The 143638-nt window shown below is 46.3% G+C and overlaps 2 protein-coding genes across 2 annotated transcripts; both read right to left on the minus strand.

The window, feature by feature from the left end:
- Positions 1-29180: 29180 nt before the first annotated feature.
- LOC144894175 (uncharacterized) lies at positions 29181-31894 on the minus strand. Its single transcript, XM_078786258.1, has 2 exons — positions 31615-31894; positions 29181-30227 (listed from the first exon to the last, which is right to left on the minus strand). The coding sequence occupies exons 1-2, from the start codon at positions 31636-31638 to the stop codon at positions 29181-29183; spliced, it is 1071 nt and encodes a 356-aa protein (XP_078642384.1). The 5' UTR covers positions 31639-31894.
- A 17378-nt stretch (positions 31895-49272) lies between these two features.
- LOC137436562 (aldo-keto reductase family 1 member B1) lies at positions 49273-119170 on the minus strand. The gene is made up of 10 exons (XM_078786526.1): positions 118976-119170; positions 90904-91071; positions 88567-88683; positions 85364-85441; positions 82091-82207; positions 61239-61345; positions 60042-60129; positions 57794-57877; positions 57012-57103; positions 49273-49544 (listed from the first exon to the last, which is right to left on the minus strand). The coding sequence occupies exons 1-10, from the start codon at positions 119030-119032 to the stop codon at positions 49505-49507; spliced, it is 948 nt and encodes a 315-aa protein (XP_078642652.1). The 5' UTR covers positions 119033-119170; the 3' UTR covers positions 49273-49504.
- Positions 119171-143638: the final 24468 nt, after the last annotated feature.

A 143638-nucleotide genomic window follows, 5' to 3' on the forward strand; every position in this document is an offset into this window, starting at 1 on the left:
GCGACCAAGGCGGGGCCGCATAGCGCGGCCTGTTTGTCCTGCACTGAGGCGGGTATCACGCTCAGCTGAGTGCCGGTGTCACACAAAAGACGCCGCCCGGACTCTGTGTCCATGATAAACAGAAGGCTGCCTGAAAGGCCGACGCTCATTTATGGCAGCGAGCGCCGGCCTGGTCGTTTCCCGACCTGCCGAAAGTGCACGGTGGGCGGCACGTTCTGGCCTTCTGCCCGAACCTGGCGTGGTAATAGCACATGGTCCGCTCTGGTGGAGGCTCCGGCGGTCGCGTCGGGTTCGGTCGACGGGGCGTCGTGGCGGCCGCTGCCGTCAGTGGCGCGGACTTGGCCGGTGGAGGCGCCGGTCGTGGCGCGGGCATTGCCTCGGTCGGCCCAGGGTCCCAGGCGGCTGCTCCGACATGTCGCCTGGCCGAGAAAAATTTATCGGCCTCCTTGGCCAGGGCGCGAGGGTCCGTGATGGGCGAATTAGCCAAAGCTAACCGTACCTGCCCGGGTAGCCGCTGGAGGAACAGCTCGCGGAAGAGGAAGTCCGGGCTGTGGTCACCGAGAAGAGCAAGCATGTGGTCCATGCTTTCAGATGGACGGGCCTCGCTCAGCTCCGGGAGGTGTAGTAGTTGTCGTGCGCGTTCGGTCTCCGTGAGTCCAAACGCACTGAGGAGTAGGCCTTTGAGCGTGCCGTATTTGTCGGCGTTCGGCGGGTGCTGGAGGAAGCTCAGGACCCGGGCAGCAGAGGAGGCGGTGAGCGCAGAGACCACATGGTGGTAAGCGCATCGTGTCCTTCGTAATCTTTCGCAGGGCGAATTGAGAATCCGCTTGGGCAAACCAAACGGCCGCGTGCGACTCCCAGAAGCCCGGGAGCTTCAAAGCTGCAGCTGACTCCATCGCCGTGTTCTTAGAAAGGGGTCACCAATTGTGGGAGCTGTGCTCGCACGATAAAGCCAGACAAAATGGACGACACAGGAACGAAGTTTCACCGAGCTATTTATTTAGCTCAAAACCAAAGAACTCAAAAGCACACTGAATCCGCCCCTCGAACGGGCGGCAATTTATATCGCAAACTGAACACACAAAAGCCACGCCTCTCAGGCGGGGCGTGGTATGCAAAATAGGTAAGTTACGCCTCCCGACGGGGCGTGGTATGCAAGGCAAGTGTTCGCCCGAGAAGGGCAAGTCTGGACACGCCCGGGCGAGTCCGGATACGTGACCGCTCGCCGGTTGCGTCATCGGCCGGTGCACGGTAATTGTGTCATGCTTCCTGGAACCGCTACAAAAACACAAAATCACAAGAATTGCTGCAACATTATCATCATTGTTGGACGGGATACAAGGTTGCATCCTGTGGTTCCCAGGTTCTTCAGTTACCAAGTTTCTTGAAGAGCGCTCGCCAAGTGGCTTAAGCACTCAATTCTAAACCATCGATAAGGAACAGCTGGCCTGGCAAGCGTCAACTCGGTGCTTGGTAAACAAGCATTCTGAGTATTGCGCTGCAATACATGTCCCCGACAAAAGTTCAAAGTGCCATAACTTTGTCAAAAATGATCGAATAAGCAAATTTATGCACGGTTGATGCTGGTTTCCAAACTTGATCTGAGGTATGCTGAGACACGTGTGTCACGCCTCGCCTCGTTGATAAGCCCGCAAGGTCGCTCCGTGGAGCGTCCTGCACGTATTGCACTGTGTGAATTATATAAATTATTACCAACTCACGGTCTGAGGTACTAGCGATTCAAGAGATATCCATTTAAAAAAAAAATATTTTCGTTTAATTAACGATATCTGCCAAACCACGTGCCCTATCGCAAATTCCAAAAGGACATTTTAGTAGACTGACATGCTGAACAGATTTGTGAAGTTTCCCCTCGATTGGATCAAAAATGAGGGAGGGGCTCGGTTTTAAAGGTTCATGCTTAAAAACGTCATAACTCTGAAACCATCAGTAATTTATTATATTTTTCGGTTCACGATCGTCGATCAATGATCGATGTGTATATATATGTTGCTCGGCTTGGCTCCGCCCCTCCGGAAAGTGTGCGCTGTGTCGCGCTGTTGACGTTCGCGAGAGGAGGCTGAGGACGCGCAGTGCGGCTTGAGGAGAACTCTAGAATAAACAAGAGATATCCATTTTTAAAAATATTTTCGTTTAATTAACGATATCTGCCAAACCACGCGCCCTATCGCAAATTCCAAAGGGACATTTTAGTGCTGAACAGATCTCTGAAGTTTCCCCTCGATTAGATCAAAAATGAGGGAGGAGCTCGGTTTTAAAGGTTCATGCTTAAAAACATCATAACTCTGAAACCATGTGATGCAGGACGTCATGCTCGCTGACTTTTTTGTTCGTCATGGGTATGCGATTCTGCCTGCAAAGTTTGGCCTAGATCTGTTCAGCCGTTGCAGAGAGAAAGTGGTTTTTGTGTTTTCACGAAAAAGAATATGGCGACCGAACCACGTGACCTGTGACGTCATAATTACCATTAAAATATTCTACAGACCGAGTCCATCATATGGTGAAAATTGTTACGGATTCGGCCCTAATTATTGTTGGTGTTATTCTTATTGTTGGTTCTCAGTAAGGGTTATTGTGGTTAAAAGGTTTAAAAGCACTCCTGGTAAAATGTGGCCGGAAATCGGATGGTGACCCAGAAGGCAAAAGGGAGTGAGGAAGAAGAGCGCGTAAGGCAGAGAAAAAACGAGGCGTTTGAGAACAGCTCCGCACCCAGCTTGGTCGAGCGTCCATGGAGAGGGAACTTTGAGTCCTGGAAAGGAATCTCGTGCGATCGTTGATACCGCTGGTGTCGTGGAAAAGCCTGTGAAGCCAGGTACAGGTGGGAGATTCCGGAGAATCTTCGCCTAGCGGCTGTGACCCGAGCAAGAAGATACCGCCATTTTGGGGACCTCGCGCGTCGTTCGCGGACCCTTGATTAGTCGCGTTCGCTGGTCCAGCCCTCCGGTGGTTTGCCGAGGATGTGGGTGCGTGATAGCGGCCTTTGAAGAATACGGTGCGGTTCGCGACCGGTGCACGTTTGGATAGCGTCTTTGGGGATTCCTCTTTCCACCGCCAATTGGGGTTGGCTGGGACCATGTGACGGTGCCCGCCTTACCTACATCTCCGTTCCCGCCTCATCGCCATCGCCTCTACGCTGGGAGCACCGTTGTGTGTTAGAGACATTTGAGAAGGGCTCTGCTCCAGTCCTTGGGGGTGCCGTGAGTCTGAGTTGGGGTACCATCTTAAGATTGGATTGCTGGGGTGATTGCCCCCATTGTTGCAGGGTGCTTTTTGGTGTGCTTTCAATAAAATATTTGTTCATAACCCTTGGTGTGGGTTCAGTATTGATGTGATTGTTTCATTTTATGGTTTCATTGAGAGTTTCATTGTTGATTAATTTCAACAAAGGATAACATGTTTTGCTGCCGGGGACCCTCTCGGGGTTCGGAGGTTTACCAAGACCAGGGGATAGGGGAGGACCCCGTAACAGAAATTGGGGGCGCGTCCAATTGACTCGTGGGCTCGAAATTGGGTCTGCGTCTGGGATCTAAAATTTCCTAAATTTAGTCTGGGAAAGAATTCCCTAACATTCCCAGAATTCCCAAATTTGGAACTTTTTCCAACATTCCCAAATTTTTCAACAAAAAAAATTTGTTTTTTAATTTCTTGTGTGAAGGTTAACAGGTGTTAACAGTGGGCACCATGGAGTTTGACGCAGATAAGTTTACAGTGACCCCTAGTGAAGCACAGTTCAGAGCGTTAGTAAAATCGGACCTCTTGAAATTGGCCAAACATTTTAGCTTGGAGGTCCGAACTAATAGGAAGAAGGCAGAGTTGCAGACAGTGGTGATACAATCTATGGTGGGATTAGAAACATGGGAAGAGGTAGCCTGGGATTGGTTACCAGAAGAGCAAGAAAATGTGGAGCTCCGGAAACTGGAGATGCAATTACAGAGCCAGGAAAGAGAAAAAGCAGAGGAAAGGAAAGCAGAAAAGGAAAGAGCAGAACAGGAACGAGAACTCCAGGAAAGGTTAGAAGACCAAAAAGCAGAGGAAAGGAGAGTGGAACGAGAACTCCAGGCAAGATTAAAAGCAGAGGAACGAGAACTCCAGGAACGATTAAAAGCAGAGGAAAGGAAAGCAGAAGAGAGAAGAGAAGAGAAACAAGCAGAGGAAAGGAGAGTGGAACAAGAACTCCAGGTAAGGTTAGAAGAGAAGAAAGCAGAGGAAAGGAGAGTTGAAAGAGAACTCCAGGAAAGGTTAGAGAAAAAAAAAACAGAGGAGAGAAAAGCCGAAAGGGAGTTAAGAGATCGTGAAATGGCCCTTCAGCAGGAAATTAAACTCAAGGAGCTGGATGTAATGAAAGAACGGGGAGAGGTACCATCCATGCCGACTGGTTCGACACCTAGTCAGAACACCTGGGATGTTGGCAGACATGTGAGGCTGGTTCCACCCTTCAATGAAAAGGAGGTAGCCAAGTTTTTTTCCACACTTTGAGAAAGTGGCTCGACTGTTAAACTGGCCTGCGGAGTACTGGTCTATACTAGTGCAAAGTGTTCTGGTGGGTTAAGCTCAAGAGATTTATTCGGCTTTACCGATTGACCAATGTGCAGATTACGAGGTTTTTTTTTTGGTTTTTTTTATTTATTTTTTTTGTATACAAGATCGAGGCTCGTGAAAGAGCGAACATTAATCACACAGAAAGACAAACAGACACATAAAACAAATAACATCGGGAGCGGTAGACATGATGGGGAGAGAGGGGGAAGGACACAAACACAACATTTGAGAGCAGGGACCGAGAGACATGGAGACATCGAGAGATCTGTGGGAGGGAGAGGGCTTTGGGGGGGAGGCATGTGAAGGGGGGGAGGCATGTGAAGGGTGTGAAGGGGGGGGGGGGGGTGGGAGATGTATAAACATATGGACACTGCCAGGATTTCCAGGAAAGAAGTTGGAATTTCAAACAAGGTGGATCTGGGGTGAATTAGTGGGGGTAGAAAAGATCAAGGTTATGGATGGGGGAAGATAAGAGATGGTGGTGAACAGCTGTTTTAAAGACCTGGAGGGAGGAGAGGGATTGAAGGGAGTGTGGGAGTTTGTTCCACAGGCGGGAGAAAAGAGGAATGAAAGAGTGAAGGTGAGCAGAGAGCCGAGATTTCGGCAGTTTAACCATCAGAGGGTTGCTGGCAGATCTTGTGCGACCTGTAGGAATATTTGGGGGACAGAGCACAGAGAGAGCTGGGGGAGCAAGGCCGGAGAGGAGTCGGTAGAAGACAGAAAGGCCACCTACCTGCCTGCGGTGAGTGAGTGAAAGGCCCTCAGAGATAGCTTCATGGCGGGAGATTCCAATGAATTTGAAAGCTTTGGATTCAACAGCGTGAAGCCGAGCCAGGTGTGAGGCAGGAGCACCAGCCCATAGGGGAGAACAGTATTCCATTGAGCTGCGGATGAAAGCCTTGTATGTGGTGAGGAGCTCAGGTGTGCCGAGGAAGGACTTCGCACGACGGAGGATGCCCAGTCGGCGACTGGCTTTGGAGGCCAGCTTGGAAATGTGGTTTTCCCAAGAAAGATCATGGCAGATAGTGAGACCCAAAAGCTTGAGTGACAGAACTTCTTGGAGAGGATTGTTGAGAAAGTAGATGGGAGGGTTGTCCAGTCGATCTTTTCGGAGAGACATAGTAAGAGTGTGAGATTTGTCAGGATTGAAAGACATGTTCCACTTGTTTGACCAGTCTGTGATTTTGTCCAGGTCTTCAGAGAGTGAGGAGGCTGCAGACTGCCGATCTGAGGGAAGAGGAATGGAGCGGCAGAGAGTGGAGTCATCAGCAAAGAGATAGAGAGGATTTTCCAGAGAGTCGGAGAGATCATTGATAAAGACCAGAAAAAGCACAGGGCCCAGCACACTTCCTTGGGGAACTCCAGCCTGAACAGGAAGGGGAGATGAGAGAAATCCATTCAGGGCCACACGTTGACTACGACCAGAGAGGAAGTCCGCAAGCCATGCATGGAGATTTCCATGGATACCATAGGAGGAGAGTTTGGTGAGCAGAGCTGGGTGCCAGACCGTATCAAAGGCCCGTGATATGTCAAGGGAGACAGCTCTGATTTCCTGTTTGGCATTGAGGACCTCCATCCATTGTTGAGACAGCAGAAGCAGCATGTCCAGAGTAGAGTGACCTGGTCTGAAACCAAATTGATGATCAGAGATCAAGCCATTGGAGAAGAGGAAAGATTTCATATCCGAAGCAATGATGGATTCCATGACTTTGCTGATAATTGGGAGCAGGCTGATTGGTCTGTAGTTGCAAGGATCTGTTTTTGCACCTTTTTTGTGTAAAGCGGTAATGTTAGCTGATTTCCAGGATGCTGGCAGATGACCTTGAGCAAAAGATAGGGTGAAAAGAACAGAGAGAGGGTGAGATAGAGCGGCAGAGCAGGATTTTAGGACCCGTGGGCTGATGCCGTCTGGTCCAGTTGCAGAATCAGAGTCGAGGTTTGACAAAAACTCCTCCACCTTGTCAGGAGAGAAGGACACAGAGTCCAGGAGCAGTTGGGTTCGACTGGGAAAGGTGGGAACAGAGAGAGATGGGTTTGGGACTAAGGATTTCGAGGCGAACACAGAGTTGAGGCATTCGGCTTTGTCACGTGCGATGTCAACTGTGTGGCCATTTGAGGTAAGGGAGGGGATGGAGGGGGAACAAACACCAGAAACGGATTTGACCAGACGCCACCAGGATTTGGAGGAAGGAGACAGGTTTGAGAGTTCATTCTTGAGTGAGGAGAGATCAGTGCTTCCTGGCACTCCTGAGGGTAGACACACACTTGTTCCGAGCTTGGTGGAAGGAACCGAGATTTCCTTCAGTTGGATTAGCCTTCCAAGAGGCAAAGGCAAGTTGTTTCAGGGCAACTGCCTCACCACAAGATTGCACAAGATGTATTGAAGAAACACATTCTCAGAGCCTATGAATTGGCCCTGGAAGCTTACCGGCAAAAATTCCGGAATGCCAGGAGGAGGGAGAGTGAGACCCATGTGGAGTTTGCCAGATTGAAAGAAATCATGTTTGATAGGTGGCGTGATTCAAAAGGAGTGGGGAAAGACTTCGAACTATTGCGACAATTGATCCTGGTGGAGGAATTCCAACAGTGTGTCCACGAGGACATTAAAGTACATCTGGAGGAAAGGAAAGTACCAAAGTTGTATGAGGCAGCAACCATGGCAGATGACTATGCCTTAACACACAGGATGGGGTTCCACAAACTGAACTTCTCGCCCAGACCTAGCCAGGGGAGCTATGGTACATCAGGGGCGGAGAATGAAAATCCATGGGGGCAGCCTCGAGATGAAAATGAGGACCACTCTGACACCACGACTTCTAGAAATCAGAAGACTGCGGTTCCAAGACAGACCTATCGTCCGGGGGGCTCGAGGCAGACCGCCGCCCCCATGCCTTGGCAGACCACGAGGTTCTCCTCCGGGCCTACTTGCACATTTTGCCATAAACCTGGACACTTGATGTCCAACTGTTATGCTCTGGGAAAGGAAAATCAGGAGCGGAGTTCGACTAGTATGACTCCAAATGCAATGGCCATTGTGAGAAATCGCCCTCAAAAGGGTTACCAACCATTTATTTCAGAGGGGTTTTTGTCACTGGATGGAGCCTCGACTAACCGGAGACCTGTTAGGATATTGAGGGACACAGGAGCACATCAATCTTTAATGCTTGAAGGCATCTTGCCATTGTCCGAGGTGACGGCAACTGGGGATAGTGTTCGTTTACAGGGGATTGGTGGCTGTGTTAGTGCTCCACTTCATGTCATCCATTTGGAGTCCGATTTGGTGTCAGGACCGGTCACCGTCGGTTTACAAGCCACTCTTCCTGTAGAAGGAGTATCTTTTGTTATCGGGAATGATTTGGCCGGTGGCCAAGTTTCTGGTAACCGGATGTTTGCTGAAAAGCCTAGTAGGAAGCGCCCTGAATAGAAGAGGAAATACCCTGAGACTAAGTGTCGGCACACGCACGTCAGGGATGGAGGCAATATTGGCAAGCTCTTTGAATGGGGACTGAACTTCAAAACAAAGGAAGAGGTTCTGGAGTCTGCCTTCGGCAAATATGGACCGCTTTTGGAAGTGATGCTGATAAGAGACAGGGAAACACAAAAGTCAAGAGGATTTGGCTTTGTCACGTTTGAAAACTCAAAGGACGCCAGAGTTGCAGAAAAGGATCTGAATAGCAAGGAGTTGGATGGTCGGACCATCACAGCAGGGAAGGCATTTCCTCGGGGTCGAGGGGGCTACAGAGGAGGACCACGGAGTAGTGGTGGTGGTGGCCGCAATCGATATTATTATGGAGGCTTCCAGAGTTATGGCAGCTCCCGAAGGAAGGATTATCAGAGCAGTGGCCGAGAAGGAGACCACCATTCATGTGACTACAGTGACAAGTGGTTCAACCGTGATTGTTAGGAAAGTTAGAAAGAGTGGAAGCACTGAATGCTGCGGAGCAGCCAAGCCAAGATTCCGACACGGATTAACCGTGAACGCCACGTTCCTAAAGGCGTCCATGTAGTGAACTTTCCTACACGGACTAACCGTGAACTCCACGTTCCTAAAGGTGTCCATGTAGTGAAAATGTCCAGGCCTCACCACCCAACCACCCTGGAACCTGGCCCTCAGCTCGGCCTCCCAGAGAAAGTGCTATCGAGTTGCTTGACTTTGGATTTTTGATCAACCCCATAACCTTCATTCAAAAGAAACTAAAAGTAAAAATCAGAGGTCGATGAGATGGAGTTTGGCTTTGCAGGGGTAACTTGGAAATTGAACATGTAAAGGGCAGGGACAATGTCGTTGCTGATGCTTTGGCCAGAGTGAATTAACTTTGGAAATCTCTGTAAGTTGTTCGAAGTTGTTGCTTTATTTTTGGGGAAGCATTGATTGCTTGTGTTGGTTTCAAGAATTTGCCTACAAAGAAAGTTTTCGCTGTGTTCAAACTTTCTTTCTTGAGGGGGGGAAGTGTTACGGATTCGGCCCTAATTATTGTTGGTATTATTCTTATTGTTGGTATTATTCTTATTGTTGGTTCTCAGTAATGGTAATTGTGGTTAAAAGGTTAAAAGTGCTCCTGGTAAAATGTGGCCAGAAATCGGATGGTGACCCGGAAGGCAAAAGGGAGCGAGGAAGAAGAAGCGCGTAAGGCGGAGAAAAAACGAGGCGTTTGGGAACAGCTCCGCACCCAGCTTGGTCGAGCGTCCATGGAGAGGGAACTTTGAGTCCTGGAAAGGAATCTCGTGCGATCGTTGATACCGCTGGTGTCGTGGAAAAGCCTGTGAAGCCAGGTACAAGTGGGAGATTCCGGAGAATCTTCGCCTAGCGGCTGCGACCCGAGGAAGATACCGACATTTCGGGGACCTCATGCGTCGTTCGCGGACCCTTGATTAGTCGCGTCCGCTGGTCCAGCCCTCTGGTGGTTTGCCGAGGATGTGGGTGCGTGACAGCGGCCTTTGAAGAATACGGTGCGGTTCGCGACCGCACGGTGTATGTGCACGTTTGGATAGCGTCTTTGGGGATTCCTCTTTCCACCGCCAATTGGGGTTGGCTGGGACCACGTGATGGTGCCCGCCTTACCTACATCTCCGTTCCCGCCTCATCGCCATCGCCTCTATGCCGGGAGCACCGTTGTGTGCTAGAGACATTGAGAAGGGCTCTACTCCAGTCCCTGGGGGTGCCGTGAGTCTGAGCTGGGGTACCATCTTAAGATTGGATTGCAGGGGTGATTGCCCCCATTGTTGTAGGGCGCTTTTTGGTGTGCTTTCAATATAATATTTGTTCATAACCCTTGGTGTGGTTTAAGTATTGATGTGATTGTTTCATTTGATGGTTTCATTGAGAGTTTCAGTGTTGATTAATTTCAACAAAGGATAACATATTTTGCTGCCGGGGACCCTCTCGGGGTTCGGAGGTTTACCGAGACCAGGGGATAGGGGAGGACCCCATAACAAAATTTTATCTCAATCGGTCCAATTATTGCAGAGAAATTGTTTTTTAAAGGAAATTAAAACTTAAAATGGCACTGAGTTAAGGATCATCAGAATTATCAGAATTACCAAAGTTCAAAGTGCCATAACTTTGTTAAAAATGATCGAAACGTCCTGAAGTTCGAACCTGACCTGTACCTTATCATGAGGAAACCATGTGCCAAGTTTGAAATCATTAGCTTTAAGCGTTTAGAAAAAAAGTTCGGAAAATTGTTCTTTGCGTGACGGACTGACGGACTGACAGACTGACGGACTGAGAGACGGAGGGACGGCGTGCAAACCTATAGTCCCCTCTGGTGTACACCGGTACGGAACTAATAAGCGAAGTACCAACTTCTAATCTGGTGTGTGGGTGTATCTAGGCATAAGGAAGAACGCTATTGAAAATTGGGTCGCCACGTCAAAATCCAAGATGGCCGCCGCCATGTATGTCTGAACCTTGTGAGCAGAATATCTTGAAAAACAAGCATTCTGAGTATTGCGCTGCAATACATGTCCTCTGCCGGCAGTCTCAGTCTGTCGTCCGGAAAACTGTTGGGGAAATTACCAAAGTTCAAAGTGCCATAACTTTGTCAAACATGATCGAAACGTCGTGAAGTTCGAACTTGATCTGTAACTTATCATGAGGAAACCATGTACCAAGTTTGAAATCATTAGCATTAAGCGTTTAGAAAAAAAGTCCGGAAAACTGTTCTTTACGTGACGGACTGACGGACTGACAGACAGAGGGACGGAGTGCAAACCTATAGTCCCCTCCGGTGTACACCGGTAGGGGACTAACAAGCATTCTGAGTATTGCGCTGCAATACATGTCCCCTACCAAAGTTCAAAGTGCCATAACTTTGTCAAAAATGATCGAATATGCAAATGTATGCACGGTTGATGCTGGTTTTCAAACTTGATCTGCGTTATGCTGAGACACATGTGTACATAATTTTGTTGAAATCAGCCAATGTTTGGTGGAGTTACCGCACGCAAACCAAAGTGTGACAGACGAACAGACGGATCTAATTAAATATGCAAATTTATGCACGGTTGATGCTGGTTTTCAAACTTGATCTGAGTTATGCTGAGACACATGTGTGTACAAAATTTTGTTGAAATCAGCCAATGTTTGGTGGTTATCGCACGAAACCAAAGTGTGACAGAGGAACCTCATTAAATATGCAAATTTATGCATGGTTGAATGTGGGCGCGGATGATGTGAGACCGGGTTATCCTGACCGGGTTATCCTGACCAGGTTATCCGCGGACCGTGGAAGCTAGGTTACTTCTGACGCGTACTGTGTATACTGCTAAGAGGGCAGAGTATCAGATACATATTTAAAGAAGTATTCACGCAGATTATACGCACAGAAGCATATGGTAAAGTGACACTCCAACCTCCCTAGATGTATTGTTGATTTATTGGTATACTATGTGAATTCAATGTATTCTTGCCTGATATGAAGAATTGTGCCAATGGAAACAAAATTCAATGAAAACGTTTTTGACTTGATGCTTATTCTAGGAAAGCATTTTAAAGAACAGTCCACGATTACAGCATATTGTACACAAGGAATATTAACAGCTTTGACTTACCGCACTCCAAATTATAGTCCGGAAAACTGTTGGGGAAATCACCAAGGGTTATTTACCTACAGGTTCTGAATCGTTCCCAATCATTAAATTACCTCAGGACTAGCTCACCTGTGATTCGCACTCAGGACTTCGATTTATACACCTCGCAGACAGGTCAGCAGAAGCACGAGAAAATACGTTGTTTTTCAAGATCAATGATCGATGTGTATATATATGTTGCTCGGCTTGGCTCCGCCCCTCCTGAAAGAGCACGCTATGTCGCGCTTTTGACGTTCGCGAGACGAGACTGAGGGCGCGCGTTGCGGCTTGAGGAGAACTCCAGAATAAACAAAGTGCCAAAACTTTGTCAAAAATGATCGAATATGCAAATTTATGCACGGCTGATGCTGGTTTTCAAACTTGATCTGAGGTATGCTGAGACACATGTGTGTCACGCCTCGCCTCGTTGATAAGCCCGCAAGGTCGCTCCGTGGAGCAGCCTGCACGTATTGCACTGTGTGAATTATATAAATTATTACCAACTCATGGTCTGAGGTACTGGCGATTCAAGAGATATCCATTTTTTAAATATTTTCGTTGAATTAACGATATCTGCCAAACCACGTGCCCTATCGCAAATTCCAAAAGGACATTTGAGGAGAATGATATGCTGAACAGATCTGTGAAGTTTCCCCTCCATTGGATCAAAAATGAGGGAGGAGCTCGGTTTTAAAGGTTCATGCTTAAAAACGTCATAACTCTGAAACCATCAGTAATTTATTATATTTTCCGGTTCACGATCAATGATCGATGTGTATATATATGTTGCTCGGCTTGGCTCCGCCCCTCCCGAAAGCACGCGCTGCGTCGCGCTGTTGACGTTCGTGAGACGAGGCTGAGGACCCGCAGTGCGGCTTGAGGAGAACTCGAGAATAAACAAGAGATATCCATTTTTTAAAATATTTTCGTTTAATTAACGATATCTGCCAAACCACGCGCCCTATCGCAAATTCCAAAGGGACATTTTAGTGCTGAACAGATCTGTGAAGGTTCCCCTCGATTGGATCAAAAATGAGGGAGGAGCTCGGTTTTAAAGGTTCATGCTTAAAAACGTCATAACTCTGAAACCATGTGATGCAGGACGTCATGCTCGCTGACTTTTTTGTTCGTCATGGGTATGCGATTCTGCCTGCAAAGTTTGGCCTCGATCTGTTCAGCCTCTGCAGAGAGAAAGGGGTTTTCGTGTTTTCACGAAAAACAATATGGCGACCGAACCACGTGACCTGTGACGTCATAATTACCATTAAAATATTCTACAGACCGATTCCCCCCTACGGTGAAAATTTTATCTCAATCGGTCCTATTATTGCAGAGAAATTGGTTTTTAAAGGAAATTAAAACTTAAAATGGCACTGAGTTAAGGATCATCAGAATTACCAAAGTTCAAAGTGCCATAACTTTGAACCATAACACAGGTTGCTTCTGTCAAACCAGACGTGATCTGCTTAACAGAAACTTTCCTCCTTCATGATGTCTCTGATTCCTTAGTATCTCTCCCGGGTTACTCCCTCCTCCGGTATGACAGACCTGAGCCTCGTCCTGGAGGTGGTTTTGCTATCTTTATCAAAAACTCTCTTCCTCACTCGCCCTGCACTGCACTCTCTCCACCTCACCCCCAGGAATACCTCTGGCTACGGCTTCCCCTTCGCTCCCACCTCTTGTTCATATGTGTGTTGTACCGTCCACCAAACAGTGATGACTCCATCTACATCTCGCTGTCTGATAATATGGACCAACTTCTATCTACTCATCCCAACTCTCTCTTCCTCATATGTGGTGATTTCAACTGTCATCATGCCAGTTGGCTGGGTGTGGGTACCTCTCTCACCAGCCATGGCTCCTCAGCAAAGGACTTCTGCGACTCACTGGGACCGACACAATCTGTCAATTTCCCGACCCGGATCTCAGTCAACGGAGCATCTTCTCTTCTGGACTTGGTTATGACTAACTTCCGTGAAAATGTCTGCTGCTCTTCTTCTGCTCCAATCGGATCATCTGATCATGTCCTTGTTAAAGTGGACATCTCTCTGACCATTCTCAGGGAGCCTGCTCAGCGTCGACGAGTCTGGCATTTCACTCAGGCCAACTGGCACGGTCTTCAAGCAGCCATCAATCATCTGGACTGGTCTCCCATCTCTACCACCTCTGACATCAACTCATCCTGGGAATTCTTCCAAAGTAAATTGCTCTCTCTCATGCACAGATTTATCCCATCTCGTCTTCAGTTGTCATACCCTTCCTCCCGTCCATGGTACATGGATTCTTGTGGTGAGGCTGTTGCCCAGAAACAACTTGCCTTCGTCTCCTGGAAAGCAAATCCAACGGAAGGAAATCTCATTTCTTTTCACAAAGCCCGAAACAAGTATGTGTCCACCCTCAGGAGAGCCAGGAAACAATATCTCTCCGTTCTCAAGACCGAACTCTCTTATCTGTCTCCCTCTTCCAAATCCTGGTGGCGTCTGGTCAAATCCGTTTCTGGTGTTTGTTCCCCCTCCATCCCCTCCCTTACCTCAAACGGCTACACAGCTGACTCCGCACATGAAAAAGCTGAATGCCTCAACTCTGTGTTTGCCTCTACATCTTGTGTCCCAAACCCATTCCTCTCTGTACCCACCATACCCAGTCGTACCCAGCTGCTCCTGGACTCCGTGTCCTTTCCTCCTGACAAGGTGGAAAAGTTTCTGTCAACCCTCGACTCTGATTCTGCAACTGGACCCGACGGCATCAGCCCACGGGTCCTAAAATCCTGCTCTGCCGCTCTATCTCACCCTCTCTCTGTTCTCTTCACCCTCTCTTTTGCTCACGGTCAACTGCCATCTGCTTGGAAATCAGCCAACATCACTGCTTTGCACAAAAAAGGTGCAAAAACAGATCCTAGCAACTACAGACCAATCAGCCTTCTCCCAATTATCAGCAAAGTCATGGAATCCATCATTGCTTCGGATATGAAATCTTTCCTCTTCTCCAATGGCTTGATCTCTGATCATCAATTTGGTTTCAGACCAGGTCACTCTACTCTGGACATGCTGCTTCTGCTGTCTCAACAATGGATGGAGGTCCTCAATGCCAAACAGGAAATTAGAGCTGTCTCCCTCGACATAACACGTGCCTTCGATACGGTCTGGAACCCCGCTCTGCTCACCAAACTCTCCTCCTTTGGTATCCATGGAAATCTCCACGCATGGCTGGCGGACTTCCTCTCTAGTCGTTGTCAACGTGTGGCCCTGAATGGGTTTCTCTCATCTCCTCTTCCTGTTCAGGCTGGAGTTCCCCAAGGCAGTGTTCTGGGCCCTGTGCTTTTTCTGGTCTTCATCAATGATCTCTCTGACTCTCTTGAAAATCCTCTCTATCTCTTTGCTGATGACTCCACTCTCTGCCACTCCATTCCTCTTCCCTCAGATCAGCAGTCTGCAGCCTCCTCACTCTCTGAAGACTTGGACCAAATCACAGACTGGTCACACAAGTGGAACATGTCTTTCAATCCTGACAAATTTCACACTCTTACTATGTCTCTCCGAAAAGATCGACTGGACAACCCTCCCATCTACTTTCTCAACAATCCTCTCCAAGAAGTTCTGTCGCTCAAGCTTTTGGGTCTCACTATCTGCCATGATCTTTCTTGGGAAAACCCCATTTCCAAGCTGGCCTCCAAAGCCAGTCGCCGACTGGGCATCCTCCGTCGTGTGAAATCCTTCCTCGGCACACCTGAGCTCCTCACCACATACAAGGCTTTCATCCGCAGCTCAATGGAATACTGTTCTGCCCTATGGGCCGGTGCTCCTGCCTCACACCTAGCTCGGCTTCACGCTGTTGAAACCAAAGCTTTCAGAATTATTGGAATCTCCCGCGATGAAGCTATCTCTGAGGGCCTTTCACTCACTCACCGCAGGCAGGTAGGTGGTCTTTCTGTCTTCTACCGACTCCTCTCCGGCCTTGCACCCCCAGTTCTCTCTGTGCTCTGTCCCCCAAATATTCCTTCAGGTCGCACAAGATCTGCCAGCAACCCTCTGATGGTTAAACTGTCGAAATCTCGGCTCTCTGCTCACCTTCACTCTTTCATTCCTCTTTTCTCCCGCCTCTGGAACAAACTCCCTCACTCCCTTCAATCCCACTCCTCCCTCCAGGTCTTTAAAACAGCTGTTCACCACCATCTCTTATCTTCCCCCATCCAAAACCTTGATCTTTTCTACCCCTGCTAATTCACACCAGATGCACCTTGTTTGAAATTCCAACTTCTTTCCTGGAAGTCCTGGCAGTGTCCATATGTTTTATACCTCTCCCACTCCCCCCTTCCCATGCCCCCCCCCCCCCCCCCAAAGCCCTCGCCCTCTCTCAGATCTCTCGATGTCTCCATGTCTCTCAAATGTTGTGTTTGTGTCCTTCGCCCTCTCTCCCCATCTTGTCTACCGCTCCCGATGTTATATGTTTTATGTGTCGGTTTGTCTTTGTGTGATTAATGTTCGCTCTTTCACGAGCCTCGATCTTGTATACGAAAAAAAAAAAAAAAAAAAAAAAACAACTTCAAAATGATCGAAACGTCGTGAAGTTCGAACTTGACCTGTAACTTATCATGAAGAAACCATGTGCCAAGTGTGAAATCATTAGGATTAAGCGTTTAGAAATAAAGTCCGGAAAACTGTTCTTTGCGTGACGGACTGACGGACGGAGGGACGGAGTGCAAACCTATAGTCCCCTCCGGTGTACACCGGTCGGGACTAATAATCTCCTGCGAGGTAACATACTCACACAGACTTCATCGTGATGGAAGCGAGCTCGCGTGTATTGCTTTTGCCGCGATCACGTCTTCAGGACTTCAAGTAGGCCAACGACACCAAAAAACACCAACAACCAGAGAGTTCATAAAACACGACACCCCGCGCAGTGTCACTTCAATATTATTGTAATAATTATAATAATAAAAATTTACGATCGCTTTAAAAAATCCGGAAGTTTAGTGATATTGAAATAGCCCAGAAGCATTCCTGAATAACACCCTTATGGTTATACACCACCCCATTCAACCGATATATACATATTTTTTTATCTTCTTCTATCTTCTATCTCTCTTCTATCTTCTATATAGTTAGGTCCAAAACTTCAATTCCGTGACCATTTTCTGGCTAGTAAGGTTTGACGATTGATTTGACTTCTATTGACATTTTATAACAAAAATAGCCTCTATGTCCCTCCCAAAAATCCCGGCATTTTTCGCCAGAGGCCCGAATCCAAGATGACCGCCGGCACTATCTTGAAAAATTAAGTTTTGAACCAGAACACCTAGAATCACGTACAAAGACACTTTTTTGGGTAATTTGACCACGAGGATTCCGAATCTGACATTAGTTTGACGTTATGACATTATTTTGACCCAGAAATCCAAGATGGCCACCATCCAGTAGAGCGAAAATGCAACTTTTGTACTTAAACATGTTAAAGAAACTACTGAAGGAGCTGCGCTCCAACGCGAGTCGAAAGAAGTGACGCGACCAAAGACGGAATTCGTCCGAGTTGCTTTATTGAAACAAAACAGCTCAGGTATTCTGACAAAAGCCCGTTTATCGGGCAGCAATATATATACACATTTATGTCGGGAAGTTTGCCCGGCAAAAGCTATACCGGGCATTCCCGGGTGTCAAGGGCGAGCCTTGGAAAGGCGAGTCTGGACCTGCCCGGGCGTGTTTGGCTGCGGCCTGGCAAGTCGAGGCTGGGCGTGCCCGGGCGCTCTGGACGAGCACTGGAAAGGCGAGAGCGGGCATGCCCGGACGCTCTGGGCGAGCCCTGGAAAGGCGATAGCGGGCATGCCCGGACACTCTGGGCGAGCCCTGGAAAGGCGATAGCGGGCATGCCCGGACGCTCTGGGCGAGCCCTGGAAAGGCGATAGCGGGCATGCCCGGACGCTCTGGGCGAGCCCTGGAAAGGCGAGAGCGGGCATGCCCGGGAAAGACGAGACCAGGCGTGCCCGGGAACATTGAGTCCGGGCATGCCCGGGAGAGGCGCGTCTGGCCGTGTTCTGGCCGGTGCAAGGCGATTGTGTGCATCCAGCGGTAACCGCGACACACGCCCCTCCAGAATCGACCTGCACCGGCAGGGTCAATTTAAGGGGGGTCCGGATGACCCGGCCGAAGCGACCCCTGGAGGGTCGTGGGGAGGGGTCCGACGTGGTGGTGGGTGGTCGAGCGGGGGGAACTGTGGACGGGGGGTGGCCTCGCCGCGGAGGAAGGGCCAACCGTGGTGGTCGGTCGACGTCCATGTGCGCCGGTTTGAGGCGGTCCACAGAGATCGGGTCCGACCGGCCGCCAACGTCGACGACAAAGGACTTGTCGCCCCATCGCAGGACCCGGAAGGGCCCGTAGTACGGCGGCCGGAGTGGCCCCCGGTGCGCTTCATGACGCACAAAGACGTACTCCGCTGTGCGAAGCGCCGGGGGGACGTAGGACTGGGGGCCACCGTGGCGGGACGTTGGCACGGGGGCAAATCGGCGGGCGGCCTCCTGGAGGTCCGAGCGCTGGTGTGCGGCGGACCAGGGACTGGTAGCGTCGGGCACGAACTCGCCCGGGACGCGGAGCGGCTGGCCATAGACGAGCTCGGCGGCGGACGCCCGGAGGTCCTCCTTGGGGGCCGTGCGGAGGCCCAAAAGGACCCACGGCAGCCGGTCGGTCCAACCGTCATCCTGAAGGCCGGCCATGAGTGCGGCCTTCATGGAGCGGTGAAACCGCTCGCACAACCCGTTGGCTTGGGGGTGGTAGGCCGTGGTGCGGTGCAGCGTGACCCCCAACGAGCGGGCGACCGCGGCCCAAAGTTCGGACGTGAACTGTGGGCCGCGGTCGGACGAGATGTCCGCCGGTGCGCTGAAGGGCGCGACCCAGGTGGCGATGAACGCCTGCGCCACGTCGGCGGTGGTGGTGGAGGTGAGGGGCACGGCCTCCGGCCGCCTGGTGGTCCTGTCCACCATGGTGAGCAGGTGGGTGAACCCCCGCGATGGGGGCAGGGGACCAACCAGGTCCACGTGGACGTGGTCGAAACGCCGTGCAGGCACGGTGAAAGGTGCCAGCGGGGCCTGGGTGTGGCGGTGGACCTTGGCCCGCTGGCAGGCCGTGCAGGCGTTGGCCCAGTCGCGGACGTTCCATCGAAGGCCGTGCCAGATGAAACACGCCGACACCAGCTTCTGAGAAGCTTTCCGGCCCGGGTGAGAAAGGCCGTGGATGGAGGCGAAGATGCGGCGCTGCCAGGAAACGGGCACGATGGGGCGAGGCTGGCCCTGGGAGACGTCGCAGAGCAGGACGGTGCCCGCGAAGGGGATGTCGGCCAGGCGGAGGCCCGTGTCCGCCGCCCGGAGGGCCTGCACCGAGGTGTCGGTGGTCTGGTCGGCCGCCATGAGCGCGAAGTCCACGCCGAGGTGGACCGCATTCGCGCTGGCCCGAGAAAGACAGTCGGCCACAGCGTTGTCTTTGCCGGCGACGTGCCAGATGTCCGTGGTGAATTCTGACATGGCGGAGAGGTGGCGCTGCTGGCGGGCCGACCACGGCTCCATGACTTTGGCCATTGCGTAGACCAACGGCTTGTGGTCGACGAAAGCCGTGAAAGGGCGGCCCTCCAGGAGGTGTCGGAAATGGCGAACGGCCAGGAATAGACCGAGCAGCTCGCGGTCGAACGTGCTGTATTTTAACTCGTTCGGCCGGAGCTGCCGGCTGAAAAAAGCGAGTGGCTGCCAAACCCCGTCCACCCATTGTTCGTGGATGGCGCCCACCGCGTAGTTGGAGGCGTCCGTAGTGAGGGCGATGGGCGCTTTGAGCACCGGGTGAGCCAGCAGCGTTGCGTCGGCGAGGGCCCGTTTTGCGCTCGCGAAGGCCGCGTCAATGGCCGTGGACCAAACGATGTCATGCTTGGCCGGCTTGCCCCGTAGGGCCTCGTAAAGGGGCCGCATGAGCTGAGCAGCGCGGGGCACGAATCGGTGATAAAAATTCACCATGCCGAGGAACTCTTGTAGGGCCTTGATGGAACGGGGACGCGGGAACGTGGTGATGGCTTCGACCTTGGTCGGCAGCGGCACGGCCCCGGTCTTGGTGATGCGGTGGCCCAAAAGGTCCACGGTCGTCGTGCCGAAGTGGCATTTGGCCGGGTTGACAATTAAGCCGTGCTCGCTGAGGCGACCGAATGGTGTTCGGAGGTGGAGGAGGTGCTCGGCACGGGACGTGCTGGCGACGAGGATGTCGTCCAGATAGACGAAAAGAAATGGCAGGTCGCGCAGCACGCCGTCCATCAAGCGCTGGAACGCCTGGGCCGCGTTCTTGAGGCCAAACGGCATCCTCAAAAATTCGAACAGGCCGAACGGCGTGATGACGGCCATCTTCGGGACGTCGGCCGCCCGGACAGGTACCTGGTGCTATCCCCGTATCAGGTCAATTTTGGAAAATATGACCCGTCCCGCCAAACGGGCGGAGAAGTCCTGGATGTGTGGGATCGGGTACCTGTCGGGGGTGGTAGCATCGTTGAGGCGGCGGTAGTCGCCACACGGGCGCCATCCGCCCCCCGGCTTTGGCACGATGTGCAGTGGTGAGGCCCACGCGCTATTGGAGCGCCGCACGATGCCGAGGTGCTCCAACGCGTCGAACTCGGCCTTTGCCACGGCGAGCTTTGCCGGGTCGAGGCGGCGGGCCCTGGCGCAGACCGGCGGGCCCGTAGTGGGTATATGGTGCTCGATCCCATGCCGCACTGCGACGGCCGAAAACGTCGGCCGTGTGAGGGCCGGGAATTCCGCGAGCAGGCGAGCGAACTCGTTCGCCGTCGGGAGGGCGCACGCCAGTTCGGTCGGCGCGGAGCTGCTCATCGTGCACGCCAGGGAGCTGAAGGTCTCGGCGTTGACAAGGCGACGACGTTTGACGTCGACCAGCAGCCCGTGCGCGCAGAGGAAGTCGGCGCCCAGCAAAGCCATGGGGACGCAGGCGGTCACAAAGGTCCACTGAAAGCGCTGCCTGCCGAAGCAGAGGGTGACGTTGCGCGGGCCAAAAGTGCATATGGCCGAGCCATTAGCAGCGACCAAAGAGGGGCCGCAAACGGCGTCCCGCCTGTCCTGCTCGGAGGCGGGTATGACGCTCAGTTGGGCGCCGGTGTCACAAAGGAAAGGCCGCCCGGACGCTTTGTCCCGAATAAAAAGCAAGTTGCCCGAGTGGCCGGCGCTCATGGCTGGGAATGAACGCCGGCCCGGCCGTTTCCCGACTTGCCGAAAGTGCACGGGGGTCGGCACGTCCGAGCCTTGTGTCCGAACCTGGCGTGGTAATAACACCACGCCTGGTCAGGTGGAGGCCCCAGCCGTCGTGTCGGAAGCGGTCGGTGCGGCGTGGCAGCCGCCAGTTTCACCGGCAGTTCGGCCTCCAACCGCGCAGGGTGCTCGGGCGTCGTGGGCGTCGCCTCGGATGGCGGCAGGCTCCAGGTAGCCGTGCTGATGTGTTGGCCCGCCGAGGAGATCTTATCGGCTTCCCTGGCGAGGGCGCGGCGATCGGTGATCGACGTGCCAGCCAGGGCGAGGCGTACCGGGTGAGGCAGCTGGCAAAGGAACAACTCGCGGAACAGAAAATCCGGAAGAGTGCTCACCGAGCAACGAGAGCATATAGTCCATGCGCTCGGACGGGCGCGTGTTGCCGAGCTCGGGCAGGTCGAGCAGGCGCCGTGCGCGTGCCGCCGGTGAGAGGGCAAAAGCGTCGAGGAGTAGCGTCTTCAGCGCGTCATACTTGTCGGCAGCCGGCGGGTGCTCGAGGAGGCTCAGGGCACGGGCCGCGGTGGCGGAACCGAGCGCTGCCACGACGTAGTGGAAGCGGGTGTCGTCCGCGGTGATGCCTCGCAGGGCGAACTGGGAGTCCGCCTGGGCGAACCAAACAGCCGCGTGAGCCTCCCAGAAGGTAGGCAGTTTAAGAGTCACTGCCGTGTCCATGTCGGTAGGTCACCAGTGAAGGAGCTGCGCTCCAACGCGAGTCGAAAGAAGTGACGCGACCAAAGACGGAATTCGTCCGAGTTGCTTTATTGAAACAAAACAGCTCAGGTATTCTGACAAAAGCCCGTTTATCGGGCAGCAATATATATACACATTTATGTCGGGAAGTTTGCCCGGCAAAAGCTATACCGGGCATGCCCGGGTGTCAAGGGCGAGCCTTGGAAAGGCGAGTCTGGACCTGCCCGGGCGTGTTTGGCTGCGGCCTGGCAAGTCGAGGCTGGGTGTGCCCGGGCGCTCTGGACGAGCACTGGAAAGGCGAGAGCGGGCATGCCCGGACGCTCTGGGCGAGCCCTGGAAAGGCGATAGCGGGCATGCCCGGACGCTCTGGGCGAGCCCTGGAAAGGCGATAGCGGGCATGCCCGGACGCTCTGGGCGAGCCCTGGAAAGGTGAGAGCGGGCATGCCCGGGAAAGACGAGACCGGGCGTGCCCGGGAGGTTCGGGCGTGCCCGGGAACAGTGAGTCCGGGCATGCCCGGGAGAGGCGCGTCTGGCCGTGTTCTGGCCGGTGCAAGGCGATTGTGTGCATCCAGCGGTAACCGCTACACTACCTCCATAAGGATATCTTGCAGTAAAGTAATTGATGATTGCATGACAAGTAAACTCATTACACTTCAAAATAAGCTATTTTTAATAGCTGTGACTTGAACAGTTTTCAAATGAAGTAATTAATCAATATGATCTTTAATTATATGATTAGTCCGAATCAGAGCATTCTGCTTCACTAGAATCTGAATCATCAGATTCCGATGAATCTCCCCGCCTTTGTACATCATCATCTCGCTCCTCATTCCCCTCCTGGCTCTCATCTTCCTCACTCTCTTCAGCTGGCCCTGGTGCAGGTAGATGTGTCGGGAGAGCAGGTTGCGTGTGGCGGACAGGGCGACAGCGACCACCCACCAGCTCCCAGCCATGTCCGAGTGGCGAGGGGCGGTGTTTCTTGGAGGGATGATGCACAAGATATGCCAAGTAGTTTGCTCGGAGGCAGTGTTGGCATAGGCTGTCTGCATCTGGAGGGAGACGGATAAATGATTTGTTTTTCAGTGTCTTCCACTTTGCTGCACAGGCCTCAGCCATGGTGCTACTCTTTTCGTCGCCATAGATGACATGTCGTGTGAACTGGAAGAGCTCCTCTAGCACCTCCTCCTCAAGGTCAAGGCTATCTCCACACAGTGAGAGCTGCCGTCGAGCCACAGGGCTCTTCGCCACCCGGTCATACACCAACTTCTTACCCTTGCCATAGAAGCCTGAGTTGGCATCACAGCCTGTCATACAGTGCAGCTGCACAATACAGTCTGCCATCTCGTCATTAACCAGGCCATGACATAAGATAGTCTCCTTCTTCCTCTTGATACAGAGCTTTCCGGGCAGCTGCTGCGAGATGACTGCTGCCGCGACATAGGCATCGGTATCAGCGGTATCAATGACAACAGGGCCACTGTAGCCTGATTCACGCAGAACTGCATAAGCAGAAAAGAGGACAGTATCAGCCTCAGACTGGTCAAAGCTGTAGTTCTCCATTGGTTGCTGGGTTGACAAATTGGTGCAGTGGGAGCCAACAGAGTAGACAATCTCTGCATCAACACTCTCTGCAAGGTCTGTCAGGTAGGTGCATATCAGCTTTTGCATCCGCCCCTTGTTGCTGACGCTACATAGAAGTGTTTTGAATGCTTGGGCAGAAGGGAAGGGGTCATTCAATTTCATGTAGGTGTTGGGTATATGTGCCTTACCCTGTACCCGCAGGTCTCGCTCGTCATCTTTAGTAGAGTATGGTGTGTCATATGGGTCATTCACACAGAAGATACGTTCAGCATCACCATGGCGGGCAAGGATGATGGAAGACACCTTGTGGACATAGTCTGACCACTTGTATGGGGTGCCATGTTGCGTCTGTCGATCCTCTGCTGATGGAGTTGCCATCCTCCAAATCATGCCCATGTCGATGAGAGCGGTGTAGGGTTCCTGCAGATCTACAGATTGCAGAGAGAGTTTCTGGATGAGCTTACTCTTCTGTGTCTTCCTGTATGTTCCGTTGGAGTTGAATAAAGCCACACACTCCTCAACAACACGATGTTCCAGCAACTCAGTGAGGTCCACAAGATGACTGACCTCAACCAGGTTGATCACTGCCTTGAGAGCATTCTGCTCCATTTCAGCAGCTCTCGTTTTGAGTTCCTCCCTGGGCTTCTCCGTGTCTGGCATCTTGGCAAATGTCAAGCGTTTACTCAGAGGGACAGGTGCATGAAGGGAGGTATTCTTACTGAATACCCGCTCCTGCAAGAAGCTGGTCAACTTTTCCTCCCCTGCAGCATGGGCAGAATTGAAGTCCACAACGAGCTCATTAGAGGCAGGCATGGCTGACTGTAGGGTGCGGAGTGTGGGTGAGGATGGGTCGAATGGAAAGGAGTCAAACTCATGTATGCAGGCTACCAGGTCCTGCACGCACTGCTCATCTTCTCGCATTCGTTTTGGGCCACATTCAATGTGCTTCCTTGTTGTGGAAAACCATTCAGGTCCGCACAACTTTTAGTCCAACGGTTTGGTTTAATTGCATTTAGATCATCAGATCATTCCTGTAAGTAGAAATACACAATAAGCATACGATGCGACATCTCATAAAGCCATTCATATCAGTCAATGCAAGCAAGCTAGATATTCTATAAAGGCGTACCATTAACGAGGCTACCGATGTAACATGTCACAAGGGAGAAGTCTCGGAGCACTGACACAGCAACGGGTCTTATAGTCACGCCCCTAGTGGGGACAACAATGACAGCGAGCAGCGAGCATCCCCACCCGGGTTCAGTACGGATACGATTTCACTACATTCACCCCCCGTCAGAATTATACGGCCGCGTGGCTAAAAGCGAGTGAGCGTCAGCATGGGCGCGGAGTATTAGTCGGCCCAACCGTAGCGGGCCGGGCGGCGAATTTCTCTGCCAGCACGCGTTCGAAATTCCCCGGGTACGGCGTCTCGTAACCCTGTATCCCCGGTGTCAGAGGCGTCAACAGGGTCGGGTGATGAAGGGGGTAACGCCAAGTCGTCGGACCCGGGCAGTCTCGACGGGGGGAGGGTCGGTGGACTGTCGGCGATGGGAGCGTCGGGAGAGGTCATAGTCTCATAGACGGGTTCGACTGGTTCGTCCGATTCCCTACTAAGGTCGTCGACCCCGCAAGGGGCAAGATGACGAACGGAGACAGTAGTCTCACGACCATCAGACGTCATCACACGAGCATGCTCAGGATTAGCCTGGAGAATCTGCACTTTGTCCACAAGGGGGTCGTACTTGCTCGCGCGAACTGCCCGTTTAAGGTAGGCCGGCCCGGGCCCAGCGAGCCAACTGGGCAAAGACCGTATACACCCCGAGCTCCTGGGGTGGTGGAAAAGACGCTCGTGGGGAGTTTGGTTAGTTGCCGTACTCAGGAGTGCCCGGATTGAGTTCAACGCCGCAGGTAGCGACCAAGCCCATTTATCGAGGCCCCGGCCGTGGGTCCGGAGATGGAGCATGACGGCCCTCCAGATAATCCCGTTGAAGCGTTCGATCTGCCCATTAGCCTGGGGTCTATACGGCGTGGTGTAACTAGACGCAACGTTGTTTTGGAGCAGATAGCCGCGCACCTCCTGAGACAAGAAGACTGCACCCCGGTCGGTATGGACATAGGCCGGGTAACCGAACATTGAGAACAAGTTCTGTAAGCAACGCATCACCGTGGCAGCAGTCATGTCCGCGCACATATAAGCAAAGGGGAATCGTGAGTACTCATCAACGATAGTGAGCAGATAGCGAGAGCCGCTCGACACCGGCAAAGGGCCCTTGAAATCCATCGCCAAGCGTTCCCACGGGCGTGTAGCCTTCACCAGAGTCCCCATAGGGGGGTTATAGAAACGCGGTTTGATTTCCGCGCAGATAGCGCAGTCGCGACAGATACGGCAGATATCGTCAATCGAGTAAGGGAGATTCCCACTCCGCACGAAATGAGCGAAACGCGTTACGCCGGGATGGCCCGCAGTAGCATGCAGCACCCGTAGGCCCTCCAACGAGGTGATACCAGCACATGTAGTGGGGCGCGATAAGGCATCGGCGGCCTGGTTATCCTTCCCTGGGCGATATTTGATGGTGTAACAGAAGTCGGCGAGTTCGATACGCCAGCGAGTGATTTTCTCGTTCTTAATGCGCTGGGCGTGTAAGGTGTCGTACATGAACGCAACGCTTTGCTGGTCCGTGATGATTTGGAAGCTCCGCCCGAGTAGGTACGGGCGCCATCGCCGAATAGATTCGACGATCGCATACGCTTCCTTTTCAACGGACGAGTGCCGCCGCTCAGCGGAGGTAAGAGTCCGTGAAAAGAAAGCCACGGGACGTCCCCCTTGGGAGAGGGTCGCCGCGATGGCCTGATCCGAGGCGTCACTTTCGAGGACGAACGAGCCGCTCTCGTCAATGGTTGCTACGGCGGCTCGGGCGATGTCGGTCTTAAGTCCTTCAAAGGCCGTCAATGCGGCCGAACTCAGGGGAAAGGTGTCGCAGGCCACAAGGGGGCGAAGTTTCGCGGAGAAATTTTGCACCCATTTGGAGTAATGGGCGAACAGCCCAAGGGCGCGTTTCAGGGAAGCCCGATCGCAGGGAGGGGCCATGTCGAGCAAAGGTCGCAGACGTTCCTTATCCGGAGAGACAGAGCCATGGGTCACGGTGTACCCCAGAAGATCTATGGTGCGTAGGGAGTATCGGCACTTATCCTCGTTCATAGTTAAGTGATACCGTTGCGCGACCTCAAGGAAGCGCTTCAGATTAGCGTCATGGTGCCCTTGGTCATATCCACAAACCGTAAGGTTATCGAGGTAGACGAAAACATCGGTTAAGTGCTCCCGCGCAACGAGGTCATCCATGGCCCTCTGGAAACAAGCGACCCCGTTCGTCACCCCAAAGGGCAATCGTGTAAATTGGTACAACCGCTGCCCCGACTCGAAAGCGGTATAGATACGATCCGCCCTAGAGATAGGGATCTGGTGGTACGCACTACGGAGATCGAGAGTACTATAGACCGAATACTGGGACACCTGTTGCACTAGCGCGTCCATCCCCGGAAGGGGGTAGGCATCCAGCTGTGTAAAGCGGTTAATCGTTTGGGAATAGTCGATTACCATGCGTTTGCGATGGGCCTCGCTGCGCACCACTAAGACCTGGGCACGCCACGGCGACCTACTAGGTTCTATGATGCCGTCTTTCAAGAGCTGAGTCGTTTCGTCCGCAATGAATTGCATGTCCGCGCGAGAGTAGCGTCTCGATTTTACCGCGACAGGGGTACAGTCGGAGGTTAGATTGGGGAACAGCGAAAGCGGACGGACGTCCATTTGCGCTAGGGCGCACACCGTTAGCGCGTCGTCCGCCCCCACAACAAGAGTGTCAGGCCCACCGAACTCCATTACCAGACGTCCATGCAGCTTAAGAAAATCGTGTCCTAGCAGAATATCAGCACATAATGCGGGTAAAACCATAAGGTGTACATCAGGGAAAACCCGTCCCTTTAGCACTAGTTTCAATCGGCATTCCCCTTTTGTGCTAAGCCGGAGTCCCTGGGAAGCCATGAAGATCCGTCGTGTAGACCGCCCGATCCGCCATCCATGCCTGAGCACAAGTCGCTGGTCGATAAAACTATCCGTAGATCCGGTGTCCACCAAGGCCTGAACACAATGGCCCTCAACCATAAGGGGAATAAGGGCTTGAGCCAGGCCAGACGAGGCAGCTGGGAGCGGGACTGAGCCCCCCCGAATGGGTCGGACCAGCCTCGCGGGTGGATCCTACACCAGCAGCAGTTTTGCGATCGTGGCCGGAGTCTGCGTTGACCATGGGGAATCCATTATCGTCATCAGAGGGCTTTCCCCAGCATTCCGGTGTTTCGCGATTCAAAATCCGATGAGAAAAGGCCTCAGTAGTATTTGACATCGCCTTTTGACACTCCTGGCAGATAAAGGCTTCCGTTGAAGCCGACATCGCCTTTTTCGTGTGGTCGCTTTGACAAAAGGCTTCCGTAGTATTCGAAATCGCCTTTTTCGTTTGGTCGCTTTGACAAAAGGCTTCCGTAGTAGTATTCGAAATCGCCTTTTCCGTTTGGTCGCTTTGACAAAAGGCTTCCGTAGTATTCGAAAGCTGTTTCTTCCCTTGCGTGGCTCGAGGTTTGGCCAAGGACGCGGCCTTTGTCCCCGATGGAGAATGAGACGGTGGTGGCTTTCCGGTGGCGCCAGTCAAGGTTGTCTGAGCGCCCAGCGGGCCGCAGAGAGGGGCCCTCCCCTTCGAAGACGGGTAAGGCGCTGGGCTCGTGGGTTCTGCTACAAGCCCGTTCAAGGTTGCCGCGCCTGCGCGACCACGGCTGCGCGAGTCGAAGGGCCGCGAGCCGCGTGCCGATTTCTTGCACACTTTCGCGTAATGTCCCTTTAGCGAGCACAAATGGCAAATAGCGTCACGTGCCGGACACACGACTCGGGCATGACGAGGCCCTCCACAAAAAAAACATGCGGCCCCGCGCAAGGCCTTGGGTCTGCTGGTCGTAACGGCAGCTGTCAGGGTAGGGTCATCCTCCGGAGCATCCCGGAGTTCAGCAGGCGGATCCACGTCCTCGTCAGTGGTCCTCTCCGGCCGGGCGTGTAGTGAGGTGCCCGCCAAAAGGCGCGTGCGATCATAGGCGTTCGATTGCATCCGCGCTTCGGTATACACCGTCGCTTGCTCAACCGCCGTAGCGAAGGTCAGGTCGGTCTTCTCCAAGAGTTTGAGACGTAGTTCCTGAGAGGAGACCCCTGCTATGAAGGCATCTAAAAGTCGATCATCTTTAGCCTGCTCGGGAGTCCGTGGCTGGGCGCTGTCCAGCATGAGCTGCCGGAGCTCCTGGGCGTAATGATCCATAGGCTCGTTGGGTTGCTGCCGTCGCGTCTGCAGCAGATAACGCGCATACACAGGGCTTTTTTCTTTTATATAAAGCCGCTTGAGCTCCGCGACGGTAAGATCATACGTCGTGCATTGAGCGACCGCGTGGTAGACCCGGTAGTCGATTTTTGAGTGTAATATTGCCAGCTTCGCGGCAGGCGTCGGAGCGGTATCAGGCTCATTAAAGAGATGCTCCAGTTGCTTGAGCCAGTGCTTGAGTTGCAAGCCTCCGTCCGTGGCTTGTGGGTCGGCGCTGAAAATGGACACCGTCAACGTCTTGTTGCCAGCCATGTCAGCAGATCATAAATGCAATTAAGTGTTGTGGAAAACCATTCAGGTCCGCACAACTTTTAGTCCAACGGTTTGGTTTAATTGCATTTAGATCATCAGATCATTCCTGTAAGTAGAAATACACAATAAGCATACGATGCGACATCTCATAAAGCCATTCATATCAGTCAATGCAAGCAAGCTAGATATTCTATAAAGGCGTACCATTAACGAGGCTACCGATGTAACATGTCACAAGGGAGAAGTCTCGGAGCACTGACACAGCAACGGGTCTTATAGTCACGCCCCTAGTGGGGACAACAATGACAGCGAGCAGCGAGCATCCCCACCCGGGTTCAGTACGGATACGATTTCACTACATTCCTCATGGCTTTTTTTCGGTTGGCCAGGGCATTATGAGCCACCCGGATCTGGGCTACATTGTTCACATTTCTGGAGTGCACCAGCAGCTGCTTCTCATTCTTGAGGATGGAGAGCCAGCCAGACTTCATTTTGCTGCCCTTGTTCATGGTGCATTCGATCCACATGTCCCAGGCCATGTTGGAGTAGGGGTTGCCTGTGATGGACTGAGCGAAGTCAGTACGAAGGAAGGTGACCTGATCAGCAGGGAGATTTGTCAGCATTGCCCAGAAGTCAGATAGCCACCTCCCGTACCTATTGTTGTCGTACGCTACCATCCATGGCAGCATGGCGCGCAGAGAGCTGACGTACTCGTCCCAGTTACAGATATGGACTGCGTGGACATTCTGCATTAGTGCATCTGTCATGGACAGGAAGTCCCTCCAGTGGTCTGCCATGTCACTGGCCTCCACATGGATGAATAAGTTAGTGATAAGGCTGTCCAGGTCAGCATCCTCCTCCAGTGCTGCATGAGCAGCAGCACGGGGTTCTTGGGAAAGACTAGTATCTCTCAGAAACTCGAGGTTCTCCCTCGTCTCATCAGCCAGGCAGGGCACGAGCCTCTCCTGCACCAGCTGACTCATGAGCGCCTCATACATAAGCCTCAAGCAACGCAGCCAGGATGAGCCCATCAGGATGAGCCCCCTTTTGTAATGCTTGCCTTTCATCGCACGATCAACGGAGCCCTCGGCAATAACTCCTGCTGCCACGAGTACATCTCCTAACTCACTCCCGTTGTAGTGCTTGTATATAGCACTCATCATCACACACTGTGTATGGAAGGGACCTAGAAAGGGCACAATGTCATGGTATTTCTTTAGGTTCTCGGCCTTGAGCAGGGTAATGAGGACGTACACGGGATGATCTCCCACTAAGAAGGCGAAAGGCATGTGCTTGGTGGCAATGATGATAGAAAGCTTGTCCATGATGTCATTCACAACTGACTTGTTGGGCGGTTGATTGTAGGACATATGAAAATAAGCCTTGCTCTTCCCTTGCTCCGCATTTAAACCAGCATAAAACCCATTGTATGAAGGGCTCATACAGCTGCATCAGGGCGGTCACCATCCACGTCCACACGAGCAAGGGCATGAAAAATGCTCCGCTTGCACTGATGCTTTGTACTTGATGAGAACATAGTGGGCTTTGGTCGGATGGGAGGCTCCCCACGTTTTATCGTCCTATACGGCTTAACTACCTGCATCTCAGATGCCTTCTCAGTTAGTGCCTGTGACACAGTCTTTGCGTCTGTGATGCATGTTTGCTCATCCTGGATGTTAGCCTCATAATCCGGTACAAGACGTTCTAGACGCTGCAGAAACATCCAGTTACAGCGGTGTGCAGTACCCCCTCCTGTCAACGTGTCGTTGGTAAAGTCATCATTGTCAATGATACTAATGCTTGGTTCTCCCTCAGCGATCTCATCAGGACAGATCAAACATCGCTCGAGGTCATGCATGGTCCAGAGGTCACGTAGGAGAAGCACGTTCGGGTAGCTGATCCCCATGCCCAGCTTGTAGTAAGAGTCAATAAGCTCCTTGCTGTGAGTCATCCCATGAAGGGTGACGGTGGCATTGATGGCGGTAGTGGTGGGTCGCTTTGTAATGTACTGCGTGATGAGAGAGGTGAGAGAGAGTGTGCTGGGAGACAGATCTACCTCCTTCTTCCCCTGCAAAGCAGATAGCAGCTGCACCATGAGAGGCGAGAGCTCTTCCTCCTCTTCTAGCTCCTCGACTCTTGGCGGCCATGGGATGGGTTTGATTGACTTGACATCATCCTTGAGCCGCTTAGCCACATTGTGCACCAGTTGTTCACTGCCAACACCGATGGCGGAGAGTGCTGCTTCAACATATGAACCACCCCCAGACGTGTCATAGACTAGGTCGCTCTGGTTTCTCTGAGGGTGGGAGTGGAAGCCGATCTTGCCCTCAAACTCCCGGGTCAGGATATCTTTGATAAAGGATGACTTGATGCTGGATGTTGAGAAGCCATACCGAGATATGATAGAGCTGTAGTCTTTGAGGAGGCTCTGTAGTGACCTTAGCTCACGTTCCTCAAAGATAACTGTTCTGATGTGGTCAAAGAAGATAGTCTGAGCCTCACGGAGATTGACATTGTGCATGCGTGGGAGTTTGTCATCTTCACTCATTTTCTGGTAACGACGCACATATTTCAACCAGCATTTGTTGTGATATCTGATCTCAATCGCATATGGGTCATCAGCTGCATAATCGATCACACAGTTGATTCTATCTCGCATGCTCTGATCTTCGAGGACCACCGTGGGACTCTTGAACGTTGCCCATGCATTATCATACGAAATCAGGGACAGCTTTGATTCTGGGTGCTTTGCCGACTCCGGTTTACAGCACCAGACACATTTTGTTTTTTCATGTATCAGCCCTTCTACACTTGATCGCAGCCGCTTGGCAGGTGGAGAAGCAGCCGGGGGGAAAGCCTCAGACATGGACGAAGAGTGAAATTGGCATTCCTTGACTTCTCGTTTTTTCTGTCTTGTCTTGGCCTGCTCCAGTTTATTAGCATTCCATAAGGTCAGCCTACATGATTTATGGACACATTGTCTGCCGGGACCATTATCCCAATTGACTGTTGCATAAACGTCTCCGAACTTGTCAAGACCGCTCCATAACAGGGCTTTTTTCTTGAGATTTTCCCAACTCTCAACGGAGGTAACGACATCAGTGGCTTCATTGCAAAGCCCGCCACACTGGAGGACACACGGAACGGTGGACATTCTCTTGACAGCTATCTTCTGAATACTGCGCTTCTCAGTGCCGTCTCATTCGCTCGTATACTCCCTGGAAAGACAGAAATAAGTATATGATATTACACACACAGACAAATAAAAATCAAGAAAATAGAAATTCACTAATCAGGACCTCAATTCCGTGGCCAGTATAGATTTAGCCAAAATAATGTGTTAATTCATGATCATATGTTCTCCCATTTAAAAGTTGCATTTTCGCTCTACTGGATGGTGGCCATCTTGGATTTCTGGGTCAAAATAATGTCATAACGTCAAACTAATGTCAGATTCGGAATCCTCGTGGTCAAATTACCCAAAAAAGTGTCTTTGTACGTGATTCTAGGTGTTCTGGTTCAAAACTTAATTTTTCAAGATAGTGCCGGCGGTCATCTTGGATTCGGGCCTCTGGCGAAAAATGCCGGGATTTTTGGGAGGGACATAGAGGCTATTTTTGTTATAAAATGTCAATAGAAGTCAAATCAATCGTCAAACCTTACTAGCCAGAAAATGGTCACGGATTTGAAGTTTTGGACCTAACTATACTTGCCGGAATTTTTTTCCGGCAAGTAACAAACAAACGAACAGATCAACATACTTGCTGGAATCTTTTTCCGGCAAGTAACAAACAGATGAAAAATCACTCATCGAGTGACACTTGGCAAAACAGAACAAAGTAGCATGGCACTCAGTGGGGCATCCTTTTAACCTCAAAAATAATTCGTGGTTGAATTCAGTGACCTGATATAGAAACCGTCTTCAAAGTTTAAGTTAATCGGATGAAAATTGACAATTTTAGAAATTCAGCTTATGTTGACCCTTTGGCCTATGTTCACCTCAAAAATTGTTGGTGGTTGCTTTCAGTAAGGCGATATGAAAATCCTTTTTAAATTTCAAGCAAATCGGATGTAAATTGACGATTTTAGAAATTCGAAATTGTTGTTGACCTTTGACCTATGGTGATCCCAAAAATAGTTGGTGGTTGAATTTAGTTTGCTGATGTGTAAATCCCATTCAAATTTCAAGTCAATCGGATGAAAATTGAGGATTTTAGAAATTTGAAATGGTTGTTGACCTTTGGCCTATGTTGACCTTTTTGCCTATGCTGATCTCAAAAATAGTTGGTGGTTGCTTTCAGTAAGGTAATATGAAAATCCTTTTCAAATTTCAAGCCAATCGGATGAAAATTGACGATTTTAGAAATTTGAAATTGTTGTTGACCTTTTACCTATGCTGATCCCAAAAATAGTTGGTGGTTGAATTCAGTTCGCCGATATGTAAATCCTATTCAAATTTCAAGTCTATCAGATGAAAATTGAGGATTTTAGAAATTTGAAAAGGTTGTTGTTGACCTTTGGCCTATGTTGACCTTTTACGAATGGTGATCCCAAAAATAGTTGGTGGTTGAATTTAGTTTGCTGATATGTAAATCTCATTCAAATTTCAAGTGAAACGGATGAAAATTGAGGATTTTAGAAATTTGAAATTGTTGTTAACCTTTGGCCTATGTTGACCTTTTGGCCTGTGCTGATCTCAAAAAGTAGTTGTTGGTTGAATTCAATTCACCGACATGTATGTTCAATTCAAATTTTAAGTCAATCGGATGAAAATTTAGGATTTTAGAAATTTGAAAAAAAGTGGTTGACCTTTGGCCTATGTTGACCTTTTGGCCTATGTTGATCTCAAAAATAGTTGGTGGTTGAATTCAGTTCGCCGATATGTAAATCCTATTCAAATTTCAAGTCAATCAGATGAAAATTGAGGATTTTAGAAATTTGAAATGGTTGTTGACCTTTGGCCTATGTTGACCTTTTGGCCTATGTTGATCTCAAAAATAGTTGGTGGTTGAATTCAGTTTGTCTATATGTATATCCTATTCAAATTTCAAGTCAATCGGATGAAAATTGAGGATTTTAGGAATTTGAAAAAAGTGGTTGACCATTGGCCTATGTTGACCTTTTGACCTTTTGACCCCAAAAATATAAAGGATTTTGTCGGACCAGGAACACTACCATTTGGTAAAGTTTCGTGAAGATCGGTTTAAAATTGTGACCTGGAGGCAAGTAAGTGTAAGTGAGGACAGATAAATGAAAAATCACTCATAGAGTGACACTTGGCAAAACATAAAGTAGAATGGCACTCACTCAGTGGGGCATCCTCTTGACGTCTTAAATAAATTGGTAGTTGAATTCAGTTAGCTAACGTGAAAATCCAATTCAAATTTCAAGTGAATCGGATGAAAATTGAGGCATTTAGAAATTAGATAAAAGTGGTTGACCTTTTGCCTATTTTGACCTTTTGGCCTAGGCTGATCTCAAAAATAGTTGTTGGTTGAATTCATGTTGGTTGAATGTTGGTTGGTTGTTGGTTGGTTGGTTGAAAGATGAGGAAGTTGTTGTGGTCGGAGGAGACCTAAATGGACATGTGGGAAGGAGTATGGATGGTTTTGACGGAGTTCATGGGGGTTGCGGATATGGTGTGAGAAATGGAGAAGGTGAAAGGATTTTGGAGTTTGCTGATGGAGCTGATTTGTTGATTTGTAATACTCAGTTCCAGAAAGAGGATAATAAGCTTGTTACATACACGTCAGGTGGGTCGACGACAACCGTTGACTACCTGATGGTGCGTAGGCGAGATAGGGGGCACCTCCGAGACACAAAGGTGATCCCGGGGGAGGAGGCTGTTTCACAGCCCCACTTGGTTGTCTGCGACGTAAGGGTGAAAGGTGCGAGGAGAGCTCGGCGGGTGAAGTACCAACCGAGAATGAAGGTGTGGAGGTTGAAAGAGGTGACAGTAAGGGAGGCATTAAAAGAGAGGCTGAGTAGGGTCGAGGATGATGTGGTTGAGCTTGCAAGTGGTTGGATGTCAATGAAAGCTAGTCTGTTGGGAGCCGTTGGTGAGGTATGTGGATGGACAAAAGGACCACCGAGGCACTCGGAACCATGGTGGTGGGATGATGAAGTTGGAAAGAGGATTGACGAGAAGAGGAAGAAGTTCAAGGAGTGGCAGAAGGCGAAGGGTACGGGAGCAGAAACAGCAGAGCATGAAAGTTATAAGGCAGCCAGGAAGGCTGCAAAGAAAGAGGTAGCAAAGGCGCAGGAGGCATGTAGGAAAATGTTCGGAGAACGCTTGGATTCAGAAGAGGGTCAGAGAGCGGTATTCAGGATTGCAAAGCAGATAGCGAAAGAGAGGTGTGCTGTGATGGGGGTGAGCTGCTTGAAGGATGAAGTGGGACAAATCGTTGTCGACCCAGATGGAATTAAAGGAAGATGGAAAAGATATATGGAAATGCTGTTGAATACAGAGAATGAATGGGATGGCAACATAGAGAGTAACCCAGTTTTAGGACCGGCAGAGAAGATAACTGAGAAGGAAGTTGAGGAAGTGATAAAAGCAATGAAGGGTAGAAAAGCGGGAGGGCCGACGGGAGTTGTGGGAGATATGTTGAAGGCAGCAGGAAGTTGGGGTGTGAAGAGAATGACAGAGATCTGTAATCTGGTGGTGAAAGAAGGCCGCATTCCAGTCGATTGGGAACTGAGTACCCTCGTCCCTCTATACAAGGGGAAAGGTGACCCTCTGGAGTGTGGCTCGTACCGAGCGATAAAGTTATTGGAGCATGGAATGAAGGTATTGGAAAGGGTGTTGGAGAGGAGGATAAGGAAGAAAGTGAAGATCGACGAAATGCAGTTTGGATTTATGCCAGCAAGAGGAATGACAGACGCGCTTTTCATTGTGAGGCAGTTGCAGGAGAAGTACATGGAGAAGAGGAAGAAGTTGTTTCTTGGGTTTGTTGATCTGGAGAAAGCATTCGATCGGGTTCCACGCAAAGTATTGACATGGGCATTGAGGAAGTTAGGAGTGGAGGAATGGTTGATCAGAGTAGTGATGGCAATGTACAAAAGAGCGCGCACAGCTGTAAGGACGAAGGACGGGAACAGTGGTGAGTTTGAGGTGAAGGTGGGAGTGCATCAGGGGTCGGTACTAAGTCCACTACTATTTGTAGCTGTGATGGAGGTGCTGGCTCAGAACGTAAAGGAGGATTTACCGTGGGAGTTGTTGTATGCAGATGATCTGGTGTTGATTGCGGAAAGTATGGATGGACTGAAGGAAAACATGGACCCGTGGAAGGAATGTATGGAGACAAAAGGTCTGAAGGTGAATATCGGAAAGACGAAGGTGATGGCAAGTGGTACAGCATGTGGTGAGGTGGAAAGAACTGGGAAGTGGCCCTGTGCTGTGTGTAGGAAGGGTGTCGGAGTGAACTCCATTCAGTGTACAATGTGCGCTGAGTGGGTTCATCAAAAATGTAGTGGTCTGAGAGGGTCATTAACCAGTGTGGCAGCTACATTCAAATGTAAGGTGTGCACAGAGGGAGCTGCAGATGGAGGAAATGTTGAGTTGGATCTTGGAGACGGCGTGAAGCTGGAAGGTGTGAAAACATTTTGCTACCTCGGAGACATGCTGAATGGCGAAGGTGGATCAGACTCGGCAACGGTTGCTCGAGTGAGATGTGCATGGAAGAAGTTTCGGGAATTGAGTGGCATGCTGATGATGAGGGGAGTGTCGTTGAAGCTGAAGGGAAAGGTGTATGCTGCATGTGTGAGAAGTGTTATGATTTATGGGAGCGAGACATGGGTACTGAACGTAGAGCAGCAACGAAGGTTGGAAAGGGTGGAAATGCGAATGGTTCGACGGATGTGCGGAGTATCGTTGAGAGAGAGGAAGACAAATGATGAATTGCGAAAGATGATGGGAATAGAGCCTGTGATTGATGCTGTGAAGAGGAACAGGTTGAGATGGTTTGGTCATGTGTTGAGGAAGGATGAAAGTGACTGGTTGAGAAGAGTGATGGAAATGAATGTAGAAGGAAGTAGAAGACGGGGAAGACCGAGAAAGACTTGGCTAAAGATGGTGGAAGAAGAAATGCGGGCAAGGGGGTTAACAAGGAGAGATGCAGAAAATAGGGCAAAATGGAGAAGATTGTCATGGGGACCGCAAGACTAACCCCTGCTCTAGCAGGGAAAATGGCCTTTAAAATGCATGTTGTTGTTGGTGTTGGTTGAATTCAGTTCACTGATATGTAAATGCCATTCAAATTTCAAGTGAATCGAATGAAAATTGAGGATTTTAGAAATTTGAAATTGTTGTTGACCTTTGACCGATGGTGATCACAAAAATAGTTGGTTGAATTTAGTTTGCTGATATGTAAATCCCATTAAAATTTCAAGTGAATCAGATGAAAATTGAGGATTTAAAAAATTTGAAATTGTTGTTGACCTTTTGGCTTATTTTGATCTCATCAATAGTTGGTGGTTGAACTCAGTTCACCGATATGTAAATCCTATTCAAATTTCCAGTCAATTGAATGAAAATTGAGGATTTTAGAAATTTGATATTGTTGTTGACCTTTGACCTATGGTGATCCCAAAAATAGTTGGTGGTTGAATTTAGTTTGCTGATATGTAAATCCCATTCAAATTTCAAGTGAAACGGCTGAAAATTGAGGATTTTAGAAATTTGAAATTGTTGACCTTTGGCCTATGTTGACCTTTTGGCCTGTGCTGATCTCAAAAAATAGTTGTCGGTTGAATTCAATTCGCCGACATGTATGTCGTATTCAAATTTTAAGTCAATCGGATGAAAATTGAGGATTTTAGAAATTTGAAAAAAAGTGGTTGACCTTTGGCCTATGTTGACCTTTTGGCCTATGTTGATCCCAAAAATAGTTGGTGGTTGAATTCAGTGCGCCGATATGTAAATCCTATTAAAATTTCAAGTCAATCGGATAAAAATTGAGGATTTTAGAAATTTGAAATGGTTGTTGACCTTTGCCCTATTTTGACCTTTTGGCCTGTGCCAATCTCAAAAAATAGTTGGTAGTCGAATTCAATTCGCCGCCATGTATGTCCTATTCAAAAAAAAATCAGAAATTTTTTCGAAAATTTTAGAATTTTTTTTAGAATTTTTTTTAGAATTTTAGAATGGGCTTTTAGAAATTAAAAAAAAAGTGGTTGACCTTTGGCCTACGTTGACCTCTTGGCCGATGCTGATCTCAAAAATAGTTGGTGGTTGAATTCAGTTACCTGATATGAAAATCCTATTCAAATTTCAAGTCAATCGGATGAAAATCAAGGATTTTAGAAACTTGAAAAAAAAGTAGTTGACCTTTGGCCTATGTTGACCTTTTGGCCTATGTTGATCTCAAAAATAGTTGGTGGTTTAATTCAGTTCACCGATGTGTAAATCATTTTCAAATTTCAAGTCAAATCTAATGAAAATTGAGGATTATAGAAATTTGAAAAAGGTGGTTGACCTTTGGCCTACATTGACCTTTTGGCCTATGCTTATCTCAAAAATAGTTGGTGGTTGAATTCAGTAAGCCGACATGTAAATCCTATTCAAATTTCAAGTCAATCGGTTGAAAATTGAGGATTTTAGAAATTTGAAAAAAGTGGTTGACCTTTTGGCCTATGTTGATCTCAAAAATAGTTGGTGGTTGAATTTCAGTTCGCCGACATGTATATCCTATTCAAATTTCAAGTCAATTAGATGAAAATTGAGGATTTTAGAAATTTGAAATGGTTGTTGACCTTTGGCCTATGTTGACCTTTTGGCCTAAGCTGATCTCAAAAATAGTTGGTGGTTGAATTCAGTTTGCCGATATGTATATCCTATTCAAATTTCAAATCAATTGGATAAAAATTGAGGATTTTCGAAATTTGAAAAAAGTGGTTGACCTTTGGCCTATTGTTTTTTTTGGTATACTGAATCGAGGCTCGTGAAAGAGCTAACATTTACTTCACAAACAAATCAACCAGACAAACAAAATATATAAAAAGAGGGAGCGGAAGACAAGATGGGGAGAGAAGGGGAAGCACACAAACACAACATTTGAGAGCAGGGAGATGTGTGGGAGGGAGAGGGCTTGGGGGGAGGAGGCGTGGGAAGGGGGGGGGGGGATAAGTATAAAACACAAGGACACCAAGGACTTCCAGGACAGACGTTGGTATTTCAAAAAAGTGGATTTGGGGTGAATTAACAGGGGTAGAAAAGATCAAGATTTTGGATGGGTGAAGATAAGAGATGGTGGTGAACAGCTGTTTTAAAGACCTGGAGGGTGGAGTGGGATTGAAGAGAGTGAGGGAGTTTGTTCCAGAGGCGGGAGAAAAGAGGAATGAAGGAGTGAAGGTGAGCAGAGAGTCTTGATTTTGGGAGTTTAACCATAAGAGGGTTGCAGGCAGATCTTGTGCGGCCTGTAGGAATGTTTGCGGGACAGAGCCCAGAGAGAGCTGGGGGGGGGGGGGGGGGGGCAAGGCCAGAGAGGAGTCGGTAGAAGATGGAAAGACCACCAACCTGCCTGCGGCGAGTGAGTGAGAGGCCCTTGGAGTTAGCTTCATCGCGGGAGATTCCAATGATTCTGAATGCTTTGGTTTCAACAGCGTGAAGACGAGCTAGGTGTGAGGCAGGAGCACCAGCCCAGAGGGGAGAGCAGTGTTCCATTTAGTCAGGTTCACTATGTTTTTTCGTTCAAAATTTTGGTAGATTAGCAAAACTATACATTTCTGGAATACTCAGAGCATGAGGAATCCAAAAATTAATGTTTGCATTTGCATAGACACCTTTGCGAAAATGACCCTCAGGACAGTGATGAAGATCTGTAAAAGCATATTCCTGAACGGTGTAGACCTAGAAGATCCTGTGTATAGAACTTATAGTTCAATCTGATACTAACAAGGCTGCTTTCTTGCTTTATAAACCCATACCTATAACTTCAAAGGACTTGCAATATCATGTACTAGCAGAAGTACCCGGCATTGCCGGGCGGGGGAGGAGAGGGGGAGAGGGAAGCGGCGGGGAGTGGGGGGAGAGCGAGCCCCTTAGCGTCATAGCGGTCATAGCGTCATAGCGATTTTTTTTTTCATAGCGTCATAGCGTCATAGCGTTCATAGCGTCATAGCGTTCATAGCGTCATAGCGTTCATAACGTTCATAGCGTCATAGCGTTCATAGCGTCATAGCGATTTTTTTTTTCATAGCGTCATCGCGTCATAGCGTCATATCGTTCATAGCGTTCATAGCGTCATAGCATTTCATAGCGTCATAGCGTTCATAGCGTCATAGCGTTCATAGCGTCATAGCGTTCATAGCGTCATCACGTGATCGCTCTGAGCGAATCAGCGCCCACCTGCTCTGATTCCGTTGAATTCCGTGCGCTGAAATGCGCTGAGGTAAATATGAATAAAAAATATGGATCGTCAAATATTTTGAGTTCGGCCATGTTCGTCCCAGGCTCAATGGCCATGTCTATGCCAAATATCAAGCACGTAAGCCTCTCCGTTTAGGAGTCTATCGGTAACATTACACACACACACACACACACACTGTGTTTTATATACTAGGGCATGCCCGTACTATATCTATATCTAAAATTATATCCCCCCCCCCCTCTATTTACATGAAATGGTTTGGTCCAAAGCGAACGGCTTGCGAGTACGGTGACAATCCCCCCCCCTCTATTTACATGAAATGGTTTGGTCCATTCGCAAAGCCAAAGCGAACGGCAGTTACGAATCGCAGTTACGATGAATCGCAAAGTAGTTTTAATTAGTTTTAAAACATAGTTTAACGCCAACATAGTTTGCCAACGTGAAATAAATGAATACGCTCTCAAATGTGCCGTCCGAGGCAGAGTCTGTTCGGCACGTTCGGCACACGTGATAGCTCGCTGCTCTCTGATTGGTTGAATCGTTTTTTGGACATAGCTTGGTAACTACTTGTCCGATTAATATGAAACCTTGAAAAGGCACATCCTCGGGTCCCCAGCAATATACCTGGCAAGTTTCAAGTATATCGGACTGGTAGTTGTCGAGAAACAGCGGTCGCATACACACACACACACAGACAGAGATTAGTGGAATTATAGATAGATATAGATTATGTAATACAGTTATATCACAAATATAAAGACAATGGTTTTCAATTACCTTTGTTTGTTGCTTTTCTATAATCCTGAGCACTATTTTGAGGCCTTTATTGGATTCCTTGACCCAGAAAACATAGGATTAGCATATTTAATTAAGTTTCTAGGTTGACTAGAAGCCGAGATAGCGCAAAATATGTATTTTATGGCGGCCATTTTGAAAATCCAAAATGGCGGCCATGCAGGTGTCTGTGCAAACGCCAACATTGATTTTCGGATTCTCCATGCTCTGATGATTCCAAAAATGTACAGGTTTGCTAATCCCAAAATTTTGAACGAAATTATATTTGTTAACATAGTGAACCTGACTAATTGAGCTGCGGATGAAAGCCTTGTAAGTGGTGAGGAGCTCAGGTGTACCAAGGAAGGACTTCACACGACGGAGGATGCCCAGTCGGCGACTGGCTTTGGAGGCCAGCTTGGAAATGTGGTTTTCCCAGGAAAGATCATGGCAGATAGTGAGACCCAAAAGCTTGAGTGACAGAACTTCTTGGAGAGGATTATTCAGAAAGTGGATGGGAGGGTTGTCCAGTCGGTCTTTTCGGAGAGACATCGTAAGAGTGTGAGATGTCAGGTTGTCAGATTTGTCATGTTGACCTTTTGACCCCAAAAATAGAGGATTTTGTCGCACCACGAACTCTACCATTTGGTAAAGTTTCGTGAAGATCGGTTTAAAATTATGACCTGTAGGCAAGTATAAGTGAGTGGACAGACAAACAAACACACACACACAAACAGGAGCGATCAACATACTTGCAAAAATTTTTTTTCTTTTGCCAAGTAACACACACACACACACACACACACACACACACACACACACACACACACACACACACACACACACACACACACACACACACACACACACACACACACACACACACACACACACACACACACACACACACACACACACACACACACACACACACACACACACACCGGAGTGATCAACATACTTGCAAAAAAAAAAAAAATTGGCAAGTAACAAACAGACCCAAATACAATACCCTCTCCTCTAGCGAGGATAATAACGTTTCTTTTTGAAAATGTATTGACAAACCATTGTCCTTCCAGGTTTTTGGTTCCCCAATGAAATATTGACCTATGTTCTGCATAAAAATTTCTCCGTGTGGTAAAAACTTGGAAGCATAAATAAATCTAAGTTGTTTTAAACCTTTTCAAAATAAAGGGCATGCAATGGATTTAATGTTACAGAGCAACTTTCAGACAAAATTTCAAAATAAAAGGCATGACGACAAAATAAAGGGCCTTTGCCACTGCCAACCACTACCAAATTCCCTCAAGATCATAGCTAATGATCATCCCCAATAGGGGTATCTAAAAGGTATTTTTTGTACGTAAATTTCCTGGGAAAACCACATTTCAAATCTGGCCTCCAAAGCCAGTCGCCGACTGGGCATCCTCCGTCGTGCAAAGTCCTTCCTTGGCACACCTGAGCTCCTCACCACATACAAGGCTTTTATCCACAGCTCAATGGAGTACTGCTCTCCCCTCTGGGCTGGTGCTCCTGCCTCACACCTAGCTCGTCTTCACGCTGTTAAAACCAAAGCTTTCAGAATCATTGGAATCTCCCGCGATGAAGCTAACTCCAAGGCCTTTCACTCACTCACCGCAGGCAGGTTGGTGGTCTTTCCGTCTTCTACCGACTCCTCTCCGGCCTTGCTCCCCCAGCTCTCTCTGGGCTCTGTCCCCCAAATATTCCTACAGGTCGCACAAGATCTGCCTGCAACCCTCTTATGGTTAAACTGCCAAAATCAAGACTCTCTGCTCACCTTCACTCCTTGATTCCTCTTTTCTCCCACCTTTGGAACAAACTCCCTCACTCTTCAATCCCACTCCTTCCTCCAGGTCTTTAAAACAGCTGTTCACCACCATCTCTTATCTTCCCCCATCCAAACCCTTGATCTTTTCTACCCCTGTCAATTCACCCGAGATCCACTTTTTTGAAATACCAACTTCTGTCCTGGAAGTCCTTGGTGTCCTTGTGTTTTATACTTCTCCCATCCCCCCAAGCCCTCTCCCTCCCACACATCTCCCGATGTCCCTGCTCTCAAATGTTGTGTTTGTGTGCTTCCCCTTCTCTCCCCACCTTGTCTTCCGCTCCCTCTTTTTATCTATTTTGTTTGTCTGTTTGATTTGTTTGTGAAATAAATGTTAGCTATTTCACGAGCCTCGATTCTGTATACAAAAAAAAAAATACTTCACCAAGTTAAGAGGATTTGTGAATTATCATTTCGAAGAATTCGAAATTATTTCTCCTGGGTGACTTTAACGCACACACTCGTGGCCAACGTTCGCAAGATAAATGAAAAAGAACAGCAACTACTACAGCTTTGTGTACAGTATGAGCTCTGCATTATCAATTCATTCCTCTAGAGTAAATACTGGTGTTCGGTGTTATGGCGTCATCCAGGATGTGGTCATTGGCACCCTCTCATCAGTGCAGGTGCAACTACGGAAAATGACACAGGTACAAATATGATGGCCTTCCACGCATCAACATTCCACGCACAAGACATGATGACAAATGTCCACCATTTTCAGAGACACTCAGATAGTCTCTTCTAGCTGAGGGTTTACTAGATAACACAAATAAAGCATGGAAGTCTCCAAGGTCAGCCATCTAAGATGATGCAGCAACAACGTTTGGTAAAGGAAGAAACAGGAACAAAGATTGGTTTGACTTAACACAAATGGCATCTGCCACCGACATAAAGAATGCAGCTTACCTTCCGGTACCTTGATATTTCACTTCCGGGTTCGGTTGCGAGAGGACGCTGGCGTTGCATATTCGCCGCTTCTCCGACTGGATGGATGTACAGGGTCTGCTTCTACCTTTCTGACCTGACATCTCACACCTGTCCTGCCTTTTCACACCCGCACGTGCCGCGTGTTCTCCGGCTGGATAACGGAATCTGCTTTTGATGGTACGGAATACGGAATTCGAAAGGCCCGCTCCCGTTGATTGTGGCCGTGGCCTTGTTTGCCGGTGGCCTTGTGGCCTTGTTTGCCGCTGTGGTCTTGATTAGCGGCTGCAGTCGTTTGCCGCTGCGTTTGCCGCTGCGTTTGCCGCTTTGCCTCCTCGACCTTGGCCTCGTACTCGTCCCTTCGCTCCTGCCTGGCATGTCTCTGAAGTACTCCGCCGCAAGGCTTCTTCTGCTCAATACCCGCTCCACCCCATCATGCATCTCTGCCATCAAATCAAATGGACTCCTCCGACGACCCAGGTACATTCACCGTGGCTCCGGTCGCAAGTTTGTTTATTTGCAATCAGGTCACTCCATCCCCGTCCTCTGGTCGGCTCAGCGCACTCTCACTCTTCGTCCCAGCGCACCTGGTCACAGCAACCCACACGATCGCACCTCTTGCCTACGAACCCTGGCTAAATCACCTGAATTCATCCCTGCTGTTCAAAACAACATCAAGCTCACCCTGTTCAACACCCGGTCCCTCAACAATAAATGCCTCATCCTGAACGAATACATCCTGGATAACAAACTGGACTTTCTCTGTCTCACCGAAACCTGGCAACAACCTCTGGACTACTACACACTCAACCTCACCACACCCAATGGATATTCCTACGTCAATAAACCACGCTCGGAGGGCCGAGGTGGTGGAATTGCCGTTATCCACCGTCAAGACATCAAGACCAACCTCATCTCCATCTCATCTGCTCCATCATTTGAACACCTGGCTTTAAAACTCTCTGGTCACACGCAGTCAGTCATGGCTGTCGTCTACCGCCCTCCCAAACCACACCCATCATTCCTGTCTGACTTCTCCTACTTTCTGACCCAGCTATGTTCCCTCTCCCCCTCAATCCTCCTCCTTGGTGATTTCAATATCCACATGGACTCCACTGACTCCACAATAACCACTGACTTCACTGATTTACTCACCTGCTTTAACCTCACTCAACATGTCGACTTTCCTACCCATATCCGTGGTCACATTTTGGACCTTGTCTGCTCCACTGGATTAAATTTGCACCATCTCTATGGCTCCGACCTCACCCTCTCTGACCACTTAGCCATCACTCTGACCATCAACATCCCCGCCCCAACACCAAGGCATTATCGCACAATCAACTTCCGTAAGCTAAACGCTCTTTCACCTACCTCATTCTCATCCACCCTCTCTGAAAAAATGTCCACTTCTCCCTTCATTGACCTCCACACCCCTTCCGACCTCACTGACTACTACAACCACACTCTCTCCTCCTGCCTTGACCAGCTTGCGCCTGTAAAAACCAAAACAGTTTCTTTCACCCATTCTGCTCCCTGGTTTACCCCTGAACTCCACCTGATGAAAACTCGTGCTCGCCAACTTGAAAGACTCCGCAATAAAACGGGTCTCACAGTTCACTCCCAAGCCTACAAGGACCACATACAACACTACAAAGATGCCCTCTCCCGCGCCCGCTCTGCCTACTACTCTCAAATTATCCACTCTGGCTCCGGAAACCCAAAAGCACTCTTCTCGACAATAAACAAACTCCTCCGCCCCCTGAACACCACCACCCAGTCATTCACAGTAGACAACTGCATCTCCTTCCTCTCTTTCTTCCAACGCAAAATTGACAACATCTACAACAGCTTGACCACCGCCGCACCCGCTCCCCCTCCAACCACCTGCCCCCCCTTGTCCTGCCATCCCCTGTCTCGGTTCTCCCCAATCTCTCCTACTGACCTCTCTGAACTCCTCATAGGAATGAAAACTGCCACCTGCACTCTTGACCCCATCCCCTCCAGCTTTGTCAAAGCCTCCCTCCCTGCTCTCTCTCCACTTATCATTGCAACAATAAACTCCTCCCTGTCTACAGGCATCGTCCCACCTTCCCTCAAAATTGCTGCTGTTACCCCCATTCTAAAAAAACCTGGTCTAAACCCTGACACCCTAAACAACTTCAGACCCATCTCCAACCTACCCTTTCTGTCAAAAGTTTTGGAACGCGCTGTAGCCACTCAACTCAAACATCATCTCTCTGCCAATAACTTGTATGAAACATTCCAATCCGGATTCCGCTCCAACCACAGTACTGAAACTGCTCTCCTCAAAATCACCAACGACCTTCTCCTCTCCTCTGACGCTGGCAACCTCAACATTCTCGTCCTCCTCGACCTCAGCGCTGCCTTTGACACCATCGATCACACTATCCTCCTCACCCGACTTGAATCCACCTTTAACGTCACCGGCACTGCCCTCTCTTGGATTAAATCATACCTCTCTGACAGATGCCAGTTCATCTCCATCAATAACTGCAAATCCCCCACTGCTCCCCTCCCCCAAGGTGTCCCCCAAGGTTCAGTTCTTGGCCCCCTCCTCTTCATCCTTTACCTGTCCCCGCTCGGTCACTTAATCCGCCGTCATGGTCTCCAATTCCACTGCTTCGCCGATGACATCCAGCTTTTCATCTCCACCAAGTCCGTCTCCACCGACACCCACTCTATCCTGACAAACTGCATCACTGAAATAAAATCCTGGCTTCAAATCAACTTCCTCAAGCTTAACTGTGATAAATCTGAAATAATCATCATTGGCCCAAAAACGCTCACAAAATCCACCCATAACTTTGCCCTCAACATCGACGGTATCCCAGTATCCACCTCCCCTCACATCCGGAATCTTGGCGTCATCTTTGACCAAACCCTTTCCTTCGACAAATACACTAAACAGATCACAAAGTCAGCCTTCTTTCACCTGAAAAACATTGCCCGTCTCCGCTCATCCCTCTCCTCCACGGCTGCAGAAACCCTCATCCACGCCTTCATCACCTCCCGTCTGGACTACTGCAATAGCCTCCTCTATGGTTCACCCTCAAAAATCACCAATAAACTCCAATACATTCAGAACTCCGCTGCCCGTCTACTCACTCATTCCCGGACCCGTGACCACATCACCCCCGTCCTTTACAAGCTTCACTGGCTCCCCATCCCCCAGAGAATCCAGTACAAAATCCTCCTCTTGACATACAAAGCCCTCCATAACCTGGCCCCATCCTACCTGGCTGACCTCCTCTCCAGACACACTCCCACCCGCAACCTCCGCTCTGCTGGTACCAACCTCCTGACCCCCTCCATCCGGACCAAATTCAGATCCTGGGGGGACAGGGCCTTCTCCATCGCTGCTCCCACCCTCTGGAACTCACTACCTCACACCATCAGAGACTCCTCCTCACTCACCACATTCAAAACATCACTAAAGACCCACCTGTTCAACGCTGCATTCAACATTCAACCCACAGCATTTAACCCCTGACTATCTCTTCTCCTTCTCCCTCCTTTTGCTTTAAATATTTCCCTATTGATTCTTGTCTTGTCTTTTTGATTCTTGTCTTATATATATGCCGTATATCGCTGCTGTTTGTTTTCTTGATTCTTGTCTTTTTGCAATTGTTGTTTTCATGTATTGTTATGCATTATGTTTTCCACTCTGTCAAAGCGCCTTTGGGCTTCTGGAAAAGCGCTATACAAAATAAATGAATTATTATTATTATTATTATTACCTGGCACAGAACTTGAATCCTAACTCTAATACGCTGAGAGATTTGAAGCTAGCCATAGCAGTTGTGCAATAGACAGCAAGACAATGTGCAAAGCAGAATTTGATCAATGTCAAGAAACTCAAACTGCCAGTGACAATGGTAACCTTCACGCCATGTATATTGGTATCAAGAGACCACTTGGTCCTACCATTACCAAAATCGCTCCTCTCAAATCTAAAGGGGCAAGGTACCCACTGATAGGAACAAGCAAATGGTCCGCTAGGTACAGCACAATTCTGAGCTGTATTCGCCTCCCAGCGAGAATTCGATGGATACCTCCCAGCCCGTGCTTGATGCTCTTCTGCAGTTACCAGCCATGGATAGGCTTGATGTGGAACCCTCAATATTTGAGCTTGGCAAGGCCATTGACTCTTGCAGGTAGGAAAGTACCTGGAAAAAAATGGAATTTCAGCTGAACTTCTCAAGTATGAAAAACTCTACCTGCTAACATACCTCTATGACTTTCTCCTTTGCTGGAGTGATGGCTCCTTCCCACAGGATTATGTGTGATGCAAACATCGTCACACTATACAAAAACAAAGGCGATCAGGGAGATTGCAACAATTACAGAGGTCAGTCATATTGTACACCACTCCTTTCCTATTCCATCTCCTGGCTCTGCATGACGTCATCGCCGGGCACCGAAGGGGACCCGGAGATGACGTGCGCTGAAAGGGAGTACTCAATTTTCACTCCGGTTCTTTATTGTACACTGCTCCTTTCCTATTCCATCTCCTGGCTCCGCAGGACGTCATCGCTGGGCACCGAAGGGGACCCGGAGATGATGTGCGCTGAAAGGGAGTACTCAATTTTCACTCAGGTTCTTTGTTGTACACCGCTCCTTTCCTATTCCATCTCCTGGCTCTGCATGACGTCATTGCCGGGCACCGAAGGTGGCTCGGTGATGACTTGCGCTGAAAGGGGGGTACTCAGTTTTCACTTCGGTTGTTTGTTTTCTTGCTTGCTTGTTTGTTGTAAACCGCTCCTTTCCTATTCCATCTCCAGGCGCTGCATGATGTCATTGCCGGGCACCGAAGGGGGTTACAGATTCAAATGAAATGGTGGCGATTTAGAAATTATATAAGCCAATTGATTAATTATTTCATTATTTTATGATTATTATTTATTTATTTTCATTATTAGTCATTTATTTATTTTCTTTCTCATCTGGGCAATATCTCAGGCACCTTTTGAGCGAGGAAGCCGATATTTGGACACGACAGTGACCAAGTGATGTGGCTATAAAGGATATTTTTGATTTATTGATGAATCAATTAATCGATTAATTATTTATTGATTAATCAATTTCATTTTATTTTTCTATGAATGACTTATTCAATTAATTTTTAAAAAGTTACAGCTTTGAATGAAACTGGTGGTTGAGGTATGCTATTAGCCAATTAAGAAATTATTTTATGATTATTATTTACTGATTTTAATTATGCAATTAATCAATTAATTATTGTACACCTCTCCCTCCCAATACCGTCTCTATGTGATGCACGGCGGCATCGCCTGATGACAACCTTGCTGCTGTGTAACAGTGCACTCTTGTAGTCAGGTAGCCATCACTACAACATGATTGTGCGTCACAAACAGGGACATCAGGAGCAAAGTGGGCAACAAATGACTCACACTTGCCCCCGCAATATTGCACATAATAAAATTGGATTCCACACACACATGCACGATTAATGACAGCAAAATGCAATTCATTTATCGATTTAATCTCAAACAATATTTATATTATTATTCAAAGAAAAAGAAAAAAACTGTCAAATCATCAATTTCATTGACAAAAGGCATTGACTGCCTGGCCAAAATAAGTTTTTAGTTTACTCGCAAAACATTTTTTTGTCGATTTGAAAACAACAAGTTATATGGACCTAGGTATATGTGGATCAAAGGAAAACAGAAGACAGGCGTAGATGACTGAAACATTCTTAGTCATCGGACTTGGGAAAGTACTTGTGCTTCTGTAACCTAGAAAAAAACAAACAAAGTGGAGTGAGCAAAAGATTAATCAAAAATTCAAATAAAAATTAATTTTAAATTACTTCATAAGATTTGAAACAATTTTTATTCAGGTGTTTTGTGGATGAGCACACACATTTACCCTGAATGAAGAAATTGCGCAATAATTCATGAGTGCAGCTAATTATCCTACCCAGAGAAGAAGGCATTGCATTTGGGTCTGTTTGTTAATTAGCGAAAGTATTTCGCCAAGTATGTTGGTCTGTAGCATCTGCTACTTGAGAAAATCAAAGATATTTCAAGTATATTGATTGTTCGCGCGAGTCATGCTGTCTGTCTGTATGTCAATCGCCTACAGGTCACAATTTAAAACCAATCTTCATGAAACTTCACCAATAGGTAGAGTCGGTCATAAGTAAAAAGCACATTCATTTTGAGGTCAAAAGGTCAACATAGGCCGAAGGTCAACAACTCATTTTCTAAGATCCTCAATTTTCATCCGATTGACTTGAAATTTGACGAGGATTTGCATATTTGGTAATTTAATTAAACCAACAATTATTTTTAAGGTCAAATTTGATCAAGGGATTTTGCAAGTATTGTGCTCTGCACGACGTCTTTCTTGTTTGTTTGTTTGTCAAAAGATTTTTGTCCACAGTTTTGAAACAATCGTTCTGAATTTTCAGCTCAATTGGACTTTAGTCCAGTGAGCTTATGCGATCGAGGAGTGTGCATAGGTAAGTGAGTGAGTGAGTCATTGAGTGAGTGAGTCTGTAAACACTTCAGTCATTATCACTTGAACCAAACACACGATGTTTGTGAAACTTGGCCACAAGCTTCATATCTGATGCCCAACGAAGGTGTATTGACCACATCAAAATCTGCCCTCATCATGGGGTTATACGGGGTGGGGGGAGGAACAGGGAGGAGTTTGACCCCAAAAATAGGTATTTGCTCTCTTCTCCGAAACTACACACACTTTCAATGAAACTTGATAACAACCTTCATCACCCATGATGTACCAAAGTTTGTTCACGGCATTAAAGATATCAGGATCTGAGGGAGTTTGTGGGGGGTTTGAGTGACTGTTGCTCCTGATTCAAGTGAGCTCCAAGACCCGCGGTCATTTTTTTTTGCTTATGTAGGTGACAGACTAAGGACAGCAATGCACATTTTTTGTCAGGATCTAGATACTCGAATTTTTAAAGTGATTCTTCACCATTAAGAGATGTGGCCAAAAATGATATACAGTCACGTGAAAAAGTAAGTACACCCCATGTAAAGTTTTGACTTTTTCAACATATTTAAACATACAGCTATTTGATCTTCATTTCAACAATATTGATAGATAAAGGTGATATAATATTGTTGTAGTTTTGGGAATAAAGGTAACCCCCCCTCTTAGTTAGTTGCACTACAACATGTAGCCTCGCTTAGTTTAGTTATTTCCTATTAAATGTAAGCATAGTCCTTTCCTGTGTTAGTATGCGTGGAGCAGGCGAGTAAGTGTAGGCTTCGGTGCTCCTTGGGCTGGAATACCATGTGCTAGGGCCTGGAACTAGTCTGGGAGGCCCGAGGGAGGAGCTGCAGGGGAGTGGCCAGTAAGCGGCAAGCAGCCAATAGAAGCTCAAGGGGAGTGGCTAACAACGACGGCCAGGGGAGGAGTTTGGAACATTCGGGTGAGATTCTGGGGAGGGGCTATATAGAACCCAAAAGAGAGGAAGAGGAAGAGGGAAAGAGAGGAAGAGACAGAGAGAGAGGAAGAGGAAGAGGGAGAGAGAGGAAGACACAGAGAGAGAGGTGAGAGACTGCCTGAGACTGCCCCCGAACTAGCTCTCTGTGATCGAGGCTCTGTGTGCACGAACTCTCCCTGCCCTGCGCTCTGCTGCCTATTAATAGCGCTTGCGAGGACGGTCTCTCCCAGGGCCACAGACGTCAACGAGCTCCCTGCACACGTGCCGCGAACACCTTGAGGGACACGCCCGGTGAGCTGACCAGAGTGAACGGCGCCAAGGACGGGTTTGGAGCGCGTACTTTTCCTTCCATCTTTTCCCCGCGAGAGTGAGTGGGCCCTTGTCCGGGGAATAAGATAAGACTGATTAAGTATCTGCTCTGTGTCTCTTTACCCTGATCAATGTAAATTGTATAATAAACCTGTGTTCTTCCTTCCATTTGGCCGTCCACGTCATTTCGTACCATTGGCTTTGCATTGCATGAATAAAACCGCTCAATCGGGTTCAATAAGAATTAATGGCACGAGTCAAATGATACGCAAACCGCTCGGGCGTATCCGACTAGCGTGATCCATGCGAGGTCCAGTCCCCGTTCTCGTGGCGGCGTGTGTATTGAAGGTACTTAGGGAATCGACCAGATACCCTTCCGCATGCTCGCTACGGGAGTGGCGGCTCGGCCTCGTGGACTCGAAGCTCGAGGGGGAAAAGGGTTTAACCCCTCTCTGTACGTCGACGGGCTCGAGATCCGCAACAATATAACAAATATCATGAAACATTTACATTTTGTAGTCCATTGTATAATTTAAATGAACATAAATGCAAATTTCGCATGTGGAAAAAGTAAATACACCCTTGGCTCTAATAGGTGGTATTGCCCCCTTTGGCAGAAACAATCTCAAGTAGGTGTTTCTTATAACTGTCTACCAGTCTCTGACATCGATTGGGAGAAATTTTTGCCCACTCCTCCATGCAGAATTCTTTCAGCTGGCTGTGCGATGTTTGAGGGGTTTCTTGCATGCACAGCTCATTTCAAATCCCCCCACAACGTCTCGATGGGATTTAGATCCGGGCTTTGACTTGGCCATTCCAGAACCCTCCATTTCTTTCTTTTCAGCCATTCCTTGGTGGATTTACTGGTATGTTTAGGGTCATTGTCATGTTGCAAGGTCCACCTTCGGTTGAGCTTCAACTTTCTGACAGATGGCCTCACATTATCCTCAATCACCCTCTGGTACAATGAAGAATTCATAGTGGATTCTATGATGGTGAGCTGCCCAGGCCCTGATGCAGCAAAGCTGCCCCAAACCATAATATTTCCACCACCATGCTTTACAGTTGGTATCACGTTGTTGTGGTCAAATGCTGTCTTTGGTTTTTGCCAAACATGTTTTCTGGTACTGTGGCCAGATAGTTCTACCTTTGACTCATCTGTCCAGAGCACATTGGTCCAGAAATGCTGGTCTTTGCCTAGGTGTTCATTGGCAAACTTTAGTCTTGCCCTGATGTTCTTTCTGGACAGCAAAGGTTTCCTCCTGGCACACCTCCCATGTAGATCAAATTTGTGCAGCCTCTTTCTAATGGTAGACTCGTGCACTTTGACATCAACAGTGTCAAGAGCTACCTGTGGGTCCCATGATGACATTCTGGGGTTCGAAGAGACTTCTTTCAGCATCTTGTGGTCTGCTCTCAGGCTGAACTTGATGGGGGCGGCCTGACCTGAACAAGTTGGCAGTTGTTTGGAATCTTCTCCACTTGTAGATGATCTTCCGGACAGTCGAATGATTGATTTCAAATTGTTTGGAGATCTTTTTAAATCCCTTCCCAGACTCGTAGGCATCTATAACCGTCTTTCTGAAGGCCTCAGAGCCTCAGAGCCTCATGCCTTTGATCTAGGCATGGTGACGCCGCACACTTCAACAACAAAGAGCAAACCAAACTAAATGTCTGAGGTTTAAATAAGACAGGTTCCTCCAAGATCCTCTCTAACAATGTTCTAATCATATGCACCTGAGCTGGTGCATCTGATTCTAATTTTAGGTATTTGAAGTAGTGATAAATGTAGGGGTGTACTTACTTTTTCCACATGCGAAATTTGCATTTATGTTTATTTAAATTATACAATGGACTACAAAATGTAAATGTTTCATGATATTTGTTATATTATATCACCTTTATCTATCAATATTGTTGAAATGAAGATCAAATAGCTGAATGTTGAAATATGTTGAAAAAGTCAAAACTTTACATGGGGTGTACTTACTTTTTCACATGACTGTATAGCACAATATCTCAAACAGTTACGGACGGATTTGGCCAAAACCTGGTGGACAGGTTGTGGTGTGACAAGGACAAATTGATTCGATTTTGGTGAAGATCCATGTCAGGATACGAGAAAAAACAAAATTCTTTAAGTGATTCTTCAACATTGAGAGATGGGGCCAAAAACAATATAAAGCATGATATTTCAAAAAGTTGTGGGCGAGTTATGACAAAACGAGGTGGATGAGTTGGTTAGGTAACAAGAACAAGGCGATTAGATTTTGGTTCAGGTCCGAATCCAGATCCGACCCATCATTGGGATACAAAACAAACTGTTCAGCCTGCCGGAGGTATGCGCTCTACCGAGTGCCGTTCTCATGACTACAATAATTACAGAGAAGTGATACGTCACAATACAACTAAACTTCACATTTACAACGTTCTAGCTCGATGATATACTACTTTACCAGTTATTGCCGAGTATTTCTTCAACGTTGTCCCGATTTTTATGAACGCAAGGTATTTCATGACTGAAGTCACCCCAATTTCCACCTCGGGTTCATACATGTACGTATGGGACCATGCATGTGGTTGTGGGACCATACATGTCCGTACCTCGTGTACGTATGGGACCTTCTACATAATGATTGTGACTATCAGAGGATTCTCGATTGAGAAAATTACTCGTCAATTTCACTTTCTGACGAGTCTGAAGTGAGTTGTGCACCCATTTTCCGTTGCGTGTCGAGACAGCATTTCCTTTGATTGCATCATGTGGATGACGTCAAGACCATCGTGGTTTTCTGAAATTTTTAGGGGCAGTACCTGCTGGGTTTCCTTTTTTAACTGTAACACCTCAAATAATTATCATAATTAAAACCCACATTCAGTTCTTTGTTTATTTCTTTTAAATCTATATAATCAGATCAAAAAAAATTCTGTGTCTGTGGACCTTTAAGCATGTAAAGATCCCCTCACACAATCTTACTTATCTAGGGACAGACAGGTGCGCCTCACACATTCTGGGTAAGTAGAGAGAAAGAGAGTGAGAGAGACTGGGGTATTGGGTAGGCCCCTTGCTCACCCCATGCAAACAGGTGGGCCTGCGTCCAAAGTGGAGGGTAGGGAAGGGGAGGGGAGGAAGGGAATGAGGTGCATATGTTGGTGCAGTGTCGGGAATGTCATATGTACGTGTGTCTGGAACTGCTGCACCCGAAGACCACGTGCTGCTGTTTGCCCCCCAGCACCCCTCGGTCAGCCTTGATCAGCGCATTCGTTCAGGCAATAAAGCAGGCAGGTATGGAGGTTCGTTAGACAGCTCTTGGTTCAACAGGCAGCTGTGCAGCAGCACAGGTCGGCAAATAACTTCACATTATATGCTGGACCAGGCGAGGCTTTGTCGCGTCATTTCCCCATTGGTGCATGCACAGCCAAGCGGGTCGATTTCACCACATCCGCACATGTGAGCCACTCCCCAAGAGCGCAGCTTTAGCGTCTCTCGACTCTCGAGGAGTTCTTACTTGGTGCACTCTTAGCGCTAAGATTTACTTGGCCAAGCACCAACGTCGTTTTTATTGTGGTGTCGTGTCGGTGGGATTGTGGTGTTGGTGTGGTTTCCGTTGTGGGAAGGTGCAAGGGGGAAAGGATGGGAAAAATGATGTCAAGGGATTGAGGATGGGATGTATTGAAATGGGTTGAATGAAGAGGGGGTTTACTGGGTTTGAGATGTCTGGGAAGGATGGGCAATTGGGATGACGGTTGGATGGATGGATGGGGGAAATCTCAAGAAGAAGAAAGGGAATCACAAATGGGATGGAACATGCTAACCCTCAACACATTTTTCCCATCCCTGATATGAGGGGAAGGTACCTGACCAAGCACAGTTACTAATGAGATATCTAACTCAAGGTTCCTTATGTGTTGAGTGCGACACCCCAGGTCCTTTTCCATAACCGCAACAATATATGCATATATGTATCATACTGTTGCGGTTTTGCCACAAAGGCAAACCCCCTTTAGTTAATTGCACGACAACATGTAGCCTGCAGTAGTTAGTTATTTCTTATTGAATGTAAAGATTAGCCCTTTCCCATTGTGTAGTAATCAAGACCAATATGCGTTGAGAGTCGGCAGGATTTCAAACTTTAGTGTGGTTGAAAGAAGACATTACTAATGAGCAAGAAGGCGTGGCCAAAAGAACAGGCCCACGTGACCAATGACGGGTCGGGAACACGTCACCAGCAAGCGACCAATGGGGTGTGAAACCTCCCCGAATGAAAGGGGGAAGGAGGACTGAAACCTTCATTGGGGGAGGAGGGATTGAAGGCCAGCACGTGACCAACCTCAGCCAATGGGAGGCTGTGGAACATTCGAGAAGCTTTTCGGGTGTGATAAAAACCCCTGCCGGTCGCATTTCCAGCCTCTTGCTCTTGGATTTTGCTGCGCCATGACATTCCTCTTGCCGTGATAGGTCTACCCTATCAATGCAAGAGGGTAGACCACCCTCTTGCATTGCGCCTCGACGACACTTCTCTTGCCCGGACCCTCTTGCATTGTGCTTCGCCGACACTCCTGCTCTTGCTTTGTGCTTCGCCGACCGACACCCATCGCTCTTCGCCGATCTCTCGCTCTGATCAGGCTGACCTGCAAGCGTTGGCTTCTCCCGCGACTCACCTTGAAGCTGAAGCTTGTCTACCTGCATTGCAGCTTGTGCAACCTGTGGAAGTTCGTCGTCCAGATACCTCATCCAGGCTGCACATCCAGATCGAGGATCGAACTGCGCAATGCGCACACCACGTGGCCACGTTCGAGTCCATCACAGCACGTACATCGGTATGATAATAACCAGTGTGTTATTCCCTGTGTGTGTGTGTGAGAGTGTGGAGGCGCCTGTGGGGTTTATTATCAGGTAAGGATTGATAAGATTGAATCTTCGTCTCTGTTGCTCTGTGCCTTCTAAATAAAAGGCTGTACATTTTGTGTTACTTTCAAACCTGTTCGGATATGTCTTTTCTCCATTGGCCTAGCATCATCCGAGACCGAATTTGGCTTGAATCACGTCCGTAAATCACGTCAGGTAACGCCGCTTTCCACACCATGCAAATCCGCTCGGCACGCAATAAGGTGTGTGAAAGTGAGGGTTCAATCCCCGGTTTCTTCGGTCGCGTGTCTTGAAGGTATGTGGGATTAATTGACCAGCAAACTCTTCGGCGCGTGGCTGTGAGGTTGGCGATTGGAATTGCTTAGCAATCCGTCAATCACGAGTTTAGTCGCTCGCGGTCGGTGGCCTCAGTGGAACCGGAGTTCGAGGGGGAACGGGGCATAAACCCCCCCTTAGTACGTCGACGAACCTGGGATCCACAACAATACTTTAGGTACATTTGGCTTTGAGCAATATTACAGTTATGCCTTCATACAATGCATCTTGTATGCCAATGAAGCTTGAAATGCACCCCACCCCCAATTTTTTTAAATTTTTACTTACTTGGCTACCATGGAGGCAGGAAGTATCGACCAGTTTTTATTGAGGCCAGCAAGTTGATCATAATCTTCTTTGTCCAATTGAAAGTCAAATACCTAGCAAAAAAACATAATTTAACAAAATATATCATGATACTTTATTAAAACATAATTTGTGATGATTCCACAACAACCCTAACCCCTGGCGCTCACCTGGTAGAATAAACAGCATACTGCACTGACTAAAGGTATTTTAAACCAATTTCATTTTGATTGCTAGAAGACAGGGCAGCATGTAGAATCATACTAACATAATCATAAGACTTTAAATAAACAAATAAAAAAATACCTATTTTGGGGGGTTTCATCACAATAGCATGTGTAGTTTCTGAGAAGACAGCAAACACAGTTTTTGGGGGGCAACCCTCCCCCCCACCCCCACCCCCCATAGACCACCACAGGAGCAAAAAAAAATTAATGCCATGAACAAACATTGGTGCATCACGGGTGGTGAAGGTTGTGGTGAAGTTTCATCGAAATAGTGTGTGTAGTTTCAGAGAAAAAAGCAAATTCCTATTTTGGGGGTCAAACCTGGATCCACTTTGACCCCTGGTAGACCCCCTTAAACCCCGATTTTTTTAATGCCGTGAACAAACTTTAGTCAAAACACAACAAATATAATTTGTGCCAAATGTGGTCGCAATCCCATCAGCGGTTTCGGAGAAGAAGTTTCAAGTGTTTCAAGTGTCCGAGAACACAATGGAGATATCTCGTTTTGGAATCGAGATCTTCATGTGGTTGGCATACCTTTGCATTCTCCACAATCCTGGCAGGAGTCACACTTTTGGGAATCACAGCAATACCACGTTGGATGTGATAACGCAAAAGAACCTGCAAAGAAAAACCCACCAGAAGTCACACATCAATGATCACCTCTTCATCAATGAAAATTAACAGCAGGTGCACATTCAGTCCAGACGAAGTGATGTCAAAAACCCAACGCACAATTTATTAAACAGAGATAACACTACAACTTGTTGAAAAAATAAATAAAGAGAAAATACTAGAATATGCAAGGAATCTATGACAAAAGAGGCAGCCGTTTGGTCCATCATGCTTGTTGTTACGGGGTCCTCCCCTATCCCCTGGTCTCGGTAAACCTCCGAACCGCGAGAGGGTCCCCGGCAGAAAGATATGTTATCCTTGGTTGAAATTAATCAATAATGAAACCACACCAAGGGTGATGAACAAACAATATATTAAAAGCACACAAAAAAGAACCATACAACAATGGGGGCAATCAACCCTACAATCCAATCTTAAGAAGGTAACCTAGCTCAAACTCACGGCACCCCCAGGGACTGAAACAGAGTCCTTCTCAATGTCTCTAGAACACAATGGTGCTCCTGGCGAAGAGGCGATGGCGATGAGGCAGGTAAGGAGATGTAGGTAAGGCGGGGACCATCACGTGGTCCCAGCCAACCCCAATTGGCGGTGGAAAGAGGAATCCCACAGACGCTATCCAAACGTGCACATACACCGGGCAGTCGCGAACCGCACCGTATTCTTTCAAAGGCCACTGTCGCGCACAGACATCCTCAGCAAACCACCGGAGGGCGGGATCCGCGGACACGGCTAACCAAGGGTCCGCGAACGACGCGCGAGGTCCCCGAAATGGCGGTCGGTTCTTCCTCGGGCCGCAACCTCTAGGCGAAGATTCTCCGGAATCTCCCACCTGTACCTGGCTTCGCAGGCTATTCCACGACACCAGCGATATCAACGATCGCAGGAGATTCCTTTCCAGGCTTCAAAGTTCCTTTTCCATGGACGCTCGACCACACTGGGTGCGGAGCTGTTACAAAACGCCTCGTTTCACCTCTGCCTCCCGCGCTCTTCTTCTTCGCTCCACCTCTTCCGGTGCCCTATCCCATTTCCGGCATCATTTTTGTCATGAGCGCTTTTAAACCTTTTAACCACAATAACCCTTACTGAGAACCAACAATAATAATAATACCAACAATAATTAGGGCCGAATCCGTAACACTTGTGCTGTATATACACCTCATCAACTTGATCCAATTTAACATTGACATTTTCATCCGACAGAATGGTACAAGGTAACACCTTGAGCTGTCGAGCCAGGGTTCAATTCTCAACCTGACTACAAACTGTTGGATTTGTGTTTCACAAACAGGACATTGCATCAAAAGAGCACCATCCCTTAGATGGGCATTTAGCAGGTTGTCTCATCCGTTAGCGTTAGCACAGTTCCAGGGAGAGGGCTCAAGGGCTCTGCATACATAACACCTTCCACAATGTGATCTGTACCATATAGCCTCTCCTTTGGTTCTGGTTCTAGCATCCCAGGGGAAAATACATGCTGTTGCTTTATTCAGTCACTACAAATACCAAGGCTATCCAAGTTTAAAACCTGCAAGAGGAGAGCCTGCTACACTGATGATCTGAAACGATTTTTTTGATTTGACCCCTGGAGTTGGGGAAAAAAATAAAAATAAAAATAAAAACGGAAAAACATTGGATTCAAAATTTGATATTGGGTCATTTCATCATCGACATTACTTCAGGTGGAAAGCATCGGCATTTACAATGGCGTGTCATCGACTTCGTTCTGATTTTCTTTGTATTCATTTGTCAGATCAGGTTAACACCTGGTACTAGTCCAGTACTACCGTACTACCTGCTTCATGGTCGATTGGTGACTCAACCATCTCCGTCACCAAGCCTGCCTGGTGAACAGGGTGTCTGGACATGTAGCAGGGGGTAGAGGGAAGGGGAGGAGATGTGGAAGAAACACCCGTCAAAGGGCGAATGAGCCTTTTATAGGCCAATGGCTATCCAGGGGGATGGTGTCCCCTAAAAACAGTCAGGAAGAGAGTGGTCACCACCTGAACTATAAAGACCAAAATCCCCAAGGGGACGCAACGTGGAACCGGCAGGGGCATATTGAATAAATGAATATTCATTCTTGCGAGTCATGTTGGGGCATGGCACAAAATTCAAAATCATAAATGGATACAAATGAAACCTTCCAAACCTGAGCACTGGTTCTTCCATGTTTCTTGGCAATAGCTGCCACCACTGGATCCTGCAGCAGCACACATGGGTCTTTGACCTCATTCTTGCTGTAAGTGAAACAAAGCATAAATTCATGAAAGAGGTGCTAATTATGAAAGTTTGCAAGTAAATGAAAAGTTAACGAATTAAAAATAAAAAGACAGGAAAGACATTCTTAAAAGGTAATAGCAGAAATTTGAGCAAGGTAGCCAATTGTGAATACACGTTTTCAAACAACTGGAACTAGGAGACAAGCAATATAATAACTAGGAAACCAGTAATCTTTTGAAATTATACCGAGCACGGCAAACAATATGTACAGTATGCCTATGGACTGACCATGGTGTAGCATTCACTCCATGCTCCATCTACAACCACCTTGAAAAGACAAGTTTCTAATGATGAATTAAAATTGCAGTTAATTATTCCTCATTTCCATGGCAACGTGGTAGCATCATGGCGAGGGGCACCATTACTGCCATCCTAGAGGTTATACGTTCAAATCCAGATAAAGGTAGCAGTATTAAGGACTGGAATTGGAAATGTGGAAACTGACATTGTATCAGAATTACCATGAAATGATAGAAAAACAGACCATTCAGGTAGGGGAAATTTGCTCACGGTAAGACATTATTACTCTAATATGTGCATTGTGCATGGTTCACATGGTTCAGTATGGTTGACCCATAATGCTTTTCAGGGTAATTTGGGGTAGACACCAAAATGATACTTCTAAAAAGGTGTTGTTTACCCTGGTGTTGGGCTAGCGGCTAGGGTGCCGGCTCAGGATCCTAGGATCCTGGGTTCGAATCCCGGTCGATCGCTGAATTAACGCCAGGGGGGTTGACTCAGCCTGTCATCCTTCCGAGGTCGGCTAATTGAGTACCAGTTCACTGGTAATTCCCTGTTTGTCGTTAAAGGCGGCAAAAAGGGTTGGCGTCAGGAAGGGCATCCGGCCGTAAAACATTGCTTCAAAAAGGGGACCAAAAAACAACAACAACCACGGTTCCCGAAAAAGGCCAACCCCCGCTTTGCGGGGAAAAATGGCCTCTAAAGGTGGTTATTATATTATAAAAAGGCAGTGCTCAGCCAAAAGTTCCCTCTGAAGTCTAAATGAACAGCAACAACAAAAAAAAGAGAATTAAATAAAACGCTCTCCACCACCACGTATACTTACAATTCACGATCAGGAGCTCCAAAGGGACTGTAGGCTACAACTGTAATACCCTTGTCCTGGCAGTACTGCACAAGCTTGTCTCTGGTGAAGTATGGATGCAACTCAATCTGTAAAAGAAAAGGGTTCCTCTTGACTGAAGTGTTAAATAATGAGCTGCAGTACATCCAAAATAGAGTACGTACTACATTTTATAAGCACGTGCTGTATATACAGCTCAACAGCTGTAATACTACATTTTGATTTTGATGTACCCTTGATGTACTTTGATTTTGATGTACCATCCCCATTATAAAGCGTTGGTGCTACCAACGTTTCTGTGCAAGGGTTATAATGGGTGGTTTGCCATTGCCCTCCAAGCTTTGTTCGTCCATGTTCTTATACTTTCCAATGCTGAGTGCTGAGCAAGAAAGCAGCACGTACCATTTTTAAAGTCGTTGGTATGACTCGGCCGGGATTTGAACCACCGACCTACCAGACTCGGAGCGGACGCTCTAATCATTACACCACCGAGACTGGTGTATTATTACATACAAGCTGTATATAGCTGTAGCACAGTAAGAATTTCACATTTTCTTGTGTAAATATGGAGAAGGAGGGATCAGAGCCTTGCTTGCTTAAAGTAAATAGGTATATACACTTAGTTATAAGAATTGTTAATTTCTTTAAATTGTCAGATTTCACTCCAGATTTCGACAAGTAAACCACATGCCCCAATCCTCAAATCCAAAATAATATTTTGATTATACGCTGTCGGACCCTAACAATCACGGGGGATACGTTCCTGGAAAATGCCACGAATGTTGAATCCGTGAATGTAGGGGCATTGTTTGAATGGGGAGGGTTGGAGGTGGGAATTTTATTTATTTATTTTACTACATGGTCTAGGATTGTGGAAGAGCTGTGATAGAACAAATCAGGACACAACATAACAAAGGGAACAGCAGGAGAAAGGGCATATGCCAACATCAGGGCGGAGGGGGAAAATATACGGAGACAGACAAACAAGGGATGCAGGTAATGATGATGGGTAAGGGAGAACGCAAAGGGTGGATAAGGTGTATACAAAACAAAATTTTTGGGAGGGGTAGTGGTGGTTTAACAGGTATAGAAAATATCATGATTTTGGATGGAGGATGACTTGAGATGGTGGTGAACAGCTGTCTTGGGGACCTGGAGGGTGGAATGAGATTGAAGAGAGTATGGAAGGAGGTTCCACAGGTGGGAGAAAGAGGAATAAATGAGTGGACGTGAGCAGTGGTTCTGGATTTAGGCAGTTTCACTAGGAGGTTGTTGCTGTTGGTTTCTCCCTGTAAGCCACCAAGACCCAATCCTCAAAAGTCATCTCGATTCCACAGTCCTCATAGGCTCGTTTCAGAAGGCTGTTGAGCACCACAACGGTAACTTGGTGAGCATATAGTGTTCTCATTGGATCGGATGCTTTCAAAAAATATTTGGCTGCTGCCTCTGTCTTAGTAATTCCGGCTTCTGTCAGGGCTTCTCGCCATCCAGACTCACATAAGAGATCTCCCAAAGTGGCCCACAAAGCTATTTCGATATGGAGCCCTCCCAGCATCACCAGAAACTTGTCTTCTCCAAAGATTTCAGGGAAGGTCCATTGCATTTTCTTCACTCGTAGGGTGGTTGGTCCACTACCAATACTGGAGGTTGTTGTGGGTTGAGGTATTCAGTTGGTTATTTCACTAGGTCCATTCCATGTCGGATCATTCATGGTGTAGCTGCATTCTCATGGAATAGTGGTATATATTCATGTGCTATATAATAGTGAATAGTGAATAGTATAATAGTGAATAGTGCTATATTCTCATGGAATAGTGTAGCTCATGGAACAGTGGAATTCCAGGCTTCAATGCATTTCTCTGGTGGTCTAACAGCATCTGATTGACAAGCATGGTATGAAGACCACATGATCGGAGTGACTTTCTCTGTGTCCAATTCCACATGCAGGTTGGCATGTACCACAGTCATCCATGCCTGTTCATGCTGTTCCTCCTTATGGAATGAACTCATAGACAGTGGCTGCACATCTTTTACCGGAGGTTGGGTGAGAAGATTTCGGCCTACATGTGGTACAAACGGGTATGGCAGGCAGGATGGGTCCACTGGTGCCTGATTCTCATGCCCAGGAGTCAATTTGTATAGGTTCTTGGCCACGTCATGGACCTGTCACCCAAATTAAAAAGTAAGGCTGATTAATATGAAAATCGTCATAAAATTACATGTTTTTATGGAATTACCCTGATACTGTCAACACGGTGGCCTCAAGAGAAGTTAGAACAGTTTGAACTTTTCACATTCCTCTCAGGATGGGGTCAGGCACCCCCCCCCCCCATGCCCCCAAGTGCCCCAATGGGGGCTGATCGTTGTCCACTCGGACCAAAATTGTTATTCAGATCCCAACCTTCAAGGTGATACCAAAAAGTAAACTTTTGCATCAACTTGAAATTACTGATTGTCCAGGCACCCCACTACAAATGATAAAAGAGCTGGAAGGTATAAAAAAGAAAAAAAAAGAAAAAGATTTGGACAGATTGGGCAGAGACAAATAAGGCTCTTTTGAATGGCTAAGAGGTGGTCAGCTTAAATGGGATGGAGAACGAATCTTTATAAATGCCAAAGGACAATACACAATGGCTTGAAGAAAATGGCAGGACTGAATCAATTGGACAAGTGTAGGTTCTGCAAGCCTCCTATAAAAGAAAACAACAACTCATGTCAGAACAACTGCACACCCAAAGGCACAACAAAGTATGTTGAATAATCCACTAGCACATCTGCAAAAGTCTCAATATCCCAGTTCCATAAAATTCCTGGAAACATGACCCGAAAGCAATCACTGAAAACAAGGAAGTAATGCTCACATATGACCTAATTATCCCATCAAGACCTAAATATCCAAATGAGACAAAGCATTGCGACCAGATATAGTACTGAGGTACAAAAAGAAAAGAAGGCATTGTTAATTGAGGTGTCAGTCCCTGACAATCTTGGCCTAAACAACGCAAAAATGAAGAAAATGACCAAATACCAAGCCCCCAAAAATGAAGTGAAAAGATCCGAGAAGCTGAATATCACCAAAATTATACCAGTGATTATTGCAGCAATGGGAATGATTAAAAAAGGACCTCACAGAGATCCTAAAAACCATCCCTGGGACTATAAACGACAAACTAACTGGAGTTGGAAGCTATCTGAGGCTCGGTGACGGTCCTCAAAAGAGCCTTCAGAACAAAAATTGAGAAGAAAACTTCACAAACTGGTCCATGAATCAAGCAAGATCTCTCACTGAAATGGAGGTGGATATTTTAAGACCTGGGAGGACTCCGTACTACCTTTTGAAACCCACATATGGAGATAACAACCAACAACCAACGACACACACACACACACACACACACACACACACACACACACACACACACACACACACACACACACACACACACACACACACACACACACACACACACACACACACACACACACACACACACACACACACACACACACACACGAGGGCTCTATTCCACCTTCTGAAACTCGCATTTGGACTGAATGAATGACTGACTAACTAACAGACACACATATTGCCGTTCATTATTATAGAATACAATGGGGGAAAATGGTAGACAAACAAGAAAAATTTAATTTGAAAAATTGAATATGACCAACATTAGATTTGCTTTTATCGCTCTACTTTTCTTTTTAGCCCCCATTGGACTTATTGCGAAATGGGGGCTTATGGATTGGGTCTCGTCCATCTGTTTGTGTGTCAGTGCATCCATCCGCAACCATATCTTGGACATGTATAGACTGATTTTGGTCATATTTGGCACAAAGACAATACATGATAATATACTGTTGCGGATATGAGATTGGCATCCATCCATATCCGCTTGTAAATATTCCCCTATTTCCTCAGTACTTCCCAACTATCCCCAATTCCCCATTCCCTAGTCCCATTTTCTGTAAACAACACTCTGTAGACCCGACCTTCCCCTATTTCCCCCATTAAATGTCGCATCCAGGTCCACCGCATCTCACGTAGACAACTATAGGACATCTTGCTAGTTATTCTTAGTCTATGTCAGTTAAGGACTCGTTTCCATTAATTCTGACTCTTCGTTGCACCAGAATGTGATTGTATGGCACCGTTAGGAAGTTTAGGACCTCCCAATACCTCCCCGCAGCTTTTCCTCACGGTTCAGCAACAACAACAACAACAACGGCGGCGGCGCGGGGAGTGCGCGTCCTCACTCCGGCTTGGTTAGCCGCCATCGAACATGCGCTCGACGGGGTTACCACGTAGGGGCTCGCTGTCAGCTCCTCGTCAAGGGCGGAGCCCGGTAACCCCCCGCACCCAATAGAAGCGGCGGACCGATCCCATCTGGGGCGGGGCCAACGAGCCGAGGGCGTGTCACTCCCCGCTGAGCAAGCGCAGGAAGAGGGAGGTGACGTCAGATGCGCGCTGGACTTGAAGGAAGAGAGACGCCACCTCCGAGCGCTGCAATACCTCCCCGCATCTCTGGACTGGACCGTGCTTGATTCTGTCCCTGAGCCAAGGTGCACCTTGTGCTATCGACTGCCTGTCCTTCCCTGCCATCAATCCCTGTGTAAGTCAGTCTTGTTCCGTTTGTCTGTGGTCTGTCTGGGATAGATAAGATTGTGTCTAAGTGCCTATCTCTTCTGTGCTTTACCTCTTACCTTGTAATCTACCCCTCTTCTGCACCACCAATTATATCCTCCTCCGGAGGTCTTGAGAACTGTACCCCTTGTGTCGTTTCATTTATCCCAGCCGTTGTCCTTTCCTTCATTGATTTAGCATAGCGCGATTTGGTCAACGTCGGGTGGAATCGGGTAAACTGTGCGAACACGGCGGCCATTCCGCTCGGCCCATCATAACATCTTAATCCGCGTGTCCGTAACAATTGGTGTCGGGAAGTGGGATTGGACCCGAAGCGCGCTTCACGCGCTCGAAATTATTAACGGCGAAATTTGATTTTGTTTTACAAAAATAAAAACCCGAATTTTGAAAGTCGCGCTATGGCAGATCAAGACGGCTGGGTTCCGGTAGAGGAGAGTGAGGCAGGGTCGATCCAGGACCAAATTGAGGGACATGAGGAGAGCGAAGCAGTGAGGGCGGCAGGTTCGCAAAATGGCGCCTCGCACATTGCTACGGCGGCCGCACCCGCTGCACAAGTGGGAGGGATGGCCCAAATGCAGGCCCTCATGGAGCAATTTATGGTACAAATGCAGGCGTCCCTCAACCTGCAGAAGGACGATATGAGGGCTAATAGTGAGCAAATGAGGGCTGATAGTGAGCGATTGGGTGAGCGATTGGAGGGCCAAATGGGGGTAATGAGGGACGAAGCGAGGGGTACCGGTGAGGCGTTAGACAATGGGATAAAAGAGGTAAAGAATGGGTTAACGGGGGTAGAAAACAGAATGGCCGCTCAAGAGAATCAAATAGAAGGGGTGAAACATGGGTTAATGGGGGTAAAAAACAGAATGGCCGCTCAAGAGAATCAAATGGAAGGGATGCAAAAGGGGTTAGAGGGGTTAGAAAACAGTATGGAAGGCAAATTGAGGGACATGAGGGACCAAGCGGAAAGGGAAGTTAAAAAAATGGGGCAGCAGATAGAGGGGGTCAGAATGGGGGTAGAAACTAAATTGGATGCTCACAGGGAGGAAATGGAGCAGATGAGGGTGGCATCTGGGCAGGAGATGCAAGTGATGGGAGAAGAGATCAGAAGAGGTGTGAGTGAGGAGGTCGGAGGAGTGCGCGAGGAGGTGAGGCACTGTAAGGAGCGCATGGAGAAGGAGGTGAGAAAGGGGACTGTAAAATTGCAAGGTGGTATAGAGGAGTTGACGCTGGGAGTAGAACAACTGACAGTGGGACAAAAGGAGTTGGGGGACCAGGTAAAGAAGAACACAGCGGTAATAGAGGGTTTAAAATCGACACAGAAGGAGATGAAAAAGGACGTAGGGGTAATTAAAAAAGAGTGTCAGACGGTACATGAGGACCTGACGAGAAAAATGAACAAGGTGGTAGAGGTGATGGAGGTTAAAGAGCGGGAGGTGCGGGAGCACATAGAAAAAAATAAGGTGGAGTTAGAGGAAGAACTTAAGGGGGCGCACGAGGAGATGAAGGAGGTGAAGCAGAAATTAGAAGAAGTGGAAGAAGGGGTGAGCGAAATTAAGAAGCGACGGAGAGAGGATAAGAAAGAGATAAAGGAGGAAGTAAAAGAATTGGTCCAAAGTCTGTGTTCGGATCGTGATGATGTGCTCATTAACCGGATGAGGGATTCGCAGGTGATGGAGGAGAAGCGAAGAGAAAGAGGACCCGGTGTAAGTGGTGACCAATATGGTCGTGCGTATGATGCGCCAGGTGATTTAATAAGCTTGGGGGTCGAGATAGACCCGGATGTTCGTGAGAGGCCAAGAGTGAGGTGTATGGCTGGTCCGGAGGGTATGGAACGAGGGTGCGAGCGAGAGGGTCCGGTGATGGGAGAGGTGCGAGGTGTGAGTGAGCAAGGTTGTGGTGGTATGGAATGGGTAGCGGGTTGCGGAAGCGTGACCCATGCATCGACACCAACAGGGGTAGTTTTTAGAGGGACAGGGGAGGCACGAGAGCCCCTTGGGGGTAATGTACTGTGGGGGCCCGGCCGGTTCGGCCCCGCGCTGACCCCGCAAGGGGCGACGCACGGGGTCCGGCAGGTGGGCAACGACTCACATACGAGGTGGTCCCACAAGGTCCCACTCGCGCCGTATGACGGTGGGTAAGGGTGGCATCCCTGCCACCCTTCCCATGTGGGGGCAAATGCGCTATAGTTTATGGGGTTGATGGCAGTGAAAACTAGCCCGGGTGGGTTAGGATATATCGTGTGTAGGGATCTAGCGAAGATGACATTAGGTGACGTTAAGGTTTAGATAGTGACTGATACCTGTAGAGGGGACGCAGGTAGATTAGAGTGGATGATAATGACGAGGGAGCGCAATAGTTTAAAGGGAAGACGGAGAAGCGCAAGTTTCAGAGGGGAGTAGTTAGATGAGATGATGCTGTGTGAGAACTGGACAGGTGTGTGGAGCAGTGTATGAGTAGTGAGTGTTGTGGATCAGCGCGAATGCGCTTTGGGGAGAGAAGGGTGCAGGTGGCACCAGGTGTGAGAGCACAGGTGTGCAAGTACAGGTGTGTGGAATACATGGAGTATTGGAATGAGTGGTGTGGAGAGAGTTGGAGTAAGTGGTACGGAGTGGTGTGCATGGTGCGAAGGTGTGGATGGGGGAAGAGTGGACCCCTTTTCACGAGTACCCGGGGAGGGTAGTTTAAAGAATAGTTAGAAGGTATAGGTAAATTGTGGTTGGATATTGGCATTTGTGGTGCGGTTGCAGAATGGTATTGTGGATGGGTGCATTAGTGTTGTGGAAATGGCTGGGCGTGTAGCCTGTTAGTGTGTGTAGTTGGTTTGGGCACTCCACCACTGTGAGGATGTCGGCCAGGTGAGGCCGCAGGTGGGCTCTGGGAGCCGTTAGTGTCAGTGGGTGCCTGAGGATCCCGGGTGTGGATCGGGCAGCCCGTGCCAGAGAGGGCACTGAGGGGGTGAGAGTGCGAGAGGGCCTTCCCCAGTTAGTTAGGTTAGGGTGAGGAGCAGGTAAGCTCGGGTGGCAACTACAGTGGTGGAGGTGTGCAGGTGGGTAGACCTGCTGGGAGAGCTACACGTCACAGCCCAGAAATTGTGCGAGGGCACCGGGAGATGAATCGGGGGAGTGAGACCCCAAATTGAGAAGCACCACAGTTTGGTCAATGGGAATTGGTTTTTAGAACCCATAGTGTAAGTTGGCCAATGGATTGGCAGGGAAAGACCCCGGGTAATGTAAAGTTGTTAAAGTCATTTAGGAAATAGTTAGGATTGATGAACCTGTCGCACCATACGCAGCCACTTACCTGTGGTGATGATGACTCCACACCTGTGTTTTCTTTGTTTTGTGTTGCAGGAAGGGAGAATTGCTGTTTGGATTTGTGAGACGCATCACGACGTGGATGAGACATTGGGGTGATTCCATCTCTCCCTCCTTAGGAGGGACTGATGATGAATTGGTGATGGCAAATTTGATTGGTTAGGAGGGAAAGAAGACGAATTTGGTTTATGGGAGGAACGGGGAAGACAGTAGGGACGTTTGTTGATGTGTAAAGTAGATGTTTATGGGTAGTGTTGTGTTTTGTGGATACAGTAAGGGGTAAGGGAGGGGCAATGTAGGTTACCTGGTGGGGGGGGGGGGGGGCGTACGGTAGGAACGTACCTGTCTCACCTGGTTCCCATGTGCCCCCAGTGTGCATTACCTCATATTGCATGCACTTTTGCGCCCTTACCACCTCACTCACTTGTCTTTTCTTTTGTCTCCCACCTCCGAGGATCTGGCTTTGGGCAGAGAGAGAGGAGAGAGAGGTGCTGGCTCCGCAGTTGTGGGCCTGTACTTTCGCTGCTTGCTGCCTGGATCGAGACACCATATGGACCGCAATTTTTGTGGCCGCCCACAATGGACCGCAGTTCTTTTGCGGGCAAGCACCACCCGTTGATGGACCTCTGGGTCAACGTGGCACCTATGCCATACAGGTGAACCACTTATAGTTGGCCCCCCTGACAGCCACAATTCAGAAATGGACGCGGTTGGCGCCTTTCTTTATTTCTAAAGAAGCCAGAAGGCCAAGAGAAGGCAAGACCAGCGGCAGAACATCGGCCGGCTGCGACACCACCGGTGACCATGGACAATTAATTGTGCATTTTTATGAACACTTTATTGGTGCACCGGATGGTGCTGACTGTGCATAATGGGGTGGTGCTTTTGGTGCTTGGATGGGGTGCTCTGCACATTATTAAAGGCCGTAGGGCCACAGGGCACTCGTGGGTTGGTGTATCGATGCTGGCATGCGTGCTCTCTCTCTATGCATAACATCTGCATGTGTTCCTCAAAGAACAGGTCCTGATCGTAGTGTAAATATCAGTGTAGTCTTGTATAAATGATGCTCCCTACCGGCTGTATGTTTAGTTTGAGGATTCTTTCCGCGATTCAGTTATCCTGTGGGTGTGTTTCTGTGAGGAGAAGGGTGCAACGTCGCAGGGGGACATATTTACTCATTTGTGAACATCTGTAAAACTGTCGCACTCAGGGTTGAGTTAATAGTAGAGGGAACTACATCTGAGTGCCACACTAACGTAGGTAAAAATTTATCGGGTCGGGACGCCCCGAGGTAGAGAAGGGTGCAATGTTGCGGATATGAGATTGGCATCCATCCATATCCGCTTGTAAATATTCCCCTATTTCCTCAGTACTTCCCAACTATCCCCAATTCCCCATTCCCTAGTCCCATTTTCTGTAAACAACACTCTGTAGACCCGACCTTCCCCTATTTACCACATTAAATGTCGCATCCAGGTCCACCGCATCTCACGTAGACAACTATAGGACATCTTGCTAGTTATTCTTAGTCTATGTCAGTTAAGGACTCGTTTCCATTAATTCTGACTCTTCATTGCACCAGAATGTGATTGTATGGCACCGTTAGGAAGTTTAGGACCTCCCAATACCTCCCCGCAGCTTTTCCTCACGGTTCAGCAACAACAACAACAACAACAGCAACAACAACGGCGGCGGCGCGGGGAGTGCGCGTCCTCACTCCGGCTTGGTTAGCCGCCATCGAACATGTGCTCGACGGGGTTACCACGTAGGGGCTCGCTGTCAGCTCCTCGTCAAGGGCGGAGCCCGGTAACCCCCCGCACCCAATAGAAGCGGCGGACCGATCCCATCTGGGGCGGGGCCAACGAGCCGAGGGCGTGTCACTCCCCGCTGAGCATGCGCAGGAAGAGGGAGGTGACGTCAGATGCGCGCTGGACTTGAAGGAAGAGAGACGCCACCTCCGAGCGCTGCAATACCTCCCCGCATCTCTGGACTGGACCGTGCTTGATTCTGTCCCTGAGCCAAGGTGCACCTTGTGCTATCGACTGCCTGTCCTTCCCTGCCATCAATCCCTGTGTAAGTCAGTCTTGTTCCGTTTGTCTGTGGTCTGTCTGGGATAGATAAGATTGTGTCTAAGTGCCTATCTCTTCTGTGCTTTACCTCTTACCTTGTAATCTACCCCTCTTCTGCACCACCAATTATATCCTCCTCCGGAGGTCTTGAGAACTGTACCCCTTGTGTCGTTTCATTTATGCCAGCCGTTGTGTCCTTTCCTTCATTGATTTAGCATAGCGCGATTTGGTCAACGTCGGGTGGAATCGGGTAAACTGTGCGAACACGGCGGCCATTCCGCTCGGCCCATCATAACATCTTAATCCGCGTGTCCGTAACAATACATTTGCCCATCATTTTGTTTCGCGCTGCGATGAAAATGGCCCACTGGCGGACATTTTAGTTGTAAATAAATAGCACCGCAAAGCGGGCGTAACCCCTCAGCCCATGCATGGTGGAAACCAATTTCAAGATGGCTGCCGTGGTGGCCATATTGAAAATCGCAGCGCACCCATTTTCGAAAGGAACCTTCCTCTACTCAACCCCAACACACACTGCAAAAATGGATTTAATCGGACAAGCCGTTCTGCTTGACATTGACTGAAACCAATTTCAATATGGCTGCCATGGCGGCCATATTGAAAATCGCAGCGTGCCCATGAACCTTCCTCTACTCAACCCCAACACACACTGCAAAAACGAATTTAACCCTTCAAGCAATTCTGCTCGAAATTGACGGAAACCAATTTCAAGATGCCTGCCGTGGCGGCCATATTGAAAATCGCAGCACGCCCATTTTCGAAAAGAACCTTCCTCTACTCAACCCCAACACAGACTGCAAAAATGGATTTAATCGGACGAGCCGTTCTGCTTGAAATTGACGGAAACCAATTTCAAGATCGCTGCCATGGCGGCCATATTGAAAATCGCAGCGCACCCATTTTCGAAAGGAACCTTCCCCTCTTAACCCCAACACACACTGCAAAAATAGATTTATTCAGACAAGCCGTTCTGCTTGAAATTGATGGAAACCAATTTCAAGATGGCTGCCATGGCGGCCATATTGAAAATCGCAGCGTACCCATGAACCTTCCTCGACTCAACCCCAACACACACTGCAAACATGGATTTAATCGGACAAGCTGATCTCCTCGAAATTGATGGAAACCAAAAGTTGACGGACGCCCGGATGGCTGCCGTGGCGGCCATATTGAAAATCGCAGTGCACCCATTTTCGAAAGGAGCCTTCCTCTACTCAACCCCAACACACACTGCAAAAATGGATTTAATCGGACAAGCCGTTCTCCTTGAAATTGACGGAAACCAATTTCAAGATGGCTGCCGTGGCGGCCATATTGAAAATCGCAGCATGCCCATGAACCTTCCTCAACCCAACCCCAACACACACTGCACAAAAATTCATTTTATCGGACAAGCAATTCTGCTCGAAATTGACGGAAACCAATTTCAAGATGGCTGCCATGGCGGCCATATTGAAAATCGCAGCGCGCCCATTTTGGAAAGGAACCTTCCTCGACTCGACCCCAACACACACTGAAAAAATTAATTTAATCGGACAAACCGTTCTGCTTGAAATTGACGGAAACCAATTTCAAGATGGCTGCCGTGGCGGCCATATTGAAAATTGCAGCACACCCATGATCCTTCCTCTACTCAAGCCCAACACACAATGCAAAAATGGATTTAATCGGCAAAGCCGTTCTGCTTGAAATTGACGGAAACCAATTTCAAGATGCCTGCCGTGGTGGCCATATTGAAAATCGCAGCACGCCCATTTTCGAAAAGAACCTTCCTCTACTCAACCCCAACACAGACTGCAAAAATGGATTTAATCGGACAAGCCGTTCTGCTTGAAATTGACGGAAACCAATTTCAAGATGGCTGCCATGGCGGCCAGATTGAAAATCGCAGCGTGCCCATGAACCTTCCTCGACTCAACCCCAACACACACTGCAATAATGGATTTAATCTGACAAGCCGTTCTGCTTGAAATTGACGGAAACCAATTTCAAGATGGCTGCCATGGCGGCCATTTTGACAATCGCAGCATGCCCATGAACCTTCCTCGACTCAACCCCAACACACCCTGCAAACATGGATTTAATCGGACAAGCCGATCTCCTCGAAATTGACGGAAACCAAAAGTTGACGGACGCCCGGATGGCTGCCGTGGCGGCCATATTGAAAATCGCAGCGCACCCATTTTCGAAAGGATCCTTCCTCTACTCAACCCCAACACACAATGCAAGAATGGATTTAATCGGCAAAGCCGTTCTGCTCGAAATTGACGGAAACCAATTTCAAGATGGCTGCCGTGGCGGCCATATTGAAAATCGCAGCGCGCCCATTTTGGAAAGGAACCTTCCTCGACCCAACCCCAACACACACTGCAAAAATGAATTTAATCAGACAAGCCATTCTGCTCGAAATTGGCTGATACCAATTTCAAGATGACTACTATGGCGGCCATATTGAAAATCGCAGCGCGCCCATTTTGGAAAGGAACCTTCCTCTACCCAACCCCAAAACACACTGCAAAAATGAATTTAATCGGACAAGCCATTCTGCTCGAAATTGACGGAAACCAAAAGTTGACGGACGCCCCGATGGCTGCCGTGGCGGCCATATTGAAAATCGCAGCGCACCCATTTTCGAAAGGAACCTTCCTCTACTCAACCCCAACACACACTGCAAAAATGGATTTAATCGGACAAGCCGTTCTCCTTGAAATTGACGGAAATCAATTTCAAGATGGCTGCCATGGCGGCCATATTAAAAATCGCAGCATGCCCATGAACCTTCCTCTACTCAACCCCAACACACACTGCAAAAATGGATTTAATCGGACAACCGTTCTGCTCGAAATTTACGGAAACCAATTTCAAGATGGCTACCGTGGCGGCTCTATTTGAAATCGCAGCGCGCCCATTTTAGAAAGGAACCTTCCTCAACCCAACCCCAACACACACTGCAAAAATTAATTTAATCGGACAGGCAATTCTGCTCGAAATTGACGGAAACCAATTTGAAGATGGCTGCCATGGCGGCCATATTGAAAATCGCAGCGTGCCCATTTTGGAAAGGACCCTTCCTCTACTCAACCCCAACACACACTGCAAAAATGAATTTAATCGGACAAGCCGTTCTGCTCGAAATTAACGGAAACCAATTTCAAGATGGCTGCCGTGGCTGCCATATTGAAAATCGCAGCGCACCCATTTTGGAAAGGAACCTTCCTCTACCCAACCCGAACACACACTGCCAAAATGAATTTAATCGGACAAGCCTTTTCTGCTCGAAATTAACGAAAACCAATTTCAAGATGGCTGCCGTGGCGGCCATATTGAAAATCGCAGCGCGCCCATTTTGGAAGGGAATCTTCCTCTACTCAACCCCAACACAGTGCAAAAATGGATTTAATCGGACGAGCCGTTCTCCTTGAAATTGACGGAAACCAAAAGTTGACGGACGCCCGGCCGATAATACCCCTTAGCCCAATTTGGGCTGAGGGGTGAAAACCCGATGTTGAACACGTCCTCAACCATTTCTCGTACATGCATATACCGATCTTGTTTGAACTTGGCACAGAGATAATGAATGATGGCTTACATTTGCTCGTCATTTTGTTTTGATATGAGATCCACGATGGCCGACTGGCGACCATTTTGTTACTTAAACGTGTCCCCCAACCATTTATAGAACATGCATGGTCTGATTTTGTTCATACGTGGCACAAAGACAATACATGATGATATACATATGCACAGCATTTTGTTTCACGATGCGATGAAAATGGCCGACTGGCGGACATTTTAGTTTAAAAAAAACCCCCGGTATCGAACACGTCCTCGACCATTACTCGGATATGCATTTACCAATCTTGTTCAACGATGGAAAGCAGATAATGAATGATGGCTTACATACAGTCATGTGAAAAAGTAAGTACACCCCATGTAAAGTTTTGACTTTTTCAACATATTTCAACATACAGCTATTTGATCTTCATTTCAACAATATTGATAGATAAAGGTGATATAATATAACAAATATCATGAAACATTTACATTTTGGAGTCCATTGCATAATTTAAATAAACATAAATGCAAATTTCGCATGTGGAAAAAGTAAGTACACCCTTGGCTCTAATAGGTGGTATTGCCCCCTTTGGCAGAAACAACCTCAAGTATGCGTTTCTTATAACTGTCTACCAGTTTCTGACATCGACTGGGAGAAATTTTTGCCCACTCCTCCATGCAGAATTCTTTCAGCTGTGCGATGTTTGAAGGGTTTCTTGCATGCACAGCTCGTTTCAAATCCCCCCACAACATCTCGATGGGATTTAGATCCGGGCTTTGACTTGGCCATTCCAGAACCCTCCATTTCTTTCTTTTCAGCCATTCCTTGGTGGATTTACTGGTATGTTTAGGGTCATTGTCATGTTGCAAGGTCCACCTTCGGTTGAGCTTCAACACTCCGACAGATGGCCTCACATTATCCTCAAGCACCCTCTGGTACAATGAAGAATTCATAGTGGATTATTTGATGGTGAGCTGCCCAGGCCCTGATGCAGCAAAGCTGCCCCAAACCATAATATTTCCACCACCATGCTTTACAGTTGGTATCAGGTTCTTGTGGTCAAATGCTGTCTTTGGTTTTCACCAAACATGTCTTCTGGTACTGTGGCCAAATAGCTCTACCTTTGACTCATCTGTCCAAAGCACATTGTTCCAGAAGTGCTGGTCTTTGCCAAGGTGTTCATTGGCAAACGTTAGTCTTGCCCTGATGTTCTTTCTGGACAGCAAAGGTTTCCTCCTGGCACACCTCCCATGTAGATCAAATTTGTGCAGCCTCTTTCTAATGGTAGACTCATGCACTTTGACATCAACAGTGGCAAGAGCTACCTGTAGGTCCCCTGATGACATTCTGGGGTTCTAAGAGACTTATTTCAGCATCTTGCGGTCTGCCCTCGGGCTGAACTTGCTTGGGCGGCCTGGCCTGAACAAGTTCACAGTTGTTTGGAATCTTCTCCACTTGTAGATGATCTTCCGGACAGTCGAATGATTGATTTCAAATTGTTTGGAGATCTTTTTAAATCCCTTCCCAGACTCGTAGGCATCTATAACCTTCTTTCTGAAGGCCTCAGAGAGCTCTTTTGATCTAGGCATGGTGACAGCGCACACTTCAACAACAAAGAGCAAACCAAACTAAATGTCTGAGGTTTAAATAAGACAGGTTCCTTCAAGATCCTCTCTAACGATGTTCTAATCATTTGCACCTGAGCTGGTGCACCTGATTCTAATTTTAGGTATTTGAAGTAGTGATAAATGTAGGGGTGTACTTTACTTTTTCCACATGCGAAATTTGCATTTATGTTTATTTAAATTATACAATGGACTACAAAATGTAAATGTTTCATGATATTTGTTATATTATATCACCTTTATCTATCAATATTGTTGAAACGAAGATCAAATAGCTGTATGTTGAAATATGTTGAAAAAGTCAAAACTTCACATGGGGTGTCCTTACTTTTTCACGTGATTGTATAGACTAGGGCATGCCCGTACTATATCTATATCTAAAATTATATCCCCCCCCTCTATTTACATGAAATGGTTTGGTCCAAAGCGAACGGCTTGCGAGTACGGTGACAATCCCCCCCCCTCTATTTACATGAAATGGTTTGGTCCAAAGCGAACGGCTTGCGGAGTTTGGTAAAGAAATCGCCATAGCGTGCACAAACGCGCAGGAAAGCGAAAGAATCGCAAATTAGTTTTAATTAGTTTTAAAACATAGTTGAACGCCAACATAGTTTGCCAACGTGAAATAAATGAATACGCTCTCAAATGTGCCGTCCGAGGCAGAGTCTGTTCGGCAAGTTCGGCACACGTGATAGCTCGCTGCTCTCTGATTGGTTGAATCGTTTTTTGGACATAGCTCGGTAACTACTTGTCCGATTAATATGAAACCTTGAAAAGGCACATCCTCGGGGCCCCAGCAATATACCTGGCAAGTTTAAAGTATATCGGACCCGTGGTTGTCGAGAAACAGCGGTGACATACATACATACATACATACATACATACACACAGAGATTACTGGAATTATAGATACTAGGGCATGCCCGTACTATATATAAGCTAGGACGTGCCCGTACGTGGGTGCCCGTTCCTTGCCAAAAAAAAAAAAAAAAAAAAAATTTGTGTAGGGGTGTGTGTGTGTAAACATCCTAGGGCGTGCCCGTACGTGGGTGCAAAAAAACATGCGTGCAAACAACAACAAAAAAAAACTTTGAAACCACGTGGCAGTAACGACCACAGAACCCCCCCCCTCTATTTACATGAATGGTTTGGTCCATTCGCAACGACCACAGAACCCCCCCCCTCTATTTACATGCAATGGTTTGGTCCATTCGCAACGCCAAAGCGAACGGCGAACGGCTAAATCGCCATAGCTCGGTAAGTACTTGTCCGATTAATTTCAAACCTTGAAAAGGCACATCCTCGGGTCCCCAGCAATATACCTGGCAAGTTTAAAGTATATCGGACCCGTGGTTGTCGAGAAACAGCGGTCACAGACAAACATACAAACACACATACACACAGAGATTAATGGAATTATATATATATATATATATATATATATATATATATATATATATATATATATATATATATATATATATATATGTATATATATATATATATATATATATATATATATATATATATATATATATATATCTATCTATATATATATATATATATATATGTATATATATATGTATATATATATGTATATATATATACGTATATATATATATATATATATATATATATATATATATATATATATATATATATATATATATATATATATATATATATATATATATATATATATATATATATATATATATATATATATATATATATATATCTCATGATTGTGCGGGAGTTCATGATGTTCTGGGATTCAAGTGATGCAGTGGTAAAGAATGCTCTCCCAGAGAAGAAGGGAAGTCGGAAGTGGGATGCAAGAGCAGAGGTGGACGAGATGGAGGAGCGGTTGCAACAGGAGGAGGTCATGGGGATGGTACAGCACGGGAAGCATGGCTTGGGGTGGATGAAGCATGAGCGATGGGGAAAGGCATGTGTGAAAGAGAGGAGGAAGATGGTTGAGAGGGAGGTGAGCTCTCCCAGAGAAGAAGGGAAGTCGGAAGTGGAATGCAAGAGCAGAGGTGGACGAGATGGAGGAGCGGTTGCAACAGGAGGAGGGCCTTTCACTCAATCACTGCAGGCAGGTAGGTGGTCTTTCTGTCTTCTACCGACTCCTCTCCGGCCTTGCTCCCCCAGCTCTCTCTGTGCTTTGTCCCCCAAATATTCCTACAGGTCGCACAAGATCTGCCAGCAACCCTCTGATGGTTAAACTGTCGAAATCTCGGCTCTCCGCTCACCTTCACCCTTTCATTCCTCTTTTCTCCCGCCTCTGGAACAAACTCCCACACTCCCTTAAATCCCACTCCTCCCTCCAGGTCTTTAAAACAGCTGTTCACCACCATCTCTTATCTTCCCCCATCCAAAACCTTGATCTTTTCTACCCCCGCTAAATCACCCCAGATCCACTTTGTTTGAAATTCCAACTTCTTTCCTGGAAGTCCTGGCAGTGTCCATATGTTTTATACCTCTCCCACCCCCCCCCCCTTCCAATGCCTCCCCCCCCCCCCCAAAGCCCTCTCCCTCCCACAGATCTCTTGATGTCCCTGCTCTCAAATGTTGTGTTTGTGTCCTTCCCTTTCTCTCCCCATCTTGTCTACCACTCCCCATGTTATATGTTTTATGTGTCGGTTTGTCTTTCTGTGTGATTAATGTTAGCTCTTTCACGAGCCTTGGTCTTGTGTACAACAACAACAAAAAAACAAAAACAAAAAAAGGAGAAAGGAAGAGGAGGGGAGATATGTGAAAGCAGTCGGTCAGGCACAGCAAGGTGCTTGGACTAGGTGGGAAGGTGTGCGGGTGAGGATGTTGAAGTGGCAAGAGATTTGGAGGATGGAGCCAATATTGTTGAATTTCCTGTTGCGGGCAACGTATGATGTGCTTCCGTCACCAGTAAACTTGAGATTGTGGGGGTTGTTGCAGGAGGAGAGATGTTATTTGTGTGGAGGTGTGGGAACGGTGCAGCATTCACTGAGTGCATGTTCAGTAGCATTGGCAGCAGGACAATACAGGTGGTGACATGATCAGGTGCAGGTGGTGGTGGTGCAGATGGTGCAACAAGAGGTACTGAGGTCGAGAGAGAGAAGAGTGGAGAGTGGAGAAGGAGACTGATGGGGGAGAGGTGTGGTTTGTCAAAGAGGGCCAAGTGGTTGGAGGTGGAAAGAGGAGGAGGAGGAAAGCAAGAGGGCTGTCAGATGCTTGTGATTGGCAGGTGGTGGCAGACCTAAAGCCACAATTGGTATTCCCAGAGGAGATCTGTGTAACAAGGTTGCGGCCTGACATTGTCGTTTGGTCAGGTGCAACAGGACAGGTCATCTTCGGGGAATTGTCTGCACCTTGGGAAGAGAACATGGAGGAGGTGCATGAGAGGAAGAGAGGAAAGTACAGTGAGCTGGAGGCAGAGTGCCAGGAGAAGGGTTGGCAAGTTTTGTGCCAGCCATTTGAGGTGGGGTTTGGCAATTCCTTTTCTGTATTTCTTGCTCGGTTTGGAGTGTGTGGGACAGAAAGAAGGAGGATGTGTGACAAGGTGGCCCAGGTTGCCTTGAAAGGCTCATTTTGGATGTGGAGGAAGTTTATGGAGGCACATCGAACGGTGTAGGTTGGCTGTGTGTGGTTTATTATTTTTATTTTTGGTTGTTACTATTATTATTTCTTATTTTGTGTATGTGAGTGAGTGAGTGGGTGAGGGTGTGTGTTTTTGCATGAATGAATTTCTGCATGAGTATGTGTTTTTGTATGTTGAGTGGTGTATGTTGTAAGGGTAGGTGGTTGGTTGGTGTTGTGTGTGTACGTGTGTGTGTGTATATATATGTGTGTATGAATGATCTGGTGTGTTTTGTTGGTGAGTGGTGAAGGGTATAAAGGTGGGTGTTTGAGTGTTCCACCATGTTTGTTTGGTGCTGTGGATTCTGGATGTGGAGGTGTTGTTGTTGTAGTCTGCATTCGCACTGGCTAGGGGTGGGGGTATGTATGCATCCAGGTGTCGTTGCTGCATGTGGATGTGTATGTGCCCCTGCTGGCCCACCTTAGCTGACTGTATCGAGGTTGAAGGGCCGAAACGGGATGATGCTGAGGACCTCGACTGAGGACCCGGTCATTGCGGCACACTTGTGACCAGGTGTGTTTTGAACTTATATTATATATATATTGTTACGGTTCTCCGCCACCATTCTTACCCTTACCAAGGGGAGATTAAGCCCCTTGTTCTTTCTGGGCTTGGCGGAACCGAGAGACTTGAAACACCTCTTCTGGGCAAACGCAAGGTAGGGTTTCGGGACCAAGTCTTGCTCTTACCTAAATCCCTGCGCCGCCACGGAAGCGGGGAAGCAAGCCTCGCACGAGCCACGTGTGATTTGGGTACACCGAGCGGATTGAGTACCACGTGGTCCGTGCAGTTTTCTAGTAGTGGAACCCGATTCGAGCGATTCTATTCGTACCACGCTTAGTCAATGAGGAAATCACAGGAACGATCGAATGGAAAGGATGAACACAGGTGCAATTATTATTCCCACACGTATGTACAATGATCGGTAGACGCAGAGACACAGAGCAGAACTTAAACAGTCTTATTCTTAACTCCCAGACTCGGGCCCGTCACACTCACACAGGGAATTGCAGGCAGGTTGATGTTCAGGCCAACCGCGCCGACGTGGTCGTCCAGGAACGGCCCCGTCCGGCTCTCCACGGTCCCAGCACGTCCCGCGAAGAAGGCAAGCAGGCGGTGGAAGGATCGTCGTAGCGCGTCTCCCGAACAAACGGCAGCCGATGAGGTAGGAAGGAAAACATACGCGTCTCTCAGCGCGGCTGGCGGTTACACAGCGCGTTTTCACTCGCGTAACTCAATGCACTATCACGGCTCGGCTTCAAGCTCAACCGAGCGTCGCTTTATATGAGCACGTATCCTGGTTCATGCACGTCTTTCTCCACTCAATGCCAACTCAGTCGTCGTACTGCTCTCTTCAATCCAGCTGCTCGCGAGTCCTCCTGGGGGCTTTGCGCAACCACTTATATTGATACGCCCCGAACCTTCTCGAACCTTCCAACCACGCCCTGTGACGCAGTGCTGCCGCCACACCCTCTGAGCCCTGATTGGCGGGTCGCGCTTACCGTCAGCTCCTCTGCCGCCCTCACTCGGTCCCGCCCCGACCCTCCGAGGCCTGCCTCGTGTTAATTCGCGCCAAAATGAACCAAAGGCAGCACAAAGAGGCATGAGGCATTGGAGGCGGGATAAGGCAATGGAAGTAGGAGTAGGACCTATTCTCCTTACTCTACTCAACGCAGAACTAACATAGGAAAAGGACTATGCTCACAAATACTAAGAGATAATTACACTATCGCGAGGCTACACGTTGCTTGTGTGACTAACTATGAGGGGGAAATTTAACCTTTATTATACAAACTGTTACCAAAACTCAAAACCGCAACAATATATATATATATTTTTTTTTTAAAGGAAATCTAATCACAATAATGATAGTATAATAAATCGAAAATTTTCAAACATTTGGAAGATGCAAAACACAGCACTATTCAGATAAATAAACTTACAAGAAGCACTATCACGAAGCATTATTCTTTGTAGCAACCAACCTGAATTGCCAAGGGTTTGATTCTGGCAACAGAAAGCAGACGCTCAAGCTGAGTGATGTTGAAGTTGGAGACACCGATGGACTTTACTAGACCTTCATCTACCAGATTCTCCATTGCCTGCACGGACGCACAATGGACGAAGGGAGAATGTAGTCCTAGTTACCAGGTCCACAAAATGAAAATCAGGGTGGAGCAATTGGTTCACTTTGTCTTTCTGTCTACAGATGTCAGTCAATGATGAATAACTTGATTTCAATTGAATGTTATATTGTGAACACTGCAGAACACGAATCGGAACACGAACCTGCAGGTTAGCAGTACTGTGCTATGAAATTAGCATGCTTTTCACAATTTTATCCAAAGTATGCATGTGCAGAGAGGAGCGAGATAATTTATTTACTCTTCCTGTCTGGCAGTCAAACAACATTGAAAATCATTCCAAAACTCCTCTTTTTAGGGAGGTTCAGAATCATTCAACTCAATCATTCAATCAATCAAAGCGTTCAGAATCATTGGAATCTCCTGCGATGACGCTATCTCCGAGGGCCTTTCACTTGCTCACCGCAGGCAGGTTGGTGGTCTTTCCGTCTTCTACCGACTCCTCTCCGGCCTAGCCCCCCCAGCCCTGTCTGTGCTCTGTCCCCCAAAGATTCCTACAGGTCGCACAAGATCTGCCTGCAACCCTCTTATGGTTAAACTGCCAAAATCAAGACTCTCTGCTCACCTTCACTCCTTCATTCCTCTTTTCTCCCACCTCTGTAACAAACTCCCTCACTCTCTTCAATCCCACTCCTCCTTCCAGGTCTTTAAAACAGCTGTTCACCACCATCTCTTATCTTCCCCAATCCAAAACCTTGATCTTTTCTACCCCCGCTAATTTCACCCCAAATCCACTTTTTTGAAATACCAACTTCTTTCCTGGAAGTCCTTGGTGTCCTTGCGTTTTATACCTATCCTGCCTCCCCCCAAGCCCTCTCCCTCCCACAAATCTCCCGATGTCCCTGCTCTCAAATGTTGTGTTTGTGTGCTTCCTCCCCTTCTCTCCCCATCTTGTCTACCGCTCCCCTTTTTATATACTTTGTTTGCTTGTTTGTTTGTTTGTTTGATAAATGTTAGCTCTTTCACGAGCCTCGATTGTTGTACAAAAACAAAAACAAAAACAAACAAATTTTTTTTTATGAAAGACACTAATAACAGGCATATAATATCGATATTCAGACAAAATGGCACGTCATAGCAAATATAGACCGTGTTGACAAACGCAAAGAAAGTGTTAGAGTCCCTTCCTGTGACCTTTTTCTCAAGACATGATGCATGCATGGGGTAAGGGTGTTCTATGAACTCTCTAGTTTGTTTATTTTTCAGAGTTTAAAAAGTTTTCTTTACTTTTTTATATTTTTTTAACCAAAGTATTCCCCATGATGCATTTACTGTCTTATCATCTTGTCACTATAATTTCCATTTTCCCACTGATTTTCCAGTATGCAGGTTAAGCATCCAAATTTCAGTAACCATGCATTCTTTGTGGTGAAAAATCTGTGGCATTCATTTTCTTCTTGGGCTGACATGATGGTCTGGACTCTAGAGGTACGCAACTCGCCGCAAAGCTACCTATCCTGGGTTTGAATTTCGATGCAGCTATAACCTGTCATCTGTGTTTCATAAACAGGATGATTCATCAATGTGTGTGCTGTCCCTCGGATGGCCGTTAAACATCTGCCAGCATTAACTGGTGGACATTAAGCATCCCATGGTGCACTTCACAAAGAGTAGGAGGGCTATCGCTGGCTCCATGACCAAATTACAACTTCCTGCCCTCACCTACAGAGGGCATTGTATCGGTGGTACAGCAGTGCCCTCGGTGAATGATGCTACCCCACAACTTTGTGCTGCATTCGAAAGATGATGATGCTCCTTTTTTCTGCACATTACTCACAAAAGATGGCCTAAGTTACAATGAGAATCGAGATAGCAAGATGGGGAGGAGGAGGAACAACGAAACCGAAAGAAAACAGTCTGTTACAAAGTTTGCAATATGGGAACAATTTTTGTGGAGTTAAAGATCCAGGTACATTTGTTCAAGTCTGATGGCAGACACTGGGATGAGATTGACAGCAAACACAAAGTCTGAAGAGTTAAGCACCACACTATGTGAAGAATGGTGAATGAACTATGAAGAATCCAACTTGCAGAAGCAGATGTGAGACTTAAAGTCCAGATTGTGATTCGTGAATATGGATGCCCTAGATATTAAAGGACTGCACAAAAACATCGTTCCAAATCAAATAAAATTGAGCTCCGTGACTTTTGGTGGCATGGCCATATTCATTGACGGAGCATTTTGGAGATGTAAGACGCCATCAACAGATCCAAAGCATTACTTCTTCCCAAACTAAGTTATCAATGCAATATTTGAGATGTTGAATTTTGGATCTGCTTTTTAATTAAAAAATAAAAATAATCAGTGCCAGAGGGCTGAGAAAGATAAGAATGGTGTTGAAGCTCATGGAAGAGCGGGACATAAGATGCAAAATGAACAGTACAGAGAGGGGGGAAACACAAACAGCAGAGTAGAAGGCCAAGATAGAGGGAGGCTTGGACAAACAATTGTGTTTTGGGGGGTGGAATTGGGGGTGAGGGGATGGGCAGGAGAGGATGCATGGGGTGGACAAGATGGACACAGAAGGAAACTTTCAGGAGGAAGAATTGGGGTGTGGTAGAAAAGATCATGGTTTTGGATTGGGGATGATCTGAGATGTCGGTAAATAGCTGTCTTTAAGACCTGGTAGGAAGAACGACATTGAAGAGAATGTGGAAGTGGATTCCACAGGTGAGAAAAAAGAAAAGAAAAACAATTTAGTGGAGATGAGCAGTGATACTGGATTTAGGTAATTTATACGTTACACCCACAAGAACAGACATGGCTAACTTGGATGTAATCCACATTCAAGGTTTTAAATCAATAACGTATGGTCAAATTTGACATTAAAATGCTATGGTTAAGCAACATAACTTCAGAGAACTGTACCCAGCAATGTCTGGGTGCACTAGTCAAGTCAGTTGGCCTCGCACCGCACTGCAAACAATGGGCTCGATTAGCCAGCTCAAAATATTAAGTCAGCTGGGAGCATTTTTGAGGCTCAAACCTCCCTGAAGCTTAAAAATCTAAGAAAAATATATATATTTGTATCTATCATTTCCTCAAACTACCAGCTCGTCTTACTTTTCTTTGCACTGATGTTCAAAACTTCTCACAGCAACACAATAAAATACCTTCCAAGTGTCAATGTAGTCCACATCAGATGTTAACCTTTGTCCATCTTTCTCGGGGAATAGTTCATCACCAACCTTCTGCAAATTAAAAAAAAATAACAAAGACAAATGGCCATGATACTGTATATAATTATCTCCACCACTGAATGGCCATGATACTGTATATAATTATCTCCACCACTGAATGGCCATGATACTGTATATAATTATCTCCACCACATGAGTACCAGTTCACTGGTAATTCCCTGCTTGTCGTAAAAGGCGACAAAAAGGGTTGGCGGCAGGAAGGGCATCCGGCCGTAAAACATTGCTTCAAAAAGGGGACCGAAAAACAACAACAACCACGGTCCTCGAAAAAGGCCAACCCCCGCTTTGCGGGGAAAAATGGCCTCTAAATGTGGTTACTTTTTTTTTTTTTTTACTGAAGGTGGACAGAGGTTATGTTTTCACACCTGTTTGTTTGTCGGTCTGTCTGTTTGTGAACAGGATATCTCAAAAGGCTATGTAGACGAGACGGATTTATGGAAAAAAGCCACGTGTAAGCTTCTAGGTGCATTTTTGGGTAAAAGTTGGGAACCTCACTTTTTAACATAATTAGGGTATGCTGAATTTGATTAACTGGGTTCCCAAGCCGAATTTTGAGTTTTTGACCTTCTAATTCGCATAAACAAAATGGCCACCAAATTGCCATTTTTGGACAATTTCTTTGAACAAGCATTTATATATCAAGTATATACATGCAGCTCTTTTACTTTAACTTTACAACTTTTACCCCAAAATGCACCGAGAAGCTTATACATGGCCTTTTTTCATAAATCCGTCTAGTCTATATTATGGTTGGCGACATATTGAAAGAAACGTTCAAACTGATATTGAAATTGGACACTATAAAATGGGAAATGGTTTTAATAAGACAATGTTTCAAACAACCATTTATTCTAAAATTAAGTATACATGGCCATGAAGCACAAACATTCAGGAATCTCACACATGTTGTTTTGCCAAACTACATCAAATTCATACAAGGGGTCTGATCATCACTCTGTTTCTGACAGGCACACATTGATGTGCACCTCAACTCTGAATAACGACATTTGCAGCATCGAGTCTTGCATTGTTTCTGGCATGCACAACAAATCATCTCGAGGCAACTTTCTGGGATTGGACTCGGTGACATCAGAATAGGTTCTAGTCCTGAATAACCACGATTCCATCCCATTTCCACAGGTGCAGGAAGGTCAGGTATGGCACAATGAGCATTTCTCCATACCATGGCTTGATAGTGTACTCGCATCAAATGGAAATGAAGAGCATCACTTGTCGGTGACATTGCTTCTGGTTTACCGGTCTTGGAGAACAACCTATGTCGTGCTGAATCAACAGAGGTTGTTCTGTGCACAATATATATTCTGCAGACGAACGCTTCTGCAGATTTGATTGTCTCCTCTGTGAGTTCATCAATGCCCAAGTTCTTCAGCAGTTTATTCAAAACTCAAAAAAAAAATCGGCTTGGAACCCCGGTTAATCTAATTCAGCATACCCTAATTATGTTAAAAAGTGAGGTTACCAACTTTTACCCAAAAATGCACATAACATTCACATTTCTCAGAAATCCATGTAATCTAATGGATGAATTCGGATGAAACTTGATAGACAGGTTGGTTGTGTGACGAGAACAAATTGATCAGATTTTAGTGAAGACCTGGGTCCGGATCTGAATACCAGAATTTGAAAGGGATCCTTCACCATTGAGGGAGAGAGGGGGAGAGAGAGGGGGAGAGAGAGGGGGAGAGGGGGGGAGAGAGGGGGAGAGAGGGCAAGAGAGAGGGGGAGAGAGAGGGCGAGAGAGAGGGCGAGAGAGAGGGCGAGAGAGAGGGCGAGAGAGAGGGGGAGAGAGAGGGGGAAAGAGAGGGGGAGAGAGGGGGGAGAGAGAGGGAGAGAGAGAGGGGGAGAGAGAGGGGGAGAGAGGGGGGAGAGAGGGGGGGAGAGAGGGGGAGAGAGAAGGGGAGAGAGAGGGGGAGAGAGAGGGGGAGAGAGAGGGGGAGAGAGAGGGGGAGAGAGAGAGGGGGAGAGAGAGGGCGAGAGAGAGAGGGCGAGAGAGAGGGCGAGAGAGAGGGCGAGAGAGAGAGGGCGAGAGAGAGAGGGCGAGAGAGAGGGGGAGAGAGGGGGGAGAGAGAGGGGGAGAGAGGGGGGGGGGGAGAGAGAGAGAGAGAGAGATAGAGAGACAGGACCAAAAATGATATATAGCACCATATTTTAAAAAGTTATGGACGGATTACGACAAAACGTGGTGGATGAGTTGGGTCGGTGACAAGAACAAGCTAATTCGATTTTGCTTCAGGTCCAGATGCAGATCAGGCCTATCAGTGAGATACAAACCGCAAACTGTTTAGCCTCTTGGAGGTAGGCTCTCTTTGTAATGTTGTTCAAATATGGGAAGTGTGTTGGACTTCTATTCACTTCTAACTTGCTTATTCTTTTTTTGAAAAATAAGAACTTTAATGTGCAAAAGGTAACACTAGAAGACGGGTCCTAAACTTAACATTCATCGGAGGGATGGTGACCTTTTGGGAGATCAGTGAGTCAAAGAGAGTAGGATTGGGTATGGGTGAGAACTCTTGAAGGACTGGAAGAGGGGCTCGACACAACAGACAAAGGGAGTCGTTTCCACTTTTGAGAAAATACAGGGCTGAAGGAATGGAGGCAAACGTTAATCTTAGAATATGAGGGTAACCAGGTGTGGGATTCTGAAAGAACACGTGTGGCCAAAGAGGGCGAGGGATGGACAGAGGGACAGCAGGGCAGGAAGAGCGACGCCAGAAGCGAGGAAAAATAAATAAAATAAAAAGAGTCCACCAACCTGCCTACATTGTACAATAATGAGACCTTGGGAATCCATCTCTTGCAGAGATATGCTCGTAACACGGACAGCATTAGACTCAAGTGCTTCCAAGGGAGCAAGATCGGAAGTAGCTGCACATATACACCATCCTCTTCACTACATCGAGTTCTGAATGGTTCAGAATTGACTTAGCTTTGTGAAGAATACCGAGGCATCAGTCTGCCATAGAAGCCAGTTATATTTACTGTCGTCATATTTACCTTCGCTGGCAGATGAAACAACTAACAGTTAATTATAACGTTTTGGAACACTATAATTATCACTTGTTTTTACAAACGCAAATAAAAAGTACAAGTCTTGCCTGGAAACCCATAGGGCTGTGCATGAGGTAAAGATCGATGTAGGAAAGGCCAAGGGAAGACAAGCTTTCCATGCAGCCCGGTTTTACAGCACCAGGCTCATGAAATGTGTTCCACAGCTGGAGGGGTCACATCAAACAATTTTTAAAAAAATCGAACCTGAGTATTGGTCACAGAGCGTATTTTCTAATACGAGCACAGAATACACTGCAGCACAACTTCGATTATTGCACTGGCACTGATTTTCATGCCCACAAGTCTTCAGCCACCAAAATACGCAGGGGTCATACCTCGAGGAATACCAGAAATATACACCTTTCCTGAATAAATACTGTTCCAGGTACATCAGAAATGAACTACTGTCAAATCAGTCAACCAGTTTCTACAATTCTAATTGACTCAATCTTTTTCACACATTGTATCAACTAGCAACGGTACCCGCCCTCTGGGCGGGGCTTCAATTGGGAGGCCCAAATGAAAAGGTAAAATATCAGAAATTGAAGGCTTTTTTAATTTTAAACGATTCATATAAACATCCGTTAAATCATATCACACGCAAATCATCAAAATCTAAACAGTATCTTACTATAATTCACCAAATGTGCCACAGTGATCGATACACTATGATCGTGATGATCGTGATCGTGAATCGTGATCGATAATCGTGTTCACAATCGCTATGTCGTATGTACTCCCGATACGTGTTTCCTTCAGTTGAAATGGGTTAGAATTCTCTCAAGCAGGGATTCAACCCGTGTCCTTATAAAAGGTCTTTGTCCGAGGTCACCGAGTTCGATCGGTGCAGCGATCGGTGCAGCCGTTTGTGCGGCACCCGGGAAAACAACATCATCACAATGAAAACATCGTCACAATGAACGTTATATGCGGGAGTCCAAACCTGAGAATGCTGGAGACCAAAGCTGAAATTGGGAAAACTAAATAGCCTATTTTACTCCTGGACATCCCAGGATTATCCACCCAAAATATCGTTGCGATCGGTTCAGCAGTTTTTACGGTACCTTTGAACGGACAGACAGACAGATGGGCGGACATTTGGTGAATTATAGTAAGATTGTTTTCCCCACAGTTGTTTTTCAATACACTTTTATTACCTGCAACAATTTTTGCACAGTTGATGCTTTTACAAAAGCTTATATTCATTCGCATGCATCAAAGTTTTCCACTGGTTTCAGAGCAAAAAACATGACTTTTTTTCCAATGGCCTCTGGAAATATCCTCCCACCCCCAATGTGACATGCAATACTGACTGCAGTACATATAAAACTACATATGAAAGGATTAAAAGGCATGCTGGCACAGGACCATACCTACATGATTGGAGGAACACCTTTTGACTCTGCATTTGAACATTACCTACCATGAACCTAATCTTCATATTATTATTTTTTATTCCAAAAAAAATAATAATAATAAACGATCTACTTCTTTTTTCTTTTTGTACACCGCTCCTTTCCTATTCCATCTCCAGGCGCTGCATGACCTCATTGCCAAGCACCGAAGGGGGCCCGACGATGACGCACACTGAAAGGGAGTACTCAGTTTTCATTCCGGTTTCTTTGTTTGTCCGGGCGATATCTCAGCCATCCTTTGAACTAGGAAGCTGAAATTTTGGCACAATAGTGAGCATGAGCTTTGGCAAAAACAGTATTTTTTGTTTTTTGATTAATCAATTGTTGATTAATTATTATCGATTTATTAAGTACTTGTTTATTTCCTTTCTCATCTGGGCAATATCTCAGGCACCTTTTTAGCCAGGAAGCTGATATATATTCGGAAACGACAGTGACCAAGTAATAGTTATAAAGGATATTTTTGATTTATTGATTCATTATTTATTGATTAATCAATAATTATTATTTTTTCAATTAATGACATTTAATTAATTTTCAAAAAATTACAGCTTCAGATGAAACACTGGTGGTTGAGGTATGCTATTAGCCAATTGATTAAGAAATTATTTTACGATCATTATTTATTGATTTTAATTATACAATTAATCAATCAATTATTGTATACCTCTCCATCCCAATACCATCTCTATGTGCTGCACAGCGGCATTGCCGAACACCTGAGGCGCCCCAGCAATGCCGCGCACTGGACGTTATTTATTTACTTGGCATTGGGGCGGGCAGTATACTTTGAATTTATCTGTACTTGTCTTCTTTTTTTTCTTCTCCAAACTTCATCATCAGCAAAGCACAATTTTGTCAGTGACTACATAACATGTAAGGGAAACTCAGTGCTTATTTATTGTTAATTAAAAAAGCAACATGCAAGCAAGAGTGATGAAGAAGAGCAAAATATTAAAACAATTGCACCTTGGTGACGATGAACAACTCTTCCCTGCGCACAATTCCTTGGTCAATGCAAGAGCGGATTCCCTTGCCAACATCGGTCTCATTTCTATACACATATGCTCCATCGATGTGCTTGTACCCAACGGCCAGAGCTTTTTCCACAGCGGCTTGCACTTCATTGGGCTTGGACTGAAATTTCAAAAGTAGAACGATCAATGCAATATGCTAATGTGATGCAGACAGCCTCCTTTAAAGCTAAAATAAAACCTGACCTTATCGCTCACATAATAATGGATATATATCAAAGGCTTAAAGTGTCTGATTTTTCATTTCTTTGACTGATGATATGCATTTATATCTGAAATGTAACATTGTAGCTTCCATCAGCCTTAAAGGATTTACATATTTAATGCAGGGGAGGGGAAGTTCATGCATATGCATGAAAATATCATGCATATTTAATCATCCACTTTCGAAACTCCCCCCTTGCCCCTCTCCTCTAAATCTCCCCCCTTGCCCCTTCCCTCCTAAACTCTCCCCTTGCCCCTCCCCTCCTAAACTCCCCCCTCGCCCCTCCCCTTCAAAACTCCCCCCAAACCCCTCCCCTTCAAATCTCCCCCCCTACCATCCTTTCCAATTCTCCCCCCTCCCCCCTCCTCCTCAAAGCTGCCTCCTCCCCACTTCGTCTCCCTTCTATCTCATACCTCCACCTCCTCCAACCTTCTACTTTACTCTGCCCCTCCTCAAACAACCCCTCACTGTGCCTCATCCCATCACCATCAAACCTTTCATCCTCCTCATCCTTCCCTTTCTTGTAACTCTTCTGTAATCTCTGACACACTATCAACTGCTCTCCCTACCTCCCCCACTCATCCTTCATCTGACCCTACCCCTCCCCTGTCCTGTCCTGCACCTGATGCTCCCCCTCTCTCCTCATTAACGGTATAGACCTCACACATCTGGGGCCTTCGCTCAAACCTGATTGATCTCTCCATACAGGTTGCTTCTGACAAACCAGACGTAATCTGCTTAACAGAAACTTTCCTCCTTCAAGATGTCTCTGATTCCTTAATATCTCTTCCTGGTTACTCCCTCCTCCGGTATGATAGACCTGAGCCTCGTCCTAGTGGTGGGGTTGCTATCTTTATCAAAAACTCTCTTCCTCACTCTCCTTGCACTGCCCTCTCTCCTCCTCACCCCCAGGAGTACCTCTGGCTATGCTACGGCTACCTCTCCGCTCCCACCCTTTGTTCATATGTGTTCTGTACCGTCCTCCAAACAATGACGACTCCATTTACATTTCGCTGTCTGAACATGGACCAACTTCTATCAACTCATCCAAACTCTCTCTTCCTCATATGTGGTGACTTCAACTGTCATCATGCCAGCTGCCTGGGTGTGGGTTCCTCTCTCACCAGTCATGGCACCTCAGCAAAGGACTTCTGTGACTCATTGGGACTGACACAATCTGTCAATTTCCCGACCCGGATCTCAGTCAATGGAGGATCTTCTCTTCTAGACTTGGTTATGACAAACTTCCCTGCAAATGTCTGCTGCTCTTCTTCTGCTCCAATCGGTTCTTCTGATCATGTGCTTGTTAAAGTGGACATCTCTCCGGCCATTCTGAGAGCCTCCTCAGCGCCGACGAGTCTGGCATTTCACTCAGGCTGACTGGCACGGTTTGCAAGCAGCCATCAATCGTCTGGATTGGTCTCCCATCTCTACTGCCTCTGACATCAAAAGAAAATGTTTTCATTCACTCACCGCAGGCAGGTTGGTGGTCTTTCTGTCTTCTGCCTTCTCCTCTCCAGCCTTGCTTCCCCAGCTCTCTCTGTGCTCCGTCCCCCAAATATTCCTACAGGTCGCACAAGATCTGCCTGCAACCCTCTTATGGTTAAACTGCCAAAGTCTAGGCTCTCTGCTCACCTTCACTCTTTCATTCCCCTTTTCTCCCGCCTCTGGAACAAACTCCCCCACTCCCTTCAATCCCACTCCTCCCTCCAGGTCTTTAAAACAGCTGTTCACCACCATCTCTTATCTTCCCACATCCAAAACCTTGATCTTTTCTACCCCCGCTAATTCACCCCAGATCCACTTTTTTGAAATACCAACTTCCTTCCTGGAAGTCCTTGCAGTGTCCATTTGTTTTATACCTCTCCCATCTCCCCCCCAAGCCCTCTCCCTCCCACAGTTCTCTCGATGTCCCTGCTCTCAAATGTTGTGTTTGTGTCCTTCCCCCTCTCTCCCCATATTGTCTACCGCTCCCCTTATTTTGCGTTTTATGTGTCGGTTTGACTTTTTGTGCGATGGATGTTAGCTCTTTCACGAGCCTCGATCTTGTATACACAAAAAAAAAAAAGTTTAAAACTATGATACACAGCCTTAAAAGTTATATACCCACCAATGAAGCTGCACTTTGCAAGATACCATTACAGATCTAAATTGCAGACCTTTCAGATTCCAACACATAAAAGATAAATAATCTATCACTTCATAATTCCTGAAGATGTAAATGCAAATATATTCTCAAAATTTTATACAATTAGCAAGGAGCCCATCCGTAGGAGGAAGCAGGACTTGAAGTATGTGTTTACAATAGTGCCACTATAAAACACAAAAAAACATCTCAAGGATAGTGGGAAGTAATTTGTTAAGTGTTAAAGGGACACAATCATAATTTATTTTGAAGAGTTACTGTATGTTTTAGAATTTAGAGGATGATATCCCTGACCCATTAGCACAAAAATAATTTTTGGGAGAATAATTTGGGAGAAATAATTTTGGGAGAAAACATTTTTTCAGGATTTTTGCAATAATTTCTTTCCCATATAGATACTGTATATGATCAAAAGGGTTCTTCCCCTTTCTCTACCAGTAAATAAAAATAAAAGTAGTCATTCATTGATCAGGATATCAATGCTTTCGGGTTCTTGGTCTTCAGCTTCCAAAGCTGTCTGCCCGGCATACTAGCTGGTATTGTTCCGTTGCCGGCAGAGTGCTAGACACGGGCAAGACTTATGTGTCGATTTGAAGCCAGGCCAGTGTGAGTCAAGTTCAGAGCTAGTCCTCAAGTAGTTATCTTCATCACGATCACGAACATTTGCTAATATCATATCTCAATACAATCGTGATTTTGAGTTTCCACCCGAACAACATCACTTTTATCCATCCTAAGGTGGGTGGGAAGTTTCATAAATATTCCCAATACAATTATGATTCTCTATTTGTCTATCAAATCCGCCCTTTCTCACCGGCAGATTCATCTGTATTGGTGATCATGTCAGATCAGTCAATATGCGTTTATATCCCGACTGTTTTTAAACATTGTATTTTGTTATATTAATGTTATCGTATTAATTTGTGATTTGAAAGATGTTGTTTGAAATGAAAATATAGAGAGATTTAGTTTAAAACAGAGTGAGGAAATGACCTGAAGGTTTCCGCCCATAACATTCATGGATTCAGCATTTGTAGTTTCATCATTCGGCATATTTTAGAAACAATTCTGAAATTATATCTTCAGAAACAAAATATTGTCCTGTCCATAAGCCGATGAACACCAGCCTTGGACGAATAGCCAGAACGGTCCTTAATTCCAAGGCAAGTAGCCTGAAATTGGCGATTGGTCCGTCGCGCACGGGTTGAAGGAAACAAGCACTTACCTGAACGAAGCACACGGGTTTAATCCGAAACCCACAATGAACAGACATGACACGACAAATAGAAAATGCCACACAATGAATTTAATGAAGTAAATCAAGGAATAAAATCAATGCTGAGGCAAATCTAATATTTCCTACTGTGAGACATCTCCTCTCAGTCACAAATACAACACACAGGGGAAAGAGAATATAAAAAAAATGTTTTCCTTTTAATCGGCCGGCACTCAGCTTTGGTCCAAAGTGGCTTTTAGGAGCTTGATGGCCGTTGTAGCCAGTGTGGCCACCTGCACGGGAAGCGCTCCAAAAATGGTGCCGCCGCCACGTGCCAAATGCCCAGGAGTGAAGCAAGCAGCTGAGATAGCCCTCTTTCGCTCTACACTCTGTCAGAAGCCACAATGGCCGCATAAACCGCCTCCTTGCTGTCGAAATTGCCAAAGTTCCACCAGCTCCAAACAAAGCTCTCCTCACCAGCCCAGCCTACACAACAATGGCTGAGTCTCATCCTCCAGCACAAAAACCCAAGCCCGCCATTCTTCTTTCAACGGTCCTTTTTCCATAGAACTTTCTCACTCTGACGTCACACTGGCCAATCGCCGAGTCCTATCGAATCACCCCACGGTCGTGCTCGACCAATGCCGAACTTCGGGGCGTGGCCTGCCAGCTTTGCTTGGAGTGAGCGTCATTAAGGCGTGGCTTACGTGCCGATCGGCAATGTCCGGGCATTGTCGGTGGCCGTGGCGGTCCAATGGAAGCCCGGCATGGCCGGCCTTGTTGTAGTTGTGAAAACATAGGGAAAAGCCACAGGAGGCAATTACATACCAGGGGAAAACTAAACTTAATCCCTATCTAGTTAACACAGCTTCACCCCCCGTGTGAAGACACAAACAATCTTAAGCTCCAGTTTCCCTGCTTAAATACATCGAGATGTCGCCTAACTGTCCACGGTCCATGCTACGATTATACAGTCCGACCTTTACTATGGGATTCCTCCATCTACCCCCAAAAACATAACAATATTTTGGAATGCGAAATATACAAGAAATGTGAATGTGCTAATTTGGCTTGTGAATTGACATTAGGTGCACACTTTTGCCATTAGGTGTGCCAGTGACGTTACGCGAATAGCCGGAAGTAGCTCAATTATATAACGGAAGTGAAAATAGTCCGGGGAGGAAGGAAGGGTACACGGTATAAAGCAAGTAAACACTTATAGGAATTTCAGGAAAGAGGTTGGGGATTTAAAGAGGCGGATTTTGGGTGTTTTAACGGGGGTAGAAAAGATCAAGGTTTTGGATGCGGGAAGATAAGAGATGGTGGTGAACAGCTGTTTTAAAGACCTGGAGGGAGGAGAGGGATTGAAGAGAGTGTGGGAGTTTGTTCCAGAGGTGGGAAAGGTGAGCCAGGTGAGTTTGTTCCAGAAAAGAGGAATGAAGGAGTGAAGGTGAGCAGAGAGTCTTGATTTTGGCAGTTTCAACAGAAGAGGGTTGCTGGCAGATCTTGTGCGTCCTGCAGGAATATTTGTGGGACAGAGCAGAGACAGAACAGGGGGAGCAAGGCCGGAGAGGAGTCGGTAGAAGACAGAAAGACCACCTACCTGCCTGCGGTGAGAGAGAGAGAAAGGTCCTCAGAATCAGCTACATCACGGGAGATTCCAATGATTCTGAATGCTTTGGTTTCAACCACGTGAAGCCGAGCTAGGTGTGAGGCAGGAGCAACAGCCCAGAAGAGAGAGCAGTATTCCATTGACCTGCGGATGAAAGCTTTGTATGTGGTGAGGAGCCCAGAAAGGACTTCGCACGATGGAGGATGCCCAGTCGGCGACTGGCTTTGGAGGTCAGCTTGGAAATGTGGTTTTCCCAGCAAAGATCATGGCAGATAGTGAGACCCAAAAGCTTGAGTGACAGAACTTCAAGATAATTGTTCAGAAAGTAGATGCGAGGGTTGTTCAGACAGTCTTTTCAGAGACAAAGTGAGAGTGTGACATTTGTCAGGATTGAAAGACATGTTCCACTTGTTTGACCAGTTTGTGATATTGTCCAGGTCTGCAGAGAAAGAAGAAGCTGCAGACTGCCGATCTGAGGGTTGGGATATGGAGCGGCAGAGAGTGGAGTCATCAGCAAAGAGATAGAAAGGATTTTCCAAAAAGTCTGAGAGATCATTAATGAAGACCAGAAAAAGCACAGGGCCCAGAACACTGCCTTGAGGAACTCCAGCCTGAACAGGAAGGAGAGAAGAGAGAATTCAATTCAGGGCCACACGTTGACTGCGACCAGAAAGGAAGTCTGCAAGCCATGCTTGGAGGATTCCATGGATACCATATGAGGAGAGTTTGGTGAGCATGGCGGGGTGCCAGACAGTATTGAAAGCACGAGATATGTCATGGGAGACAGCTCTGATTTCCTGTTTGGCATTGAGGACCTCCGTCCATTGTTGAGACAGCAGAAGCAGCGTGTCCAGAGTAGAATAACCTGGTCTGAATCCAATTTGATGATCCGAGATCAAGCCATTGGAGAAGAGGAAGGATTTGATGTCAGAAGCGATGATCGATTCCATGACCTTGCTGATTATTTGGAGAAGGCCGATTGGTCTGCAGTTACAAGGATCTGTTTTTGCACCTTTCTTGTGTAAAGTTGTAATGTTGGCTGATTTCCAAGCTGACGGCAGAATGACCTTGAGCAAAAGAGAGGGTGAAGAGAAATGAGAGAGGGTGTGAAAGAGCGGCAGAGCAGGATTTAGGACCCGTGGGCTGATGCCGTCTGGTCCAGTTGCAGAATCAGATTCGAGGTTTGACATAAACTTCTCCTCGTCAGGAGAGAAGGACACAGATTCCAGGAGCAGTTGGGTTCGACTGGGTAAGGTGGGTACAGAGAGAGATGGGTTTGGGACACAAGATTTTGAGGCAAACACAGAGTTGAGGCATTCAGCTTTTTCACATGCGGTGTCGGCTGCGTCACCGTTTGATTCGTTTGAGGTAAGGGAGGGGATGTAAGGGGAACAAACACCAGAAACAGATTTGACCAGATGCCACCAGGATTTGGAGGAGGGAGACAGGTTTGAGAGTTCAGTCGAGAGTCGAGAGATATCTCCTGGCTCTCCTGAGGGTAGACACACACTTGTTCCGAGCTTTGTGAAAGGAACTGAAATTACCTTCCATTGGATTAGCCTTCCAAGAGGCAAAGGCAAGTTGTTTAAAGGCAAGATGATTGATGGCTGCTTGAAGATCATACCAGTCGGCCTGAGTGAAATGCCAGACTCGTCGGCGCTGAGGAGGCTCTCTGAGAATGGCCAGAGAGATGCCCACTTTAACAAGCAAATGATCAGAAGAACCAATTGGAGAATTGTTTGAACCGATTTTTAACTTTTTCAAAAGACATTTTTTAGGCTTTCAGAAAAAGACTTTTTTGAACTTTCTTTGAACTTTATTTAAATTCGATTTGATTTTGTTTGAATTTTTATTTTTATTTTTTTGAATTGAACCGATTGGAGATTGTGCCCCTTTTAAAAGGGGCAGGTTAAAAATAAGGTAGGATTGGGGATAGGTAGGGTTTAGGAATAGGTAAAATAAACACGAGCTGGTATTTTTAGTAACGCCTTTTGTAGTGCCATTGTGTGCAATCCAGGCAGGATAAACATCAACACTAGGAAATTAAAGACGTGACTTGATCAAGTCAATTGAGTCAAGTCTCATTGACGATGTACATTGAAGTAAACCAGCCCGGAAAATGAACAATCTTTTATAACACGTTGTTGTTGCTGTTGTTGTCACTGTCGTCATTGCAGTTGACATCATGGTCATTGTTGTTGTCGTCGTCACTGTCGTCGTCTCTGCATTCCTTCCATATACTTTTATATTTCTTAGTTTAAAAAAAAAAAAAACCACCTTTAGAGGCCATTTTTCACCTCAAGCGGGGGTTGGCCTTTTTCGGGAACCGTGGTTGTTGTTGTTTTTTCGGTCCCCTTTTTTGAAGCAATGTTTTACGGCCGGATGCCCTTCCTGACGCCAACCCTTTTTGCCGCCTTTAACGACAAGCAGGGAATTACCAGTGACCTGGTACTCAATTTGCCGACCTCGGAAGGATGACAGGCTGAGTCAACCCCCCTGGCGTTAATTCAGCGATTGACCGGGATTCGAACCCAGGATCCTAGGATCCTAAGCCGGCACCCTAGCCGCTAGCCCAACACCAGGGTAATTAAAGACGTGACTTGATCAAGTCAATTGAGTCAAGTCTCATTGACGATGTACATTGAAGTAAACCAGCCCGGAAAATGAACAATCTTTTATATTCAATTTTATATTCAATTCAATTCAACAATCTTTTATATATAAAAATGAATTTTATTTCTTAGTTTGTCATTCCATATATCATTTTCATAAAGTTTGTGTTTTACAGCGGTGCTCCAATTCCCGCTTCCTCTTCCTGCCCTCCTCCTCCCGGTGGGCTCTTTATAATAATAATAATAATAATAATAATAATAATAATAATAATAATAATAATAATAATAATAATTAAAAACCTATATTTATCGTATACAAAACTTACCTTGGCCGAATGGTTAAAGTCGCTGACTCATAAGCTGGAGGTTGCGGTTCAACCATAGATCAAAGCCAAATTCTTAATTCCATTATTCTTGGGTGCAAAGAAGCATTACACACAGGAGGCAGGAGGGGGAAAAGGGGGGGGGGAGTGGAAGGGGAGGGCAGGGGGAGAGAGGTGAGGGGAGAGGGAGGGGAAAGATATACAGCAATACCCCGTTTTACGCCATTTCGGCCTACGTCAAATCCGACTTTACGCCACTCTTCTAGAGTAAATTTCAGTTCAGCGAACGTCATTATGTGCGACTTTACGTCACTCCTACATCATAATAGGAGGACGTGAAAAAAAGTAATTTTTCCTTAAAAACATTTAAAATAAATAAAATAGTACATAAATTAACAATAAAAGAAGCTAAAAAACAATTTAAAATACAATAAAAAGCACATTTAAAATATTTTTTAAATGTACGTACAGTATACTGTAGGTACGCGTAGCTGCTGGTTCTCATTCAAAACAAAGGCGACGCCGTATGCATTTTGTCCTGTGCTGCGGTCGCGTGCTTGCTTTGCCTTTCGCTGGGATTTTTGTGATTATTCCTTTACTGTGTAAAACAACCAACGTAACGTGGCAACGGCGAAACATGATGACGATGCCGTCTCGGACGACCGTCCGTGGCAGACGTCACGTCACGTCACCATGCAGAGTGTGCAATGTCCACGCCGAGGTCAGACCCCATGGCCCATGGCCCACGTGAAACGAACGACCGTGTCATGCCTCGAGCCAGGGTGCCTAGTCGGGCACCTCACCGGCATCCGGCGTCAACGAACCGATCGAAGTGTGCATGTGCACATGTGCATTGTGCATGGATTTGCAAATGCCTGCCTGTACGTCGTCGTTTCTGCATATATCGCATCGTCCAAAAAAAAGAAGCACGCAACTTCGGCCGCTCGAGGAAAGACGGGGCACGCCTACGACTCGGAGGCGAGCGTCGATCCCCGGGGCGGCCGGGTTCACGGAACCCTGAGCTCGTTCGTTCGTCACAGACGACATGACACGACCACCGGTGAAACTGCTCGGACAGTCCGGACACGTTGGGTAAAGCACGCCGTGGTGAAGCGGGCCGCGGAGCCACTTGGCACACAAGCCCGCTCACGGTCGACACGTCCGTGCCGGTCACCCCGTTCGAGGAGAAGACCCGGCCGATAGAAAACAACGGAGGGACTACCGACAGGGAGCGGCAAAGATTCAGGGCGAAGCCGCAGCCTCCTCCAGTTATTTACTCTAGTTTTACGGTGTTCGTCTTCATTTAAAGGCATTTTTAAGACATTACGCCCGGTTTACGTCAAAAACCAAGTTACGTCACGGCTTATGGAACCAATTAATGACGTAGGCCGGGGTATTGCTGTACTACATATACATCTTTTGGGGGGGGGGGGGGGAGGAGTGGCTTTGACAGGCCCCTCAGTTTTGGAGGGAGGGGTGGGAAGGGAAGGAGGAAAATTTACCCGTGCAAAAAGTGCTTTGGCCTCAGTGTTCCCCAGGTAAAAAAGGAAATTTCTATACCCTCTGCCACCAACAGCTGGTGGTGGTGCTACACGATACACATAGACATGGAGAATTTATGCCCCTCCCCTGGCCCCCCACATGAGGACGTGGCCACGTAGCCTATGTTACACCTCCCCCACCCACACAAAGTTGTATTTCTACCCCGGGTAAAGTATATAAGTATTTACAGCTGGAGTACCCGGCATTGCTCAGGCAAAAAAGAAACATTAACATTTTTGAAATGGGGGCAAACATAATGGAAAATAAATTACATCCAAATCAGAATCCATCACAAATGTCAAATCATCATTTTACCTTTTCGTTGAATATATGCTGCTGAATGTGCCGTTGATCACGTTTCTGAGTTGAGTTTGATGACGTTCAGGAAGAAGAAGAAGACTTACCACAAACTTCAACCTCATCCGGAATTGTTTGATTGAATCTGATTTGTTTGATTAATTATTTGTGTTCAAATGTCTGGTAATTGTTTTGTATTTATTTATGCATATGTGTACTTGTATATAACTCATTAATCAAAAAAGTTTTGGCACTATAGAGCGATTTGTTATTTTTAATCCCCCAAAACAGAGTTTTTGTTCAAATATTTCAAAACAATTTTTTTTGGTCTAAAACACTCCCAAGCATTCACTGACAAACCCCTGAAAGTTTGACAAAGTTCCGTTCAGCCATCTCTGAGGAAAATGGCCTCACACAGACAGACAATCGGCTCTCCTATAGTATAGAAGATATATCAACATTGCAAAAGTAGATCCAAAATTATATATTTGGAGCATTTGGTGTCTATCCTGGCTCGTCATCAATGGGCATGCTGTGTCGACCAAATATGGTCTTTTTGCAAAAATCACCTGGTGTTGGCCTAATGGTTAGGGCGGCGGCCTTGGGATCCTAAGATCCTGAGTTTGAATCCCGTTGAATTAACGCCAGGTGGGGTTGACTCAGCCTGTCATCCTTCCGAAGTCGGCAAAATGAGTACCAGGTAACTGGTTATGGAGAGGCATTGCATCAGCGGCAGACGCGCCCACAGAAATGATGCAACCAGCAGCCAGGTGTCTGCGCACGAACCACCACCCACCATCACAAAAATAAAAATACATCAAACGTGTCTTTGCTCTACCCAATCAAGGTTAAAATTATACTTCCCAAAGTCTTTGCTAATGACTAAAGACCTCTGCAGGCTGTGAACACAGCATTTACATTACAACAAGCATTCAGAAAGAAAAACTATCATTATTGGAAGACTGGAAGGAATCCCATCGGAATGTCATCTCATACTCATACCAGAAGAAGTTCTTATTCCCATCTCATACCAGAAGAAGTTCTTATTAACCTTTTGAGTCCTCAAGACATAAACATACCTGGTAAATATACTGAAAAGGCACATGGTGCCATCACAAGATGTTTTTCGTATCTCATAGATGATGACAACATTATATCAAAACAAAACCCCATGACCTACCAAAAGATCACCTCTTCAGCTGCATTCAGCAATGCATTTAAGACAAGCAGAGACATGCTCAACAGGTTGCCTCCACCTTTGGTAATCCTACCAATTAGAGCCACTTAACCAGTGACCACCCTTCAGCTACTCCCATTACAATCGTTTTCTTTGCTATGGCCTTACAGCTTCATCAGCACAATTCAACTAGACCTACATAGGACATATTTAGAGCTACACCCCATTACGGCATTACACCCCCATTACAAAAATTAAACTGCTTAGGGTGTGGAAATGTGTGCACATTGGGGATATCAAGCACCTTAGAAACCATATGTAAAGAACAACTTATTACAGCTTTAGTCTAGGGGAAGAACCACCTTTAGAGACCATTTTTCCCTGCAGAGCGGGGGTTGGCCTTTTTCGGGCACCGTGGTCCCCTTTTTGAAGCAATGTTTTATGGCCGGATGCTCTTCCTGCTGCCAACCCTGTTAGTCGCCTCTTGCAACACACAGGGAATTACCAGTAAACTGGTACTCAATTTGCCGACCTCAGGAGGATGACAGGCTGAGTCAACCCCCTGGCATTCATTAAGCGATCGACTGGGATTCGAACCCAGGATCCTAGGATCCCAAGCCGGCACCCTAACCACTAAGCCAACCCAGGCTAGTCTAGGGGAAGGTGATGAGAATTATTGGATGAGGGAAAGAGGAAGATAACGTAAATGTCTTTACTTTTACACAAACGGGGTGCATTCTACTTACATTGCATGTTATAAACAAGAAAGAGCAATCAGAGATTGCAAATCCTCACCAGGATGTATTTTCGGTGGTTTTTAAGGCTTTTGTGTTAAAAACATACATGGCGTCCCAACCACATGACCAATGACGTCATCATTTTTTTCCCCACTAATTTATTCCTAGATTATGCTTAATAATTATGCCAACCCCCGCTTGCGGGGAAAAATGGCCTCTAAAGGTGGTTATTATGCTTAATAAATTTAATCTTGATTGGATGAAGTTTTGTACTTGTCGAATTATGACGTCATAATGGAGGCACCTATGACATCATCATTGACATATTTTATTCCCCATGGAGAGTTCTTTACAATGAGCCATGTCTCATTTTTTTTCTATTCAGCGCTTTCGGAGATATGGAGGTGGAGGCCGACACTCAGCTTGCTCCCTGAGGTCGTTGAAAGACGTCGGCAGTAGAGGTGGCCCAACGCCGCTCGCACGGGAAGCACCCCGCCAATGGCGCCGAAATACCGCGTGGAAAACGCCCAGGTGTGGCCAAGCAGTCAAACGGCCTTATTTGTTCCTGCCGCCAAGCAAGACGCGGCTTCCAACTCCTGTGAAAAGCACCACAGCCAACAATAGTCCGTGGGCCAGAGGGGCCTACCGTGCACCCCCCAATGATCCTACTTCTTGGGTGTCATTTTGTTTATTGGTATCTCCCCTAATGGAAAAAAGATGTTAACAAGAAAAAAAAACTCATTTGGTCTATGTTTTTAACTCCCTATTTCGATCTTTGTCAAAATGACGTTTTTTCACAGATTGCCCTATTTCTTGGGGTCCGTGAATTTTGTACTTGCAAATGAGGCTTCTTCTCCGTAAAGATATGTCCAAATTGGACTAAATTTGGACCATGTTAGCATTAACTTTATCACAATCAACAGACAAAATGTTATGGATATAGTTGTTTGCCTTCATTTATTAATGACGTCACATAATTTGCATATCATGGCACATGCGATTTTCTATACACATCACAACAGAATGAGATAATGATTATTGCACCAGATTAATGTACCAACTGAAGTTGAGACAGATGTCACACACTCACTAACCACAGGGAAAGAGGAGAAAGAGAACTTCATCAGAGAGCGACTTGAGAAAAAGACAGCTTTCTTTGAACCCATCAAGAACCTGAAGCTTAAAACCATGGCAGAAACAAAGAAGAAAGTTAAGATGAAAACATCTCAAAGAAAGGTCATTGAGTACAAGCAACAAGGTGACATTGCTTTCCAACTTATGGTCAAAGCACAAGCTTCTGGTGTTCAACTCAATCTAAGGGAAATCATGAAGTATTCTTTGACCCCTGTTCCCTACTCCATTGGTACATCAGACAACTTCTTGGCGAAGACTGATAAATCTAAAGGCGTACACTACCTTTTGAAAGATGTGGACAACTCACAACCTCCTCCAAGTGGCAAGACATTGGTAGTGGAAGATGGCAATGCTGTATTCTACTACCTCAAAGAGATTCCTACAAACTTCAAAGAGATTGGCATTAAAACCTTCAACACAATGTCATCTAAGTCAGAAGTAGTCTTCAGCACTGATATGTACAAGCCCGACTCAGTAAAGTCAAGTGAACGGACACGCCGTGGGTGTGCGGAAAAGAGAATGATCAAAGGAGGAAAAACCAAAAGGCCGGCTGATTGGAAGCAGTTCTTGACTAATGATGAGAACAAGAAACAACTCATTGAACTTCTTCTTGATGTATGGAGTGAGCATGACATGGCAAAGAAGCTGCATGGAAGAAAAGTGGTCTTCATTCGTGAAGGAGAAGCCCACCTTCTTACTTCTCAGAATGGGAAACAAACATTGCGGTCTGAGATTCAATCCCTGAAGTCAAACCAGGAAGAAACTGACTCGCGCATGATCCTGTACTGCAACTATGGCAAAGAGCAGGGGTATGATCATGTACAAGTCAAAAGCCCGGACAGCGATATCTTTTTCATATTACTTCATTATGCCTACCATATTCCAGACATCAGAGTGTTTTTTGACACAGGAAGAGGCAGCAAGCAAAGGCTAATAGCTGTCACCCATTTTGCAAAGCAGTCCTCCTCTGAATACTGCTCAGCTTTACTTGGACTACATGCTTTCTCAGGCTGTGATTCAACAAGTGCCTTCAAAGGAATTGGCAAAGTCAAGCCAATCAAACTGTTGCAGCAGTCTACCAAATTTGTTAAACCTCTGTCAGACCTTGGGGAATCCTGGACTGTCTCAAGTGAATTAATTTCTAAACTTGAGGAATTCACTTGTGCACTATATAGCAAATCACGGTTCACAGACATTGATGAAGTTCGCTTCATCATGATGAAGGAGAAGTGCAAAGGAGATGCAGAGGAACTCAGTAGTTCTGCTCATGTTGATCTATCCTCATTCCCACCATGTAAGAACAGTCTTGAACAACATATCCGCAGGGTGAATTACCAGGTAGCAATATGGAAGAGGGCTCATGAATTCAACCCTGCCATTCCAGCACCAACAGATGGTCATGGCTGGACAAAGAATGGAGACAGGTTGGAACCACTGTGGACAACTAATGATATCCTACCTCCTCAGCTTGTTGATGTTCTTGTATCAGTGGAAGAGGAACCAAGTGATGACGAGTACTATTCAGAAGATGATGATGATCAGTGCTATGGATCAGATCATGACACAGATAGTGAAGATGAAATTTAAAGAAACTTTAATCATGGTTTTTGTTCTTTCCGTTTATTTCTGTTTCAACTTTTAAAATTAGTAATCAAGTGAACAAACATTTTTTTGCATCCAATTTTAATAGTTGATTTAAGTGACAGTGCGATCCTGCTGTCAGAAACCAGTTGTTATACCTCTTCTTTTGTAGGTGGCAGGTTAGGGTTAGGGTCAACCCTAAATGCATGTAACGATTACAAGTATGGTTAAAACACACACAAAAATCTGATGTTAGATTTATTTTTGTTTTACGAGAGCGAATTTTTCAGGATGATAGGAATCCAGTATGACCTCCCAACTTTACTCCTTCTGTTTACGTAACCTAGTCTTTTAACCAGAATAATGCCTGTATATGTAACAGTATGCATATTGCATATTCAATAGAAGCGATGGTTTTTATTATTTCTGTTGAAGCATCATACATGTAATATTCAAGATTCATTTCCTCTGTTTCTTGTGATAAAATATTTGTACAACTAAGAATTGTGAACTAAAAACAATTATTCAAAACCAAAGTAGTTAACAGTTTACATTATCAAATTATTGTATTCAAGAATTACGAAGTTTGGGTGTTAAACAGTGTAATTGTTTATTATTCCGTTTAAACTGAACATAAGGAACCGTGTGAAAGGTTCATCGCACAAAGAGTACCCAAGGGATATTTTGATTACTTTGAATCGCAGTGTGATTAGATTTTGTGACCATTTTACATACAATTGTCTTTTTTCCTGTGTGCTATTTATTACCTCAAATTTAAGACTACTTTGTACATAAGAAAGAGATGACTTAGACATCATGTCACTATTGCACTCAATAGTGTTCATGAAGTGTGGTAAAAAGAAAAAGATGTAGAAATCTATCACGTAAAACTATTTGCCATTAAAGCTTTGGTTGCTTTAATCATTGTTGTAATGTATCTAACTTAAGAGGAACACATAATATATGCTAAACTGTTATGTCATCTAACATGTACCATGATATGCAAATTATGTGACATTAATAAATGAAGACAAAAAACTATATCGATAACATTTTGTCTGTTGATTGTGATAAAGTTAATGCTAACATGGTCCAAATTTAGTCCAATTTGGACATATCTTTACTGAGAGAGAGCCTCAGTTGCAAGTACAAAATTCACGGACCCCAAGAAATAGGGCAATCTGTGAAAAAACATCATTTTGACATAGATCGAAATAGGGACTTAAAAAACATAGACCAAATGAGTTTTTTTCTTGTTAACATCTTTTTTCCATTAGGGGAGATACCAATAAACAAAATGACACACAAGAAGTAGGATCATAGGGGGGGTTGCACGGTAGGCCCCTCTGGCCCACGGACTACAACACATCCCCCTCTGACTTTGCAAAAGTTCATACAAGCTCTGAAAGCTCTCCTCAAAACCTCCACACAAGCCACACGAGACAAAAGCATCTGCCTGATCCCAAAGCCAGAAAGAGAGCGCAAGAGAGAGAAAGATTCTTCTTCCTAGTTCGAACATTCTCGCTCAGACGTCACACGACGTCATGCCGACCAATCGCTGAGCTCTCTTGAAACACCCCATGTCCTCTTGACCAAGGACAAACTTCAGGGCATGACTTTTCCTTGCCCGATTGGTGGGCGGGGTCGATTGTCCATTACACGAACGTTCAGCTCTGCTTGGGAATGGTGTCAGTTATGGTTGGTTAATGGACGATTGTTGTCGTTGTTGGTTACGGGGTTTTGCATGGTGGCCTGGTAGTTGTAAAAAGACATATAGGCTAATGGTGAAATCTCAAAAGGGGCCTTAAAATGGGTCTAACCCCTCCCCATCTTAGAACAAAACACAACCTATTGTTTCTTCAAGGGGGATGTCTGGGGAGTTAGAAAATCATGGATGTGAATATGAAAGCATTGCACATCACTCCGAGAATCACATTTACATATATATATATATAATAGGTGCTGATGTTGACGCCAAGAGCCGATCTGACGTAACAGGTTTTTTGCCTTAATGGGCGTCAATATTGATGCTATATGCACAAATATGGTATCAAAATGTGCAGGAAGATAAGACACACGCAATAAAATAGGATTGAGGCTTAACAAATAACTTTTATTGGATAGAAATGACAAAATGTTGAAATTAAATGCTGCAAATTCACTTCGGTTTCATCGATAAAGTGGGACAAATACATTGTAATTTCAGAAATATTAGCTTCATAGTCATAATGTTTATGTTCAAATTTCCCCTGTTCATTCGTGTATTTAACATTATTAACCAAAATGTTAATATCAATAATACTGATAATTATACTGTCAAAATCAAATGTCACCCCCCTAATATTTTATTGAAATTCACAAATCGCAATACCGCCAAAACATCAAGTAGTGGGGCAGATAAGGTCATATATGGAAGGTATTGTGCATTTGATGTGCATGGCAGTTTCAGCATATAATCTACATACCCCAAGGTTTTATTTCAGACATGGAGGCAATTTGTTTCTGACCTGTGGTGACCTTGAGAGGTCATTGACCCCAGCATTGCATGCTCCATTGACAGTTTGACCTTGATCCCTTGTTCCAAGGTCAAATCTGATGGTGGCAAATTATTCCCCATATATGATTTCCTATTAGTGCCTAATACATACCTAAACTGTCTGACCATTATTTAAAGAGTTACAGGTACTTGAAAGTAAAAGCTATAAATAACTTCGGGACATCCCCTTATGTCATGTGACTGATGACACAATCCTCTCAGCTTTCAACCGTCTCCATGTCATAAAATGCACAATTGGTTTGCTATATTTCTTTCCAGATGGACTTTTCTGACAATGGTCATCACCCTTCTACCATGGATTTGGAAGCACCAGTTGTGAAACGTCGAAAAATCGATATGGACCATTGTATCATATGCTCCAAAACTGTTGACCCGAAAAAGGACCATGTGGTTAAGAACCCAACTGCTGATGGCTTGAATGCAATTCTAAAAGCAAGTACGCTGAGACAAGATGATGTTTATGAAGCACTCTGGCCCTTGCAACAACAGATTTTAAGCCTGAATCTGAAAGTGGCTTTCCATAAATCATGTCGTGCCAATTACACCAGCAAGTCAAATTTGCCTAATGCCAATCTACCGATACTGAACAACAACCGTGTACGTTGGAGTCCATCTCTACGGAACCTTCAAGGCTCGTGAGAAGTGAAACAAGCGGGTTTGACATCAGGAATGATTGTTTCATTTGTGGCAAACGGAACACTTCAAATAGAAAAAAGCTTACACAAATTTCCACAGGCATCGGACAGACCACCAGAGAAAAGGTTCTTGCAGCGGCCCACAAAAGAAAAGACGACACCATTCATATGCGAATGCTCATTGTATTCAGATTTGTTTGCCTATGATGCCAAATACCACCGATTATGCTATGGACATTATATAACAGACCTCAACATAGCTGCTGCGCAAAACAAGTCAGGAGAGTCAGCAGCAGTTACATTACACGATGTAGCCTTTGATGAACTTAAAATTCATTTGGACCAAACTGTCTTCTCCAAAAAAAAGACTGTGACAACCCTTGCCAGTTTGAAAGCACAGTTCATCAACTATTTAGTTGAATTGGGTGCCAGTAATGCGCAGCAGTACACCGCCTGGAAATTGAAGGAACGATTAACCAAACATTACAGTGATCAGTTGGTCTGTGTTACATTATATGGTTGTACTGACATCGTGTGCTCCTCTTCTGTGACCTTGGGTGATGCACTAAAAAAGGCCACTGCTCTGCAAGATGCAAACGATGATGATGACTATGAAAAACTGGTTTCTACAGCACAAGCAGAACCAGTGAATGAAAACCCTATTTTGCACACTGCTGCTGGCATACTGAGGAAGCACATGGCTGACATCAAGCATGCAACTGGTGTCTATGCACCAGCTGAAGACACAAACATTGAGCATTATGCCAAATTCATTCAAGATGCTATGTATGACTTCATTCAGTGGTGCTTCAGTGAGAAGTCATACATGAATATAACTAGCTGTAGCAACGAGGGTGTTTCAAAAAGCAACCTGAAAACGATCGCCATATGTCATGACATAATATCACAGAACCAAAATGTGTACACAGCAAAAACCCTGGACCTAGCCTTAAAAGTACATCACGAATTTGGAAGTAAGAACATCATTGACTTACTTCATTCACTGGGTCACTGTGTATCATACGACGAAGTACGGCGTTTCCTCACATCTGCTGCCATTGATCAGACAAGTAGATCAGAGGATGTTTACATACCCAAAAGACTCCAAAACCTGAGGGTCATTGATGATTATCCTATCATCGACGGCGCCATTGATAACTTTGACCAAAATGAAGCAACTGTGGATGGAAAGTCAACTACTCATGCCATGGCAGCCCTACTGTTCCACAGAGGAGTCGCCCAATGCGAAGGCCAATCCATCCCTAGACTGCCAAAGAAGTCGCTATCTGCCTCTGATAGAGTTCATCCAGGCTCTGATGTTCTAGAGAGGTACCTAATAGATAAGCTATATATTTGAATTTAGGAAATTAATGTTACTGTTATTGAATACTACTGCGATTTCTGGATGTTGGTAAAATATTAGGGGGGGTGACGTTAGATTTAGACAATATAATTATCAGTATCATTGATATTAACATTTTGCTTAATAATGTGATATACACAAATGAACAGGGGAAATTTGAACATAAACGTTATGACTATGAAGCTAATATTTCTGAAATTACAATGTATTTGTCCCACTTTATCGATGAAACCGAAGTGAATTTGCAGCATTTAATTTCAACATTTTGTCATTTCTATCCAATAAAAGTTATTTGTTAAGCCTCAATCCTATTTTATTGAGTGTGTCTTATCTTCCTGCACATTTTAATACCACATTTGTGCATATAGCATCAATATTGATGCCTATAAAGGCAAAAAACCTGTTACGTCAAATCGGCTCTTGGCGTCAACATCAGCACCTATTATATATATATGTAAATGTGATTCCCAGAGTGATGTGCAATGCTTTCATATTCACAACCATGATTTTCTAACTCCCCAGACATCCCCCTTGAAGAAAAAATAGGTTGTGTTTTGTTCTAAGATGCGGAGGGGTACTCGACCCAAAAGCACCCTACACCGCTCGCCTAATAGGGCAAAGGGGGGCATTAAGCTCCAGGGGGCATTAGGCTCCACTACATTGTAAATCTCGAAGGTAAATATAATGCAATTACAATGTAGTGGAGCCTAATTCCCCCTGGAGCTTAATGCCCCCCTTTGCCCTCGGGGAAAATCACAGGAGGCAATCACATACTGGGAGAACTACCCTGAGACCCTACCTAATTAACATACCACCACCCCCTGTGTGGTGACACGTAAACGATCTTAAGCTAAGTCTTTCTACTTAAATACATCGAGATTGCCTCCAATGCGTCCACAGTCCATGCTAATACTATACAGTCCTATCTCCACTATGGTATTTCATCCCCTACCCCCATAAACGTAACAATGTCAAGCAAGAAAGCAACACGTTCCATTTTTAAAGTCTTTGGTATGACTTGTTGATTGCACAAGGGGTTCTTTAAAGTCTTTGGTATGACTCGGTTAGTGTTTGAACTGCTTACCTTCCAGACTCGAGCAGACGCTCTAACCGTTATACCACCAAGTCACTGAGACATTGGCAGGATGTCACCAGATCTTTCTTTTTTTGCTTGAAAAGCAGCAACACCAAACTACCAGAGACAGCAATACAGTACAAGGTTTTACGGCATAGCCCATCGGGCGAAGCCGTCTAGAACAGTGTTTGTCCGTCCATATGTATGTATGTATGTATGTATGTATGTATGTATGTATGCATGTATGCCCCCACAAACATACCAATCAGAGCTGAGGATCTGGTTACATGACAGGGTGATGTGATTACATCTGATGTCATTACAGCGGTGCGGCTGCTGGCTCCACACACCGCCATTTTGATTTATATGCCGTTCGTGCCGAACATATCGTCAAACCTGTCATATATCACAATCGCCATGCTCTACCTTTACGTTTTTCATTCAGTGTGAAACACAAACAAACCAATTGTTAAAATGAACATCAAATATCGAAAGCATCGGCGTTACGGCTCTTCCAACAATACGGTATGGTACGTATAGGCCTTAGGCGTTATGACTTATCTTCGGACCACTTCGGACAAATTGAGCCCAGGTTTCTTAATACAGTAGTGTATCGTTTCAGTAGTATAGTTTGCGTAATAATCATGATAATATCGTAAATATAACCATGACATTTTAATCCCAATGTCATGAATGAAAGGTTAATGGATTGAAGCGGTGTATGGTTCATGATCAATGATGTAAGTGGTGTTTGGCACAAATATTAATAACTGAGGAAGTAGGGAATAAGCCTCAGTTTTTTTATGGTAATATCATTTTCGAAATAATGATAACGTAACGTTAATATTATAATAAATGTAATTGTAACACTAATCCCTTCGTAGTGACAGCAAACTTACTGGAAGTTAAAATATATCAGTTTTGTGTCCGTTACGTCATTACGTCTATGATGTCATTACAACGGCTGAGTCCACCGACCAACATTTTAATTTACAAGTAGGCCTACACCCGTTCACTACGGGAGTTGCAGGAAAGGTCATTCCTCTTTGGGGTATATAGATTACAGTCGATCTATTGTCGGGTCTCAAGGACACTAGGTGTGTGTTCATTTACCAAGGTTCTTGTAGAGAGATCGCCAAGTGGTTTAAGCATTCGAGCAAGCACTCCATTCAAAACCGTTAAGGAACAGCTGGCTTGGCAAGCGCTACTTTTGAGTCCTATAAAATGACTCGGAGCCTCCAGACTATTGTCTAGGGCTAGGCCTAGCTTAAAGTATTCGAAGCTCCTATATTTCATTTCTGCATAAGTATAAGAAGCTCCTGTATAATTTCAGGGACTTCTTGCAGCTTCAGTTGTCTTTCCTACTTTTCTTTTTTATCAACTTAGAGTAACCAATCACAAATGGAGTTAATTATAGAATGCTGTTATTGAAGATGTCCATGCAGTTTGTAAGACGTTGATGATCATGTACTGATATTATAACATTATACTCAGACTGCTAATTTGTACAGTCTCATTATGTGGCTACACTACAAGAGTAATCAAGTACTGGTGTAACCAGTGGAGTGTTTGTAGCAGCTTGAAGCATTGACTGATGGTGTAAATGAGGCAGTGATGTAGGGATTGTTATGTGATGGAAATACTGTCCACTATAGTCTAAACCAACATCATCCCAATCTTGTTTAGGACCTTTTTTAGCCTGTAGTTTGTCATCCCTCCATTGCCTTTTTAATTTAGCATAATTTTTTTTTATTCACTTGTTTCTGTATTTTTTTACAATGTGGAATAACACAATGGTATATGGTACTCAGAGGATACCCAATCTTGGAGCAAAAGTGTCAAGATATCTTAGTCAGCAATGTCAAACACTGCACATCCAAATCCTGGTTCTGAGAAATCAGAAGACCTTGGTAATACTTGAGTAGATTCTTGCCAGACAAATACAGTCACTAGAAATCATCAAAAAGATGTTAGTCAAACACACTGGACACGTGACATGCTCTTATCTGCGCATGCGCATAGCAAGGTTCAGGGTTGATCGAGTAGGGAAACTAGGATACTTATATTTAAATATCAATTAATTGACCACTGCAGTCGATGCAGTATGCCAAAACAAAGATGAAACTGTTCTATACGAAGGCCTCAGTGATGCGCTGACGTAGCGAATCTGCCGCCGAGAACCCGTGACTGCAGTGTTCGTGATCGCGTGTCCCGTGTGCGGTGTATAGCACTGGTACCACACTATTATTTTATTTTCATAAATGTAACAATGAAAAACAAAGCATTTCCCAAGGCATGATATTTCTGCTGATATTATTTGATGCCACATAACATTATCACGCATAACGCCGACACTGAGGCAAATGTGTCTAGCAGCTCCGCCCCCATCAAGCTGATTGACAGTCGTAGCCACGCCTACCCCAGTCCTATTCTTTTACATAGGAATGTAGTTTTACTTACTTTTCGTGGAATCCTTTCAAGCTACGAGAATTATCATACCAAAGGATGTTGCATGAAGTAAAACTGTCGAATGGTAGCAGAATCATTGCCATTGATATAGGCAGCTCGGAAATATGCCGTCTGAAGAAGATTATTATTATTATTATTATTATTATGAACAAGAAGATGAATTCCCGGATTTGACCGATCTCGTTTTTTTGCTTTATTTTGCTTTTGCCTTGGTCTGGAGAACTGAAAAGGGATCCCTACCTTGACAATCAGCTGAACAGACCAGGTAGGCTCTCATATGTAGCCGAAGTGAGTTTTTTAAAGAAGATACTCCAACTTTAGTTTTGTATATAGCAGATGGGAGCGACGTTTTTTTCCGCGCCATCCCGACATAGAGAATACTTGTGTACTCTCTGATAGTAGGATGTTAGTTGGAAGGGTGAAATGATGGTTATATTTTTCTTTGAAAGTTGGTTTGAAGCAGATCGGTGATCGTTTGCACCAAAAGGTATAATAAAACAATCCTTGCAGTGTGGCGGACACAATGCCAGTGGGCAATAATTCCGCGCACCAGTGGGTGGCGCGAGCGTCCGGGCGTGGAAGCGTGGCTCGGGCCACGCCCGGAGCAAAGGCGTCACGAGGCGCAGGGTGGAACTGAGATACATGCCCCGCCTTTCGGCCGACCGGCCACGCCCAGGGGCAAGGCGTGGCCTCGGGACATATATGCGGGCTCGAAAGTCGAGCCCGCCCAGTGCTTACGTGCGAGCTGATAATTAAAGTGTTTTGGTTTGTACAACGCGTTGTGGCCTACCTTCTTGGCAAACGAGTTGTGTGTGCACAGCACCACACTGGTGACCCCGACTGGTTCAGCCGTAGCTGACCACTGAAGGCGCCATGGCTACCAACGCTGTCGCCGTTAAACTCCCGGAGTTCTGGGAAGCACAAGCCGACGTTTGGTTTGTGCAGGCCGAAGCCCAATTCCAGCTCCGGGGCATCACGGCGGACGACACCATGTACTTTCACGTGGTTGCCGCCCTTGGGCCCGGCACTGCCGCCCGCGTCGTGTCCATCCTTCGGCGCCCACAAGTACGCGACGCTCAAACGTCTTCTCCTAGCCACGTTCGGGCTCACGGAGGCCGACCGCGCCGACCGCCTCCTGGACCTTCCCGCCCTCGGCGACACATGAACGTCCGTTCGGATGGAATACATGTTGTCCCTTCTTTGAGACCAGCGCCCAGATTTCCTTTTCCGCGCGCTTTTCCTCCACCAGCTACCTGCGCAGGTACGGCTCGCGCTGGCCGGTTCGGCTATAACGGAACCCCGCGCCCTGGCCAGAGGCGGACAAATTTTTTGCGGCCTGCGACACGCGGCCGACGCATTGTGCTGCCGTAGTGGATCCTGGTGCGGAGGCTTCAGCGCCCCCCGAGTCCCTCATGGCCGCTGCTTCGCCCCGCCCACCACCGCCATCACGGCCGACGCGGCAGCCACCACCACAAACCTGGTGCTATTATCATGCCAGGTTCGGCCGCAAGGCCCGGGCGTGCCGCCCGCCGTGCTCTTTCGACGGGTCGGGAAACGACCGGGCCGGCGCTCACTTGCGGCCATGAGCGTCGGCCATTCCGGCAGCCTCCTGTTCATCACAGACACCTCGTCTGGTCGCCGTTTTCTGTGCGACACTGGAGCGCAGGTAAGCGTCCGCCCTGCCTCTGCGTCCGACAAGCAAGCCACGGGCAGGGGCCCCGCCTTGCTCGCCGCCAACGGAACTCCCATCCGCACATTCGGGAAGCATTGCCTCTCGCTGCGTTTGAGACAGCGCTTCCAATGGTCTTTCGTCGCCGCCAGCGTGCCAATGGCCCTGCTCGGTGCGGACTTCCTTTGGGCGCATGGGCTGTTGGTGGACGTTAAGCGCCGACGTCTCGTCCAGGCCGAAACCTTCAGCTCGCTCCCTTGAAAGCTGAGCGGCTCATTGAGCAGCTCGCTGAGCGGCTCACCAAGCGGCTTGCTGAACGGTTCCGTCCCGGCGAGGTTAGTCTGTACGCTTCCGACAGCGGATGAGTTTACCCACCTCCTCGCCAGTTTCCCGGCACTCACACGGCCCACCTTTTCAGCGGTGGCCGTCAAACACGGGGTGGAACACCATATTCCCACCGTCGGACCACCGGTCTACGCCTGGGCGTGCCGCCTCAACCCCACAAAGCTTGCCGTAGCGAAAGCCGAGTTCGCCACGCTGGAGCGGCTGGGCATCGTACGGCGCTCCAACAGCGCATGGGCCTCTCCTCTGCACATTGTGCCCAAGCCCGGCGGCCGTGCAGTGACTACCGCCGGCTCAATGACGCCACCACCCCCGACCGCTACCGGTCCCGCATATTCAGGACCTTTCCGCCCGGTTGGCGAAAACGACCATTTTCTCCAAGGTGGACCTCATCCGGGGCTACTACCAGGTCCCCGTACGACCGGACGATGTACCGAAGATGGCTGTCATCACACCTTTCGGCCTCTTCGAGTTCTTGCGGATGCCTTTTGGGTTGAAAAATGTGGCCCAGGTGTTCCAGCGGCTCATGGACAGCGTCTTGCGCGACTTGTCCTTCATCTATGTCTACCTGGACGACATCCTAGTCGCGAGCGCGTCCCGGGAGGAGCACCTGCTCCATCTCTGCACGCTCTTCGAACGCCTGGGCCAGCATGGCCTGAAAATCATCCCCGCGAAGTGCCGTTTCGGCGTCACCGCCATCGACTTCTTGGGGCACCGCATCACCAGGCACGGGGCCATCCCTTTACCGGCCAAGGTGGAGGCTGTCAGGAGTTTCCCGCGCCCCCACACGATCAAGGGGCTCCAGGAATTCCTGGGCATGGTGAATTTTTATCACCGCTTTGTGCCCCACGTCGCCCAGCTCCTGCGCCCCCTGCACGAGGCCCTCCGGGGGAAGCCAGGCAAAGGTGACATCGCCTGGACGGAGCCGATGGCCGCAGCGTTTGCGGGGGCAAAGCTGTCCTTGGCCAACGCCACCATGCTGGCGCACCCGGCGCCCGATGCACCAATCGCCCTCACCACCGACGCGTCGGACTACGCGGTGGGCGCGGTGCACGAGCAGTGGGTGAGTGGTGCTTGGCAGCCGCTGGCGTTTTTTAGCCGGCAGCTCCGCCCGCACGAACGCCGGTACAGCACCTTCGACCGCGAGCTGCTCGGGCTCCACCTGGCGGTCCGACACTTCCGCCATCTTCTCGAGGGCCGCCCGTTCACGGCCTTCGTCGATCACAAGCCCCTTGTTTTCGCAATGGCCAAAGTCGCCGAGCCGTGGTCGGCCCGGCAGCAACGTCACCTCTCTGCCGTGTCCGAGTACACGACGGACATCCGCCATGTCGCGGGTAAGGACAACCCGGTGGCGGATTGCCTTTCCCAGTCCGTCGCACACGCGGTCCACCTCGGGATCGACTATGCCCGGATGGCGGTGGACCAGACCGCCGACCCCGATGTCCAGGCCTTGCGGACCGCCGTCACGGGCCTCCACGTCACCGAGGTGCCGTTCGACGTCACGGGCACTGCCCTCTTGTGCGACGTCTCCCTCGGCCGGCCTCGCCCCATCGTGCCCGCTGGCTGGCAGCACCCGGTTTTTGACGCCATCCACGGCCTGTCCAACCCGGGTACGAAGGCCTCCCAGAAGCTTGTCGCGGCGAAGTTCGTCTGGCATGGCCTCCGGAAGAACGTCCGCGACTGGGCCAGGACGTGCCTCGCGTGCCAGCGCGCGAAAATCCATCGCCACGCACAAGCCCCGTTGGCCCCGTTTACGGTGCCCGAACGTCGGTTGGACCATGTCCACGTCGACGTCGACTTGGTGGGACCTCTGCCCCCCTCGCGGGGTTTCACCCACCTCCTCACCATGGTGGGCCGCACCACCCGGTGGCCGGAGGCCGTGCCATTGGCGGCGACTGCTGCGGCTGACGTCGCGCAAGCTTTCATCGCCACTTGGGTTGCCCGGTTCGGCGCCCCCTTGGACATCTCATCCGACGACGGCCCCCAGTTCACCTCGGAGCTCTGGGGAGCAGTGGCGCAAGGGCTCGGCATCAAGCTGCACCGCACCACGGCTTTCCACCCCCAGGCCAACGGCCTGTGCGAGCGCTTCCATCGCTCAATGAAGGCCGCGCTCCGGGCCAGCCTCCGCGACGGCAGCTGGGCCGACAGGCTCCCCTGGGTCCTGCTGGGCCTCGGGACGGCGCCCAAGGACGACCTGCGCGCGTCCTCGGCGGAGCTTGTCTTCGGACAACCACTGCGGGTACCGGGTGAATTTATCCCCGACTCCACGGCACCTTGGTCGTGGAGTCAGGGATAAATTTCTTTATCTGTTGCACGGCGCAACAGCGCTCCACCCTTCAGGAGACCGCCAGGAGGTTCGCCCCGGTGCCGACGGCACACCACGGTTGCCCGTCCTCCCACGTCGCCCCGGAGCTTCGCACGGCGGAGTACGTTTTTGTCAGGCACGACGCCCACCGGGCACCGCTGCGGCCCCCGTACGACGGGCCCTTCCACGTGCTGGAGACCGGGGACAAGCATTTCACCGTGGACATCGGCAGTACTCCGGATCGTATCTCCGTGGACCGCCTCAAGCCGGCCCACCTCGACCTGGACCACCCCTCGCAAGCAGCTCTGCCTCCGCGTCGAGGCTGCCCCCCGGCAGGCAGACCCCCGGCACCCCCCATCCCCGCCGTCCCGCTACCACCCAGCCCTGCACGCATCGTCAGAGGGCGTTTCGGCCGGGTCATCCGGCTTCCCCGCAAGCTCACCCTGCAGGTGCGCGGGAATTCTGGGGGGGCGCGTGTGGCGGACACAATGCCAGTGGGCAATAATTCCGCGCACCAGTGGGTGGCGCGAGCGTCCGGGCGTGGAAGCGCGGCTCGGGCCACACCCGGAGCAAAGGCGTCCCGAGGCGCAGGGTGGAACTGAGATACATGCCCGCCTTTCGGCCGACCGGCCACGCCCGGGGGCAAGGCGTGGCCTCGGGACATATATGCGGGCTCGAAAGTCGAGCCCGCCCAGTGCTTGCGTGCGAGCTCATAATTAAAGTGTTTTGGTTTGTGCAACGCGTTGTGGCCTACCTTCTTGGCAAACGAGTTGTGTGTGCACAGTAGCACAGCAGTAAATATGTTCACATGATGAACCATCCACCTTCGGTGGTGGAGGTAATAAACTGAAATCTTGCACAAAGGTCCATATACCGGCGAGAAACGATAAAACTTCTGCACGAAGACGAAGTGAAGTCGAAAAGTTACACGTGGCATTGGCAGGTATAACTTACCTGAGAGTGCGACCTGTAGGCGGGAGATATTGCACAACGTACCACGTACCACGTACCTTCCAAGTGCCCAAGCCAAGCAGAGGAACCAACCCGCACCGAGCCACCTGTGCCATGTTTCGTTTTACAAAACGGGCTGACAAAGAGGGAGTAGAAAGTGCAAGCGAAATCAAACCAAAAAGTGCACAACCGAGACTTCAACAAACCAAGCCACGCCCTCCTCTATACGTCAATACGTCAAGACGTCATACGTCAAAAAGTCAAAACGTCAAAACGCTAAACGTCAAAAGGTCATACGTTTATGATTGCACAAGGCCTTAAATTGGGCGGATGTGTAACAAGGTTGTGTTCTATTAAGAAGTAGCTTGCTATCGCTTCCCAAGCCAGTATTTCTGTATGATCCGCTCGACTAACTGCTCAACTAGTGATTAAGAGAGGTGCTTCGTTCAGTTAGCAAAAATGGCCGCCATAGGCATAGTCGGATTCAAAACGATACTACAACCAATTAAATGTTCAGAGGCATACCCATGTTATGTATGCTCATAATATTATAGAATCGTGCATTTCATACTTTTATTATTACTTCTACTTTTCGTCCTATTTCTTCAATATCTACAAACATGCAAAACCCAATCCCAGAAATGGGCAGTGGGTAGGTCTTTAGATAAGCTTGGCAGGTGTTCCTCCTTCTAACTCACCATTTATTTATCTTTCATTCCCTCATCCTCATAACCTGTAGCCGCTACTAACATAAATAAATTAGCTTGGAAAAGTTGTCACAAGAGTATCGAGTAAAACTGAAAACGACGGCCTGAACAGCATGTGTTTGAGTACCACGATAACAATGTTTCCATGGAGACCGCCATGTTTTTAAGCGATGCCGAGCGCTCCGTTCCGTTCGAGCGCGTACTTAAGCGCTTTGAATCAGGCCAGGCCGGAAGCCAGCCAGCCTCTTGCTACCGAAACACCGCAGGATGGTGTAAACGGAGCGCACTATGTAGCAAAGATCGCAGAGCGGGGCAAGATAGCCCACCCGTGCGAAACAGTGAAGTATCCAATGGACGCGCTCGGCGGCCATTTTAGCAGGCAGGCAGAGTGAGCTTGCGCTCGCCATCCATCATCTCGCAGTTTATCTTGTCCATCGCCATCTTATCATATCATATCTTATCCATCTTAATTCTTATCCATCTCGCCATCCATCGCAGTTTTATCCATCTCCCAGTGAGTTATGACCATCATCATTTTGTATAGTACAGCCCATAAATCCATAAACATGGGTTTCACTCTACCAGTATCCCTTTAACCCTTTGAGGTACATATACATGTACTTGTGGCGGACACCAAAGCACTGACGTGGTGACATCACCCCGCACACCGAGTGGGGGTGGGCCACGCCCGGGAGAGAGGCGTGGCCTCACGATATACACGGGGCGCGCAGCCCTGAGAGTTCAGTGTTACAGTGAGCTCTTGAATAAAGACTCTTACAAATTACCGCGTTGTCCGCTTCCTCCTTGTTTACAAACAGCGCGCGTAACACCGCGCTTTATACTAATATATCCAGTGTAAATGCTTGGAAGGAGTGATTCATGTCTCATACTGCTTGCTAGGACAACTTCTTTCATACTTTGTGATCTGTATGATTTGAACTACAGCCGACGTTTATCTATATTTGATCTACATGCAAATATATGGATATTGAAGCGCGGTGCTACGCGCGCGACTTGCTACCAAGGAGGAAGCGGACAACGCGGTTAAACAAAAGTGTCTTTATTGACAAGAGGTCACTGTAGCACTGGCGCGCTCCGGGCTGCGCTGCGCGCCCGGTGTATATCTTGAGGCCACGCCTACCCCTCGGGCGTGACCGCCGCCCACTTGGTGGGTGGAACGATGTCACCACGCCAGTGGGCTTTCGTGTCCGCCACAATATTAAAGTTCTTGTTTAATGCAGATCATTAACCTGATTTAATAATGGTTTCATGATATTTGCATGTAATAACATATATTACAGACCTTTATAGAATCTAATGTTCATTCAAGCACATGGCTCTGGAGCAAAACGAAGGAAAATAAACATATCATTCATTTCTGGTCATGTTTTTTTTTGTTTTTTTTTCGTATACAAGATCGAGGCTCGTGAAAGAGCTAACATTAATCACACAAAAAGTCAAACCGACACACAAAACACAAAAAATAAGGGGAGCGGCAGACAAGATGGGGAGAGAGGGGGAAGGACACAAACACAACATTTGAGAGCAGGGACATCGGGAATGTGTGGGAGGGCGAGGGCTTTTGGGGAGGTGGGAGAGGTATAAAACATATGAACACTGCAAGGACTTCCAGGAAAGAAGTTGGAATTTCCAAAAAGTGTATCTGGGGTGAAATTAGCGGGGGTAGAAAAGATCAAGGTTTTGGATGGGGGAAGGTAAGAGATGGTGGTGAACAGCTGTTTTAAAGACCTGGAGGGTGGAGTGGGATTGAAGGGGGTGAGGGAGTTTGTTCCAGAGGCGGGAGAAAAGAGGAATGAAAGAGTGAAGGTGAGCAGAGAGCCTAGATTTTGGCAGTTTAACCATAAGAGGGTTGCTGGCAGATCTTGTGCGACCTGGAGGAATATTTGGGGGACAGAGCACAGAGAGAGCTGGGGGAGCAAGGCCAGAGAGGAGTCGGTAGAAGACAGAAAGACCACCAACCTGCCTGCGGTGAGTGAGTGAAAGGCCCTCGGAGTTAACTTCATCGCAGGAGATTCCAATGATTCTGAAAGCTTTGGTTTCAACAGCGTGAAGTCGAGCTAGGTGTGAGGCAGGAGCACCAGCCCAGAGGGGAGAGCAGTATTCCAGTGAGCTGCGGATGAAAGCCTTGTATGTGGTGAGGAGCTCAGGTGTGCCAAAGAAGGACTTCGCACGACGGAGGATGCCCAGTCGGCGACTGGCTTTGGAGGCCATCTTGGAAATGTGGTTTTCCCAAGAAAGATCATGGCAGATAGTGAGACCCAAAAGCTTGAGTGACAGAACTTCTTGGAGAGGATTATTCAGAAAGTGGATGGGAGGGTTGTCCAGTCGGTCTTTTCGGAGAGACATCATAAGAGTGTGAGATTTGTCAGGATTGAAAGACATGTTCCACTTGTTTGCCCAGTCTGTGATTTTGTCCAGGTCTGCAGAGAGTGAGCAGGCTGCAGACTGCCGATCTGAGGGATGAAGAATGGAGCGGCAGATAGTGGAGTCATCAGCAAAGAGATAGAGAGGATTTTCCAGAGAGTCGGAGAGATCATTGATGAAGACCAGAAATAGCACAGGGCCGAGAACACTACCTTGGGGAACTCCAGCCAGAACAGGAAGGGGAGATGAGAGAAATCCGTTCAGGGCCACACGTTGTCTACGACCAGAGAGGAAGTCCGCAAGCCATGCATGGAGATTTCCATGGATACCATAGGAGGAGAGTTTGGTGAGCAGAGCTGGGTGCCAGACCGTATCGAAGGCACGTGATATGTCAAGTGAGACAGCTCTGATTTCCTGTTTGGCATTGAGGACCTCCATCCATTGTTGAGACAGCAGAAGCAGTATGTCCAGCGTAGAATGACCTGGTCTGAATCCAAATTGATTATCAGAGATCAAGCCATTGGAGAAGAGGAAGGATTTGATATCCGAAGCAATGATGGATTCCATGACTTTGCTGATAATTATTGGAAGCAGGCTGATTGGTCTGTAGTTGCAAGGATCTGTTTTTGCACCTTTTTGTGTAAAGCGGGAATGTTTGCTGATTTCCAAGATGCTGGCAGATGACCTTGAGCAAAAGAGAGGGTGAAAAGAACAGAGCGAGGGTGACACAGAGCGACAGAGCAGGATTTTAGGACCCGTGGGCTGATGCCGTCTGGTCCAGTTGCAGAATCAGAGTCGAGGTTTGACAGAAACTTCTCCAACTTGTCAGGAGAGAAGGACAAAGAAGGTCATGATGCATTACATACAAGTACATTGTTGGGATAGGATTTAAAATTGTGCAAGACATTGAAATGTCTATGAACACTGAAATGTTTCAATACATGGACATCTGTGCATCTAATACCAAGTGCAAATAATTGAAAATAATTTATTCATATCTTTTCGTAAAGAAATTGTGCACACGATTTGTTTGTCCCGTTTCAAATGAGATGCAATGGTGAGATGGTGAGCAAATGAGATGCAATGAGATGCAAATGAGATGCAAATTGCATGAGATGCAATGGTCAGCATGGGTACTGTAAGTTTAATTTTCACCTGTAAAACGTGTGAAAAATCATTGCAGGCAAGCGTTTAAAAGTACATTTGCCAATGATACATAACTTTTCTTTTTTTCGAGTGAAGTAAATCTTCCAGTGAAGCAGCGTGAATTCCGCTTGCTTGCTAAAATGGCCGCCGTTCCGCTCCATTGCGAACTTCACCGAATTGAACGCGGTTGCGCACGAGTGGCCTGTCTTGCTCCGCTCTACGATCTTTGCTATGTAGGGGGGTGAGGTGGGAGGAGGCAGGGGAAGGGTGGGATGAGGGAGGGGAAGGGATGGGTAAAAGCCATAGAATATACTCGAGTTTGCCAACTCGGTTTGAGCGAAAACGATCGTCATTGGAGGATACGTGATCACATGACCGCAAGGCACCATCTTGTTATTCATATGCGCCAAGTAAAACGCTCAATCGTGTGCATCTTTGTGAATCTCTGTAGATCTCTTTGCACTCCAGGTATGAGGTAACAATGGTAAAATGGTATAAAAGTATAGAACAAGTAAACGAAAAAACATGAATTAGGGCAACCCACTTTTATTTACTTTTTAAAGTTTTAAACCTTTATTTATTTTTATTTTTTAATTAAATATTTATAGATGAAAATGTACCAGAAAATTGGACTGGGCCAAATTTCAGTTCTCTAGGACGTATGGAACCGAGAAAACGAATGGCTCAAAGATTTGAAACGGGACAAACAAAGTTCAGATGAAGTTAAATAAAAGTGTGTAAAAAATGATTTCCAGTGAATTTAACGACGTATTTAATAGACATGAATGTATTACATACACTGCAAATTACTGCAAAGGAATAATTATGCGCCATTGAACTTGTTCAATCCAGTCCCTTTCAATAACCCTGCACCCGATAAAGTGCTTTTGACTTCTTTTTCCCCCTTTTTTGTATACAAGGTCGAGGCTCGTATAAGAGCTAACATTGAACTGGAAATATAAGAATATGCAAAAAAGAAAAACTGACACATAAAACATGATAAAGGGAGCGGGAGAACAAGATGGAGAGCAGGGACATCGGGAGATCTGTGGGAGGGAGAGGTCTTGGGGGGGGGAGGCATGGGAAGGGGGGGGGGGGGGGGGAGATGGGAGAGGTAAAAAAAAAAAAAACACGTGACACTGCTAGGACTTCCAGGAAAGAAGTCGGTCTGAGTTTGGGAGGTTGGTGGTTCGCCCCAGACCGAGTCATACCGAAGACTTTAAAAATGACATGTGCTGCTTCCTTGCATGATGCTCAGCACTTGAAAGGATAGAGCATGGACACACAACCTGTAGGTTGTTCTGCAAGAATATGCAGGACTGAAGGCAGCAGAATAACAACAACAAGAAGAGTTTTGTGATTCTTTGTTGTGCGAACAATGCATGATGCCAACCAAGCATCACATATATTGGTTGCGCGCAACAGTATCTGTCCCCAGTGATGGGAAACGTTTAATCTAATCTATCAATTTAAATTATCTCATGAACTTTAAAAAGATTAATTGTGTTGCACTCTTGGTTTCACTCACAGCGAAAGCTCTGAGCTATTTATACTGCCCACCATGAAAATGTGGTGCAACATTTGGCGGCAGAGGTTGGATTTGTCTTTTCGAAATAAAATTTGTCATCAACATTATTCATGCCTGTTCTCCCGTCGTTTCAAAAGTGAATGCTGAGCTTTTCAATGCACCATGGGAAGTGGCCACCATAGACGGGAGACAGACGAATGCACGGACAGACACCATGGTTCGTAATTTATTATTGCAGATTTGGGAAAGGACCCCGGGAAGATAAATCCAACACAGAAAATAACCTTGGAGTTTAGACATTTCCATAGTGATTGTTTAGTTAGGTTACCCATCCTCATATCAGAAAAAAAGGGAAATGCATTGTGGTTATAGGTAAGAACTTCCCCGTTGTTCTCTTTCAACACACCTCAGCTAGTTGCCGGAACGTGGATATCATTGGTGACACTGTGCAGGTGACAATAAAAAACGGGTACAGAGTGGTTGTAGAGGAGTTTGCACACCAGAGAGTACACGTGCAGTCTGGAGCAGTTTGATTCTGGGGCAGAGCAAGTACGATCCCAATGGAGTTTGCGTCCAGTCTGGGAGTGACCACATGACCACTGCTGGTGGTTTGCAAGGCGCCAAGCAGAGCGCTTCCCGACACTACCGAGTGGGACGAGCACTACCAAGCAGAACGAGATAGCACTTCCCAACATTACCCAGTGGACCATGAGGGCGAGGAACGGGGTGCTCGTAAAATGCACCAGGCAGAACGGGCGGTCCTTACAGATAGCAATGACACTAAGGGATGCGCTCCCCAACACGGCAGGTGGCATGGGCATTCCTCACGCCCTGGTGATGCCCACAACAGCTCCTTTCAGAGCTAAGCAGCACAGGACAGCACACCTCCCACCTGCTCCTCTCACGCACCTGCATCGACACCTTGTTGGGACCCACGGGGGGCTATACCTGCTCACACATGGTTGTGGAATGGGTTGCAAATATGCCCCGACTTCTTTCTTTCTGTCCCCTTTCTATCTAATTTCCCCCAGATGAATGTGGCACCTGTCTGTATTTCATTTAAGGCCAGTTGTATAAGGGGTTCTTGTTCTTGGAGTCATCGGGGATCTTAGAGGGCTAGGGGTAAGACTGTTCTTGTGTGACACTGCATTGCCTGTAAATATTTGCTTCGTAATTGAATTACTGTAAATAATTGCTTTCTCACTCTATTGTTTGATAAACCTCTTTCAAACCTGCCTGGCTGTCTATTCCTTCATTGGTTAGATATATTGTGTGTACCTATAAATCGACAGGATTTTGTACCCCACCAATCCTCTCCGTGATAGCCGACTTCCACCCACGGTTTCGCTTAGCCGTACGTAATAAGTAGACAGGGTGTGGACTCGAGAGTGCTTTTTCTCAGTGGGGAACACCAAACCACCAGCAAAGGAGAACGAGTCTCTCCAAAATGACTTGAATATACGGGCAGAATGGTCCGAAAGATGACAACTACCTTTCAACAACAGAAAATGGAAGTGTCTTCGCATTGTTCATGGAAATGCACAAACTGTATACTTAATGAATGGAGTCGACTGTAGACCATAACCAGTGAGAACGACATGGAAATTCCAATTGATAGTGAACCGAAATACCATCAACACGTGACTACAGTAGTTATAGCAAGTCTTGTATGCTACTCGGTGTTATCAAAAGGATATTCAACTAACTTAACAGGGAGGATATTCAACTAACTTAACAGGGACTTAACAACTAACTAACAATATTCAACTAACACTGCTCTTCAAGACTATGGTGAGGCCTCGCCTAGAATATCGCAACATCCTGTGGCACTGCTGCTTCAAAGAGGATGCTGAGAGAGTAGAAAAAGTCCAGAGGAAGGCAACGAAGCTGGGCCACAATGTCAGTGATCTCCTATATCAACAAATACTTCTTTGGTCAAAACACACTTCAAAGTTGGCCTCCAAAGCTAGTCAATGACTCGGCATCATCCATAGTGCAAAGTTCTTCATTGGCAAACCTGAACTCTTATTCACCTACAAGGCATTCGTCCACAGCTTGATGGTGGGCCCCGGGAATCTGCTCTCCCCTCGGGTCTGGTGCCCCTGCCTCACATCTTCCTCAGATTGACGCTGCAACCAAGACCTTCAACCTCATTAGAATCTCCCACAACTAAGCTGAATCTATGGTCCTATCATTTTTCTATGGATCAGCACTGTTTTGTGTACGTTATGTTAACTGGATGTCATCATTCGTGCCATTCGTCACTGACGTTCCAGCTCTCAAACCGGAAAAACTTCACATTTTGATTCTTGGGTACCCATTTACCGCCTTCTTGTCAAGATAGAATCCCTAATGCCCACATACCCAGAAAGGAGGGCAGATGTTGGCAGGCCAGTATCTTATTGGCTGGGGACTTCCCAGCTTTAGGTTGACAGTGACTGACAAATACGACACAATTGTCCTTCCCACTGTCAAATGCAACCCATGTCTGTTACCTCCTGTGTTGTTTTCCTCACTGGTGAGAGCAAGTATGAAGTGTCCTCTCCATTTGTTGGCTGCGTAGCCTGGGCAGGGTTTGGAGACGAAGATTGGCCCAGCATCTGCATCCCTCTCAACCCTATATTTTTTAATCCAGAGGATTTACAGCTCACCCTGTTGCAGAAGTTGCCAGAAGGTGCTTCCATATAGGGATCACCGACTGCCTATAGGGCTCCACACCATTGGCTTTGCCTCTCCCAAGCCGGACCCACAAGGAAGGTTGTGCTATTTAACCCGTTGCTGGGACTTGTTTGATGGATGTCAGGGTGTGTCCACACCCGGGGGGCTTGCACATCACATTTCTTTGAGGCAATGTTCATCTGAGACCCCCTGTAGTCCTCTTAGGACCGTAAGGTGTAATGTGCCTTGTTACCATGTGTCGCCACAAGGAGGCAATACAGGAGTGTTGGTGATTCAGACGCTATATATTGGCAGTAGAGACTTACACAATGTTTTCCCTCTTTGCAATAAGCTAGCCATTGGCGGTGGATATTGCCACGTATTATATTGTACACCGCTCCTTTCCTATGCCATCTCCAGGCATTACAAATCGTCATTGACGGGCACCAAAGGGGGCTCGGCAGTGACGCACGCTGAAAGAGAGTACTCAGTTTTCACTCTGGTTTCTTTCTTGTTTGTTTGTTTTCTTGTTTGTTTGTCCGGGCGATATCTCAGCCATCCTTTGAGCTAGGAAGCTGAAATTTCGGCACAGTAGTGAGCAAGTCCTTTGTCAAATACGGTATTTTTTGTTTTTTGAATAATCAATTAATTGAGGAGTTATTTAATTATTAGCGTTTAATTAAGTACTTATTTAATTAATTAAATTTCATTTCTCTTCTGACCATTATTAACTCAGGCACCTTTTGAGTTAGGAAGCTGATATTTGGACATGCCAATGACCAGGTGATTTGGCTGCAAAGGATATTTTTGATTTATTAATTAATCAATTAATCGATTAATTATTTAATTATTCGATTAATGACAAAAAAATTTTTTTTTTTAAAGTTACAGATTCTGATGAAATAGTGGTAGTTTATGTGTTCTCTGACCAAATTGATTAATAATTTAATTTTTTTATGATTATTATTTATTTATTTTCATTATTAATCATTTATTTATTTTCTTTCTCATTTGGCCAATATCTCAGGCACCTTTTGAGCTGGGAAGCTAATATTTGGACATGAGTGACCAAGTGATGTGGCTATCAAGGATATTTTTGATTTATTGATTAATCATTTCATCTATTAAGTATTTATTGATTAATCGATTAATTATTTATTGAGTAATCAATTAATTATTTAATTTTTTATAAATGACTTATTTAATTAAATTTCTAAAAGATACATCTTCGGATGAAGCACTACTGGTTTAGTTATGCGATTAGCCAATTGATTATGAAAATATTTTGTGATAATCTTTTATTGATTTTAATTATACAATTAATCAATCAATTAGTGTACACCTCTCCCTCCCAATGCAGCCTCAATGAGCTGCACTGCGGTATTGCCGGGCGCCGGAGGCGCCCCGGCAATGCCGCGCTGCAGCATATTTAATTATTTGGCATGGGGCGGTGTACTTTGAATGTATGTGTACTTGTTTATACTTGTATTTCTTTGCAATTTTAACCAATGTCATGACATCATTTTCATGGTTTCAATGTTATACTGAGGAAGTTTCAACCTCCAGCAAAGAGAAAGTCTGAACGTCTGTAACAAATTTATTAAATCTTTAAGTCGTCTTTAATAGCAAGAGGTTTAATAAATGATGAGGATGGGGATGAATGAATTCATCATCCAGAAATCAATGAATGAGGATTATGTAGAAACCTGCCAGCGCACTTATTTCGACGGAAAAGGTTTCCATGCCTAAATCTTAAACCAAACGTATCACAGGCACACTCGTTCGGGAACACAAGACAACAAAATAATTGACAGGAAGGATGAGGTCGAGGTTTCTGTGGTCTTCCCTTTTTCTGGGACGTCAGGAGGTGTAAAGTGCGCAAAAGGGGGACAGGCTCTCCTGCACTCTTTTGGGATGCTCAATCTCAATCGCTCTTGGGATCCGTGTGTGGCTATCGCACTGACTCACACTCACTCCTCCTGATTCTCCTTGGGTCTCTCAAACTCTCCTCCTGATGACCACTCTCTCGACTCTCTACTCTCCTCGGTCCTTTGGCTCGGCGGGTCTCTCCGTAATGAGACTGGGAACAGAAGGAAAACAGACTGGTATCAAGGGGATAAATTAAACCCAATTGGAGAGATGTTGATTATGCTAACGACTTGTGTTTGGTATCAGAAGTGTATGATGATATGCAAATAAAGACCACAAGGAGCTGATACTCTAGGTCCACCGCCTTATGGGTGCTATGAGGAATAGATCTGTAATATGAAAGCTAAAACTTGAACGTTTTTTGAAATATCGCGTGCACAAGTCAAGTTCCCAAGATGGTTGCCATGGCAACATATTTTAACCAATCAGGTTGAGATAATGTCATGAGAAATAGATATCTGCAATATCAAAGCTAAATGTTCAACGTTATTTCAGATATTGAAGGCTTTGGTTTCTATAACGTCAAGCTGAGCAAAGTGTGAGACAGGGGCACCAGCCCAGAGTGGAGAGCAGTATTCCATCAAGCTACGGATGAAAGCCTTGTAGTTGGATCGGAGTTCAGATGTGCCCAGGAAAGTAATGTGGGTTTCCCAAGAGAGATCATGGCTGAGATTGAGATCCAAGAGTTTGAGTTACAATTTCTTTGAGAGGGTTGTTGACAAAGTAAATGGTAGGGTTTGTGGTACAATCCTTTCAGAGAGAGAGAGAGAGAGAGTGTGTGTGTGTGTGTTTGTAGGATTTCTCAGGGTTAAAAGACATATTCCAGGTGTTTGCAAGTTTGTGATTTTGTCAAGGTCTGAAGAGAGGGAAGATGCTGTTGCTTTTATGTCAGAAGGATGATGGATGTCACGACAGAAGGTGGCATCATCAGCGAAGAGATAAGGAGGATTTTCCATTGTCAGAGAGATCACTGATGAAGATTAGGAATATGACTGGGCCCAGAACACTGCCACTCCAGCCTTGGCAGGGATAGGAGAAGAAAGGGTTCCATTGAGCCTGGAGGAAGTCAGTAATCCAAGAGCGGAGTTGACCTTCGATGCTATAGACAGAGAGTTTGGAAAGCAAGGTGGGATGCCTGACTGTATCGAAAGCTCGAGATGTGTCCAGAGAGACGGCCCTGATCCCATTTCTGGTATTGAGGGCGTCCATCCATGGTTGGGGGAGTAGAAGCAGCATGTCTAAGGTAGAGTGACCAAGAATGAATCCGAATTGGTTATCTGAGATGAGGTCATTAGCGAAGAGGAAGGATTTTACGTCGCCTGCAATGATGGATTTCATGACCTTGCTGATGATTCAAAGTTAGCTCATTGGTCTGTAGTTGAGGGGATTCGTTTTTGCACCTTTTTATGTAATGCTGTGATGATGGCTGATTTCCAAGCAGATGGAAGATGACGAATGGCAAGTTATAGGGCGAAAAGGGCAGAGAAAGGATATGCAAGAGCAGCAGATCAGGTTTTTAGGCCACATGAGCTGATGCCATCGAGTCCATTTGTAGGTTCAGAGCTGAGGATTGCCAAAAACTTCTTCACCTTCTCAGGTGCAAAAGACACAGAATTTAGGAGCAGTTGGGTACGACTAAGTAAGGTGGGTACAGAGAGAGAGAGAAGGGTTGGGGACACAATTTTTGGAAGGCATTCGGAATTAAGGAACAGAATTAAGGCATTCGAGAGAGAATTAAGGCATTAGGCCTTCTAACGAGCAGAGTCAACTATGGTGCCATTTGAAGGGGTGGAGGAGAGCGTACCCACATTAGTGAGGTGAGGTGCAGGAATGGATTGTAGGTGGATCATTCCTGATGAAAATATAATCTTGAGAAAAATATTCTCAAAATATCGTATCTTTTCATCTGCGGTTTTTGTGCGCAATAAGGTATCTCCCATCAACATAAAGTATCATATATGGGGGAGACGCAACACCGACGTGGTCTCGCAAACATTCTGAGAGCTGGTCTCTGGCCTATTCTTGATATAGATGAGCACAATCTCAGACCCATCCCCATCTCATTAGTGAGGGATAGGGTGGAATGGAGCGTACAACAAAGACAGACTTGACAAGGTGTCACCAGGTTTTAGAGGAAGGAGATGAGTTTGAAAGATCATTCTTGAGGTTGGACAGATATTGTGTCCTGGCTCTCCTGAGGGTAGACACACACTTGTTCCGAGCTTTGTGAAAGGAACTGAGATTGCCTTCAGTTGGATTTGCCTTCCATGAGGTGAAGGCAAGTTGTTTAGGGCAACTGCCCCACCACAATCTTCAGTGTACCATGGACAGGAGGAAGGGTATGATAACTGAAGATGAGATGGGATAAATCTGTGCATGAGAGAGAGCAGTTTACTTTGGAAGAATTCCCAGGAAGAGTTGATGTCAGAGGCAGTACAGATGGGAGACCAGTCCAGGTGATTGATGGCTGCTTGCAGACCATGCCAGTCGGCTTGAGTGAAATGCCAGACTCGTCGGCGCTGAGGAGGCTCTCTGAGAATGGCCAGAGAGACGTCCACTTTAACAAGCATATGGTCAGATGAACCGATTGGAGCAGAAGAAGAGCAGCAGACATTTGCAGGGAAGTTTGTCATAACCAAGTAAGGTGTGTTTCATTAACCATAAGGGTGTTTCATTAAAAAAGACACAACCCTATTAAAATTATGTGAAATTTTTATTTTTTAATACAAAATATTATATATTTTTTACATTTATTCTACATATTATAAAGATTCTACGTATAAGTTTCATGTTGTTTCAATGTAAGATTTTTTTTTTAAGTATAAAAACAACTTTGGGTTGCGTATTTTTATGAAACACCGTGGTACAAGTGTAATTGAAAATTAGCATTACACTGTCATTGTGAGTTAATGCAAGTAATGCTTTTTGTTATAGTTATTTACTACACCTGTTATAAATTATATGGAATATCCAATCTATGAAATTGTATATGAAACAATTACATAATCTATACATATAAAAGTAAGTTTTTTGTTTGTTTGTTTGTTTGTTTGTCTGCACGCGCTAATCTCCTGAACGGTGAAAGATAGGAGGAAACCTCTAAAACAAAAAATGTCGGGACGGGCCCTGGGAAGGTTATAGGCTAGGTGGCGAGGCCGGTCGAGGCCCACCTCGGCTGGGCTGGACCCATTTCGTAATTAAAAGCTGAGCTGAATTATAGTAGTCAATCTTTTACGGCAGTGAGTAAAAGCTGAATTATAGTAGAAAATTCATTCAAAAATAACTAAAAATGTCCGGACGGGCCCCGGGAAGGTTATAGGCTAGGTGACGAGGCCGGTCGAGGCTGCCTCGGCCGGGCTGGGCCCATTTCACAATTAAAAGCTGAGCTGAATTATAGTAGTCAATCTTCTATGGCCACGAGTAAAAGCTGAATTATAGTAGTAAATTCATTCAAAAAAGTGCTAAAATTGTCGGCACGGGCCCCGGGAAGGTTATAGGCTAGGTGACGAGGCCGGTCGAGGCTGCCTCGGCCGGGCTGGGCCCATTTCACAATTGAAAGCTGAGCTGAATTATAGTAGTCAATCGTCTACGGCCGCGAGTAAAAGCTGAATTATAGTAGTAAATTCATTCAAAAAGAACGAAAAATGTCGGGACGGGCCCCTGGAAGGTTATAGGCTAGGTCGTGAAGCCAGTCGAGGCCGCTTCGGCCAGGCTGGGCCCATTTCACAATTGAAAGCTGAGCTGAATTATAGTAGTCAATCTTCTATGGCCGCGAGTAAAAGCTGAATTATAGTAATAAATTCATTCAAGAAGAACCCGGGCAACGCCGGTTGCTTTCGGCTAGTTGAATATAAAATATAGTTGTACAAGTTCTGGAGATGTCTGTTTCATCGAAACAGCTCATGACAGTCTGTGCCTGCGCAGACATGAGGAATGCATCACGATAAGTAAAGCGGAGCTAATCCTTGCCAAATTAAAGTCTTGTCGGACGAATTAAAAAAAAAATTGAGAACAAAACACCATTTTATGAAGATTTGACCAATGCGTTGCATGGAAGTCTTGTAAAAGTGCAATAACAGCACGAATACTAATAGATGTTTGGTCATATTTCTGGGTCCTCCCATTACCCATAGTCATTGCGATATTCAACATGGATACTGGACAGTCGTGTGTGGTTGGATAGATAACTACAGTAGGCCTATTAATTATTTTGCGTGTTGTATTATTATGCTTGTTGTACTATTATGCTTGCTGTATTATGCGACGGGCTTCGCTATACATCTGTGTTGTTACAGGTTGTCCTATTCTTGCTGAATAAAGCCTAAGTCGAATGATCTCTAACGAATCAAGCTTCATCGATACTCAATTCGGCTTATTACAATTGTTACATCCACCACCGAAGGTCGATGGAGGTTATGTTTTCACTCCTGTCTGTTTGTCTGTCTGTTTTGCTGTCTGTTTGTGAACAGGATGTCTTAAAAGCTTGTAGACGGATTGAGCCAAAATTTGGTGGACAGGTTTGGTGGACAGGTTCGGTGACAAGGAAGAATCGATTAGTTTTTGGTGAAGATCTGAATACGGATCTGGATACGAGAATTTTTTTAAAACCAAAGTGATTCTTCACCATTGAGTGATCGGACCAAAAACGATAAATGACATTGTGGATGACTTATGACACAACATGGTGGATGAGTTGGGTAAGTGACAAGAACAAGCCAATTCGATTTTGGTTCAGGTCCGCATCCATATCTGACCTATCAGTCGGATACAAAACGTAAACTGTCCAACCTGCGGAGGTATGCGATCTACCGAGTGTCGTCCTAGTTAGCAAATGGAATAGGTAGTGTCTTGATGTCTTAGCCTCACTATCAGCCATGACCTCTCTTGGGCCAACCACGATTCAAAGCTTCCAAAGTCAGCCAAAGATTATGAATTGACATCATTCCAAGTCATTCTTCAAATCTAAGGACTACTGACACCCAACGAAGCCTTTGCCCATCACTCCACGATGAAGTACTGCTCTCCCCCATTAGCTGCTGCCACAGCATCACATTTCTCTCCTGGAATCAGTGGAATCTAAAGTTCTCAACATTCTTGGCATCTCCCACAATGAGGCGGAAGCACAAGGCCTGTTGCTCTCAGATCACAGATAAGTCAGTGGCCTCTTTTTCTTCTTTTTTTATTACCGCCTTTTTCACGAGTGCAGCTATATCTGCTCTCAGCCCCTTTAGGCCCTCCTCAGCATTTCCAGGATATAGACGCTCTTTCAGTAGTCCCCTCTTGGATAATCTTCCAAGATCTAAGCTAACTGCGCACCTCAACTCCTTTTGTTTCTCTTTTCATCCATTTGTTGAATTGCTTCCCTGAGGCTGTTCAATCGCACTCTTAACTCATGTCTTCAAGCAGGTGGTGCACTACCTGCACTACCACTATCTTACATCATACCCCATCCCAAATCTTTTCTAATCTCGTTAACCTGACCGCTTACTTGCAGGTTACACATGGTTGCTTGGGGATTCCTGGGGGCAATCACCAGTTGGCTCCAGCAGTCCTGCTGGCGACAACCAGTCAGCTTGCAGCATCCCTTTGGCCATCGTCAGTCGGATATGGACGTCCCATTGGCCATCGCCAGTCGGATATGAACATCCCATTAGCCATCGCCAGTCGGATATGGACATCCCATTAGCCATCGCCAGTCGGATATGGACATCCCGTTGGCCATCGCCAGTCGGATATGGACATCCCATTAGCCATCGCCAGTCGGATATGGACATCCCCTTGGCCATCGCCAGTCGGATATGGACATCCCATTAGCCATCGCCAGTCGGATATGGACATCCCCTTGGCCATCGCCAGTCGGACATGGACATCCCGTTGGCCATCACCAGTCGGATAAGGACATCCCCTTGGCCATCACCAGTCGGATAAGGACATCCCATTGGCCATCGCCAGTTGGCTCAGGCCGCCCCGTTGGTCAATGCCAATACTAGTTGCCTTCCTCAGTCGCAGATAACTCCCCGAGTCCAATTGGTCATCATTCCATTCAGAAAACCCCAAGCTTGAACGACGTGGAGCTGTACATTGGCTATCACCGTCATTCCAGAAGCCATTCCAACAATTTTTAATAAAAAAAGAGAATGATATCTCTAAGATTGTCCCAGAAATTTCTGTACAATTGCTGGCAGTTTAGAGGCCACTTAACCCTTAACATGCACTTAATAAACGTGTAAATGTCAACACCTTAACACTCATTCCGTTGACTGTTCCCCACCCATAAACGTACCAATACATACGTGCTAGTGTATGATTCATCTTTTGGATCCAGACCAGTTCTTTATATCTCGAACCCACATGGTCTTCAAGAGTAACTGAAGCACGTTTTTAAAAATTGATTTATTTGGCACGCACTTTACAACTTAAGCAAACCAGATTTGGATATTTACTCTGAGACCAGACCACCGAGTGCTGTTTTGTCAACTTCCTTATCAAGCCAATTCCATTGCCACGGATTTTTAATTCCTGCATCAATTTTCGTAATATCTGCTTACTGAGCGATTATAGTTCTTGCCGCGATGCTTTACACACCAGTGAGTCTGCGCATTTTATTTGACACACTTCCATTTTCAATATTAAAATCCGGACAACATAAGATCCGGACAACATAAGACAGCTGTCACGAGTATAAAATTGTTTTAAAAATTTTTACGCAGGTAAATTCTTTTTTTTTTTAGTGAGCAAGTAATGTTTTTCCAAGAGGACATTTCACATCGATGCATCTCTCGGCTCTGAGAAACACTTCCTTGTGGGATAAATTGACTTTTCTTTTTCTTTTTTTGAATCCACCAGAGCGGCTCTGGCGTGGGATCCTACTGGTGATATCCAAACAGTAACCCCATTCTGCTGTCCTCATCCACATGTGCTGCAGCTGGATCCACTTTTGTGCTCATCCCACGTAGTTCCATCGGAAAAGCCAAGTTTGTGCTCACTGCCCACGTTCTGGATCAAGCCCATCCAGGCCAGATCCAAGCACATCTTGATTCCACACTGTTTCGAGCCTATGGTCCCTTGAGCTGTTAATGTTAGAAACTAGATGCTCTGACATGGTTTGTGGGAAAAATAGATGAACAAAAAAACAGATAAAGCACATGGTCAAGATGACTAATGCTATAAATGAAGTAACATAAGTAGGAGCAAATAGCAACATTTTTCTAGGGAGATGTCCGCCCTTTTGAATTTGTTGTTAAAATGTGAATTCAGATTTGAAAACTTCATTTGGAAAGGAAAGATAACTTCGGACCAGACCTTTCATTTTTATTTCACCCTATATCAGGAATTGCAACGAAAACATGACTGTGGTATTGCAGCCCCCTAAGTTCTCAGTCCAAGATGGTCTGACAGATTTTGATCTTTGACCCATGTAAAATCAAAACTGCCCTCCTGAAACGCTTGTAAATCAGAATTCAAAAAATTATAAGGCAGGAAAAAAATTAAAAATAGTGGGTGTGCATGTGACTGTGTGTATAACATATAGAGTGGCTTGCGAAAGTATTAACCCCTCCCAATAATACCATATTACAATGAATAATTATGAACTATGTAGAACCAATTTTTTTCAAATGAACTTTTGTTTATAACTGAAGAGATCAAACGAACCACTGTTATAGTTGAAGGAGGTTACATGTCAGGAATACCTGCAAAAAGCATGTACAAATCAAAATTTACTTGTTACAAAAGTATTCAGCCCCTTAGGTCAGTACTTGGTGGAAGCACCTTTTGTAGCAATGATTCCACAGTCGCAATCACCAGTTGGCAAAAACGGTTGGGATTCCAAACCAGGCTGGAAGGCAATTGATTGCTTTTTTGGGTAGCTAGGCCTCAACCAGCTTTGCATAGTGAGATGGTGAAATCTTTGCCCATTCTTCACATGAAAATTGCTCTAGTTCTGCCAAGTTTGATGGGGATCATCGATGGACTGCAATCTTCAAGGTTCACCATAAATGTTCTAATGGGTTCAAGTCAGGAATTTCACTGCGCCATTCAAAAACATTTATTTTCTTCTTATTCAGCCACTCCAGTGTGGCTTTAGCTTTGTGCTTTGGATCATTCTCCTGCTGAAATGTGAATCTCCTACCCAGTTGAAGATCCACGGCTGACTCAAGCAGATTTTCATCAAGGATTCTCCTGTACTTTGCACCATCCATTGTCCCTTCTATCTTGACATGCTTGTCAGTCCCTGCTGATGAAAAACAACCCCATAACATGATGCTGCCACCACCATGCTTGACAGTGAGGCGTGTTACGCCAACTTCATTCAAAGCGTTACGCCGACGAGTCGGGATGGTGTTGACTGGGTGATGTGTTTGGCTTGCCTTTGCGCCAGACATAACGCTTTGAATTTAGACCAAAAAGTTCAATTTTTGTCTCGTCTGACTACAATACTTTTCTCTACATGCCTGTAGTATCATTAAGATACTTTTTTGCAAACTCCGTATGAGCTTTTAGATGCGTGTTTTTCAGTAATGGTTTCTTTCTTGCCACCTCTCCATAAAGGCCAGCTTTGTGAAGGGAACAGAATATTGTTGATTAATGAACACTGACCCTCACCTCAGACATAAAGCCTTGCAGATCTTTCAAAGTCATTGTTGGATTTACAGTGACATCCCAAACCAGTTTCCTGCTTGCCCGGCTGCTGAGTTTGGATGGACGATCTGATCTGGGTAGAGTCTGGGTGGTATGATACGTCTTCCACTTCTTAATGGCATATTTCACTGTACTTAAAGGGATAATGAGTGACGATTAAATATTCTCATACCCTCTCCTGAACAATGCTTCTCCACCACTTTATGTCTGACTTCTTTGGAAAGTTCCTTGGGCTTCATGTTCGCCTTGTTAGTTGACAAAGTGAGTTGCACCTCAAAACTCCTTAGATAAGTGAGGGAGTTTAATTTTTTCAGTGAAACATACAAGTTTGATTAACCACTCATTACATACAAGACTAATTACATACATGCACTGATTCTTCCAGTTCCTTGGGTTTGGTTGTGTATCCTGTCGTTGCTGCACTATCATTAAAGATAGGTTTCTCCTGATAGCTTTTGTCAAAAAATCTACTGCTTATTTTGCTGTGAATGTGTTTACTGTGTGCTTCTAGTTGTTTTTTGTTTTAAAGTTCCTACATTTTTGTGAGTATTAGTCGGATTTTTCGTATTGTGTTTTTTGAGGCCTGTATGTTTTTTTTGTTAATCATAATGTGTCCAGGATCGTCCTTTCTCTGTACTACCTTTTATTTTCATGCTTTACTTCCTCCTAACTTCTTACCATTTGTTTGATGTCTTTAATAAAAAACAAAACAAGAAAAAGAGCAATCAGAGATTGCAAACCCTCGCCAGGATGTATTTTCAGTGGTTTTTAAGGCTTTTGTGTTAAAACAAATATGGCAGCCTAACCACGTGACCTATGACGTCATCGTTTTTTTTTCTCCACCAATTTATGCCTAAAGGACGCTCAAGAAATTTCATCTTGATCGGATGACGTTTTGTACTTGTCGAATTATGACGTCATAATGGAGGCACCTATGACATCATCATTAACATATTTTATTCCCCATGGAGAGTTCTTTACAATGAGCCATGTCTCAATTTTTTCTATTATGCACTTTTGGAGATTTGACGTGCAAAGTTTTTCGGTTTTTCCAAGATGGCGGCCGAACCACGTGACCGATGACATCATCATTATATTTTTTTCTCCACCAGTTTATGCCGACATGGCGCTCAAGAAATTGCATCTTGATTGGATGAAGTTTTGTACTTGTCGAATTATCGAATTATGACGTCATAATGGAGGCCTTGGGCCTCGAGAGTTAAAAATTGGGCACAGTCTATTCCAGGGCAAGACAAATATGTGTGTAAAGTTTGGCGATTCTATGTGCAATGATGTATATGTAGTACTGCGCACAAACAGACAGACAGACAAACAGACAAACCAACCAACCAACATACTTGCCGGAAAACAAACAGACAAACAGACAGACAAACCAACCAACCAACATACTTGCCGGAATCTTTTCCAGCAAGTAACAAACGGGCAAACGGACAGGCAAACGGACGGACAGGGGTGAAAACATATAACCTCCATCCACCTTTGGTTGCGGAGGTAATAACAATAATTTCCTTTTTAGCTCACAAACCCCCCTGCCCTGCCCACAACCACGTGTTGTGTCGCCCCTCCCATTGTCTTTCCTCTGTGTCTCCATCTTTTCCAGCCAACTTCACATTTCTTTCCCCATTCTGTTCCTGAAGTAATTCACCATACTCCTTCAGGATCTTTCAACCTTTCACCTTTTAGTCAAACCTATTTTCATCTAACCTTCAAAAAAAGAATAATATTAATAAAGAAAACAAAAAGGACGCCCCTCCCCCCATACTAACAAAGTGCTTATACACCTCCATCCCCACCTGGCTTGTTGATTTCCCATTCTTCTGTTCCTCCTTCTGAACCTGTTATGCATTTCATCATCCCCATCAGACTCCCTGCCCTCATTTCATTGAATACCCATACAGTGTCCACGGTTTTGTTTTGTTTTAAAATGTTTAAACTTCCTTCTCCCATGCTCCATAGTCTCCTCTAATACAACTCACTCTTCTTCTTCCTTTTCAAAAGGCTGTGTTCGAATTGCTCCTTCAATCATTCCCATTCAAACAAGACCAAAAGTCGAACAGCGGCATAGCCGGGCTTGCAAAATATTATAAACTACAAACACATGATTAGCTTTTTAAATAGTCGTTAATGCTGTTTATAACATTAAACAAAGAAATTTGGAAGAATTCAGACATCCGTGAGGTACGTTTTACTTACAGAACTGAGGGAAGATCTACTGTAATCTAGATTATACCCCACAAGGGTTGGGTACGTACCGTTTTGTTGGGAGAGACGTAATGTCTATGCATTCAATATTGATGGTCATTTTAACAATCGCTTTGTTTGTGTTTTACACTGAATGAAAAACGTGGCGATTGGCGATTGTGATATATGACAGGTTCAACGATATTTTCGGCCTGAACGAAATTGGAATCAAAATGGCGGAGTGTGGAGAGTCAGCCACCGTACCGCCGTAATGACATCAGACGTAATCATATCACCCTGTCATGTGACCAGATGCTCAGCTCTGATTAGTATACATTTGAGGGGACATACATACATACATACAGACAGACAACATTGTTCTAGACGGTTTGCCCGATGGGCTACGCCATAAAAATTAAATCGCTTACAGTTCTTCCTTTCTCCAATCTCTAAACTCACCTTCATTCCACCCCTCCTCAAACGTTTTCAAACGTGTATCTGACTTGAAAATCTCAAGAAACCCAGTTTGTAATAAATGTTCGATTTTCATTTATTCTTCAAAACTTTCAAAACTCCCAACTCACCTCCCTCACCCCTTCCCTTCTAATCTCTCCCATCACCCCTCCCCTTCAAAACTCCCTCCTCACTCCTCCCTTTCAAATCTTCCTCCTCACCCCTCCCCTTCAAAACTCCCCCCTCACCCAGGCTGACCAGGTGTCCCGTATTTTACGGGATTGTCCTGTTTTTTACTCAAATGTCCCGTGTCCGTTTTAAACCTTCCCGGGACGCCATTTATCCCATATTTTTCGTCCTCTCAACAGTATTTGAAAAGGGAAAGGAAAGACGGCATGCAGCGCTGGCCCATACGCTTCCATCATGGCAACAATATGCCGTCAATAAGGCCAAGCAGGCAGCCTGGAACGAAACACTGTCATGGCGTCATGGGGCTCATCACAGGGGACTGGGAGTGATGAAACTTTGAAGGGCCAACGTTCACTGAAAAAGAGGAAGGTGACCACAAAAAGGATCTGTGTCTTTCTTGAAAAGGAAAAGGATCTTGACCACAAAAAGAAGCAAAAAAGGTAACCTGGGTAATAAACATTTTAAAGAAAGCCTGATAATTATTTACGTTTTCATGTAAACATGTTGTGATTCTCATTTTCTCATCAGACTTTATAAGATGAACTTCCAGCACTTCTCCAACGTTTAGTGCAAGTTTCCATTTGGAAACACGTTGTTTGCACGTTATTGGTTGAGCAGAACATAGTTATTTCAAAGAGTAAAGATCGAATTACGAAAGCTTCTTGCCTCAACATGTAAATATTGTGCTGCTTATCTATTTGATTGAACAGCAAACAACCCGATGGACGGGATAACTCCCACACTTTTATAATGTCCCCTCCCCCAAACCGCCAGGAATTCGAATGGGTTCCTTCGAGCCCAACGAACACAACAACATTGGGCCAACGTTGGGATGTGGTTGATTGGTCGCAAGCGAATTGTTGACGTCAGGGCGACGTTGTTTGTTGGTTGTAAACATGACGTATATTTTCCAACGTCGGCCAAACATTGTTTATTGGTTGTAAATGTGATGTCTATTTTCCAACGTCGGCCAAACATTGTTTATTGGTTGTAAATGTGACGTCTATTTTCCAACGTCGGCCAAACATTGTTTATTGGTTGTAAATGTGACGTCTATTTTCCAACGTCGGCCAAACATTGTTTATTGGTTGTAAATGTGACGTCTATTTTCCAACGTCGGCCAAACATTGTTTATTGGTTGTAAATGTGACGTCTATTTTCCAACGTCGGCCAAACATTGTTTATTGGTTGTAAATGTGATGTCTATTTTCCAACGTCGGCCAAACATTGTTTATTGGTTGTAAATGTGACGTCTATTTTCCAACGTCGGCCAAACATTGTTTATTGGTTGTAAATGTGATGTCTATTTTCCAACGTCGGCCAAACATTGTTTATTGTTCTAAACATGACGTCTATTTTCCAACGTCGGCCAAACATTGTTTATTGGTTGTAAATGTGATGTCTATTTTCCAACGTCGGCCAAACATTGTTTATTGTTCTAAACGTGACATCTATTTTCCAACGTCGGCCAAACATTGTTTATTGTTCTAAACGTAACATCTATTTTCCAACGTCGGCCAAACATTGTTTATTGTTCTAAACGTGACATCTATTTTCCAACGTCGGCCAAACATTGTTTATTGTTCTAAACATGACGTCTATTTTCCAACGTCGGCCAAACATTGTTTATTGGTTGTAAATGTGATGTCTATTTTCCAACGTCGGCCAAACATTGTTTATTGTTCTAAACGTAACATCTATTTTCCAACGTCGGCCAAACATTGTTTATTGTTCTAAACGTGACATCTATTTTCCAACGTAGGCCATACATTGTTTATTGGTTGTACATGTGATGTCTATTTTCCAACGTCGGCCAAACATTGTTTATTGTTCTAAACGTGACATCTACTTTCCAACGTCGGCCAAACATTGTTTATTGGTTGTAAATGTGACGTCTATTTTCCAAAGTCGGCCAAACATTGTTTATTGGTTGTAAATGTGATGTCTATTTTCCAACGTCGGCCAAACATTGTTTATTGTTCTAAACGTGACATCTATTTTCCAACGTCGGCCAAACATTGTTTATTGTTCTAAACGTGACATCTACTTTCCAACGTCGGCCAAACATTGTTTATTGGTTGTAAATGTGACGTCTATTTTCCAAAGTCGGCCAAACATTGTTTATTGGTTGTAAATGTGACGTCTATTTTCCAACGTCGGCCAAACATTGTTTATTGGTTGTAAATGTGATGTCTATTTTCCAACGTAGGCCAAACATTGTTTATTGGTTGTAAATGTGATGTCTATTTTCCAACGTAGGCCAAACATTGTTTATTGGTTGTAAATGTGACGTCTATTTTCCAACGTCGGCCAAACATTGTTTATTGGTTGTAAATGTGACGTCTATTTTCCAACGTCGGCCAAACATTGTTTATTGGTTGTAAATGTGACGTCTATTTTCCAACGTCGGCCAAACATTGTTTATTGGTTGTAAATGTGATGTCTATTTTCCAACGTCGGCCAAACATTGTTTATTGGTTGTAAATGTGACGTCTATTTTCCAACGTCGGCCAAACATTGTTTATTGGTTGTAAATGTGACGTCTATTTTCCAACGTCGGCCAAACATTGTTTATTGGTTGTAAATGTGACGTCTATTTTCCAACGTCGGCCAAACATTGTTTATTGGTTGTAAATGTGATGTCTATTTTCCAACGTCGGCCAAACATTGTTTATTGGTTGTAAATGTGATGTCTATTTTCCAACGTCGGCCAAACATTGTTTATTGTTCTAAACATGACGTCTATTTTCCAACGTCGGCCAAACATTGTTTATTGGTTGTAAATGTGATGTCTATTTTCCAACGTCGGCCAAACATTGTTTATTGTTCTAAACGTAACATCTATTTTCCAACGTCGGCCAAACATTGTTTATTGTTCTAAACGT

This window comes from Myxine glutinosa, chromosome 11, assembly GCF_964187855.1.
Source record: "Myxine glutinosa chromosome 11, kmMyxGlut1.1, whole genome shotgun sequence".
NCBI classification, from domain to species: Eukaryota; Metazoa; Chordata; class Myxini; order Myxiniformes; family Myxinidae; genus Myxine; species Myxine glutinosa.

Bases quoted from the DNA above. Each gene is read 5' to 3' on its own strand.
- LOC137436562 (XM_078786526.1), bottom strand. From the start codon at position 119,032: ATGGCACAGGTGGCTCGGTGCGGGTTGGTTCCTCTGCTTGGCTTGGGC. The intron at 82,208-85,363 runs GTATTTTATTGT...GCGTCCGTGCAG, and splicing joins ACTACATTGACACTTGGAAG to GCAATGGAGAATCTGGTAGA. The intron at 57,104-57,793 runs GTATGCCAACCA...TTTTTTTGCTAG, and splicing joins GGATTGTGGAGAATGCAAAG to GTATTTGACTTTCAATTGGA.
- LOC144894175 (XM_078786258.1), bottom strand. From the start codon at position 31,638: ATGAAAAAACAAAATGTGTCTGGT. The intron at 30,228-31,614 runs GCTGTAAACCGG...GGGAAGAGCAAG, and splicing joins AAAAACAAAATGTGTCTGGT to GCTTATTTTCATATGTCCTA.